Genomic DNA, 144,179 nt, shown 5'->3' on the forward strand with positions numbered 1-144,179 from the left:
TCAGGAGCAGCCTCACAGCACCAGGGACTTGGCATTGGAAATAAAAGGCTACAGGAATAAGGTAGGGGGCGGGTCTGGGTGGGATGCTCTTCAAATGGTCAATATGGACTTGATGGGCCGAATAGCCTGCTTCCCCACTGTAGGGATTCTATGAAATCTAATAATTTCTACTGTAACATGTAGCAAAACAAACTTGTCCTTCTAAATGAAAATATACTCCATCTGATAAATATCTATTCAAGTTCCTGTGCACAAAACAGAGAACTGGAATAGTCAATACCCTTTTTCTATTCGTGCTCTGGCTGTTTGCTCCTGTCCAGATTTTACACGGCAGTACCAGCAGTTCCATGCCAGCCTTGGGTAACTGTGTGGAGTTTGCACATTCTCCCTATGTCTGTGCAGTTTTCCTCCCACAGTCCAAAGACATGCAGGTTAGGTGAATTGGCCAATCTAAATTGCCCATAGTGTCCAGGGTAGGTGGATTAGTCATGGGAAGTGCAGGATTATGGGGAAGGGGTGGGTCTAAGTGGGATGCTGTTCAGAGGGTTGGTGTGGACTCTATGAGCTGAATGGCCTGTTTCCACACTGTCAGAATTCCATGAGTTGCTGCAGCAAATCCTGTATATTACACAGATGTGTATGAGAAGCACAGGAGAGTTAGAGTGAGCTTCACTGTCTTCAGGCCTTTATCTGGAATAGGATGTGACATCACACATTGGCTACCACAGAGGTGAGGCCATCCAGCCCACACAATCTTGACAGAAGTGCTTCACCTTGGCCCATCCTAACTGCTTTTCAGAGGGGGCTTCGACAGAAGAGACAGTAAAAGGGAATTTAGATCAGCTGTGTCCTGTTGAATAGACATCAGGCCTAAGGGCAATAGCCTATTCCAGGGTTTTATTGAATTCCTTTTTAAAAGTCATGATTGAACCTACCTCCATCACACGGTGCATTCCAGATCCCAACTACTCTGCTGAAAAGCTTTCCCTTATGTGGTTGTCTGGCTGTGAACTGGTGTCCTCTAACTTCTGGACCTTCCGCCAGTTAGAAAGGTTCTCTCTATCGACTCTGCTTGGACTCTTCGAATCAAGCATCTCTAGTAATCTCTCAGCTTTCTCTTGTTCTAGTCAACTCATGAACAGCTTCTCCTCACAACTGAAGCGTAACAGAATATTTCACTGGGTTGATGCCTGATAAGTTTTAAAGGTGGTTAAGACCACAAGTTGCCCATTCAGCCCATCAAGTCTGCTCTCCCCTTCAATGAAATCATGACCAATCTGATCATTCCCAACTTGACTCTCCTGCCCTTTTCGCCCATTATCTTAACAGGTGAAGAGAGCACTTAATAAAGCATACAGTTCGTGCACTTTGTGTCTCACACCTGCACACACACACCATGGGTGCTGGGGAAAAAATAAGCACTACCGCACTTAGGTGGTAGTGTGGGGGTTAAATTAAAAAAAAATAAACAGCAATGTTAAGGGCAGTGCTTGTCACTGGCCACTTGGGTGTTTTTCCCTAAAAAAAAAGCATACAGTATTCCAGGCTTCATTAATGGTGGCAGAGTTCAAGAGCAGGGAGGTTACAATAAACCTAAATAAGGTATAGTTAGGTTGCTGCTGGAACACTTTACAGTTCTGGGCGCCAGAGTGTAGTCAGAATGTGAACACATTGGAGAGACCCTGTGCGAAAGAGGTTTATCAGGATACTCCCAGAGATGAGAAATTTAATTTGGTGGCATAGATCAGAAGGGTTTGATGGGTGTTCCTCAGAGAGAGGTCTAAGAGAAGATCTGAAAGAAGCTTTCAAAACCACGAGAGATCTGGACAGAGTTTGAAAGGAGGAAACAGATCCCATTCAAACTGATCAAGAAATAGAAGACAATCTTCAAAATGTTTGACAAAATTAACAAATAAAGTGTGAAAAAAAAAAGTTGAGTGCGGCTTGAGTCCAGAATGCATAGCATGCAAGTGTGGCAGAGGCTGTTTCAGAAACTTTCAGGAGGCATTGGCTAATGACTTAAGTAAAAACAATAAACAGGCCATTGACACAGAATTAAAATGCTCAGAGCTGGAGTAATAACAGTGGCCCAGATAGCCTCTTTTCACACCATAACAATTCTGTGACATCTCAAAATAGTTAAGAGTTCACTGCATGAGTTCCTGTGAGCTCTGTGCATGTACACACCCAAACAGAGGGAGTGCTACAAAAGACTGACTAGCTGGGTTCCTGGTGCAGTGGACTTGTGCTACAAGAACAGGAAACCTGACCTATATTCTCTCCAGGTTTGAGGAACGAGGAGTAATCTTATTGAGACATCCAAAATTCTTCCAGGATATTTCTCAGGCTTTGGGTTCTGTGACAGCCACCAATGAGAAAGAAGAGGCAAGCCCTTTTCAGATTAAAGATTAGGAGGAATTTCCTCACTCAGAGGGTGAGGAATGCTCAACTCCAGAGGGCAGTGGAGGTTCAGACAGCATACTCCAGACAGATTTCTAGATTTGGAAGGTAACAGAAGACTTAGAAAAACGGGCTATGGATAGTTTCTCCCACTCTCCTTTCAAGCTCTAAGTTACTTTACACTCACTTGCAAGGGATGGTAGGACCTCAGTCTGATGCATCCACTGAAAGACAGTACCTCTGGCATCACAGCGCACCCTCAGTCTCCGAGAGGGTGGGCCAGGACTTTTGTACCCTAAGTACTGATGCGGGACTTGAATCTTGACTGAAGGAGGCAAATGCATTGTCCATCAGCTGCAGAGGACACGGAATCTGGTGATGTAATTCTCAACAGAGGCCTCTGGCTGGAAATATTAAAATACTGGAGTAAAGAACACCAGCAAATTAGATAGAGTGTGTGGGAAGGCAGTGAGACAGAGAAAGAGGGGGATGGGATCGGGAGAGAGAAAGAAAGAGGACGAGAGAGAGAGGAAGAGGAAGAGTTTGAGTGCATGTGTTTGTGATGGGGAGGGTTGGGACTTAAAGGAATATCTTTCAACAGCACCCATAAGCAAAATAACAAACCCAAACCACACAGGACAGACCTCATAAAGCACTTTAGCACAATAATTTTTAATAGGCAAAGATTAGATGCCCATCTGATATCATTCCCGGAAAAAAAAAGCATTCTTAAAACCACGAGTATGCAAAAAAAAACTCTAGTTACTAACAAAGGTTCTCAACATACAATTCATACGATACAACTATATGTACAGGCACTTTACACATCATTTTCACATATGTACACTTCAATATATTATTATATAGACAATTTGCATTCTGTGGGTATACACATTCACTACATGAGGGTTATTGCTAAGACAAGACATGCCAGGTAAGTGAGGGCTGTCTGGTGACAGGATGGAGCTCCATTCCGACCCTCCTCAGTCCTGGGTGAACTGTGCAATTTGAGAACATTGAGGTGCAGTGCTTTCAGGTCCTCCAAGGCCCCATGGGCAGCCATGGAGAACGCCGGGTCCCCTGTCGTCAGGAGGTCGAAGACACAGGACTGGAAGTACACGTCCTCCACCTGGAGGATCTCCCGGCACTTGGCTGTTGCGCTTTCCACCGTGTATGCCTGGCGGGGGCGCTGCAGCCTGGCACCGGACGGCCTCCTGGGTAGCGTGTGCTCCTTGATAAGCTCGTTACGGGGGCAGCCATGCAGGCAGAGCTGCAGGCACACGTTCTCATCCGCGTAGTTCAAAGTCTCTTCGGGGACCCTGATGGCAAAGGTCAGGTAGTCACCCACCTGGCGCACAATGATGGTGGTGCCAATATAGTGGGCTTGGATTTCCACCTGGGCACTGCCCACCTTCTCAAGTATTCTCAGGCTGTTCTCACCTTCCTTCTCGCTACCACCTGTCGTACCATCCACAAACGCTGACGGAAGGTCATCTGTGGTTGCTTGATAAACCTTCTGCTCTGTGCAGCCCTGAAAGCTCTTGAATATGATTGTAATCTGCAAAATTAAAAAAAGCAAGAGGTCAGAATTAATAAAAGGTATCTCAAAATTTCTGAAGTAATTGACAAACGCAAATTCACAGTCCCTTGCATATTAGAGGGATTATGGGTAACTGGGCTAGCAAAGGCCAAAACAAAACAACATGGGGGCTCAGTGGTTAGTACTGCTGCCTCAGAGCGCCAGGGACCCGGATTTGATTCCCGCCTCCGGCAACCGTCTGTGTGGAGTTTGCACATTCTCCCAGTGTCTGCGTGGGTTTTCTCCGGGTGCTCCAGTTTCCTCCCACAATCCAAAGATGTGCAGGTCAGGTGAATTGGCCATGCTAAATTGCCCATAGTGTTAGGTACATTAGTCAGATGGAAATGGGCCTGGGTGGGTTACTCTTCAGAGGGTCGGTGTGGACTTGTTGGGCCGAAGGGCCTGTTTCCACGCTGTAGGGAACCTAATAAAATAAAACAGATGAATGGCCTCTTGTCGTGCTGAGTCATTCCATGCTAAAAGGTGGCATGACCAGACAGAATGAACGGAGAGCCAATGGAACATGAGGAAGCAATCAAAAATCTAGTTAATGGCATCTAGAGTGTGCGGAGTCCACAGCATTGAACATTTGAGAAGTTATAGTTCTTCAAGCTAAAGGTAATAGTATGAAAGCAGGAACAGGGTACAGAGTTGGATGATCAACCATGACTAAATATGTGATAGTGAATGGTGCAGCAGACCTGAAGGGCTGAATGGCTAATTCTTGCGCCCATTTTCTAGGTTTTGAGAAGAGTGAGTGCAAAATCAAGAGAATGAGGCTGCCATTTATGGAGATTAAGAAAATTTGAGATTGATGGAATAAGGCCCACACAATTTGTATCCAGGAACATCTCTCATGATAGCCGACCAATCTGAGATATCAACCTCAGAAATTCAGGAGCGTATGAAACCACTTAGCAAGTCACTAACTTTTAAAACATTTAGAAGAGATATGCTATAATGTGAAAAGCCCATCACATTGTAACCCGCGGGGGACCTCAATTACTGATGGTCGGATGTTCATTTGAATCAAGGAACCCTTTTCTTTACCAAAAGCTAACGTCTCGGTTAAAAAAACTATTTACTGTTGGAGTGGATCGTCGCTACTTCAAAACATCTTACTATTGTTGAGAAGAAAATCATATTGAAATGGAATGGATAATAATCCTTGGTCTGTGAAGGGTTTATCCTGAAGGATTCAGTCATACCTGAACACTGAACAAAAACTTCACATTGTTTGGATCGAGCAAGTTACAGTAGACTTTGTTTTAACCAGCATTTGATAAACTGGTAGGAGACCATATAACTCAAACACCTCCAAGTTTTATTGCGTTATCGCAATCTCTGCCAGGAAGGTGCGAGTAAGAAGACAATCCGTCAATAAGTTTTATTCAAGGCAAAGTTGCATTAAGTGATTTGTGCTGTAATTAAAGTATAACACACATAGATACACCCCCTCCACATTACATTTTTTTACTTAGTGTTTTACATTGATTATGTGGCTCTCTTGATCAACTGGAATGTTTGATCAACAGACACATTCCTGGTCCCATACGTGCTAATTAATAAAAGGTTTGCTGCAGTTTTCTTAAAGTTTCTGTCTTTATGGTCTGGGAAAAGGAGAGAACTGGTCCTCAGATTGGACAGCTAGGAGTATCTGGATCAGCTAAAATTTGTCAACTCTTTAGATTCAAGTCAAGTCTTCTACAATGTTAAAACATATCGGCACTTAAAGTCTATTTGATGCAACCCTACAGCAATTAATTAACTAGCAGCATTAAATATTGTTGTTTAATTGCGGAGAGACAGCAGCTGGCAAAACAAATCATTATTTAAAACTGCTTGCTGCAACAAGTGTGCTATGAACTCTAAACTCCCATTTCAAAGACCGTTTTTCTGGAGTATCGACTTCATAGACATATATCATGGGCCTCTGCACCCACAAGTCTGATTAATTTTGCACAAGGCACTTACAAGAACAAATTGCATTGACATGTGTAGAATCGACGGGGCAGAACAGGTCATTCAACCCATGTGTTAATTCCACAGATAAAAGAAAAATGATTGGATGGAAGACTGTCACTGGCAAGACCAGCATGTGCTGCCCATCACTAAGCTGCCTTGAATAGAAGGGATTGCTCAACCCTTTCAAAGGGCTGTTAAGAGTCACCCACATTCTCATGCTTATGTTCCATATTATTCACTTCCAGTGCTCTAGCACATCCTTTTATATCCTTCTCCCTCTCTTGCGTTTATCCTTAAATGCATATTTACCTCAACCAGTCAGCAAGCTCCACATTCTCACCACCTCTCCCCACCCCCCCCAAAAGTTATTCCTGAATTCCTTGTTGGACTTGCTTCTACTTATGACCCTAAATTTTGGGCAAAATCCCCAGAGATTCCATCCAGATTACAACCAGTCACAGAGAAGGCGAAAGGAATTGAAGACAGTCTTTCCTAAACCTTTCTCCTCTGAATAAAATGGAATGCCAGTAAGGAAGAAGTAGAATTGTGGGGAAGGATTCCTGGTTTTGATTGGGTGGTTCGCGTTCAGGGTTTTAGGAATGGCAACCACTAACACGGAGTACAGGAGGTGAAGAGTAAGGTCATTCATTGATAACGAAGCCCCATTGCTTTACTGTCAAGGTGGTGCAATAGAATCTGACTCGATTTGAATAAGTTTCCAATAATTTGTGGTGGATGACCTTTGCCTGCTTGGGATTTGATCAATGAAGCACTCAGACTAACATTGTTTTTTTGACAGGTGCATAAATACTTTCAAAAACCTCATCTTCAGCATCAACTTCAAACATTCAAATCATGATGGATACGTGAAGGTGTGTGTTTGGAGCTCATTTAGTCAGGATAAGCTCATCTGTATCAATGCTTCTGTTTCTAAAAAGACAGTGGGCACCTTGGCTAATATCTCACTTGCTTCTCATCAGAGAGGTTGCCAATGATAATTGTTATGATCAATAACCTCAAAAGATTCGCACACAGACTAAAGTGCTGTATGCTGGTGGTTCCAGGGCTCTTGGAGTACAGTGATAGTATCTGAGCTAGGAGGCCTTGGTTCAAGTCCTCCCCTCCTTCAGGGGTGCGTCTTAACATCTCTCTCAACAAGGTGATTATAAAATATCTATTTCACATGAGATTTGGATAAATTAAGCTTCCAATTTAATACTTGCATTTGTATAGCACCTTTCACGCCACAAGGTTATCCCATTGTGCTTCACAGCCAGTGCCATCCCTGTCACAGCACACTGAATTCCCATAGTTTATACACAAAGAGATCATGACCAGATCACCTACTTTAATGATAGGTCTCAGCCAAAGTTCCCAGAAATAAAAACCCTGACCTCTTTGAATTAAGCAGCATTTTGTCTTATATGGCCACAGAACAGATAGGAGTCTGGTTAACATCTCAGGTGGAAGATGGCAGCTCTCAACATGTGGGCGGTTAAGTGGTTAGCACTGCTGCCTCACAGCACAAGGGACCTCAGTTCGATTCCACCCTTGGGTGACTGTGTGGAGTTTGCACATTCCTCCTGGGTGAGCTTCAGCTCCAGTTTTGTCCCACAGTCCAAAGATGTACAGGCTAGGTGGATTAGCCATGTTAATGTGTCCATAGTGTGCAAGGGAGATGGATTAGCCATGGGAGATGCAGGGTTATAGGGTTGGGTGTGGGTCTGGGTGGGATGCCCTTCAGAGATTCAGTGTGGACTCCACGGGCCACACTGTAGGGACTATGATCAACAGTTAACCTGGAATACACACTCCTGTGTCAGGAGCAGGACTGGAATCCACAACTTTCCACCTCATCAGGTGGGAATGTTACCAATTAGGTACTATTGATATACAAATTACTGTGTCAGTTAACTTAACATCTCTGAAAATCCAACACACTGCTGATGCTTTAAAGTTTACACTCATCAGGATAAATGCAAGATGCCAAATTACATCAATTTATACTGGAGGGGAAGTGGGGGTCAAATTCACCAACTGAAATGTTGCCTTGCAGTAAGCAACAGGGAACTTCAAACTCCCTAGAACCCCAGGTAATTAAAATAAAATATAGGTACAAGGTTTGAACATATTCTCTTGTTTGCAGGGAGTGGGCATGGATGCTGCTTCTAGCAAATAAAATAGGCCACATTATGAGCTCAACCAAGTATCTTAATTTGGTTGTTACTGCAGTTAGTAGCACACTTGCCTGTTCAGCGAGTACCATCCAATCATAGAACATAACAGCACAACACAGGCTCTTTGGCCTTTGATGTTGCACCAACCTGCAAAACCAATCTAAAGCCCATCTATCCTACACCATTCTATTATCATCCATATGTTTATGGAATGACCATTTAAATGTCCTTAATGTTGGAAGTCCACTACTGCTGCAGGCAGGGCATTCCATGCTCTTATGACTGAGTAAAGGACCTACCTCTGACATCTGTCCAATATCTATCACCCCTCAAATTTAAAGCTATGCCCCGCGTACTAGTCATCACAACCTGCCTACCCTTTCTAGCCCTCTGATCATCCTGTATACCTCTATTAAGTCACCTCTTAACCTTCTTCTCTCTAATGAAAACATCCTCAAGTCCATCAGCCTTTCCTCATAAGACCTTCCCTCCATACCGGACAGCATCCTGGTAAACCTCCTCTGCATCTTTCTAATGCTTCCACATCCTTCCTATCATGGAATCAGACCTGATCAGAGACATTCGCTTCTGGGTTTTGCAGCTTAATACTGTGCTTATTGTGAACAACCCTACCCAGCATGTCAATGCTTTGGCATTATGTCTTTGTTCTCAACAACATTCCATCTGTGCTCGGAACCATTTAAGCGTACTACAAATGTTTTGTCTTTAGGGTTACCACCTCTCCCAACCTTTTAGGTAGCAACTTCCAGAGACCTACAACCCGCTGGGTGCAAAATCATTTGCTCTAATCTTGTCTAAACCTCCTGCTCCTTACTTTAAAACTGTGCCCCTGGTTATTGACCCCTCACCCACCCTGTCTATGGCCCTCAGAACTTGGTACACCTCATCTTGGAGTACAGGAAAAAGGGTGTCTTGCTGCAATTATACATGGCCTTGGTGAGACCAAACCTGGAATAGTGTGCACAGCTTTGTTCTCCTTATCCAGAAGATGGATGTTTTTGCTATAGAGGGAGTCCAGCGAAGGTTTACTGAATTAAATCCTGGGAGAGCAGGACTGATGTAGGAGGATTGAGTCAGTTAGGATTCTATTCACTAGAGTTTAAAAAACTAAGATGGAAATTGCATAGAAATCTATAAAATTCTAACAGTGCTAGACAGGTCAGATGCAGGATGGTCCCGATGGTGGGGGAGTCCAGAACGAGGGGTCATAGGTAAGGATAAAGAGTAAACAAGGAGAAATTTCTTCACCCAGAGAGTGGTGAGCCTGTGGAATTCACAACCACAGAAAACAGTCAGGGCAAAAACAGCATCTTTTCATGAAGGAGCTGGATTTAGCTCTTATGGCTAAAAGGATCATGGGTTGTTGGGGCTGGAGGGGGCATTTAAGGTAGGGAGCATGAATATATTGGGGTGCACCATGTTTGAGGGCCAAAGGGCCTACTTGTCCTCCTATCGTCCATACTTTAATCAAATCCAACCCTTGCTCCCCGCGTCCCCACCCCCACCCCACCAAGCCTTCTCTGCTCTCTGGAAAAGAACTCCAGTCTATCTGGCTTCTCTTCATCACTGAATCAGTCTAGCCCAAACAGCATGCAAAACAAATAGGAACAGCAGGCCATTCGGCCCCCTCGAGCCTGCTAGACTATTCAATAGGATTGCGGCTAATCTGACATTCCTCAATTTCTCTGTAATCCTTTGTTGCCCTATAATATACACACAAGGACTCTGCCCCCACCGAGCTCCAAAGACACTCCATCCTCAGGAGAAATTTCTCATCTCTGTCTTAAATTGGCACTCCTTTATTCTGAGACTATGCCCTGTGGTCCTCGACCCTCTTCCAAGAGGGAAACATCTTCTCAACATTTATCTCACTAAGCCCTTGAACAATCCTGTGTTTCAATGATATCACCACTCATTCTTGTAAATCCCAGTGAATAGAGTCCCAACTTATTTAGCCTTTGCTCACAAAACAATCCACACCAGGGACCATCCTAGTGAACCTTCTCTGAATAGCCTCCAGTGAAACAATATCCTCCTTTAAATGAAGGGGAGAAAAACTTCAGAACTCCAGATGTTGTCTCACCAGCACATCCTGGTGAATCCCCTTTGCAACACTCCCACCCTTCCTTTTGGAAAGGACATTTGGAAACCAGATGAGATGGTTACAATAATAGTTGCCATGGTCACCGTTACAAAAACAAGTTCAATGCTCCAGATTGTATTAATTGAAATTAAATTCCACAAGCTGTTGATATGAACCAATGTCCCAAAAAGACTCTACATACAGGCAATACCTTCCTTCTTAACATCAGATATTTGGCTTGAACTCTGGTAATAAGCAGCACTGAATAGGCAGTGCCCAGCCTCCAAGCAAACCATACAGTTTAACAACGCTCCAGGCCAATGGGGAGGGGGGTGGGGGTGGGGGGGTCACATAATTAAGCCTGGAATGTTGGAGATCGGAGGCAGTGTGCGAGGAAGAAGGGAAACTCAGACATTGGATTCCTTCTGGGTTTCAAACAATAAAGCGGCTCGATTATGAAGCTGGGAGAAAGTGAGGACTGCAGATCAGAGTCGAGAGTGTGGTGCTGGAAAAGCACAGATCAGGCAGCATCCGAGAAGCAGGAGTGTTGATATTTCAGGCAAAAGCCCTTCATCAAGAATGAGGTTATGAGCCGAGGGGGTGGAGAGATAAATGGAAGGGGTGAGGCTGGGGGGAGGTAGCTCAGAGTGCGATAGGTAGACGGAGGTGGGGGCAGTGGTGATAGGTCAGAGAGGAGGGTGAAACAGATAGGTGGGAAGGAAGATGGACAGGTAGGGCAGGTCAAGAGGGCACTACCGAGTTGGAAGTTTGGAACTGGGATAAGGTGGGGAGAGGGGAAATGTAGAAACTGGTGAAATCCACACTGATGCCGTGGGATTGTAGGCAGAAGAGGAGGCGTTCTTCTCCAGGCATCAGGTGGTAAAGGGGGGGGGGGGGGGGGGCGGGTAGAGGTCGCCGATGGAAGAGGCCCAGGACCTGCATGTCCTTGGTGGAGTGGGAGGGGGAGGGGGAGGGGAAGTGTTTGGCCATGGGGCGATGGGGTTGGTTGGTGCGGGTGTCCTGGAATTGTTCTCTGAAGTGCTCTGCGAGTAGGCGTTCTGTCTCCCCAACGTCAAGGAGACTGGATCGGGAGCAACGGATACAGTTAATGACATGCGTGGAAATGCAAGTAAACCTCTTGTGTATGTGGAAGGCTCCTTTGGGGCCTTGGACAGAGTGAGGGGGGAGGTGTGGGTGCAGAATTGCAATTCCTGTGATAGCAGGGGAAGGTGGGGGCATGGATCTGACAAGGGAGTTGCAGGGGGAATGGGCTTTATGGAAAGCGGATAGGGGTGGGGAGGGAAATATATCTCTGGTGGTGGTTTCAGTATGTAGGTAGCAGATGATGCGATATATATGGAGGTTGGTGAGGTGGAAGGTGAGAGAGGAGGGATGGGGATTATGTCCTTTTTATGCTTAGAGGATGGAGTTCAAGGGCAGAGGTGTGGAAGTGGATGAGATGCACTGGGGGCATCATTGACCATGTGGGAGGGGAAATGGAGGTCTTTGAAGGAGTCCATCTGTTCTGTGGTGGAACTGGTCCTCCTGGGAGCAGATGCAGTGGAGGCAGAGGAATTGGGAATAAGGAATAGCATTTTTACAGGAGACAGGGTGGGAGGAGGTGTAGCCCAAGTAGCTGTGGGAGTTGGTGGGTTTGTAAAAGATGTCAGTGTTGAGTCGGTCACCGTTGATGGAGATGGAGAAGTCCAGGAAGGGGAGGGAGGTGTCTGAGATGGCCCAGATGAACTCAAGGTCGGGGTGGAATGTGTTGGTGAAGTTGATGAACTGTTCAACCTCCTCATGAGAGCATGAGATGGCGCCAATGCAGTCATCAATGTAGCAGAGGAAATGGTGGGGAACAGTGCCAGTGTAACCTTGGAAGGTGGGCTGTTCCACATAAGCAATAAAGAGACAGGCACAGCTGGGCCCATGGCCATCCCTTTTTGTCTGGAGGCAGTGGGAGGATTCAAAGGAGAAATTATGGAGGGTGAGGACCAGCCAAACAAACGAGTATGTCGATGGAGGGGTACTGGTGGGGACACCGGGAGAGGAAGAAACGGAGGGTTTGTCATGGCGGATATTTGATCATGAAGCCAACTTCCTACCATGAGAAGAGGGAGGCAAGTGCCTGTGGAACTGGTGGGATTGTCATGCTTCTAGGGGCAAAAGGGAGATTGTAGAATGGGGTAGGTGGGTGTGGGATGGGGGTGGGGGGATCAAGAGCAGGCTGGAACCTTGCCAGATGCTGGGCGAGCTGCTGACTGACTGATGTGCACAAGGACCCACCTTGGAACAGTAACTGCGTTCACACACTGACACACATGTTTCCACAGGTAATGTTTTAAAGTCTGTGAAAAGCTCTTGTGTAACTCTCCAACGCACTGCCTGTTTAATGCTTATTGATACTGGAGTTCAGCCCAACTATCTAACATGGGCAACTGTATCAGCCTGGAAACAGGGTCAGGGAGGGGGAGCAAGGACTGTAGTACTTCAAAAACCTTCCTGCAAGATCCTAAGATTATGACCATTTCAATGCCTAACACATCATCTGAGCCACAGAAACACACAGTGGTGGGGGTGGGGGGGTGGGGGGTGGGCGGGAAGAGAGAGAGAGAGAAAAAGACACAGACAGAGAACGACAGAGGGGGAGACACAGAGAGAGAGAGAAAAGAAAAACACTTAGGTGGGGGCCAAAAGAGGGAGTCAATCAACATTGCAAGCGAAAACAGCCTGTATATGGGGAGGTGGAGATCTGGTCTATGACTTGCTCCCCCTCTTCCACCTCCTGAATATTGGGGAGGAAGGGGTAGCTGATTCTCACTGGTGAAGACATCCTAACCCATGTGGCTGGATGTTATACCCAGGACAAAGTACCAACACAGCCCAGAAGGGCATGCAGCATTGTGACCTGCCATGCTGAGAAAAAGCAATGTACCACAAGAGGGCACAAAGACATCTCCTTTACTTCACAGCCTTAGACAGGGGCAAATGGTCATCCTGCCACTGGCCTACAAGCTAATGCTTTGGGGAGATGGGTTCAAATCCCACCATGGCAGATCACAAAATCTAAAGACAATAAAAATCTGCAATTAAAAGAAAAACTGGCCTAATATTGATCGTGTAACCATTGCTGATTATTGTAAATACCCCCAAGGTTCACTGATGCCCTTCAGGGAAGGAAATTTGCCATCTTTACCTGGTCTGACCTATATGTGACGTCAGGCCCACGCCAATCGAAGGAAGGTGGTTAATTCAACCTGAAAAGTCCTTCTGGATCACTAACTAGGCCTCAACAGATCCTACTCCATCTTACTCTGTACCTCAGGTTTCTGAAGAGTGCCATCGTGATTTGCCCAGCTATCAGCCTACCTCCAGGTCCAATCAGACATTATATATGGGTGTTGCCCCTGTACCATGCACGGGTACCCACAAGCCTTCTTCACATGAACCAGCCTCCTCCACAGCATTTGGACCAGAGCACAACTCCTCTTTGATCAGCTGTACTACACCAAGCTTGTGTACTTAGTTTCTGGTCAAGCAAAATATCTTGCAGGAATATTAAAACAGCCTCAGTTTACCATGTTTATAGACCTGACTTGCACATCTAGTCAACTTCATAAATTGAAACAAACTCAAGTGTTAACCAAAGAGATAACAGAAGGATGGTGATGGAGTCAATGAGAGTAAACCTTTATCCAGCAGTTGTGGTGAATTGGAGGCCATAAGAGGTTCAATGCAAGAAACTGGGTAGGAATATGCAAGAGAAAACATTTCAGAGTTGGGAAACAAATTCAGTTCCAGGATTTGAGATGGAGGAAGAACTTTGTCAACATTCAAGTTTAGAAGGGATGGAAGGATATGGAATCAGGGAGGGAAAGCAGACAAAGCACAGAAATAGAAAAATGGGAGGAATAGGCCATTCAGCCCTTCAAACTTATTCAGTGTGATCATGGCTGATCAGGAGTTCGCAAGCACTGCAGATGCTGGAGTGACCAGAAGAAAGGTCTGCTCTGAAATGTTGACTCTCCTGCTCCTCAGATGCTGCCTGTCCTGCTATACTTTACCCAGCTCCACCCTTTATCAACTCATGGCTTATCATCCAACTCTGTATCCACTGCTGCCTGATACCCTTTGACCCCTTTAGCCTTAAGAACCTTCAATGCTTTGGCCTCAACCACTTTCTGTGGTAGAAGATTCCAATGTTTCCACACTGTAATCTAATCTAATCTAAACACGCTTTGGGTGAAGAAATTTCTCAGTCTGAGATGACCACCCTTGCATCCTTAATCTGTGGTCCCTGGTTCTGGACTCCCCCGTAATCTAGAACATGTCTCTTGCATCAACCAATCTTGAAGACCATTCTGACACCAATCTAGACTGAATGAATATCTTTTTTAACACATTGCAGCTTCTAAACATTGTTTTACGTCTTTAATTATCTGCATATGCTCCACAGGGATCAGTGTTTGCTAACTGCAGGAGGTGGGGTCCACACCCAACACATGTGGTTACAGTGGCTGTGACATCACTACATTCCACCAGAAACTGTGGGACAGCAAAATGCAGAAGAACCCAACTGCTCACTCCAAAAAACTGCATCACTAAAGACATTGATGCAACAAACCCACCTAAACTCTTAAAAGGCAACACATTTTGTGCGATTGCAACATTCAAGTACAGATTAATCATGCGACCCATCACCAGCTCTCCGAACACAACACCGTTTAATAAAATATTAAACATGTGCAATTTATATCAATTCAATAATGCAAATGGGACCTGCTGGTAGTTTGCGTTACAACTCATCAGCTTAACAAAAATGGATCTTGGATTTAAAATTAACTGATCTAGCATCAATTTTTTGCCATTTGTGGGAGGAAATTAGAAACATCCTCCATCCTGTGTGTGTGTGTAGAAGTGCTTGCATAAAGCAAAATCAATCTCGCCATGAGACTTCACTTGTAAAATCAATATCATGGACCGATTTTCTCCCAACATCCTGCTACTCAGCCAGGCGTTACCTGCTGAGCCCAGATGACGAGCTGCAATACTCAACCAGAGATGCTAATATGAGGAGACTAGCTCCACTCACTGCTCACAATGTGGTCTCCTCTGCACTGGGGAAACAAAGCGTAGACTGGGTGACCGCTTTGCAGAACATCTACATTCTGCCCACAAAAAACACTGAGCTTCCAGTTGCCTGCCACTTCAACACACCACTGTTCCCTGGCCAACATTTGTCCCAGGCTTGCTGCAGTGTTCCAACAAAGCTCAGGGCAAGCTGGATGAACAACACCTCACTTTCCACTTGGGGACCCTGCAGCCTCCAGACTCAACACTGAGTTCAATAATTTTAGGGCCTGAACTCCCCATGTCCTAGCCCCCTATCCCACACACCAGGCCTTGTTATCACACAGTCCGCCATTACACACTACTCACTGTTAGCCAAAGTTAAAAATCACACCACACCAGGTTATAGTCCAACGGTTTATTTGGAAGCACTAGCTTTCGGAGCGCTGCTCCTTCATCAGTTGATGTTGGAGCAGTGCTCTGAAAGCTAGTTCTTCCAAATAAACCTGTTGGACTATAACCTGGTATTGTGTGATTTTTAACTTTGTCCACCCCAGTCCAAAACTGGCACCTCCACATCATATTGTTAATCATTCAGTTTCCATTAACAGCTATTCAGCCTCTTTGCCAGATTGTTATCCACTCCTTTGTCTGTCCAACTGTTCGCTCTCTGTGGGCTCTATCCCCACTTTTCGTTTACTCCTCCGCCCATCCTATCCTCTGCATATAAACCCACATTTTCCTAGCTACCATCAGTTCTGAGTAAGGGTCATCAGGACCTGAAATGTTAACTCTGATTTATCTTCACAGATGCTGCCAGGTCTTCTGAGCTTTTCCAGCAATTGCTGGATTTCAAATTTACAACATGCACAGTTCTTTTTTGCTTGTATAAATTACAAAATTTGCACTTGCATCATACAGTTTGACTAAGGCACAGGGTCACAGTGATAGGAACTGGTCCATTAAATATTAATGCAAAGTAGCTTTTTTTTTTAAAAAAAAGCAGCCAAGAGTTTGCTTACTTCTTAAGTCAAACTCTCATGAAATGCAAACATTTTTCCTTACACAAATTTTCACTTTGCAGTGTTAAATAAGCTGCTTAATTCAAACAACAGAAATGATTTGCAGTGAACTGTACTGCCTATTGAGAACGTGGTCAGAAACTGCACCCTTTAAAGAAAGTTCAGATACTTGATACGAAGGAACGAGACTAAAAAAGCAACACGGGCGCACAGAAAATATATTTTTTAAAAACACACTTGAAAAGGTCCATTAAGAAGCAGAAACATCTGTGTTCAAGCAGAGCCTGGAAGAGACTGAATGGTACCGGGAGTTTGAATGCAGTGCCTAGACATGAATACAGCTTGGGCTGACTGCATTCAAACAGAGATTGGTTCTTAGGGGAGTGAGTGCGGGACCATTTCCCAGAGGACCAGAATCCACAGCACAAAACTGCTTATTCACCACTAATTGGAAGCTCATTTGTGTTACCAACTTAGTACTGCAGGGTCCCTCATCCCAAAGGAGAGAAAGCAAAATTGGCAAATATCCAGTTTTTGGCTTGACATAGCCATAAAAATGCTGCTTCTGTTCACGTCCCATGTAAAAAGAGAAAGATTTCAACAGCGTGCAGAAATTCCATCTCTCTCACTATAGATTATGGAATAGCTTCAGTAACTTCAGATTTTAGGCCCTACCCCCACATTTTGGTTTTGATTCCACACCCTTTGTTGACTGGGTCTTTTAGCTACCCACCCCCCCAATGTTCATTATTCTCACCTTTTGAAAGCAAATGCTTAGAAATCACTTTGAAAGCCCTATCGTATCCTTAAACCGCTGTTGTCTGCGAGTAATCTCCTGCTTCAGTGTCCATTTGTTTGCATATCTCCTTTGCTAACAGGGATTCTGTTAATTCTGCAATTGCCTCAGAGAAATTAATTATGCAGTTCAAAAGCACAATAGTATCTGCTGCATTTGTGCTTACAGTGGTTGGCTGAACTTTCTCTGGATTCAAGCATGCATCGTTCCATTGTGGAATTACTCTGCTTCATAGAGATAGAGAGAGAGAGAGAGAGAGAGAGAGAGATAGAGAGAGAGAGATCAAACCCATAGATCATTTGTGACTATAGTTGTAAAAAGTTAATTAAACTGTTGTCATGGCTTTAGAAAATAAAGCACATTGAGGACAAGGGATAGATTTTACCAGATCCTGAGAGTACTGGGCTACAGGCCACTACTTTCAAACCTTTGAAAATGTACGATAGCTAGATTAAAAATACTCCCAAGTGTACAACAGTGAAGGCAAGAACTGTCTGTAGTATTGATCTGCAAAACCTTCCCACGAGGAGGAGATCCGCAACTGTTGGAATGCTGGGGTCCAGGACTTAAAAGACCCACAAAAAAAAAGTCTCGAGGGCCAACTCCCTCCATTCGCTTGTTACCTGTCCACTGGCATTGGCGAGCGTGTGGTGGCGGGAAAGCACAGCAGGTCAGGGAGTATCCGAGGAGCAGGAGAATCAAGGTTTCGGGCATAAGCCCTTCATCAGGAAGGAGGCTTGTGAGCCAAGGGGGTGGAGAGATTAATTGGTTGGGGGAAGGTAGCTGACAGTGTGATAGGTGGGGGAGAAGATGATAGGTTGGAGAGGAGGATGGAGTGGATTGGTGGGAAAGATGATGGACAGGTCGTGACTTGTAGAGAGAGGCAAACTTCTTTAAGGTAGGCATCCTTGGAAGATGCTTCAAGTAAGGCATTGCTCTATCACTGCTAAGTATTCATTTTTTTTTAAAAAAGGGGGGCGCGGTGTATCAGCAATGGCAGCAGGCTCCCTTCTGCCTCAGAATCCTAAGTTCAAGGCCCATTCTAGTCCAGCACTGAGGGAGTACTCCACTCTCAAGGCAGGCCATCTTCTGAACGAGACATTCAGAAGGCTGGGAAAAAATCCTTGGCATTTCCAGAAAAGAAGAGCAGCCCTCCTTGGTGTCCTGGAAAACACAGATCATTAGCTCACTGCTGTCTGTGGGAGCCTGCTGTTTGCAAATTGACTGCCACATTGTCCTACAAGATGACACTGACTATATTGCAATAAGGTGTTTCTTGGGGCAAAAACACTTTGGGTCTTCCGGAGGGCAAGGCTCGATCGAAGTGCAGACCTAAATTGCTAATAAAAGGGAATTCCCAACCTTCGCCAGTCTACTTTATGTTCCAGTTGTTGTAGAACCAAGGCCCAGATATTTAAGCCTAGCGGGCACATATCTTGGAAATACTGCAAGTGGAAATGCTGAGGATCAGTTTGCAAAGTAATGCCATCTGCAAATAGAAACAGCTGATATTCAGTATTTTGAGGGAACTCCTGATGCGTGAAATCTTGGCTTGTTGGTGCTACACAGCAGGAGTTCTTGCCATTTCATCAAGTCCTGTTTTCTAGAAAGGAGTAAGTGAAGACTGCAGATGCTGGAAATCAGAGTGGTGTGGTGCTGGAAAAGCACAGCAGGTCAGGCAGCATCCGAGAAGCAGGAAAAGGACTTATGCCTGATGAAGGGCTTATGCCCGAAACATCAATTCACCTGCTCCTCGGATGCTGCCCGACCTGCTGTACCTTTCCACATGCTCCATCCTGTTTTGAGAGAAAGCTGCTTCTGTCACTGCATATGTGGTACCCCTTGTGTTGGTCAGCAGTGGTTAAGAAAGGTGGCCTCTTTCCAGATACCCTGAGGTCTAAAAACTGAAAATAGCTGACCGCCACTCCCATCGAACCCCTTCCTACCCTAGTGTCTAAGGAGTGATTACCACAAAAGCAAACCCATGTGCCACCTTGAAGCTCCCAAGAAATGGAAGGTGCTGGAGGTGAGAGAGATTGGGAAAGACCAGGCCACGGAAGGATATAAAAAATTAATTGGCCTAACAACAGCCAAATCATCATGGTAGCCATTGACCCATGCTCAAAAACTAAATTTACTGAGAATATTGAGGCTGCTGGAAATCGGAAATGGAAGAAGCAAGCACTGGAACCCATGCAGTTGGCAGACAATCCAGGTTCATGTGGGCCAACAGTGCTGAAGGCTGGAACCGCTCACTGTGTGCATGGCCTCTCCAGATGCTGGCTGATCTGCTGGCGGTTATCCAGTAAATGTGTGCCTTTGCAGCTTACAGATGAGCTTGTACTAGGGCTCTTGTGGTGCACCTCGTGATCCTATCTCAAAGGCAGGAGACCCAGGTTCAAAGTTCACCTGCTCCTAAGATGTGCAATAACATCTCTGAACAGGTAGGATTACAAAATATCCAAGCGTATTATTTTGGTTTATTAAGAGTCTGTTTACAGGTCAGTCTGCAGTTGTGTCCCTGTGCTTCCCTGCACTATACAAATCGTGCCAAAAACCACTATACAAAACCATTATACCCGTCAGTCGAAAGCCTGCGTTAATCAAACAATGTCTACAATTTGTTCGTATTTAGCCAATCCGTGCTGATGAAATACATTATAGCACAACGAACTGTACTTTTTAAAAAGGTTTGCATTGACCATTTGGTTGCATCTTTGATGCAGTGCCTCAACAGAGGCTCTCTAACCATTTGCTGCTTTAAATGAGTAAAAAATATCTAAAGACAATAGGAACAGTTTGGAGGGATATGGGCCAGAAGCAGGTCGGTGGGACTAGTTTAATTTGGGATTATATTCGGCATGGACTAGTTGGACCGAAGGGTCTGTTTCTGTGCTGTATGATTCTATGATGAGCTCATCTCTGTCCAAATAATCTTTTGCCTCATTTATTTCCATTAAAACTTTCACCCAACTACATCAAGCAATGGTTCGCTTGTAAAATGTGATCTTAACTCTTGAAGCGCTCTCCCTTGCCACTCCACAGCAGCCCAGTCCAAACACACATCAGGAGCAGTAGGCTTTGAAACTTAGCCCTGTTCCTGATTCAGCTGTCTGGCTGCCAGGGCAGCAACTGTCCTTTCTGAAGCCACACATCCATGTGTTCAGTTATCGTTGACCAAAATTTATCTGGCACCAGCCCATGGTACCACCACACCCACTGCCTGGAATCAGCTTTTAGTTCGCCAAAGCCCATGCTATTTTGTAAAGCTACACGCCACCACAATACAAGTAAACTAGGCTATATACACACTATGCAGTCTGTTATAATGTGTACCATAGCAGAACCTGGATATCCCCTTGGTTTGTGTACACTTGGCCAAGAAAATACAGGAACACAGTCACATTCAGATTTGCTTTACAATTAATGTTAGTGGCTCAGCAAATTGCAATTAGAGTTAATTGACAACACTAGATATTTAGCACTAGCACACTCAATGATTACTCAAAACAAAAATCAACCCTTTACCCATGTATTCTCCAAATTAATGTCCCAATTTCAAAGCTCTCTCCAGAGTCCTAGACTGTGTCTGCATCTCCTAAAGTCAGTTCCCTCCTACTCCATTTCAGCTTGGCAACATTCAGATGACCCAGATCCAAATTCATCCAACTTCCTGCCCCATCACTAGAGGCTCTATCTTCATGCAACCAAGTTCCAACACTGGAATCATTTCCTTAAACCACACCACTGTTCTCTTAAAAATAACTCATCTTAGAATCTCCAACAGGGCTCTTGTGATGCAGTGGTATTACCTCTCACTCTGAGCTAGGAGGCCCCACTTGCACCAGAAATAACATCTCTGAATAGGACGATTAGAAAATATCTTGAACCTAGTTTTACTCAAGACTTTAGGCCCGCTTCTTTGGCACTATATCTCACTATACTTCGGTTACACTCAATGGGATGCCATTAAAAAGACACTAGACAAACACAAGATATGCAAACGGCTGATGTAATGCACCTCTTCAATCTTTCAGAGAGCCAATCACACCACAGCTCTTCTGTACCTTTCCAGTTATCTAAATTCTCCCTTTGAAAATTTGATCTTTTGTACATTCACTCATGTATGAGAGAGGCAATGGTCTCATGGTATTATGGCTGGACTGTTAATCCCGAGATTCAGGTAATGTTCCGGGGACCAGGGTTCAAATCCTGCACAGCAGATGGAATTTGAATTCAATAGATGTCTGGAATTAAGAATCTAATGATGAATGATTGTCAGAAAAAAAATCCCATCTGGTTCTCTAACCTCCTTCAGGGAAGGAAATCTGCTGATCTTACCCGGTCTGGATTTAAGAATCTAATGATGAATGATTGTCAGAAAAAAATCCCATCTAGTTCTCTAACCTCCTTAAGGGAAGGAAATCTGCTGATTTTACCTGGTCTATCCTACGTGTGATTCCAGATCCACAGCAACATGGTTGGCTCAACTGTCGTCTGGGCAATTTAGGGATGGGCAATAAATGCTGCCTAGCCAGTGTTGCCCGCGTCCCATGAATGACTAAAAACTCCCTCTGCCTCAACAACCATGACCTTCAACTGCGTAGAACTCACATTCTGGAATTTCCACCCATGACTGCCATTACTCCAAATTCAAACAAGTCTTTTTTTTTTAAAATAATCCTTCCTATGCTACCTCACTGCTGAGCAGTGATATAGACACAAACACGCCTTGTATTCTCCATGGAAACATCACTACCAATTAGTGCCCGCCTGCCAAGCAATCAGCAATGTCCTCTCATACAGCATGGTTTCCTTTTTACATTGGTATTCGTGAGAATGGGCCTGAATGCATTTTTCAGAAACACTCAAAAGTCAAGTTGTTGTTGGTATTCCAAGTAGAATGTACACACACCCACAGCACCCGCCCTCAAATTTCTGCTGTCTATTTTTTGCGCCCCAGTTGAGGTCAAGCATATGGTTGGAGCTGAAATTCAGCGCTGTAGATCTTATAAAATCCACTTAACACACTTCAGATTGGCTGAATCGTCTGTAGCTTCCCTCTCCCACATGTTGTACGTTGTTGCCATCTTCCCCACCCACTCGCCCTCTCACTGCACCTTCATGTTTCATTGGGTCGCAACTGGTCAAAAGTAATGGGTTGAAATTATTTTTAAGTTGAAAGCCTTAGCAAAAACAAAATAACCAATGCTACCAAATGGAGGATATGTCATTTGAAAATTTGAATTACTTCTGCCAAAAAAAACAAAATTGATTTTGCAACCACAAGAGCGCTTAAAGAAACCCAGTGGGTCCATCATGTTAGGCAAACTACTAGGGTCAGAGATATCAAATACCTTCATCAACAGTGAACAGGAGACAAGCTGCCTCTTTGAAACTTCCCCTTTAATTTCTGATGTCCTGCTACAGCATTTTGCCAGTTTGGTCCAAATGGGTGCACTCCTGCCTTGGAGCCGAAAAGGTTCTGGGCTCAGACCCCACTCAAATTATACGTATTATCTGATAATTAAAGGGAAGGTTTCTTTGCTTATTAAATTGGCCTCGAGCACTGAAATTTCCTCTCGACACCACACCACCTCGGTCCCATCCTTGAAGATGTCCTTAAAACCCACCTCTTCGACCAAGCTTTTGATCATCTGTCCTAAGGTCTTTTCACTTTGGCTTCAGATCAACCTTTGTTCGATTATGGTCCAGTAAAACGCCCGAGGTCATTTTACTAAGATTAAAGCTCTAAGTAGATGTTGTTGAACAAACCCGAGAATGTATAATTAGCATTACAGCCTTCTGAGAAAAAGGTTGAAAAATCCAAGGGACTGACCATCTCCTGACGTGAACAGGAAATATTCCCAATCACTGCTGGACAAACAGCAGGAAATGTCACCCAGTGTGCCGGACAAAATTCCTCCTTCGACTAACATCACAATCCAACCAACCAGCCCTGATTAAATGTGGAACCTTGCTACAACAGAAAGCTGAAAATAGTGACCCAAACTGATTCAGGGGTTTGAAACATTCTGGGAGAATGACAAATTGCTATACTGGCAGGTGTTTAATTTCTACAATTCAAATGATTAAATTTTAAAATGCTAAATATATTACACAAAGTGTTATTACAAATATGGCAATGGAAGATTAAGTTGTTAAAGTTGTCTAACAAATCCTTCAGGACTCAAATAGGATTGTGCAAACAAAACTGTCAAAAGGACAGAATGAATGGTGTGTAACTTTTCATAGACATACACACATGATAGATATTACTGGTTAAGATCAACTATACTATTCTGTCAACCATCACTATTTTACAACATTGATTGCTAGAATGGTAACACAGGATTCAACATAATCACAACAATCATCATTAAAACAGGACCAAGGGACTTGAGTAGAGTGCTGCACTGGTTTAAAACACGTCACAGTTACACTTTGATGGCCCATTTAAACTTATGTCCAATTAATAACTGAGAAATTAGAAGCCATTTATTTGAATTCAAATCATCTTTACAAATTCCTTCTGTAAACAAAGAGACTGTCAATTCATGTAAAAGAACTTCCCTGTTAAAAGTTTAGAAATACCTGGGATCAATGCTAAAACTATTCCCTTTCAGGGACTTCTCCCCACCTGACAAAGTCCATTGGCAATAATATTCAGGAAAACTTAGACTTAACATTTCTGCAACTTTCGAATGGGTGTGGAGGGAAAAATTAATGCTTGAGAGAACACGGTGGTTTTTAATTAAGGTTCATCCTGAAAAGCTCCCTAACTCAGGACTCTGCTCCAAGTACTATCTAATATGACATTCCCTTCTCAATCTGACAATCGCTACAGTGTGGAAGCAGGCCATTTGGCCCATCAAGACTGCACCAACCCTCCGAAGAGCATTTCACCCAGACCCACCTTCCTACCATATCCCGATAACACTGCATTTACCATGGCTAACCCACTTAGCCTACACATCCCTGGGACTTTATGGGCAATTTCCCATGCCCAATCCACTGAACCTACACATCTTTGGACTGCAGGAGGAAACCAGACCACCCGGAGGAAACCCACGCAGACATGGGGAGAAGGTGCAAACTCCACACAGACAGACAGTCACCCGAGGCTGGAATCAAACCTAGGTCTCTGGTGCTGAGGTGACAGTGTTGACCAACTGTGCTACCCCAACATATTTGCAAAGGAACTGAAGGGCAACAAATATCCTTGTAAACCATACCCCAAAAGGACCCATTTTGGACCGAATTAATGGCAAATATTCCAAACTAACAGAACCCAAACACATGAACAAGGAAAAAGAGGCCATTTGAACCCTTCCAACCTCTTCTGCCAACAATGAGATCATGTCCGATCTAATTTTAACCTCAACTTCACATTTCTGTGTATTCTGATAACTCTTAGCCCCAATTAGAATGAAAAATCCAACTTTACGCTTAAAAATTTTCAGAAATTCTGTATCCTTAGTCTCTTTGGGAAGGGAATCCCAAAGACTTCCAACCCTCAAAACTGCACAACCCAATGCAAATGTAATACTTTTTGAAACAAAAACATACAATGGTGTGAATGGGAATGAAAAGTCAGTTGCACTAAGAGGACAAAAACATAAAACTCAGACACAAAACCCTTTGAAGAGCAATACTGCAATCAATCAATGCCAAACGCAGAATAAAGCACTTGAGTGCATCTTTGAACTGTGTTTATGAGCTGCACTGAATTGTTTTAAGATTCTCTTTGAATCTATTTTTAAGCAACGTTTATGACTAAATGATTGTTCTTGTGGGGTGGGATGGTGGGAGGAGGGAAACATAATATTCAGCATTTCCAAATCACAGATAACATCCAATGTTGAAATTGTTCCTGATTTTATTGGTTTCCCTTTCACACTTAGCTTTATTTGAGGATGATATGTGCTCGCTGTATTCTTCCACACTTCCCATGACACCCGAGCGGGGCAAGTCGCTCCTTGCAATTTGAAAAAGTTACACAGTGCATACAACAAACTGTACCAGTGGAAAACAGCACAGGAACTGCACCTATTTGCTGATCTGAGCAAAACTGTGGAGTGTTTGTCTTTAAAAGCTGTTCCCAAACCCCCTTGCAGATTTCCTTTTACTACCAGCCCCAATTAAAATCACAGTGCAAGGTTACAGTTCATTAGCTGTGTTGTCACACTTTTGAATGATAACAGGTGGTGGGGGGCAGGGCAGGCTAAAGGAATCAAACTGGCTGCAAGCTTAACCCATTCAGATACGCAATGAAAAGCAAATGCCACAAGTTCCTTACTTTAAAAAGTTTAGGCAAATATTAAAGAAAATCATTTTAAAAAAGGTTTGCCAAATTAAATTTATATTAAAAACTTTCACAACTTATCCTCAGACGGTTTTCAAAAGTTGCGCATGCACAATACATTTAAAAAACAATTTTCACACAAAACATATTGACAATTAATTCAGGAGGTAACTGCCAGCAAATCGCTGGTATTGAGAATAAATGTCAACAATAGTTGCAAGAAGGTATTCTTTACCTGATGCAATAACAGTAATAAAACTGATAGGTTAGGGGTTAATCAAGATTGTAATACAGTTAAAAGTAGCACTGCTTTGAAAAAGTATCTAATTCTTTTTTTTTGGTACAGAATCTACATACACATTTCAACCTAGGGAAAGCATATACTGGAGGCTGTTTGGCCCTTTGTCCACATGCCAGCTCATCCAGAAAAACTGTTCAGTTCACCTCCCCCCACCCCGATCTCCATGCATTCTGACAATTTCACCCTCCGTATCTTCCAACTTCAATCCAATTCACTTATGAAAGTTGCCTTGATTATTGTCAACTTTCAAGCAAGACACTCCCATGTGCTCACAGCTCACGGACACAAACAAACTCACACACCCTTCCTGGGTCATTCGGGTCAATGATCTGAAAACCCTTGGTCAATAGACCCTCTTGGAAATCAGCAGAGGGTAGCCTCAATTCATTCATTCAATTCATTAATAACAAATGTGAAAAGGGCAAGGGGAGAAATTTCATTTTGATGGGAAAGGGTTAGTGGTGATTGTGCAAAACTGAGATGTTCACCCAGCACTACCTTGCTAGTGGCTGTGGGGCAGAGTGAGAGAGAGGGAGAGAGCAAGAGCGAGTGAGAGTGACACACACACAATTACCTTGCGAGTGGCTGCAGTGCAGAGACACACACACACGGTTACCTCGTGAGTGGCTGCAGTGCAGAGAGACACACTTACCTGACGAGTGGCTATGGTGCAGACACACACACTGTTACCTCGTGAGTGGCTGTGGTGCAAAGACACACACGCACACACACAGTAACCTCGTGAGTGGCTGTACTGCAGCGACACACAGTAACCTCGCGAGAGCATGTCTAACAGACACATAGTTACCTTCCTGATGGTTGTGGTGCAGAGATAGTACACACACACACACACACACACACAGTTACCTTGCTAGTGGCTATGGTACAGACTGACAGACAGACAGACACACACAGTTACTTTGCCAGTGGCTGTGGTACAGACAGACAGACACACACAGTTTTGTGGGTAGGGCAGTTGATGTGGTATACATGGACTTCAGTAAAGTCTTTGATAAGGTTCCACATGGTAGGCTGTTGGAGAAAATGCAGAGGCATGGGATTGAGGGTGATTTAGCAGTTTGGATTCAAAACTGGCTTTCTGAAAGGTGGCAGCCAGTGGTGGTTGATGGAAAACATTCAGCCTGGAGTCCAGTTACTAGTGGTGTGGCACAAGGATCTGTTTTGGGACCACTGCTATTTGTCATTTTTATAAATGACTTTGACGCAGGCATAGCTGGATGGGTTATTATGTTTGCAGATGACACTAAAGTCGGTGGAGTAGTGGACATGTGGAAGAATGTTGCAGGGGGACTTGGATAAACTGCAGAATTGGGCTGAGAGGTGGCAAATGGAGTTCAATGCAGCTAAATGTGAGGTGATTCACGTTGGGAAGAATACCAGAAAGGCAGAGTACTGGGTCAATGGAAAGATTCTAGGTAGTGTGGATGCGCAGAGGGATCTTACAGTCCATGTACACAGATCCCTGAAAGTTGCCACCCAAGTGGATAGTGCTGTTAAGAAGGCATACAGTGTGTTAGGTTTCATTGGTAGAAGGATTGAGTTCCAGAGCCGTAATATCATGCTGCAACTATACAACACGCTGGTGCGGCCACACTTGGAATATTGTGTACAGTTCTGGTCTCCATATTTCGGGAAGGATGTGGAAGCATTGGAAAACGTGCAGAGGAGATTTACCAGGATGTTTGCCTGGTCTGGAGGGAAGGTCTTATGAGGAAAGGCTGAGAGACTTGGGTCTGTTCTCATTGGAAAGAAGAAGGCTAAGAGGGGATTTGATAGAGACATAGAAGATGATCAGAGGATTAGATAGGGTAGACAGTGAAAGTCCTTTTTCTAGGATGATGACATCAGCTTGTATGAGGGGGCATAGCTACAAATTGAGGGCTGATCTGATTTAAGATAGATATCAGAGGCAGGTTCTTTACTCACAGAGTGGTAAGGGCATGGAATGCCCTGCCTGCCAATGCAGTTAACTCAACCACATTAGGGAGATTTAAACAGTCCTTGGTTAGGCATATGGATGATGATAGGATAGTGTAGAGGGATGGGCTTAGATTAGTTCACAGGCCTGCGCAACAGCGAGAACCAAAGGGCCTGTTCTACGCTGTATTGTTCTATGTTACCTTGCTAGTGGCAGTGGTACAGACAGACAGACAGACACACACACACAGTTACCTTGCTAGTGGCTGTGGTACAGACACAGACACACACAGTTACCTTGCTAGTGGCTGTGGTACAGACAAACACACACACAGTTACCTTGCTAGTGGCTGTGGTACAGACACAGACAGACACACAGTTACCTTGCTAGTGGCTGTGGTACAGACACACGCACACACAGTTACCTTGCTCGTGGCTGTGGTACAGACACACACACACACACACACACACACACAGTTACCTTGCTAGTGGCTGTGGTACAGACACACACAGTTACCTTGCTAGTGACTATGGTACAGACACACACACACACACACACACACACAGTTACCTTGCTAGTGACTATGGTACAGACACACACACACACAGTTACCTTGCTAGTGACTATGGTACAGACACACACACACACACAGTTACCTTGCTAGTGACTATGGTACAGACACACACACACACAGTTACCTTGCTAGTGGCTGTGGTACAGACACACACACACACACAGTTACCTTGCTAGTGACTATGGTACAGACACACACACACACAGTTACCTTGCTAGTGGCTGTGGTACAGACACACGCACACACAGTTACCTTGCTAGTGGCTGTGGTACAGACACACGCACACACAGTTACCTTGCTAGTGGCTGTGGTACAGACACACGCACACACAGTTACCTTGCTAGTGACTATGGTACAGACACACACACACACAGTTACCTTGCTAGTGGCTGTGGTACAGACACACGCACACACAGTTACCTTGCTAGTGGCTGTGGTACAGACACACGCACACACAGTTACCTTGCTAGTGGCTGTGGTACAGACACAGACACACACAGTTACCTTGCTAGTGACTATGGTACAGACACACACACAGTTACCTTGCTAGTGGCTGTGGTACAGACACACACACACACACAGTTACCTTGCTAGTGGCTGTGGCGCTGGAGCCCTCTACCACCGGTACATTGGTGACCTGTACAGACAGGTAGACGTTGTCGATCAGGGGCCAAGCTCCCTCTACCTTGCAGGTCTGAAACTCGTTCCGAAACGTTCTGAGGTGGGGGTCCCCGAACAAGCCGCAGTGAGCGAAGGAGAGGGGCTGCGGGCCGGCGCCCCTCAGCGCGCTGCCTTTGCTCCGGTAGCGGCAGAGTTCCGGGACACGGCTCCTCTCTGTAGCCGCCGGCCTTACCGGGGCCGTGGGTCCCGTCTTGGAGCAGTTGTGCTGCAACATCAGGTCGCTGATGCCCAGCACAGCCGAGTGGTAGACCAGGTCTCCCCGGCAGTACTTAGCCGTCTTCCTGGTACATTGGGAGTAAGCTCGGAGAGCGATACAGAAATCGCCGCTGTTTCCTCCAGCAGTGCTTCCAGCTCCCTCGCCTTCCTCTTGTAATCCAATCCCCGGAGAAGTAGCAGCTACAAAATCGGCGTTACACCTCTGAATCCTACACTGCTGGCAATGCACTGAGAACAGCAAGGAGAAAAATTAGCTCATTTCTCAAATGCTGGAGTAAAAAAGATCTTTCTAAAACGTTGCATTTAGCAAAACAAAATTCCAACGAAACAAATCTGCAAACTTTTAAGACAAAGATAAACTGAAACAGTTTCCAAACTCCAGGCCCCTTAACGAAAGCGATCAGAAACTCCCAAAAACGTTTTCAGGCAAACTTTTATAAATCAGGTCCACAAATTCTTCCAAATTTCCAACTTACTTTAAAACACACACACCATGTTGTGAAGCTGTCAGGAAAGTTTACAAATTTCAAACCATTTTTGATTAAAAAAAACCCTTTCCCACAAGGGCTGCATGCAGTTTCCCCTCCTCAAACCCTGCCAGAAAAGTCGTTTAGCCAAGGCACACACAAGAAAATAAAGTTTGCTTTCAAATTTTCTTACCTGAATTCAGACACAGGGAGAAAACGAACATTGTAACAGCAACCGAACACAGCCTTTTAGCCAAAGGATAGCGGCTTCCTGTCCCCATACCAATCCATCCAGCGTAGCTTGGGTTTATCGACTGCTCGGCAAACACAACAACGCTCGTTCTGCAGAAGAAAAGTTCCAAAAGCATTCGAGCCCCAACCTATCAGTCAAACAGCCCAAGACAACCCAACCTGCTGAGGCCAGCCTGATAGACAGGCGGTCTGACAAATCACAAACAGGAAGGCGGTCTCCAGCGTTAAAGGGGAGGGTCAAATCTGGCGTGGGGACAAAAAAAAGGCAATTTCTTAATCCAACCCCTGAAGCTTCAGAAACCAAAGCAGACAGTGCTGGAGAAACTGAACTTTGGGGTTGTTTCAAACGAGGATGCTGCTTTCTAAGCCATTCATCGGGAGTCATAGAGTCCTCCAACATGGAGACAGGCCCTTTAGCCCAAATTGGTCCATGCCGACCAAAATGGCCATCCACACTAACCCCATTTCCCTGCACTTGGCCCATATCCTTCTAATCCTTTCCTATACAAACATTTGCCCAAATGGAGTGGCACGGTGGCTCAGTAGTTAGCACTAATGCCTCACAGTGCCAGGGACCTGGGTTCGATTCCACCGTCTGGTGACTGATTGTCCATGTGGAGTTTGCACATTAGATTAGATTAGATTACACTACAGTGTGGAAACAGGCCCTTCGGCCCAACAATTCCACACCAAACCGCAACCCACCCATACTCCTACATTTAACCCTTACCTAACACTACAGGCAATTTAGCATGGCCAATTCACCTGACCTGCACATCTTTGGACTGTGGGAGGAAATCGGAGCACCCGGAGGAAACCCAAGCAGACATTCTTCCCTTGTCTGTGTAGGTTTCCTCCAGGTGCTCCGGTTTCCTCCCACAGTCTGAACATGTGTTAGGTGAACTGGCTATGCTAAACTGTCCGTTGTTAGAGTCATAGAGAGGTACAGCATGGAAACAGACCCTTCGGTCCAACTCGCCCATGCTGTAGTGTTCAGGGATGTGTCGGTTAGGTGCTTTAGTCAGGGGTAATAGGGTAGGGGGTCAGGGTGGGTTACTCTTCGGAGGGTCAGTGTGGACTTGTTCGGCTGAAGGGCCTGTTTCCACACTGTAGGGATTCTAAATACCTTTTAAATGTTGTTAATGTGCCCACTTCTACTGGCAGCTCATTCCATATGCGTACCATCCTCAGCTTCCCTTTTATTCTTTCCCCTCTAACCTTAAACTGATGCCCTCCAGTCCTCGATTCCCCAACCCTGGGAAAAACAGAGTGTGGAGAAAGTGAGGACTGCAGATGCTGGAGATCAGAGCTGAAAATGTGTTGCTGGAAAAGCGCAGCAGGTCAGGCAGCATCCAAGGACAGAGAGCGAGGTAACGTTTCCAGTCTGGATGCTGCCCATCAGAATTGATCAGCGCCGCCTATTCGTGAATAAAATCGCAGCTTCTGATAACCACTAGAAGAAAATGTGACACTGGATTATTTCTCCAGTGTTGTGGAATGATTAGTCAGTGTTGGATTGAGTGCGTTGGAATGAGCGTGTGTTTCAGAAGTTTGTTTTGCTAGCCTGGCCAGTGTTGTGTTCCATCGCCCCTTTAAGTGCCTGGGCAGAGACAGGATAATGAGAAATGGGGCTTGGGACTGATCCAACACGTTCGGATGAGGTAGCAGGAGGTCCGGGCGAGTGGCTGTTTTTTTTTGCACTGACTCCGCCTTGCAGCCAGAACTATCAGCGGTCAACATCTCTGAATAAAAGCCCATTGGGTGCAATCAACAGCAGTGAGGAGTATTTACAAGCACATAACCTGCAAACCCCTTATCAGAACTGAGAATCAGACAGGGAAGGTTGTACGGTCAGAGGCGATAGGCGATCATTGGGGAGATCGAGCTTTCAAAAGACTTGAAGGTGGAAAGTTTGCCAAGGCGTTTAAATGATGTTCCTTGTCTCTTTCAGGAGGCAGACTTTGCATGACTTTATTTCAGCGAGATGCTCCCTGTTAGGGAAGGTATCTATGCGGTTATTTTAAAGATTTATAAATATATGTGTATCTCACAAGTGAAAGTAATAGTGATTCAATTTGACTTAAATCATTGGATCCTTCCCATTTTATATTTTTTAAAAATTATAAAAACACAGTCGAAGTCCTTTATATGTTCCTTTGGCTTATATTATCTGTATTTTTGCATCTACTATCAGAACCCCCCCCCCCCCCCAAAAAAAAGACGAACAAGAGCGTCTGTTTATACAAAATAAAAATCACACACCACCAAGAGCTGCTATCAGTTCTGAGGAAGGGTCACTCAACCCTGAAACGTTAACTCTGTCTTCTCTCCACAGATGCTGCCAGACCTCCGGAACTTTTCCAGCTATTCCTGTGTTTGTTTATGATTTACAGAATTCTCAGATCTTTCGGTTTTTTATTTAAGAATAAGGAAAGGACTGGCTCTCGTTATTAGGTTATTTCCTCTAAAATCTCCAACCTGCAGAAATAGTTTCCCTCTACCCATCCAAATTGTTCCTCTTAATCCCCTTCCAACAAGTCACCCCTTAACTTTTTTAAATTCCCAAGTTTTATAATCTCACTTGAACATTAATTTAACTCTTGGCACCCTGGCATTGTTTTGGTAAATTAATACTGGCCTTTTTCTGAAGTCCTTCATAGGGTATAGGGCCTTGAACTGCTTACAGTACTGTGCATGCACAGAGGTCAATAGACATAGTGGCCTGCGAGTGAAATTGGAAATCACTTTGATACGCAAAACCAACTTCAGAAGGTAATAATTGAAGCTCAATCAATTGTAAATTTTAAACCTAAGATTCATTGTGAGATTTTGGGCAAAGTTGGGTTAGAATTAGGTGACAGATCAGCCTCGATCTCTGAGAATGACAGAAAAGATGTGAGGCTCTGAATGTTGGTGTGTGTTGTAGGAGGAGAAATCGGCCAGTCAGCTCACCAAGCAATGAGATCATGGTTGGTCTGATAATCCTCAACTCACTTCCCTGCCTCTCTCCCACAAGGGGAAACAACGACTCTACCCTTTCAACAAAACTTTTCACTGTACTTAGGTACATGTGACAACAATAAATTAAATCAAATCAAGTCCCCTAAGAATCTTATATGCTAAAATAAGGTCAGCTCTCATTTTTCTAAACTCTTCTAAAATGACACAACTTGTTCTGATAAGGAATGAATTCATGTAAAACTCTGTTATCTCACTTTTTAGATTAGAATCAATCTAAACATTATAGCATAGACAGAGAAAACAGGAGGCTAACACCTTCAACATATTGTCTAGCTAACACCAATTGTTACAGCTAACGTGAGAGTGCAACTTTTAAAAAAAGGTTTTGTGATTTACACACAAAAGAAGTGAAACTATCATGGTATTCGAACAGATGAAAGACTCAACAGACAATCAAGGTATTTTTCAATGTATAATTTCAGTTACATCACACTGTAAATTTTTGCTATAAATTCTGTGCCTTACAATGGTGTCCTCCACAGTCACCTGATGAAGGAGCGGCGCTCCGAAAGCTAGTGCTTCCAATTAAACCTGTTGGAACATAACCTGGTGTTGTGTGATTTTTAACTTTGTTCTGATAAAAAATCTCTCCTCCACACTTGGGATTAACTAGTGAACTTTCTGTGGAATGCCTTCAATGCCAGTTCCCACGTTCCTGTCCCTCCATACTCATTCCTGTTGAACAAGGTGTTAAACAATGGCCAGTCTATGTTTTAGATAATAGTTTCAATAATGAGTGAAAAATGAAAAAAAAATAGAGTTGGTGACAGAATTTGTAAGGCCAACTCAAATCTTCCTAATACAGAGACGAAGAGTGCACATGGTGATGAAGTGGAGATACACATTTTTAAGTGTGCTAATGAGGGTTATAGGTTAGAGCTGCAGTTATTCTACATTTGATTTATCCCTTAACTTCAACTGTCCTCCTTGATTCTGTAGAACTTTGTGAACAGAGAAGTCCATTGAATTTAGATTAATCTGAATGACAGATACCTTTCTCACCAAAAGAATAAATATGTTAGCAAACGTGAACAATTGTAATGTTAAAATGTGCTCAACATTGAGTGGAATGCAGCAAAAATGACGTTGAAATTCAAATGTCTCGGTGAGAGTTTGGTTGAGATTCCTTCACCTCCCACTGGAATGCATCACACAGTCTGCATAGGGGTTATAGGGGCTGCATTTGGAAGGATTGTGCATTATTTAGGAGGTGCTACCTAAACCCCTAGGGGGTGGGTCCTTGTATCACGAGTCATTAACTGGCCACAAAAGAGAAAACAGCTTATGTAATAAGGGAGAGGGGGAAGGGAAAGTGATGGTCCTTGCAAAATCGGAGAATTGCACCTGATGGGCTTCATGTCAATCCTGTACAATATGACTCCCTGAGATATCATCTGAGTATGTCATTGGATATACGCACACTGGCTTATTATTCAATAAAAAGGATGAGTTAACAATGGATGCACTTCACACTGTGGCTGAAGGTTCTGGTTTGAAATCTGATAAAAGTCACACAACATTCATTGGGTAACTAGTGGGTCAGGATCATGAGACACAGAATTTATAGCAAAAGATTATAGTATCATGCAACTGAAATTATATATTGAACAAATCTTTTGCTATAAATTCTGAGTCTAATGGTCCTGCTTCACAACCTCCTGACAAAGGAGCAGCGCCCTGAAAGCTAGTGCTTGCAAATAAACCTGTTGGACTATAACCTGGTGTTGTGTGATTTTTAACTTTGTCCACCCCAGTCCAACACCGGCTCCTCCAAATCATCATCTGAAATCAGTAACTACAGTAAAACTGCTGTTTTAGTGGAAAGCTACAAATTATAGACACAACATCCTTCTGTTTTCCTGATTACTCATTTTTTACTTTTATCACAATAAAACCAACCACTGAGGAAACTGGGCCCTTAACCACAAATAAAAATGTGTAGCTTTTTGGAAATTACTTTTAAATTAAATTGAAGTTTTCAGATATTCAATTACCTTTTTCTTGAAAGTAGAAACTAAAAGGCTCAAAGATGTTAAGGGGGAGGGACTGTCGCAGAGATTTGTTTTTATGAGTTTGGAACAAACAGCCACTGTAGGCCAAACAAAAGTGATACTGTCTCTTTAAACCTCTCGACAGCCAACTGCTGAAGGCTGTAAAGCGCAGATGTTCTCATGCCACGTAGAAACACCACTGGCCTCTGTAAAGTGGTCAGTTCCAATTGCTTATCTCTTCGGCCGGCCTTGGTGCCACTCTCTTACTCACATCCCACTGTATCAGAAAGACTGCACGTTTGCTGGGATCTAGGTCACCTCCCTTAGCTTCTCTCCCACTCCCTTTCCACTTTGTTCCTGGTAAAAGGACCCCTGGGACAAGTGCTCATATAAAAGGCGTAAATGGATACAAATGGGTGATGTTGTGAGGGAAAGGACCGGCATCTGGTAAAGTGTTTCTCACATTTGCTCAGTCTTTTGAGTACAGGAGTTGGAAAGTCATGTTGAGGTTGTACAGGACATTGGTGAGGTTTCTTCTGGAATATTGTATCCAGTTGTGGTTACCTAGTTGTAGGAAGGATATTATCGAGCTAGAGAGGTTTTAGAAGAGATTTACCAGGATGTTGCTGGGTACGGAAGGTTTGAGTTACAAGGAGCAGCTGGATTGGTTGGGACATTTCTCACTGGAGCATAGGAGGTTGAGACATGACCGTATCGAAGTTTGTAAAATAATGAGGGGTACAGTTAGAGTTAATGGTAGTTGTCTTTTTCCTAGGATGGGCGATTTCAAGACCAGGAGGTACATTTTTAAGATGAGAGATGAGAAATTTCAAAAAGACTTAAGATGTAAACGTTTTACACAGAGGGTGGTTCACATGTGAAATAAACTTCCTCAGAAAGTGATGGATGCAGGATTAATTACAATGTTGAAAAGACATTTGGATAGATACATGAATAGGAAACGTTTGGAGGGATGTGGGCTAGGAGCAGGCAGGTGGGACTAGTTTAGGTTGGGATTATGTTTGGCATGGGCTAGTTGGACCCAAGGGTCTGTTTCTGTGGTGTATGACTCTATGACTTCACAACCAATATTTTTTTGCATGCTGTTACTGTTTTGTGGAGAGACACGCACTGCAGGACCCCATCAACTGCCAACAAAAGAAAAAGTACCCGTTTCCACAGCACTGGTCATGACCTCAGGACATCTCAGAACATTTCACGGGCCATGAAGTTGAACCAGTGAAATGTTTGAAATGTAATTCTACTTTTAGTGTCAACGAAGAGGCCAATTTATGTCGAGCAAGCTCCCATAAACAGCAAAGCGATCCTGACCTGAAAATCTGCTTCTTCGATGGTGTTTGAAGCTTCACTGTTTGAACATTAGCCAGGACAATGTAATTGCCTGACCGTTCAACAGATCCTCCCAAGATCCAAAGTGTCAACTTGGATTATAGAGCCCAAGTCGCTAGACATGAGCCCACCACTTCCTGATTCAAAAGCAATAGCACGCCCACTGAGCCGCACCAGAATAGTGGCCAGTTAATATGTTTCAAGGCTTTGGTTGAGAGATATCCTTTAACCGGGGATATCTGGAGAAACCTGTGTTCTTCTACACATAATGCAGTGGGATCATTCATGCCCACCTGAGATAGCATGAAGGTGCGTTGATGTTTTGTCCAAAAGAGATGGCACCTCTTACAGTGAAGCACTACCTCAATACTGCATGGAAATTGTTCTGCACACTGCAGATGACCTTGGAGTCAGCTCACAGGGAACACAGACAGTGCAAATAGGGCTTTAACTCCCTCAATGCACACTCTAATCTGCTCTGAAGTGCAAAAGGAGTGCCAGTTCATGTCCATTCTTAGCGAATGGGGTGGGCTAAAATTGCTTCATGCACAGGGAATACTTCCTGTAACAGTGAGAATGAGAAGCTGTAAGAAATAGCTCTACCAGTCAGAGGCAAGGAGGACTAAACTGCTGTCTAACTTGGATTTGGAGAGATTAGAGAATTAACTCGCTGGTTATTAGAATTTAATCAGAATGGCACCAGGGATATAGATCTGCAGTTTCATGGAGAGGTCAGTGAGTTTGAGATTGTTCTCCTTAGCACAAAGAAAGTTAAGAGGAGAATGGAATAAAGGTGTCAAAATCATGAGAGCTTTGATGGAGCAAGTCACAAGAAATTGCTTCCTCTGGCAGAATAGTTAGCCACCAAAGGATACAGATTGAAAGTAATTTGGAAATTTACCAGAGCTGAGGAAAATTTTTTTTTTGCGGGATGTGAAGAGCTGGAATACGTGGTCTGGAAGGTCAGTGAAAGCAGATTGAGTAGTAAGTTAAGAGTCAACCACATTGCTATGCATTTGGAGTCACATGTAGGCCAGACTGGGTCAAGAAAACAGATTTCCATCCCTAAAGGAACCAGGTGAGTTTTTCCTGATTATCAACAGCAGTTTTTATGGTCATCATTAGATACTTAATTCGAGATTTAAATAAAAAATGGAATTCAAATTCTATCTTTGGTGGGATTTGATTCCTAGAATATGACCTGGCTCCCTGGATTACTAGGTCTGATGATAATACCACCAGACCATTGGTTCCCAATGAGACAGAATGCTAACATTTAAAAACATAGATCTATTAAAGAGTGGGCACTGGCACTATAGGAAGTATGCCTCTCAGAGTCGTAGAGGCATACAGCACAGAAACAGACCCTTTGGTCCAACTCATCCGTGCTGACCAGACATCCTAAATTAATCTAGTCCCATTTGCCAGTACTTGGCCCATATCTTTCTCAACCCTTCCTATTCATATTTTGGATTAGTGGTGCTGGAAGAGCACAGCAGTTCAGGCAGCATCCGAGGAGCAGCAAAATCGACGTTTCGGGCAAAAGCCCTTCATCAGGATGGGCTTTGCCTGCAACGTCGATTTTGCTGCTCCTCGGATGCTGCCTGAACTGCTGTGCTCTTCCAGCACCACTAATCCAAAATCTGGTTTCCAGCATCTGCAGTCATTGCTTTTACCTTCCTATTCATATACCAATCCAGATGCCTTTTTTATGTTGTAATGGAACCAGCCTCCACCATATCCTCTGGCAGCTCATTCCATACACTCACCACCCTCTGCTCTCATTCTGTGTGATGAGGTTAGTCATAGAAGGGGTCACTTTGAGAAGGTTCCACATTCAGTTTGGTCCGGGGTGAACCCCCCAAAGTCTTGGTTCTCTGAGCCTTGTTGGCCGACAATGAGACTCCCAGTGGAGCTAGGAGATTCCCTGATGTTGAGATCGCAGAAGCTGGATTCAGAACCAAGGCAAAACAACAGGCAGCTCGTTCCCAACACAGTAACTTCCCATTGTCTCTCAGCCTGTGCTTTTACGCCTTTACTCTATCAACCAGCCTTGCACCTACCTTGACCTCTCCTAATAATCAAACCTGTACAATTCCTGCACTGTGCTCCCCACAGAATGTGCAGTATCACATGGTTTGCCAGCACAGGATGGGGCCACAATGAAGTGATTCTGGTGAAGGCAGCAATGATAACTTGTGCCTGGATGTAGCCAAAGATGGATGGCTTCAAGAATGGGCCAGTCTAAGTGGACCAAATGCGGTTTTGGTTTGTCCTCAGCCCCAGCTGTTCCTCCACAGAGAGCCCCTCCCCTTTCCCTCTGGAAACTTTAGACTTTACATTTAGAATGTTAAAATCAACTAGGAGAAAGTGAGGAGTGCAGATGCTGGAGATCAGGATCAAGAGTGTGGTGCTGGAAAAGCACAGCAGGTAAGGAAGCATCTGAGGAGCGGGAGAGTCGATGTTTCAGGCATAAGCCCTTCATCAGGAATCCTGATGAAGGGCTTACACCCAAAATGTCAATTCTCTTCTTAAAGAGTTGGGGTCATGGAGAGAGGAGGAGGTGTCAGAGTCAAGGGCAAGAGGGTGGGTTTCAGAGGTTACCCCCTTTGATGCCCATCCATGTCTCTTATTGCTCCCCCCTCCAGATTTGCACAATTAGATCGTATGCCCAAACGCAGTAGGCTGGTCATCCTGACTCCCCAGTCAGGAAACTAGCCACCTTTCCCTCCCACCAAAGAGTTGGCTGGTTGGAGAGGTGGTGAGTTGATGCACTCAAATGGCCTTTAATTGATTCACTTCAGCACCTCAGTTGGTGGGTGGTCAGGAAAGCCACCATTAGATGTTCTCAACTGTAAATGTAATAGTGAAGTGGCACAAAGGGGGTGAGTATCTCACCAGGGTCAAGTCTGCTAACTATTTCCTCTTCTCAGCAATTTGTTAATTAAATACGAATCTCCCGTGGCACTGTACCATTCTGAACCTGCTGCTCTGTAGCCGTACGATCACACACCATGTAACAATAAACAGTGCTTATCAGATGCTGAGGACCTCACCCTTAAACAGAAAAGACCTCGAGGTAGCATGGTGGTTAGCACTGCTGCCTCACAGCGCCAGGGACTCAGGTTTGATTCCAGCCTCAGGCGACTGTCTGTTTGGAGTTTGCAAATTCCCCCCGTGTCTGCGTGGGTTTCCTGTGGGTGCTCTGGTTTCCTCCCACAGTCCAAAGATGTGCAGGTTAGGTGAATTGGCCATGCTAAATTGCCCGTAGTGTTCAAAGATGTGCAGACTAGGTGGGTTAGCCATGGGAAATGTAAGGTTGCAGGGATGGGGATGGACCACTCCCCAGAGGGTTGGTGTGGACTCGATGGGCTGAATGGCCTGCTTCCGCAGTGTGGAATTCTATAAAGATCTAGTGGAGATCTTTAACTTGACACATTTGAGAGGACAGAGAGGTTCAAGTGATTTTGCTGTGGGGAAACACTAAAACTGTCGAATATAGGATAGTTACTCATAAATCCAACAGAGAAATATGGAGACATGTTGTCTCTCATGTGAAAGATTCAAAGGTTGAACTTGCTCCTGCAGGAAATGATTGAGGCACGTGACTTAGACCAAGTTAGAAAGCCAGACAAGTCTGTGAGAGAAAAGGGTCAGACATAGATTAGAGTGGTGCTGGAAAAGCACCACTCTGATCTCCAGCAATGGCAGTACTCAATTTTGTATAGTCAGATATAACCTGGCCTACCCTGTAGGTTGAAACATCAGTGATGTCCATCCTCTCCTATACAGGACCACTCCAGATGGAACCCAGTTCCACTGTCGTACTGGTCACAGTCACCAAACCCTACAGCAAGGGAGGCCCATCCGTGGAGCCTATTTCAACATAAAATGAAGGCAGGGGTCAAACCCCACACATTTGAACTGATACAACTTATTTCAGTAAGGCATTTGATAAGGTTCCCCACGGTAGGCTATGCAAAAAATACAGAGACATGGGTTTGAGGATGATTTAGCGGTTTGGATCAGAAATTGGCTAGCTGAAAGAAAACAGAGGGTTGTGGTTGATGGGAAAAGTTCATCCTGGAGTTCGGTTACTACTGGTGTATCGCAAGGATCTGTTTTGGGGCCACTGCTGTTTGTCATTTTTGTAAATGACCTAGATGAGGGCATAGAAGGATGGGTTAGTAAATTTGTGGATGACACTAAGGTCAGTGGAGATGTGGGTAGGATGTTGCAGGTTACAGAGGGACATAAATAAGCTGCAGAACTGGGCTGAGAGGTGGCAAATGGAGTTTAATGCGGAAAAGTGTGAGGTGATTCACTTTGGAAGGAGCAACAAGAATAAAGAGCAAATGGTAAGATTCTTGGTAGTGTAGATGAGCAGAGGGATCTCGGTGTCCAGATACATAGATTCCTGAAAGTTGCCACCCGTAGGGTTGTTAAGAAGGAACACTGTGTGTTAGCTTTTATTGGCAAAGGGCTTGAGTTTCAGAACCATGAGATCATGCCGCAACGGTACAAAACTCTGGTGCAGCTGCACTCGGAGTATTGTGTAGAGTTCTGGTCACCGCATTATAGGAAGGATATGGAAGCTTTGGAAAGCTTCAGAGGAGATTTACTAGAATGTTGCCTGGTATGGAGGGAAGGTCTTATGAGGAAAGGCTGAGGGACTTGAGGTTGTTTTCATTAGAGAAGACAGTTGAGAGGTGACTTATTGGGACATATGAGATAATCAGAGGGTTAGATAGGATGGACAGTGGGAGCCTTTTTCCTCAGATGGTGAAGGCTAGTACAAGGGGACATAGCTTTAAACTGAGGGGTGATAGATATAGTAGAGATGTCAGATTCTTTACTCAGAGTAGTAGGGGCATGGAACACACTGCCTGCAACAATAGTAGACTCACCAACTTTAAGGGCATTTAAATGGTGATTGGATAGGCGTATGAACGAGAATGAAATAGTGTAGGTTAGATGGGCTTCAGATTGGTTTCACAGGTCGGCGCAACATCGAGGGCTGAAGGGCCTGTACTGTGCTGTAATGTTCTATATTCCATGTTCTCACAGTGAGGGGAGGTTGTGGTTTTGAAGGTGGCTCTTGGCAGCCCAGCCTTGAGAACTCTCCAACTGTCAACAAAAATAAAGGAGAGGGCAACATCTTCAGGCATTTCGAAGCCAAGTGCAGTGAATGAAATGTTTGAAATGGTTGTTAGCAGGCACACAGGGAAACATGAAAAGGGCAGTCATTGATAATGCTGTGTTGTGTGCTCTCCCTCCGCTGCACAATGAAATCTCAGGATGCAGCCATATGGAAGCACTTCACAGGAACTCAGACTTTTTTTGAAACTTAATAAGGAAGTGATTGTTAGAAAAAGCAGGTGCAGAGAAGATTGCGCATAGTTTCCTTAATCACAGTGGAGCCTCAGCTATCCAGCTTTGCCTGCTGCAGAAAATTCCCACCGTTTGCATCTTGGTCATTTGTGAGTTTGTTTACCCTCGCCACCAACCATTGGGTGCACCCTGTCTCCCAACTATGGCATCAATGCCCTCCGAAAAGGCAAAAACATGATGGAAAAATGTAGCACAAATAGGGAAGCATTTGAGAATTCGCTCATGAAACTGTAACAAGGTCTACCTACAACTGAGGGCAACATTAATAACCCTGTTCTTGCTCACTCTTAATGTAATCACGAGGATGGGGGTGGATGGGGATATGAGTAAGTGTTGAATAACAGTGTAGAGTTTGAAGTTGTATCTGTTATTTTAAGTCTTAAATTGTGAGAAATATGTAAAAAAAAAGGATTAGGTGTAGGCCATTCGGCCCTGGGAGCCCGCTCTGCCATTCAATATGATCATGGCTGAATGGTAGGTACCTGAATGTCTGATGGACTGTAGAGTCATAGAGTCATACGGCATGGAAATAGACCCTTCGGTCCAACTAGTCCATGCTGACCATGTTCCCAAACTTAACTAGTCCCACTTCCCTGTGTTTGACCCAAATCACTCCAAATCTTTCCAATTCATGTACTTATCGAAATGCCTTTTAAATGTTGTAACTGTACCTGCAGCCACCACTTTCTCTCACAGTTCATTCCATATATGAACCGCTCTCTGTGTAAAAATGTTGTCCCTCATGTCCGTTTTAGATCTTTCTCTCTCTCCTTAAAAATAGGTTCCCTGGTTTTGAACTCCCCCACCTTTGGGAAAATACCCTTGCTATTCACCTTATCTATGCTCCTCATTATTTTATAAGCCTCTATCAGGTTACCCTTCAACCTCCTGTGCTTCAGTGAAAAATGTCCCAGCCCATCCAGCCTATCTCTGTAACTCAAACCTTCCAGACCTGACAACATCCTGATAAGTCTTCTCTGAACTCTTTCTAATTTAATAATATCTTTCTGAAAGCAGGGTGACCAGAACAGTACACATTCTCCAGAATAGGCCTCACCAACATCCTGTACAGCATCAACATGATGTCCCAACTCCTATACTCAAATATCTGAGCAATGAAGGCAAGCGTGCTAACTGCCTTCTTACCAAACTGTGTGACGTAAATTTCAAAGAATTATGTACCAAACCCTCTAGGTCTCCCTGTTCTGTAGCACTACCCAGGACCCTACCATTAATAGTATAAGTCCTGCCCTTGTTTGTTTTACCAAAGTGCAATAGTTTGCATTGCTGCAAATTAAACTCCATCTGCCACTCCTTAGCCCATTGATCCGATTGATCAAGATTTCTTTATAATCTTAGGTAACCTTCTTCACTGTCCACATACCACCAATGTTGGTGTCATCCACATACTTACTAACCATGTCTCCTGAATTCTCATCCAAATCATTGATATAAATCGCAACGAAAATGGGCCTAGAAACTGATTCCTACGGAACACTGCTGGTCACAGGCCTCCAGTCCTAAAACCAACCCTTGGCCACCACCCTCAGTCTCCTACCGTAAAACTAATTCTATCCAATTTACAAGCCTACCTTGAATCCCATGTGATCTAACTTTATTAACTAGTGTGCCATGTGGAACATTGCCAAAGGCTGTGCTAAAGTCCATGTGAACAACTTCTACTGCTCTGGCCTCATCAATTGTTTTGGTTACTTCCTCAAAATATAGAGGTGGATGCTGTGCTATTGAATTCATTCCAGGAATGTGGGCATTGCAGGAAAGGGCAGCACAGTGCCCCGCCCATTCCTCCTCTTGGCAAGGTGCTGGGACACTGTTCATAGAATCAACTAGGAGAAAGTGAGGACGCTGCAAATGCTGGAGATCAGAGTCGAAGAGTGTCGTGTTGGAAAAAACACAGCAGGTTAGGCAGCATCCGAGAAACAGGGGAATCAATGTTTCGGGCTAAAGTCCTTCATCAGGAATGAGGCTGGTAGACTCGGGGTTGGTGAGATAAATGGGAGGGGGGGTGGGGCTGGGGACAAGGTAGCTGAGAGTGCAATAGGTGGATGGAGGTGGGGGTGAAGGTGATAGGTCAGAGAGGAGGGTGCAGCAGATAGGTGGGGATGAAGATGGACATGTAGGAACGGTCATGAGGTGCTGCTGAGTTGGAAGGTTGGAACTGGAATGAGTGGGGTAAGGAAAATGAGGAAACTGGTGAAATCCATATTGATGTCGTATGCTTGGAGGGTCCCGAGGGGGAAGATGAGGTGATCTTACTCCAGGAACATTAAGTCCACACTGACCCTCTGAAGAGCATCCCATCCAGACTCACATCCCTATCCTATCCCTGTAACCCTGCATTTCCCATGGCTAATCCACCTAACCTGCACATCTTTGGACTGTGGAAGGAAACTAGAGCACCCGGAGGAAACCCACACAGACTCTGGGAGAATGTGCAAACTCTACACAAATAGACAGTCACCCAAGGATGGAATGAAACCCAGGTCCCTGCTGCTATGAAGCAGCAGTGCTAACCACCATGTACCCTGTGACAGATTTCTTTCTCAAAAGAACAGGAGATGGGTTTATAATTACAATCTGGCGGCTATATGGTCACCATTCTGATATTCACTTTTAATTGCAGATTTATTTAATTAACTTAATTGAAGTTCTCCAGTTGCCATTGCCAGATTGTGAGTTCATGTCTCTAAATCATTCATTCAAACTTCTGATTATTAATTCATCTATAAACACATTTAATCATACTCCTATCGAGTGCATTGTTTTTATGTGCATGTGTATTGAGAGAGTTTGAGTGCATTTATGCGTGGAGCGAGTGTGCAGGTCTGTTTTTCTGTATGGTTCTATTAAGCTCATTTACCACACCCATGATTTGCAGTTACTTTATGTCCTCGTTTATTCCTGGTCCGTGAGCATCATTGGCAAGACCAGCATTTGTTGACCATCCTTAATTGCCTTTGAACTGAGGAGCTTACTGGGCCATTTCAGAGGGCACTTGAGAGTGAACCACCTTGCTATGGAGCTGGAGTCACATGTAGGTCAGACTGGGTAAGGATGGCAGATTTCCTTCTTTAAGTGGCTTTCGTGAATTAGATGGGGTTTTTTTAATGACAATTGAGATCGGTTTTATAAACACCATTAGATTAAGGTTTATATCCAGATTTACTAATTGAGTTGATCTCACTGGCTACTATGGTGGGATTTGAACCCTTGTCCCATGCCACCTTCCCCAAAACCTCATGTCATTGTCTCAGAGTGAAGCAGAACCCCGAGGAAACATACTTACTGCAACGAGTAGGTCCAAGGTCTCGTCATGTTCATAGTCGGCTGGAAAAGATGAGAGAGAAAAGCTCCAGTGACAAGTACATCAAATTTTACGCGTAGGCACGTTTGCACCATGCTTGATACACACATTGACCCACTTTGTTTTCTGCTCCAATTACTGTTGTACTTAAGAATTGTTTATTCACAGGTCTTTCTCGCATTGAGGATATTCTCCCTTTTTTTATCCTTATGGTGTCTTCTTGGAGTTGAACCGATTTGATTTCTGAAAACCGAAAGAACTATGGATGTTATGAATCAGAAACGAAATAGAGGTTGCTGGAAAAGCTCAACAGGTCTGGCAGCATCTGTGCAGAGAAATAAGAGTTAACCTTTTGGTTCCAGCGACCCTTCCTCTGAACTGTTCTGAGGAAGGGTCACTGGAACGGAAATGTTAACTTTGATTCCTATTTAATTTCTAGACATGCAAATAATTTTTAAACTGTCCTTAGGTTAAAAAAAGTTTCATTGTACTATTTGAAGGAGAGCAAAGGAAATTCTTCCTATTGTCCTGGTCAATTCTTATCCTTGAACCATCATTATTTAAACATTATTGGTTGGAGCTTGCTATGTGAAAACTGACTGGCATGGAATCCTTACAGCATAGGGGCAGGGCCACACTGACCCTTTGAATAGCATCCCACCCAGACCCACCACCTTACCCTATATTTCCCATGGCCAACCCACCTAACCTACACATCTTTGGACTGTGGTAGGAAACCCACACAGAAACGGGGGAGAATGTGCAAACTCCACACAGCCAGTCACCTGAGGCTGGAATCGAACCCAGGCCCCTAGCACTCTGACGCAGCAGTGCTAGCTACTGTGCCACCCTGTGGCATGTTTCCCTGCATTGTTACACTTCAAAAGTACTTCATTTGCTGTGAAGGTCTCTGGGAAATCCGAGGTCCCTGAATACAAGTGCTCTGCTTAAAAGTTAAAGTCTTCCCAATATTTAAAAATCCACAGCCTTTCCATCGGGTGATCTCTCCTTTAGCTACAGACAGAATGGTAAACAGGGCGAAAGAGTGAGCCCTTTATTCCTGATGAAGGGCTCCTGCCCAAAATGTCAATTTTCCTGCTACTCGGATGCTGCCTGACCTGCTGTGCTTTTCCAGCACCACTTTAATCTAGAATGGTAAACAACCTACTTTGCCAGTTCCGCTGAGTGAGGGAGAGTCGCCATTTTGTTGGCTTGCCAAATTACCACCGCGGTTGCCCAGTGGTTGGAAATACAAATCGATCTGAGTGACATCATGAGGATAGCAGAGCAACACTCTCCCACCAACAACTTTTCTGAGTAAAGCTGGCTGTGAATGTTTCTTATTTTTTTTCTGGCTTTGGTTAGATTGAATTGCTGGAAGAATTATAGAAAGTGCAATAAAGTTGCTTTATTGGTTAATAAAAGTTTAACCGGAGGGTTTGAACGTCTGCTTGGTCATGTTGATCTGAGCACTATCGTTTCTACCTCAGAAGGCAGGAGGTTAAAATGAAAGTAAAGTAAGACTGTAGATTCTGGAGATTGGAATTAGAAACAGAAAATGCTGAAAATCCACAGTACACCTGTGAGCATCTGAGGAGACAGAAACAGAGTTAACGTTTTGAGTCCAATCTATTTCTGTTTAAATCCCATTATAGATCATAGAATACAGAATAGTATAGCACAATGCAGGCCCTTCAGGCCTCAATATTGTGCTGTCCTTTTACCCTACTCTAAGATCAAACTAACCTACGTACCCTTCATTTTACTATCGTCCGTGTGCCTATCTAAGAGTCGCCTAAATGTCCTTAATACATCTGACTCTACTACCACCGCTGGCAGTGCATTCCATGCACCCACCACTCTCTGTGTGAAGATCTGACCTCTGACATCTCCCCTAAACCTTTCTCCAATAACCGTAAAATTATGCCCCCTCGTGATAGCCATTTCTGTCCTGGGAAAAAGTCTCTGACTATTCACTCTATTTATGCCTCTCATCGTCTTGTATACTTCTACCAAGTCACCTCTCACCCTCCTTCGCTCCAGTGAGAAATTATAGTTTTAGCTGACACTTCAGGCCAGCATTGATCTTGCTGGAGTTTTGCATGATGGACCTGGGCCCTTTTTCTAGACTTCTCAAATTCAATTGATGAGGTTAGGACACCCTGTGGGTAATAGTAAAGGAACATAAGGTGTTTTATCTTGTTTTTCTGAAGCCCCATTCTCCAGTTCAATGTACAATGCAGTCTTAAAAAGATATCACTGATCTATTCCCTCGCCCTTACCTACTTAATCTTCTCACCTCATCCCAGGCCACACAGTCCCTGCAGGTGTGTGCAGAAACTAACATTCCACACATCTTTCACATTCTAAAGTAGCTCTTTGCCATGCTAACCCACTGTGTAACCTGATGCGTTATATAACAACACTATTGCAGAAGAAATTAGTTAGTGCTATAGTTTACATTTTTACTTCGGCGAGTAAAACAAAGATTGATTGAGAGTGAAACAAGGAGTGGGGTGAAAGTACGCACACATATCTAGATTGGGTTCTTTTCGTAGTTAGCAAATGTTTGCCAGAAATCATCATACTATCTTATTCAGATTCCAGCTCACTCTCAAGCTAATTCAGACCTTGCATTTTTCAATCATCCTTCAACTTATCATCTCATCCAAAGGACAATACTCATCCAGGCAAGTGGGGAGTATTCCATCACACTCCTTCTTGTGCCTTGTAGATGGTGGACAGGCTTTGGGGAGTCAGGAGGTGAGTTACTCACTATAGGCTTCCTAGTCTATGACCTGCTCTTTTCACCATTGGAAGCATGTGGCTAGTTCAGTTTTGATTTTGGTCAATGATAAAACCCAGGATGTTAATAGTGGGGAGATACAGTGATGGTAATGCCATTGAATATGAAAGAGTAGTGGTAAGATTGTGTCTTATTGGAGATAGTCATTGTCTGACATTTGTGCGGTGTGAGTGTTATTTACCACTTTTCAACCCAAGCCAGGATATTGTCCGGGTCTTAATGCATTTGAACATGGACTGTTTCAGTATCTGAGTGGTCACAGTGGGGCTGACCACATTGTGCAATCATCAGCGAACATCTGTGCTTCAGTACCTACGTTGAAGAGAAGATCATTGATAAAGCAGCTGAAGATGGATGAGTGAAAGACACTAACCTGAGGAACCCCTTCAAAGCTCCCCTGGAATGAAGGTAACTGACCTCGAAAGGCCACAACCATCTTTCTATGCGGCAGCAGACAGTTTGACTTCTGATTCCCATTGATTCCAGTTTTGATGTCAAGGGTTGTCACTCTCACTCACCTCCAGAATTTAGCTCGTTTGCCCATATTTGAGCCAAGGCTGGAATGAGATCTTAGAAGAGAAAGTGTTGAGATGAGATTTGAAAGCCAGGTTCAAAATCATGAGGGGTCCAGACTAAACATATAGGGGTAAACAGTACCCATCAAGGGACAATTTGGGAACTAAAGGATACTATTAAGTTGCTTAGGAAAAAAAAACTAATGTTGTCATGAGAAAAAACATTTTTACACCGGTTATGAACTGGAATACACAACTTGATAGCATGACAGAGGCAGATTCAATCCCAGCATTCAAAGGAGAATTGGCTAATTATCTGAAGAGGCTAAATCCGCAGGCCAATGGGAACGGATGGGTGGAGTGGGACTTGATAAGCTGCTTTTGCCAGCATGGATACAGTGAGCCAAGTGGTTCTGATTTGTAATCATTCTGTGGCTCTGTTTGGAGTATTGTCCTGGATTATGTCTTTGAATGTTTGCTGTAAGGCTATCAATCTGCAATGTTCTGCTACTGACTGAGCTAAGGCTGTCATGAGCTGATGAGTTGATGTTATGAAAATGTCTTTATACACTTCAGGAAATCAGGTGGATATGATATTGTAGGTAATTGAATAAGTAGATCTATGACCGTATGTGAGATTTACTGCAAACCGAAGACTGGATGAACCAATTGACCTCCTTCTATGGCTTGCACTCATGATGGGCCGAGGAATATCCTTCTCATACTTAACACGTCTATGCTTCTAAATAGATCTTCCTCATCTAGGTTTTCTTAACTTTGTCAAAGTTGGCATGCAAGGGTGTCTCAGTTCCATTAAGCTCCAATCAGAATGCGAACCTCAAATTGGTCAAACACAGTGTTGTACAGGAAGCCACAGCCCTTATTTTCTGCTCTCATGGAGTTCCAACACGTTGTATTGGTCAACAATAGGGACTTTTAGCCATGGCTCTGCCCAGGGTCTCAGTGGTTGATCATTGAGTGGGATGTGAGGGGGGTGAAGTTCCAACCTCTGTTAGGTGAAATCTTGATGTTCAGTCAGGTTCTTCCAATGGAGCTTGTCTGGGATCAACTTGCCTGAACGCAACATATTGGTAAGTCATGTCTCCTTTCTTAATTAATGAGTGTGTTACCAATCCATCTGTAACATTCCTGAGCTTTCAATGAAGACTCAGAGCCTCATCAATGACAGACTAACCAGCTCACTTCAAGTAGACAGACAACTAGTTAAGCACATCAGTATCCCAATACCCAAGGGTATTAACCAACTCACATTGATCTGATCTTAAGCCGTTCTGTTCAATGCTTAACTCCCCATAGCTTGTACTGATTACATGGAGATGAAGTTGCTTTGTTTGTACATCGATATTGTGCCTGCACTTTGACCTAGTGATGTCAGGTCAATGTGTGCACCTTTAACATGTCAGCTGATACTGCGTAAGGAATCCTATTGAACTCTGAACTGAAGGCTATTCCTCATCCAGCAGAGGTAGTTACCACCAGACCCATCCCTGCCCAATCCCAATTCCAACTGCAAAAACCTGTCCAAATGCTCTGCTCATTTCTCTTCAAGGCACCGACTGTTGCTTTGGCACAACCTGACAGTCTCACTCAACAAGCCTCCTGTTCAAGTCTGGCACAAAGACACTCAAGAAGTTGGAAGAACAGAAACTGTTCCAAAATGGTAGTATCTCATACCCAAAATATATTGGTTAGTGCCCTGTGTGGAACCTTAGGGGCGGTACAGTGGCTCAGGAGTTAGCACTGCTGCCTCACAGCACCAGGACCCCAGGTTCAATTCCAGCCTCAGGCGACTGTCTGTGTGGAGTTTGCACATTCTCCCCGCGTCTGTGTGGGTTTCCTCCAGGTGCTCCGGTTTCCTCCCAAAGATGTGCAGGTCAGGTGAATTGGCCATGCTAAATTGCCCATAGTGTTAGGTGCATTAGTCAAAGAGAAATGGGTCTGGGTGGGTTGCTCTTCGGAGGGTCGGTGTGGACTGGTTGGGCCGAAGGGCCTGTTTCCACACTGTAGGGAATCTCATCTAATCCATGTGTGCTGGTGAAGGGATTAGGGCTGCCTGAAGGTGTGTTTGTTTATTCTTTCTGAAAGACGATAATTTCTTTCCAGTGCTTTTGTCAAGGGCAATGTTGGAGGAAGAATTTTTGATGACTCCACAGACAGCTACGAAGCAAACCTGTGACAAGTAGACACAAGACGTTCCTATAATCTCATTGCAGCTGCCACTGTTGATTTTTCATACCTTCAGGATAACTGACCTGGCTCCATGGAACCTTTGTGAATTTGACATCCCCAGGAGACATCTTTATTCAATCTTTGACTGCACTTATGGCTGTCAATAATCCAAGCTGAAGTGTAGTCAACAGGAACAGCAACACATCTGACCCTAGGCCCTTTCTGACAGGGATTACCCAGCCCTGGTCAGCAGGCTTCCTTTTTCTCCTTTTGATTTTATTTCTGTCTTCTTCCCTTTCCTCGTTCACTGGTCACTCTGTGCCCCTCTGATCGGACATTCTCTCTCGTGTTTTCACTCAGACATTTTCTAGCAGGTGGATCACTGGGCAGGAGTGTAAAGCCGAGGTCTTTGGAGCCTAATTTCAGAGACTTAAGAGTGAGATGATGGGTAGAACCTTCTATAGGAGAGTAATACGTTTTAAAAGGGTTACTCCCAATTTCAAAACAAATAAATTAAGACTCTTGATAAATGTTTTACTCGGTTAAGCATAATAATGCTGTATATGAATTGCAAAGAAAATATTTGATATTAAATTCCTCTATTGCCTTACCCTTTCTTATCTCTTGTATTCTTTCCCAGCACTAAATTGCCTTCCAAAACCTACCAGCCCCCAGCTAATCTAACCTCAAACTCTTTTACACCTACTCAAACCACACCTTTGTTCTGAAGAAGGGTCATTGGACCTGAAATGTTAACTTTGTTTCCTTTCCACAGATGCTGAAAGACCTGTAAAGTCTGAGGGAATGTTGCTGAACAAAGAGACCATGGGGTGCAGGTTCATAGTTCCTCGAAAGTGGAATTGCAGGTAGATGGGATAGTGAAGAAGGCATTTGCTTTGCTTTCTTTTATTGGTCAGAGTATTGAGTACAGGAGTTGGGAGGTCATGTTGCGGCTGTACAGGACATTGGTCAGGCCACTGTTGGAATATTATGTGCAATTCTGGTCTCCTTCCTATCAGAAAGATGTTGTGAAACTTGAAAGGGTTCAGAAAAGATTTACAAGGATGTTGCCAGGGTTGAAGGATTTGAGCTATAGGGAGAGGCTGAACAGGCTAGGGCTGTTTTCCCTGGAGCGTTGGAGGCTGAGGGGTGACCTTCTAGAGATTTACAAAATTATGAGGGGCATGGATAGGATAAATAGGCAAAGTCCTTTCCCTGAGGTGGGGGAGTCCAGAACTAGAAGGCATAGGTTTAGGGTGAGAGGGGAAAGATATAAAAGAAACCTAAGGGACAACCTTTTCACACAGAGGGTGGTGTGTGTATGGAATGAGCTGCCCGAGGAAGTGGTGGAGGCTGGTACGATTGCAACATTTAAAAGGCATTTGGATGGGTATATGAATAGGAAGGGTTTAGAGGGATATGGGCCAGGTGCTGGCAGGTGGGACTAGATTGGTTTTGGGATATCTAGTCGGCATGGATGGGTTGGACCGAAGGGTCTGTTTCCGTGCTGTACAGCTCTATGAATCTATGACTCTATGACCTGTTGTGTTTTTCCAATCATTTTTGTTTTCATTTCTCACCCTCTTCACCTCTCCAATGGTGTGTGTACTATCTGCCACTGGATCCCATTCTCCTGCAAACTCTTTTCCTTCCTTGCCTCCCTTGTGAGGATCATGCAGGGTGTTTGATCAGAATTCAATCCATAACCTTAAACATTCTGTCCCTCCACCATTACCACAGAGCTGCAGCAGTGTGTAACATCTACAAGAGGCACTGCAGCAATTCCTGAAGCTCCTCTGACAACACCTTCCAAATCTATGACCACTGCCATGTAGAAGGACAAGGACAGTAGATGCATGAGAGCATCACCACTTTCAACTTTTCTCCCAAGTGCTATGTCATGCTGAGTTGAAACTATATCACCGTTCCTCCACTGTTGCTCTGTTAACACTCTGGAAATCCCTTTCTAACAGCTCTGGGAATGTTCCTACACTGCACGGACGACCATGGTTCAAGAAGGCAGCTCACCACTGCCTACTCAAAGGTAGCCATGATGTGGAGGTGCCGGGATTGGACTGAGGTGGACAAGGTCAGAAGTCACACAACACCAGGATGTAGTCCAACAGGTTTATTTGAAATCACAAACTTTGGGAGCACTGCGTCTTTGTCCGGTTACAAAGGAGCAACGCTCCAAAAGCTTGTAATTTCAAATATACCTGTTGGACTACATCCTGGTGTTGTGTGACTTCTCACTTTGAGAGTAATTAGGGATGGGCAACAAATGTTGGCCTTGCCAGTGATGCCCATATCTTGTGAACTAATTGATTGAAGGGTTTATCTTGTTGGTTGTGGGACCTTTACATTGCTGCTGTGTAGCCTTACATTTCACCTTCATTCAGAGTGTCCCTGGCCAGTGAGAGATCCTTCCCACTCATCCAAGAGACTAAATGGAGGACGAAAAGGAAGCTGAGTCCAAAACTGATGAAGCCTCAGATATGGCACCTCAGTCAGGTGAGCTTTCCTTGATGCTTTGCTTAATTCTTGCAAATATCTCACGGCAGAAGAATATTTCAGCTAGTTCGGCTTCTCAACAATTCTCAGACGGCTGACTCATTCTGGCAATTGTCAACATCTGTTGAAGGCCCCAAAGCCAGCAACCTCAAGGACCAATGTCTGCTTTGTACAGAAGCTGTTAATTAGTCCAGTTTCCATGATTTGTTGGCACCTTGTTAAAGACAAAGAATAATTTTTGTAGACTCATTTTATTGGTTACTGGATGTTGTATATATGTGTTGGGAAGCTGCTGGCACAGTGTGTTGAAATACTTAAGACACATTTACTCACTCACAATATAGGTCTGATTTAATCAGAGCACACAGTAGGCTGAGAAAGTCTCTCTCATGTCAGGAACATGTGGGTCTGCACACTTGTATGTTTCTTCTTCTACTCATTTGTAAAAATGTCTCCTCCCTTTTCTTCACGGTTTTAGTGAAGCTGGCATGTTCCCACTGGAGTTGTTACCAGTGGTTTACTTGGTCACACACTCAGTCAGTGTCAGAAGGCTGGAGGTTCAATTCTAATTCTGTAAGACTAGGAAGGGTTTGGAGGGGTATGGGCTAGGTGCTGGCCGGTGGGACTAGATTGGGTTGGGATATCTGGTCAGCATTGATGGGTTGGACTGAAGGGTCTGTTTCCATGCTGTACATCTCTATGATAACTGTCAAATCTAGACTGATACACCCAGTGCAGCACTTGGGGAGGTTTCCAAAGGTTTGAAAGAGATGGAAATGTTCCCAAGGTATTGTTTTGGAAAGAAGAAGGGTATGTGTTATGATCGGGTCAATATTCATCCCTTAACCACCACAACCAAAAAGATGGTCTGATCATTGTTTGTGGGAGGTTGCTGAGTGTAAATTGTCTGCCACATTTCCTACGTTTTTGTCATGGGATGTAGGCATCACTGCCCAAGACCAGCATTTGTTGACTCTGCTGAGGCATAGCAAGTCACCCGATTATACAAACAATCAGAGCTACAAGGGATGGGCAACAATTACTCCCCAGATAGCATTTGCTTGTGTGATAATAACAAATTAGATTGAACTGATTGTGGCTTTTCTCTTTGGAAAAAGACAAGAATTAGAAGAGACCAGACAGTAATTTGAAACTGTAAATGGGTTGGATGTGGTTGATACATAGAGAATGTTTTCATTGCAAGGGAATATAATTCCAAAAATAGAGCGGTAAATACTAATAAATCTACTGGTGAAATAAGGAGAAAACTCTTTACTCAGTATAGTTGGAAGGTAGAACTTGTTGTCATAAGAATTGATTGATTTATCATTGTCACATATTAGATTAGATTACTTACAGTGTGGAAACAGGCCCTTCAGCCCAACAAGTCCACACCGCCCCGCCGAAGCGCAACCCACCCATACCCCTGCATTTACCCTTTACTTAACACTACGGGCAATTTAGCATGGCCAATTCACCTGACCTGCACATCGTTGGACTGTGGGAGGAAACCGGAGCACCCGGAGGAAACCCACGCAGACACAGGGAGAACGTGCAAACTCCACACAGTCAGTCGCCTGAGGCGGGAATTGAACCCGGGTCTCTGGTGCTATGAGGCAGCAGTGCTAACCACTGTGCCACCGTGCCACCCATATTGAGATACAGTGAGAAGTGTTGCTTTGTCTGCTATACAGATGGATCGTACCATACAAAGTGGATCAGGGTAGCAGAACAGAGTGCAGAATCCAGTGTTACAGCCGCAGAGAAGGTGCAGAGAGATCAGAATTAGTATTTGAGAGGTCCATTTAAAAGTCTGTTAACAGTGTGGAAGAAGCTGCTCTTGAAACTGTTCGTATGTATATTCAAACTTTTATATCTTCTCCCCGACTGAAGAGGGTGGAGGAGAGCATAACCGGGGTGAGAGGGTCTTTGATCATTTTGGCTGCTTTCTCGAGGCAGCTAGAAATATAGATGGAGTCACTGGATGGGAGGCTGGTTTGCATACTGGACTGGGCTGTGTTCATGACTCTTTGTAGTTTCTTGTGATCTTGGGCAGAGCAGTTGCCAAATCACACTGTAATGCAACCAAATAGGATACTTTCTATGGTGCATCTATAAAAATTGGTAAGAGCCATTGTGGACATGCCGAATTTCCTTAGCCTCCTGAGGAAGTAGAGACATTGTTGTGCTTTCTTGACCATCACACCAACATGGGGAGATAAGGACTGATTGTTGGTAATCATCTGCCCTGGAACTTGACGGGTCTGGACCATCTCCGCCTCAGTATCGTTAATACTGACAGGGGTGTGCCCTCCACCCTGTTTCCCGAAGTCAATGACCAGCTTCTTTGTTTTACTGATGTTGATGGAGAGATTGTTGTTTTTACACCATGCTGCTAGGCACTCAGTCTGTTCCCTATATTCTGTCTTGTCATTGTTTGAGATCCGACCTACAACAGTGGTGTCGTCAGCAAACCTGTTCGTGGAGTTGTGAAGGAATTTGGCCACAGAGCTGTGAGTGTATAAGGAGTACAGTAAAGGGCTGAGTATGCAGCCATGTGGAGAACTGGTGTTGAGGATTATGGTGGAGATGGGGTTGTCGCCTATTCTTACTGATTGTGGTCTATAGGTCGAGGATCCAATTACAGAGCGTGGAGCTGAGAGCTAGGTCTCGGAGTTTAGAGATGAGTTTATATGGAATCATGGTGTTGAAGGAGGAACTTTGGTCAATAAGCAGGAGCCTGACATAAGTAGCCTTATTATCTAGATTTTCCAGGGATGGGTGTAGGGCCAGGGAGACGGTGTCTGCTGTGGACCTGTTGCACTAGTAGATGAATTACAAAGGATCAAGGCAACTGATAGGCTGGAGTTGATGGGAGCCATGACTAACCTCTTGAAGCACTTCATAATTATGGAAGTCAGAGCAAGTGGACACGAATCATTGAGGCTTTACAATTCATGTTGCTTGAGAAATCATTAAAGCAAACACTTTCAAAGTAAAACTAGGCAAGCTTGTGGAGAGAACGATACGTTAAAGATTGAGACGAGGCAGAAGAAATGGGAGGAGACTGGTATGGGATATAAGAAACATCACAGATTGTTTGGGATGAATAGCCTGGTTCTGTGCTTTGTTTTCTATGTAACTCTGAGTAACAGTGAATTTTCTGATGTGGGGAGTTGCAACCTGGGGAATCGTGTGAACAAGGTTTGGAAACCAGTCTGCCTGGCTTCCCTCCGCAGACCCGGTGACCAGGCAGCTGCTGGCTCCATTTCCCCCCATGCAGCTGTTCCGAATTTATTGCGCACGCCTCGTGTAGCTCCCTTCAGAGACAGCTGCAAATCTAACTCGGCCGCTCCAGCTCAAATCCTCCAGCCAGCAATCCGTTTACTGTTTTACTGTACTGCCCATTTCTTAACGTAGCCATTTCAGCTCTCCCATCACCTGAGATCATTCACTGGCCTACATCAGAGCCTGACTTGGCATTGCCTCAATTTTAAAATGCTTATTCTTTAAAAGCACCTCATGGCCTAGTCCCTCTGTGAACGGGACATAGTGCGAGATATAAACAAGCAGCACAATGTTCATGTTTAGGCAGGACAATTAAAGTGAAAAGATGGAATTTGAGTCATAAACAGATCTATCATGACCTTATTGGATAGTAGAGCAGGTTCCAGGGGCTGAATGGACTACTTCTACTCCTAGTTCATATGTTTGTACTGCTCAATTTTACAGAGTGTGGAAGGCAATAATTGGAATGTGGAGCCAAATAACGAAGGTGGAGAGTTTCAATGTAGTGACAACACCATGTGGGCACAGTGTCATCATTCACCCCCACATATATCTCCTACCTCTGGACTCCCTGAAGCTTGTCCACCATCTACAAGGCACAAGTCAGGACTGTGACAGAATACTCCCCAATTGCATGGATACTGGCTGCTCCAATAACATTCAAGAAGTCCAACACCATCCAGGATGAAGAAGCCCGCTTGATTGGCACCCCATCCACAAGCTAGATTAGAGTGGTACTGGAAAAGCACAGCAGGTCAGGTAGCATCCGAGGAGCAGGAAAATTTACGCTTCGGGCAAAAGCCCTTCATTGGGAATAGAGGCAGGATGCCTGCAGAGTGGAGAGATAAATGAGATGGGAGGTGGGGGTGGGGAGAAAGTAGCATAGAGTACAATAGGTGAATGGGGGTGTGGATGGAGGTGATAGGTCAGAGAGGAGGAGAGGAGGATGGGGGAAGGTAGCAAAGAGTACAATGGGTGAATGGAGGTGGGGATGAAGGTGATAGGAGAGAGAGGAGGGTGGAGTGGATAGGTGGAAAGGAAGATAGGCAGGTAGGACAAGTCATGAGGGCAGTGCTGAGCTGGAAGGCTGGAGCTGGGGTGAGGTGGGGGGAAGGGGAAATGAGGAAACTGGTGAAATCATTATCTCTCCACTCTGCAGGCACCCTGCCTCTATTCCTGATGAAGGGTTTTTGCCCGAAACGTCGGTTTTCCTGCTCCTCGGATGCTGCCTGACCTGCTGTGCTTTTCCAGCACCACTCTAATCTAGACTCTGGTTTCCAGCATCTGCAGTCCTTGTTTTTATCCCATCCACAAGCATCTACTCCCTCCACCACCATTACTCAGTAGTTGCAGTCTGTGCTATCCATATAACCTTGAGTATTTCAGAAATTCATCACGGCTCCACAGACAGCACCTTGCAAACCATGACCACTTCCATCTAGAAGGACAAAGCAGCAGATACATAGGAAACACCACTGCCTGCAAGTTCTCTTCCTTGCCATCCCGACTTGCAGATGAATTGCTGTTCCTTGACTGTTGCTAGGACAAAATCCTGGAACTCCTTCCCTAGTGGCATTGTGAGTCTACCTGTAGCAGTTTGAGATGGATGGTTTGCAATGCAGAGTGATGCCAACAGCATGGGTTCAATTCCTGCTCCGGCTGAGGTTATCATGAAGGACTCTCCTTCTCAACCTGTCCCATTGCCTGAGGCGTGCAGACCCTCAGGTTAAACCACGAGCAGGTCATCACTCCCTCATGAGAGAGGAGCCCTATACTCAAAAATGAAGGATAAGCATTAAATGCTGCCCCAGCCAATGATACCGACATTGCATGAATGAGTAAACAATTAGACTCTGTGCATATTTTAGATTTAAAAATCACACAACACCAAGTTATAGGCCAACAGGTTTATTTGGATGTACTAGCTTTTGGAGCAATTCTCCTTCATCAGGTAGCTGTGGAGCAGGATCATAAGATACAGAATGTTTAGCAAAATGTTACAATGTCATGCAACTGAAATGATACATTGAACACACCTAGATCGCTGTTAAGTCCTTTATCTTTTAGAATAGGTTGCAGGGTTCAGTTCATTTTATAAAACTTTGTTATCTTGAGGATGTGATGTGAAAGACATTCTGGGATTTACATATTAATGATCCGAACCCTGCAACCCATTCTAAAAAATGAAAGTCTTAACAGCAATCTAGGTTTGTTCAATATGTCGCATCAGTTGCATGACACTGTGATCTTTTGCTATAAATTTTGTGTCTTATGATCCTGTTCCACAGTTACCTGATGAAGGACTGCTGCTAGTGTTTCCAAATAAACCTATTGGACCATAACCTGGTGTTGCTTCATTTCTAACTTTGTCCACCCCAGTCCAATACCGGCTCCTCAACATAATATTTCAGACGTCATAATGTCACCGATCAAGCAACATCATGATGCTGTTGTAGTAGAGTGGCCATTCTGTGCCACAGCAACTGAGGCTCAGGCTGCAACTGGTCTTTAGGATCTATGACCCAACAAAATCGATTGGTTTTAGCTTCAGGTGACAGCCAACAGCAGAACATCAGGACAGGGGCAATTGCCAAAGGTCAGTGTGGAAGTGACTAATAGTATTCTGCAAATTACAGCCTGCTGCATTAATATAATACTTTTAAGGTAGGAACATCCACAGGAAACATGATAGAAGCAATATCAGACAAAACAAAGATGCAGAAACATAGAAGTAAATGATAGGACAGATTAGTGAAGGAAGAAGGTTTTAGGCTATGTCATGTAAATAGCTATAGCCCACAAGGGGTCACAGACCTTAGAGAGAGAGCATTAATTGTAGTGGGGCCCTCTACCTCAAACCTGACGCATAGCAATGGGCTCTGTATAAGGTACTGGATTAGTGGTGCTCGTTGCTTCCGATGCGGTCTCCTCTACATTGGGGAGACTGGGCGCCTCCTAGCAGAGCGCTTTAGGGAACATCTCCGGGACACCCGCACCAATCAACCACAGCGCCCCGTGGCTCAACATTTCAACTCCCCCTCCCACTCTGCCGAGGACATGGAGGTACTGGGCCTCCTTCACCGCTGCTCCCTCACCACCAGATGCCTGGAGGAAAAACGCCTCATCTTCCGCCTCGGAACACTTCAACCCTAGGGCATCAATGTGGACTTCAACAGTTTCTTCATTTCCCCTTCCCCCACCTCACCCTAGTTCTAAACTTCCAGCTCAGCACTGTCCCCATGACTTGTCCGGACTTGTCCTACCTGCCTATCTCCTTTTCCACCTATCCACTCCACCCTCTCCTCCCTGACCAATCACCTTCATCCCCTCCCCCACTCACCCATTGTACTCTATGCTACTTTCTCCCCGCCCCCACCCTCCTCTAGCTTATCTCTCCACGCTTCAGGCTCTCTGCCTTTATTCCTGATGAAGGGCTTTTGCCTGAAGCATTGATTTCGAAGCTCCTTGGATGCTGCCTGAACTGCTGTGCTCTTCCAGCACCACTAATCCAGAATCTGGTTTCCAGCATCTGCAGTCATTGTTTTTACCCTGTATAAGGTACTACAATCAGTGCCACGACTGAACCCACATCTTGCTGTAATCCTTCATTGCACTCTAATGTACTGAGCCAAATGGAGCCCCCCCCCCCCACTCATCTCAGCCACTACTGCCCCCCACCCACCCGCCCCCTTTCCACCCCAAATCCACCAGTGGATTTTTAGAAATTTCACAGCAGAGTAAGTGTGAGGTGGCGTGGTTTTGGAAGGAATATCCTGGTCTATTAGGATCTCAATGATTGAAGGTGGGCCCCACTAATATTGGAAGGAAGGAAGTGATGGGATTTAAAAAGAAATGGTTCAAATGATTTATATCTACCTTATAATTGTGGTATAGTTTTTCATGAATGGACTCATGCCTTATATTGCACAACATTTCAGAAACACTTTATAACCTTTGAGGACTAATAACCTCTCAGGAAAACCCATTCCTGGTCTCTTCATATGGATCCTCTTTCTGTGAAGTGCCTCAAAATATTTTTACAATTTTGAAGGTGCTATTCAAATGCAGTTGTCTTCTAACCTAGCGCTGTCATGTTGAGCTGATGATAGAGAGAGTGAACATTTAAGGGGAGTACAGGAAGCAGGTCCCTTTGTCCTAGTAATTGGCTTCTTGAATGTCGCTTTATTTGCATTCACCCGGCAACACATTCTCCCTGTGTCTGCGTGGGTTTCCTCCGGGTGCTCTGGTTTCCTCCCACAGTCCAAAGATGTGCAGGTCAGGTGAATTGGCCATGCTAAATTACCCATAGTCTTAGGTGCATTAGTCAGAGGGAGATGGGTCTGGGTGGTTTACTCTTTGGAGGGTCAGTGTGGACCTGTTGGGTCGAAGGGCCTGTTTCCACAATGTAGGGAATCTAATCTAATCTAATGTAAATTGGACAGTATTCCATCACACTCCTGATGTACACATTGTAGATGGTGGATAAGTCCCTGGGGTAGTGAGAGTTGAGTTAGTCATTGTAGAGTTCCCAGCACCTGAACTGGCCTTGTGATTATAGTACAAAAACCGAAAGAACTGTCAATGCTGCAAATCAAAAACAAAAAGAGAAATTGCTGGAAAAACTCAGCAGGTCTGGCAGTTAATATTTTGGATCCAGTGACCCTTCCTCAGAACTCCGATTTCTCTCCACAGATGCTGCAAGACCTGCTGAGCTCTTCCAGCAATGTCTGTTTTTATTGCTTGTGATTACAGTGATTGGTCCAGTCAATTTCCAGTTAACCCCGACTCCCCAAGATGATGGGGGAAACAAAGCTGAAAGCTGGCTAACAATCCAGAATCGGAACAGTAGCTTCCAGTGGAAGGTTTGAGGATTCTAAGGAGTTAAGGTAGCTAAAAGTAGCTCAAAGGAAAGGCATCATGAGATAAATACTGAATCACTATTTTGGCTGCGTGCAAAGTAAATTTGAGATCAGTTCAGATTAGATCTTGATTAAATGCAGAAAATAAGTAGGGATGGTCACGGAATTTCATTGTCAATAAGAACAACAGTAAATGTATTGTTTGATGCATTGTACATGTATTAAGTAAGACATTCCATGGGTACAGTGTTATCTTGGGTACAGTATACCTGCTTATCTATATTACAGAGATAACATGGTCTCTTTCCCTTGAAGATTGTTCAGCTATACAATAAAATGGATTGATCTCCCAGATTACAGCCCAGATGAGTGAAAAATGTCACAAGCTAATGAGACAGAGGGGGAGTTTATGGCAAGATAACACTTTCTTTTTATAAACTGTTTACTTGTTGTTATCTGTCATTAAGGTAGGTGCAGGAGTGGATTACATCATTACCAGATAAGCCGATGACTTTACCTTGCTGTATTAGTCCTCAGAAATAAAACAAAATGCTGAAAGTGTTCAAATAAAGAGCATGCTAATGGGAAATGACCCTTAGCTAAGCACCTTTTTCCTCTTTTATTATTTATTTGCTCCCTCCATCCAATCGCATGTCTTGCCTTTTATTCTTGTGCTTCATTGTTCCCCAATCATCCTCCCACCTCTCTACTTGATGTGGCAGGGAACAGCGAAGGTGTCATGTACGTTGTATCAGCAACCAGGAATGTAGGACCCCTTCATTTCCCACTTTGGCTGAGAGACAGCTGAGGAAGGATTTTCAATACGATTCAGTCTGTCGTCCCAGCTCACCCAGTCAAAATTAGCATCAGACTCTGCTGCCTTTATACATTTTTCAATAGGTATTAATCATCTGAAAGCCGGGTGAGGAGTGGGTGCCAGGGAAAGAGGAGTGATACATCATGGGCACAGCCTTGCGCTGTTAGGGTTGAATGATTGTATTGAAGGGCCAAATAGCCTACATGTGCTCCTAGTGATGGGTTGGGAAGATTAACTTGCTGGCCTGGATTAACACTCCCTCCACCACCTCCCCCCCCATGCTTCCTGGCCCTAAAGACATTCTTTCCAACCTGTCATCCCTGGTTATCTCTTTAATCGGACAGCATGCAGCTCAAAGTAGACCATTGAGTTAGAACTGAGATTGTGGTAACATTCTGGAGAATTTGTGCTGCGTACCTTCCAAAGTGAATATATCCTTTTTCTAAAAAATGGCAAAAACTGCACAAAGTACTCCCAGGTGTGGTCTACCCAGGGCTTCGTGATTCTGTAGCAAAACTACATTTCCTTTCTCTGCTGAAAGTGAACATTCGCTTAGACTTTCTGGTTATTATTCAGACCCGCCTACTGGTCCAGTTTCCAGAATCTGGTACCCTGGGGACTGACAACATACTGGATTTCAGATCTTCCTGGATTTTGGATTGCCCGCGGATCAGATAAGAGCAGACAGACGATGATGATAAGCTTTTCACTTTCAAGTTTCTGAAGTGGCCTGAGGTCATTCTATCTTTTGTTTCTTGGGTCCGCAATCCCCTACAGCCACCTGTCCTAACCTATCAGTACTCTCGGCAAGGTCAGTTCCTTGTATTTGATCCTGCAATCCAGGCTTTAGAGTGAGATGGCCAAAAAGATCAGTGGTCACAATTATTTCAAGCTTCCTACAAACTGTCATATAATCACACGTTTTTCAAAAGAGTTTGCAACTGTTCATTTCTTTTTCCATTCATCATGTTCTGTGGGTAGTTGGAATCGGGATACTTTTTAAAAAATTCATTTACAGGATGTGGCCATCATTGTTTAGGCCCATATTTACTGCCCATCACTAGGAGCACATGTAGGCTATTTGGCCCTTCAATACAATCATTCAACCCTAACAGCGCAAGGCTGTGCCCATGATGTATCACTCCTCTTTCCCTGGCACCCACTCCTCACCCGGCATGAGACAGAGGGGGAGTTTATGGCAAGATAACACTTTCTTTTTATAAACTGTTTACTTGTTGTTATCTGTCATTAAGGTAGGTGCAGGAGTGGATTACATCATTACCAGATAAGCCGATGACTTTACCTTGCTGTATTAGTCCTCAGAAATAAAACAAAATGCTGAAAGTGTTCAAATAAAGAGCATGCTAATGGGAAATGACCCTTAGCTAAGCACCTTTTTCCTCTTTTATTATTTATTTGCTCCCTCCATCCAATCGCATGTCTTGCCTTTTATTCTTGTGCTTCATTGTTCCCCAATCATCCTCCCACCTCTCTACTTGATGTGGCAGGGAACAGCGAAGGTGTCATGTACGTTGTATCAGCAACCAGGAATGTAGGACCCCTTCATTTCCCACTTTGGCTGAGAGACAGCTGAGGAAGGATTTTCAATACGATTCAGTCTGTCGTCCCAGCTCACCCAGTCAAAATTAGCATCAGACTCTGCTGCCTTTATACATTTTTCAATAGGTATTAATCATCTGAAAGCCGGGTGAGGAGTGGGTGCCAGGGAAAGAGGAGTGATACATCATGGGCACAGCCTTGCGCTGTTAGGGTTGAATGATTGTATTGAAGGGCCAAATAGCCTACATGTGCTCCTAGTGATGGGTTGGGAAGATTAACTTGCTGGCCTGGATTAACACTCCCTCCACCACCTCCCCCCCCATGCTTCCTGGCCCTAAAGACATTCTTTCCAACCTGTCATCCCTGGTTATCTCTTTAATCGGACAGCATGCAGCTCAAAGTAGACCATTGAGTTAGAACTGAGATTGTGGTAACATTCTGGAGAATTTGTGCTGCGTACCTTCCAAAGTGAATATATCCTTTTTCTAAAAAATGGCAAAAACTGCACAAAGTACTCCCAGGTGTGGTCTACCCAGGGCTTCGTGATTCTGTAGCAAAACTACATTTCCTTTCTCTGCTGAAAGTGAACATTCGCTTAGACTTTCTGGTTATTATTCAGACCCGCCTACTGGTCCAGTTTCCAGAATCTGGTACCCTGGGGACTGACAACATACTGGATTTCAGATCTTCCTGGATTTTGGATTGCCCGCGGATCAGATAAGAGCAGACAGACGATGATGATAAGCTTTTCACTTTCAAGTTTCTGAAGTGGCCTGAGGTCATTCTATCTTTTGTTTCTTGGGTCCGCAATCCCCTACAGCCACCTGTCCTAACCTATCAGTACTCTCGGCAAGGTCAGTTCCTTGTATTTGATCCTGCAATCCAGGCTTTAGAGTGAGATGGCCAAAAAGATCAGTGGTCACAATTATTTCAAGCTTCCTACAAACTGTCATATAATCACACGTTTTTCAAAAGAGTTTGCAACTGTTCATTTCTTTTTCCATTCATCATGTTCTGTGGGTAGTTGGAATCGGGATACTTTTTAAAAAATTCATTTACAGGATGTGGCCATCATTGTTTAGGCCCATATTTACTGCCTATTCCAAAATGCCTTGAGGGCAGTTAAGTGCCAATCACATTGTTCTGGCCCAGTGGGCTGGACCAGGTAAGGACAGCATTTCCTTTCCTAAAGGACATTCGTGAACCAGGTGGGTTTTTTTTCTGATCAGCAACAATGGCTTCATGGTCATTATCAAACTCTTAATTCCATATCTTAATTGAACTCAAATTCCATCATCTGCCACGGCAGAGTTTGAACCTAGGTCTCTCAAACATTAGCTCAGTCTCTGGATTAACAGTCTGTGATAATATCACTAGGCTACCACTTTTCCTTACTGTAACTGTGATACATTTCAGTGATACATGTGCGTGTGAATGATCTTCATCATCTCAATAGTTTTTAGCAGATGCAGACATTGCTGGCTGGGCTAGCATTTATTGCCTCTCCCCAATTACCTCTTGTCCTGAATGGCTTGCTAAGACCATTTCAGAAGGCAGTGAAGAGTAACTATAGACACACATAGGCCAGAGCAGGTAAGGATGCTCGAATCCCTCCCCTAATAGGACATTAAAGAAACAAATGGGTTTTTCTTAAAATGACAGATAACAATGGTTACTCGGTCTTCATTAGACAGTTTTTAATTCCAGATTTTTAAAGAATGTTGAAATCAAATTTTGTCATCTGTTGTGTTGGGATTCAAAGCAGTGTCATAGAAACATAGAAAGTAGGAGCGGGAGTAGGCCATTCGGCCCTTCCAGTCTGCTCCACCATTCAATATGATCATGGCTGATCATCCTACTCAGTACCCCGTTCCTGCTTCCTCCCCTTTAACCCTAATAACTATAGCTAACTCCCTCTTAAATGAATTCAATGTTCTGACCTCAGCCACTTTCTGTGGCAGAGAATTCCACAGGCTCACCACTCTCTGGATGAAGAAATTTCTCTCCATCTCAATCTTAAATGGCCTACTCCATATCCTTACAGTGGGACCCTGGATTCTGGAACACTCTCCCTGATCATCCTTCCTGTGTTTATCCTGTTGAGACCTGTTAGAATCTTAGAGGTTTCTATGAGATCTCCCTCATGCTTCTAAACTCCAGTGAATATAGTCCTAGCTGACCCAGTCTGTCATCAAACATCAGTCTTGCCATGGAGAAAGTGAGGACTGCTGGAGATCAGAGTCAAGAGTGTGGTGCTGGAAAAGCACAGCCGGTCAGGCAGCATCCGAGGAGCAGGGGCATCGACATTTCGGGCATAGCTCTTCATCAGGAATGAGAAACGTCGATGCTCCTGCTCCTCAGATGCTGCCTGACCGGCTGTGCTTTTCCAGCACCAAGCTCTCGATCCAGTCCTGCCATCCCAGGAATCAGTCTGGGAAACCTACGTTTTACCATTCAACTGCCCACTAAATGCATCCTGTCCCTTTGATTTCACTCCCACTTCACAGTATCGCTCGGTTGCAAATCTTTAGATATTTCTACAGTCTAACACACACTTCTCTTTTCTCCATCCAAGGACAAACCAGCATGTGAATGTTTACGGAACTTCCTTTACTGTCAGTTGTTTAACTGTTCATCCCCATTGGATGTGGCAGGACTGTGATCTCACTCATCAGATGTGGGAATACTTAGTTCTGACTGTAACTGCATAAGAATGCACAGACTACACAGACATCGAGGGTGTGCAGAATACATAATTAGAGTGTAGAGAATACATTTTGAGAGGCCAATGTTCATAAACCATCTGCTGGCACGTTGTTATGTAGGTATGTGAGTCTGCAGATGAAATCTGAGAACTGAATTTCTGTGGATATGCTCTGGGATTACAAGGGCTGGTCTTTCAGTGTCCTAGCTGTAAGAAAGTGTAGAGTACAGCAAATGGAATTGTACTTTTGCTGTGGTTAGAGATTCTGATCAAGTACGCAAAGCTGCATTTAACAAACATCCCACCCACCCCATCCCTAGCACCAGGCATGTTTGAGGGGGCTTGCAATATAGGTCAGTGGCCAGCCCACTAATTCCCCATCTGTGCCTAAATTCTCCCCCACATATTGCAGAAGACGAATTCTAAAATGGGTAGCTCACTGCATTTGTAAATCAGTATCTCAGGATCCATTGGTCTTGTCAGAAGCTCACGATATTCCCATAAAGTGATTGCTACAGCCAGGCAGGCAGAGCACTTTATTGTTAAAAGTGTAGGACGTAAAGGGGTCTGTCTTCGTTGGGTTCTCCTGTCCATTGCGGGCACACCTGCCAACCCCCTGAAAAGAGGGTGTATTCCCCTTCCTCCACAGAAGTTGAAACCCTCTCTACAGTGGTCAAACCTTCTCTGCTCAAATCCCCCTGAATTGGCCACAGGTCTGGTGTTATGTTCGGCCTCCTTCTGGAACTACCTGCCCTCCTGGCTCCAGGGCAATCAGATTGGCTCCAAATGGTGGCCCTCTTCCTACTGAGGGGCAAATTCCCATCCTGCATCAGTTTGATCATGAACGCAGTGTTATAGCTATGGGATTGGGTGCCGACTTTCCTTCCAAAAGTGGGGCACGGGGAGAGCAGTCTGCCGCCAATTTTAGTAAAATTCTGCCCTTTATCACTAGTGGACAGTGGGACTTCAAGTAAGAGGAGGGGGTGTAGCACTACTAATCGGAGAGGGTATCACAGCTACAGAAGCTTCCATTGTCAAGGAAGGTCTGCCTACCGAGTCATTATGGGTGGAAATTAGGTACAGCAAGGGAGCAGTCACCTCATTAGGGGTTTACTATAGGCCCCCCAATAGCTGCAGGCAGACTGAAGAAAGCATAGGTCGGCAGATTTTGGAAAAGTATGGACATGGTAGGGTTGTAGTAATGGGTGACTTTAACTTTCCCAATATTGATTGGAACCTCCTTCAAACAGAAGATTTGAATGGAGCTGTTTTTGTAAGGTGTGTTCAGGAGAGTTTTCTAACTCAGTACGTTGACAGGCCGACGAGGGGAGAGACCATTCTAGACTTGGTGCTCGGAAACGAGCCGGGACAGGTATCAGATCGTGTGGTGGGAGTGCACTTTGGTGATAGTGACCACAACTGCCTCACATTCTACATAGCTATAGAGAAGGAGAGGATTAGGCAAAATGGGAGGATATTTAATTGGGGAAGCAGAAACTATGATGCGATTAGACATGAGTTAGGAAGCATGGACTGGGAGCAATTGTTCCATGGTAAAGGCACTATAGACATGTGGAGACTGTTTAAGGAACAGTTATTGCGAGTGATGAATAAATATGTCCCTCTGAGACAGGCAAGAAGGGGTAAGATAAAGGAACCTTGGATGATGAGAGCGGTGGAGCTTCTCATCAAAAGGAAGAAGGTAGCTTACATAAGGTGGAGGAAGCTAGGGTCAAGCTCAGCTCTAGAGGATTACAGGCAGGCGAGGAAGGAGCTTAAAAATGGTCTGAGGAGAGCCAGGAGGGGGCACGAGAAAGGCTTGGCAGAACGGATTAGGGAGAACACAACATTTTACACTTATGTGAGGAATAAGAGAATGGTCAAAGAAAGAGTAGGACCAATCAGGGATAGCATAGGGAACTTGTGTGTGGAGTCTGAGGAGGTAAGGGAAGCCCTAAATGAATTTTTTGCTTCTGTCTTTATGAAAGAAACGAACTTTGTAGTGAATGAAACCTTTGAAGAGCAGGTGTGCATGCTGGAATGGATAGAGATAGAGGAAGCTGATGTGCTGAAAATTTTGAGCTGAAAATGTGTTGCTGGAAAAGCACAGCAGGTCAGACAGCATCCAAGGAACAGGAGAATCGACGTTTCGGGCATGAGCCCTTCTTCATCAGCAGCGCTCCGAAAGCTAGTGCTTCCAAATAAACCTGTTGGACTATAACCTGGTGTTGTGTGTGATTTTAAACTTTGTACACCCCAGTCCAACACCGACACCCTGCCAGCCTGTTCTGATGATGCCACCCAGGTCAGTGCCAACCCCAGGGTGCTGCAAGAAAGTAATGCACCTCTCCCCTCTGCCAGCACAAGTGCCTCACTCTACTCTCTGCTATCTCATAGTCTCTTGATCTCTGTCAATCCACTCAGCTCCCACCAACACTCATGCTTGGCCATTCCCACAATTGCCTTCACTCACTGTCACTCCCACTTCAACGTGCCCCACCACTAACCCCACACGCCCTCCGTGCTGCATCCATGCTCGCTGGGAATACCTCACCATCTCTTGCACCTTGGTGCTAATGGCCATGCCATCTATTGTTACCTGATTCCTTTCCCCACTATCTGCTGCTACAGGAGATACAGACCATAACAGGGGCAGAGAGGGAGCCTATGCAGACTGAGAGGGGAAATGCCTGACATTTGAATCCTCAGTCTCTGTGAGATGAGAGTCTTTGTGTCCATGGACCAATGTGCTTTCTCTTTAAAAGCCCACTGCTGGGAGTTTGCTGCAGCTCCCCCCACGAATCACTGGCCTTCTGCCACTCCAAGCACAGTCACAGCCATTTTCTTCCTCATTGCGCACTTTCCGTTTGTGTCTCGACAGAAGGTGACAGTGAGTGCTCCTCAGCCAGGGGCTTTCAAACTCCACCTGACTGTGTGTCAGTGAGCCAAGATTAGAGTAATGCTGGAAAAGCACAGCAGGTCAGGCAGCATCCAAGAAGCAGGAAAATAGATGTTTCAGGCAAAAGCCCTTCATCAGGAATGAGGCTGTGAGCTTCCGGGGTGGAGAGATAAATGGGAGTGGGATGGGGCTGGGGCTGGGGAGAAGGCAGATAAGAGTGCGATAGGTGGATGGAGGTGGGAATGAAGGTGATAGGTCAGAGAGGAGGGTGGAGCAGATAGATGTGAAGGAGGATTGGCAGGTAGGACAGGTCATGAGGATGGTGCTGAGCTGGAAGATTGGAGCTGGGGTAAGGTGGGGGGAGGGGAAATGAGGAAACTGGTAAAGGCCATATTGATGCGAAGTGTTCTGAGGCGGAAGCTGAGGTGTTCTTCCTCCAGGCGTAGTGATGGAAGAGGCCCAGGACCTGCATGTCCTCGGCAAAGTGGGAGGGGGAGTTGAAATGTTGGGCCACGGGGCAGTGGGGTTGATTGGTGCGGGTGTCCCAGAGATGTTCCCTAAAGCGCTCTGTGAGAAGGTGTCCAGTCTCCCCAGTGTAAAGGAGACCGCATCGAGAGCAATGGATACAATAAATGACATTGGTGGATGTGCAGCTGAAATTTTGATGGATGTGGAAGGAAGCTTTGTGGCCTTGGATGGAGGTGAAGGGGGAGGTATGGGCGCATGTTTTGCAATTCCTGTGGTGGCAGGGGAAGGTGCCAGGAGGAGAGTGTGGATTGTTGGGGGGTGTGGACTTTGGAGGGAATGGTCTTTGCGAAAAATGGATAGGGGTGGGGAGGAAAATATATCTCTGGTGGTGGGGTCCATTTGTAGGTAGCTGTAGGAGTCGGTGAGGCCCCGGTATCCACATCCTCCTCCAACCTCTAACTGACTGTGTCAGTGAGCCCCTGTGTATCCATATCCTCTTCCTGGTATTCCATCCTGTTAACTCCAAAGGCCTCACACTTCGCCAATATCCTACCCAACCGTCTACATGCCACTACACCTGACTACAGTCCCCTACACCTGTCTACATTCCCCTACACCTGCCTACATGCCCCTACACCTGTTTACAAGCCCCTACACCTGTCTACGTTCCCCTAAACCTGTCTGCAAGCCCCTACACCTGTCTACATTTCCCTAAACCTGTCTACATGCCCCTACACCTGTCTACATTCCCCTACACCTGTCTACACACCCCCACACCTGTCTACATTCCCCTACACCTGTCTACATTCCCCCACACCTGTCTACATTCCCCTACACCTGTCTACATTCCCCCACACCAGTCTACATTCCCCCACACCTGTCTACATTCCCCTACACCTGCCTACATTCACCAACGCCTGTCTACATGCTCTCACACCTGTCTACATTCCACAACACCTGTCTACATGCCCCTACACCTGTCTACATTCCCCTACACCTGTCTACACCCCCCCACAACTGTCTACACTCCCCTACACCTGTCTACACACTCCCACACCTGTCTACATTCCCCTACATCTGTCTACATGCCCCCTCCTCCTGTCTATATTCCCCTACACCTGTCTACATTCACCAACACCTGTCTACATGCCCCTACACCTGTCTACATTCCCTCACACCTGTCTATATTCCCCTACACCTATCTACATTCCACAACACCTGTCTACATGCCCCTACACCTGTCTACATTCCCTCACACCTGTCTATATTCCCCTACACCTATCTACATTCCACAACACCTGTCTACATGCCCCAATATCTGTCTACATGCCCTCACACCTGTCTACATTCCCCTACACCTGTTTATATTCCCCTACGCCTGTCTACATGCCCACCCACCTGTCTGCACTCCCCTACAACTGTCTACACACCCCCACACCTGTCTACATTCCCCTACACCTGTCTACATGCCCTCACACCTGTCCACATTCCCCTACACCTGTCTACATGCCCTCACACCTGTCCACATTCCCCTACGCCTGTCTACATGCCCCCACACCTGTCTACACTTCTCTACACCTGTCTACACCCCCCACACATGTCTACATTCCCCTACAACTGTCTACATTCACCAACACCTGCCTATATTCCCTTACACCTTTCTACATATCCCCACACCTGTCTACATTCCCCTGCACCTGTCTAGGTTCCCCTGCACCTGTCTACGTTCCACTACACCTGTCTACAAGCCCCTATCCCTGTCTACCTTCCCCCACACCTGTCTACATTCCCTAACACCTGTCTACATTCCCTTACACCTGTCTACATTTCCCCACACCTGTCTACATTCCCCATCACCTGTCTACATTCCCCCACACCTGTCTACATTCCCCATCACCTGTCTACATTCCCCCACACCTGTCTACATTCCCTTACACCTGTCTACATTCCCCTACACCTGTCTACATTCCATTACATCTGTCTACATGCCCCACGCCTGTCTACGTTCCCGTACACCTGTCTACATTCTACTACACCTGTCTACAATCCCCTACCCCTGTCTACCTTCCCCCACACCTGTCTACACACTCCCACATCTGTCTACATTCCCCTACATCTGTCTACATGCCCCTACACCTGTCTACACATCCCCACACCTGTCTACGTTCCCCTGCACCTGTCTACGTTCCACTACACCTGTCTACAAGCCCTTATCCCTGTCTACCTTCCCCCACACCTGTATACACACTCCCACATCTGTCTACATTCCACTACATCTGTCTACATGCCCCTACACCTGTCTACACATCTCCACACCTGTCTACGTTCCCCTGCACCTGTCTACATTCCACTACACTTGTCTACAAGCCCCTATCCCTGTCTACCTTCCCCCACACCTGTATACACACTCCCACATCTGTCTACATTCCCCTACATCTGTCTACATGCCCCTACACCTGTCTACACATCCCCACATCTGTCTACATTCCCCTACACCTGCTTACATGCCCCTACACCTGTCTACAAGCCCCTATCCCTGTCTACCTTCCCCCACACCTGTATACACACTCCCACATCTGTCTACATTCCCCTACATCTGTCTACATGCCCCTACACCTGTCTACACATCCCCACACTGTCTACGTTCCCCTGCACCTGTCTACGTTCTACTACACCTGTCTACAAGCCCCTATCCCTGTCTACCTTCCCCCCCTCCTGTATACACACTCCCACATCTGTCTACATTCCCCTACATCTGTCTACATGCCCCTACACCTGTCTACACATCCCCACACCTGTCTACATTCCCCTACACCTGTCTACATGCCCCTGCTCCTGTCTACATTCACCTACACCTGTCTACATTCACCTACCCCTGTCTACATTCCCCTACTCCTGTCTACACGCCCCCACACCTGTCTACACGCCCCTACACCTGTCTACAAGCCCCTACACCTGTCTACATTTCCCTACACCTGTCTACACCCCCCACACCTGTCTACACACCCTTAAACTGTCTACATTCCCCCACACTTGTCTACACACCCCTACACCTGTCTACACCCCCCACACCTGTCTACACACCCCTACATCTGTCTATGTTTCCCTACACCTGTCTACGATCCCCTACCCCATCTACATTCCCCCACACCTGTCTACATGCCCCCACACCTGTCTACAATCCCCTACACATGTCTACATTCCCCTACACCTGTCTTCTACACACTCTTACACCTGTCTACATGCCCCCACACCTGTCTACACACCCCCACACCTGTCTACATGCCCCTACACCTGTCTCCAAGCCCCTACACCTGTCTACATTCCCCTACACCTGTCTACATTCCCCTACACCTGTCTACGTTCCCCAACCCCTGTCTACATTTCCCTACACCTGTTTACATTCCCCTACACCTGTCTACACTCCCCTACACCTGTCTATACACCCTTAAACCTGTCTACATTCCCCCACACTTGTCTACATACCCCTACACCTGTCTACACCCCCCACACCTGTCTACACACCCCTACACATGTCTACATTCCCCTACACCTGTCTTCTACACACCCCTACACCTGTCTACATGCCCGCACACCTGTCTACATTCCCCTACACTCGTCTACATTGTCCGACAATTCAGGCAGCATCCGAGGACAGGCAAAATCGACGTTTCGGGCAAAAGCCCTTCATCAGGAATAAATTTATTCCTGATGAAGGGCTTTTATTCCTGATGAAGGGCTTTTGCCCGAAACGTCGATTTTGCCTGTCCTCGGATGCTGCCTGAATTGCTGTGCTCTTCCAGCACCACTGATCCAGAATCTGGTTTCCAGCATCTGCAGTCATTGTTTTTACTACATTGTCCTACACCTGTCTACATTCCCCTACACTTGTCTACATTCCCCTACACCTGTCTACATTCCCCTAAATCTGTCTACATGCCCCACACCTGTTTACATTCCCCTACACCTGTCTACGAGCCCCTAAACCTGTCTTTCCCACACACCTGTCTACATGCCCCTGCGCCTGTCTACACCCCCCCGCACCTGTCTACACACCACCACACTTGTCTATATTATCCCACACCCGTTTACATGCCCCTACACCTGTCTACATGCCTCTATACCTGTCTATATTCCCCTACACCTATCTACATATCCCTTCACCTGTGTACATACCTCTACACGTGTCTACTTATCCCCACACCTGTCTATATGCCCGTATATCTGCTGACTGCTCCTGGCCAGCCCCTAAAATATGAGGTACCCACACCTCATTCATTGCCACAATTTCCTTCCCCCCACACGCAGTGTTGAAGCCTGTGTGCTCCTCACTGTGGACAAACATGTCCCCCCTGCAATAAATACATCCCAGTCATGCTTTACCGTATTCCCTTCCCACTGACCTTACTCCTGCACTGCACCATTCTTTACTGCCCCTTCCCAGAGCTCACAGACCCTGCGCTGTACAGTGAGATGTCAAGACTCAGTCTCAAAGCAGAGTTGAGACGTGTGGTGCTGGAAAAGCACTGCAAGTTAGGCAGCATCCGAGAAGCAGGAGAGTCGACGTTTCGGGTATAAGCCCTTCATCAAGAATGTCAAAGCAGCAGCTTTCCTTGCCTCTATCCTTCACCCTGCCCCTCCCCAACCTCCCCCAGCCCCCATCCCTTTTCCTCTTTGTGGACTGACTCATGGCCACCCTTTGAATGACCTGACCAGACAGGGCTGAAGACGTTTTGCTTCTTCCCTCTGATTAGTGCCTATACACTAGCACTGATCATGTTAGCCCTACACCAGCCCCTGCCCTGCACAACTGAACACTATGGAGCTAAAGGACTGACCGTGATCCACTCCCTGGATGGCAGAAGCCTGGAGCCTCCTCACCAATAAAACCCTGAGTGTACGCCTGACCATGGCCAATCCCCCCGGACTGGTTTGGAGGTAGGTGCCTCCATTGACTTTGGTGAGGTTCACCCCTCTCAGGCTGTGAGGCTTGGCTGTACAAACTATGTGTTTGTCATATCAGCTATTGGCACGTGGAGCAGGGAATAAGAACGACAAAAGATTGGTCCTGTCTTCAGAACCTCACCGTATGGCTGCCTTGCCTACGAGTGTGTAGGTACAGATATGTGAGCGAGGACCAAAATGTGAGGGAAATTACACTGTGATGCAGCCTGGTGCAGTCCATGAGCTGGGTACCTGTCTCTGTGTCTTTTGCAGTAGCATTGCAGTGTTAGTTTGCCAGAACCCCCTGCAGTTCGAACCTGTGCTTCCACAGCACATTACCATCATTAATCCGTTTTTAATATATCCCCACTTTCCCCAGGGAGAAAGTTCTGGCCTCCTCTTGGCAAATAGCCAGCATTACTTGATTGAAATTTGCCAATGGGAGGTGTTCGGGGCAGAAATTTCCCTTCAGGGAAGCAGGGATGGAAAAATAAGTTACTTGTGGGTGAATCACAGGCAAAGACTTATGTCCCTTCATTCTGTGCCAGGCTACGACACTCCTGAGAGCAACTTGTAACTGCAACTTGCAACCCAGAGAAAAAAAAACACAAGGATCTGCATAGAATTGGGCAGTCTTCCTACTACTTGGAATAGAGCTTTAGGGAGGATCCCACTTGTTTCAAGGAAAAAGAAATCTATTCCTGAGTTAAATTTGTAAAAAAAACACACACATCACCAGACGTTGCTGGATACTAATCTGTGTGGGGGAAAGGTTAGTGTTTCTCATGCTCATAATTTTTTTTTATTATTGTTCACAGAAAGAGGGCATTGCTGGTTAGGCCAGCATTTACTGCCCATCCCTAATTGCCCCCAGGACAGTCAGAAGTCAGCCACCTTGCCCTGGGTCTGGAGTCACGTGTAGGCCAGACCAGGTAAAGATGGCAGTTTCCTTCCCTAAAGGACATTAGTGAACCACATGGGTTTTTCGCGCAATTGGCAATGGTTTCATGGTCATCATTAGTCTCTTAATTTTCGATTTTTAAGGAAGTAATGTTGAGTTTGAATTTCGTTATCTGTTGTGGAGGGATTCGAACGCAGGACTTCAGAACATTAGCTGGATTAATAATTGAGCAATAATATCACAAGGGCCATCACTGTCCTGGGATTGTGCCCTGGGCTGCGGATTGGTTGTAGGCAACTTGTTTGGAGTGAGCCGTGAGCTGAATTCACCAAGTGCCCGCTCTGGTTTCTCAGGAGTGTCAAGTTTTCCCAGCGTCTTGCTTATTTATCAAGTTTAGTAAAATAATATTAATGAGGTGAATCATGCAGTCAACAAGGTGTTTCATGAGCAATAATCACCATCAATTTGCAACTTGCTGCTGCCTTGTGAGAAACTCACCACGCTGCATATGAAACCCATGAAAGGGGGTGTAAGTTACTCTCAATGTCCAAATGGGCCTCCCCAAACTTATCATTCAAACTCTCCTCCCCCCCCATAGCCCACATCATTCACACTTCTGAGGTATTGCCCATAGTTCCTTTAACATGGTCATCGGTAACTTTGAATGAAGTGCAAAGCACTCAGGATACTAAAACAATCAACAGCTTTGATGGCAAATGCTCTTCTTTAATCACTCATGGCTGTGGGCATCACTGACTGGGCCAGCATTTATTGTCCATCTCTATTTGCACTTGAGGAGGTGATTCTTGAACCGCTGCAGTCCATGTACTGACAATAGATCCTCAATGCCATGTTTATGACAGCTGTATTCTTGGAAAATATGATCGCTCACCATAGGCTCACCTTGACCTGGTCAATTTGAACTTTTTGCCTTCCATACACTTCAGGAAATGTGACTTCCTGCAACCACCCTGGGCCACCACTTGGCAAGTCATCTCTCCAAATAGCTTAAGTATGAAGTTAATCCTTTTCTCAGCAATGGTTTGCAATGCCCTTTAGGGGAAATATCTCTGCCAGCCTTGAACTGTCCTGGTTGGTAACATGTTCAGGCTGGGTTTTGCAGATCTGCAGATTTTTAGAAAGTTTTCCAAAAAGTTGTCTGTTAGACCACAAATGCCTTTCAAGATCTACTTCAAGAAACATCAACAATTGTGCCTCAGGACCCTTCAGTCTCTGATATGAGATGTTGACTAGGTTGGGATAAGGGTTCAGTCCCTTTACTTGTTCTCCATGCCAGAATCAAATAAAACCAAATCCTGCTTTGATCTAGCATTTTTCATTACCTCAAGATGTTCTGACATTCTTAAAGTGGGTATCCTTGAAGTGGGCTCACTGTTAAAGTGTAGAGATAACCAACTTGCCCACGGAAAGAGCTTACAATGTGATTATAACTGAATAATCTGTTTTTCAAGTAATATTATTTGAGGGATAAATATTGGTCAGGACATGAAACAAAACTCCTTTTTTCTTATTTGAATAAATGTCATGGGATTGATTACATCCCCATGATTGGGTAGGGGACCTTTTGGTTCATGCTAAATGAAACTTAAGGTGTGTAATACTGCCTTGTGACTACATTGGAGTGTTAGCATTGAGGTTTTAACTATAAGATTAGTTTCAAGACTCTGAGGTAATTCCTCTTGAAGCATAAGAGATTGAGGAGAGATCTGACACAGGTGTTCAAAATACTGACAGGTTTCAATGAAGTAGACAAGGAAAAGCTGTTCCCACTAGCTGTTCATATCAAGACTAAGGAACGGGGCTCTTATGACCACAGACCCCAGTTTCAAGGCTACCTCTTTCAGAGATATGTCATTATACATCTGAACAGATCAAAAAATATCTACAAGGGGATGTGAATATAAAAGGTATGATTAGTAAATTTGCAGATGACACCAAAATTGATTGTGTGGTGGACAGTGATGAAGGTTACCTCAGAGTGAAATGGGATCTTCATCAGATAGCTCGGCTGAGGAGTGGCAGATGGAGTTTAATTGTGAGGTGCCACATTTTGGAAAGGAAAGTCAGCGCAGGTCTTATACACTTAATGGTAAGGTCCTGGGGAGTGTTGCCGAACAAAGGGACGTTGACGTGCAGGTACATAGTTCCTTGAAAGTGGAGTCACAGGTAGACAGAATAGTGAAAAAGGTGTTTATAGGTCAGTGCATTGAGTATAGGAATTGGGAGGTCATGTTGCAGGTGTACAGGACATTAGTTAGGCCACTTTTGGAATACTGAGTTCAATTCTGGTCTCCTTCCTATCGGAAGGATGTTGTGAAACTTGAAAGGGTTCAGAAAAGATTTATAAGGATTCTGCCAGGGTGAATAGGCTGGGGCTATTTTTTCTTCAGCTTCAGAGCTGAGGGATGACCTTATCAAGGTTTATAAAATCATGAGGGGCGTGGATAAGGTGAAAAGCAAAGGTCTTTTCCCTGGGGTAGGGGAGTCCAGAACTAGAGGGCATAAGTTTAAGGTGAGAGGGGAAAGATTTAAAAAAGACCTAAGGGGCAACTTTTTCATGCAGAGGGCTGTGTGTGTATGGAATGAGCTGCCAGAGAAAATGGTGGAGACTGGTACAATTGCAACATTTAAAATGCAACTCGATGGGTATATGAATAGGAAGGGTTTGGAGGGATATGGGCCGGTCGCTGGCAAATGGAACTAGATTATTTAGGAATTCTGGTGGGCATGGACGAGTTGGACCGAAGGGTCTGTTTCTGTCTGTACGTCTCAGTGACTTTATGACTCTAAGTAAACATCAGCTGTTCATACACGCACTAAGGGAGGGGGCTTTAATGATCACCAGGCCAGATTCAAGCCTCCTGCTTCAGAGGTATGTCATTATACATCTAAATAGATCGATCATAAAATATTTACAAGGACTAAGGGATGCAGGTTTATATTTTTGAGTAAGGGATCCAGGGGCGACACGGGGAAATAACTTTTCATGCAGTGGTAATGACCTAGAACCCTCTGGATGAGAGGATAGTGGAAGTGAAGAAGGATGACTGATTTCAAAAGGGATTTGGATGAGCATCTGAGAGAAATGAACTTGAAGGCTAAGAGGCTAGAGCAGGGAGTATGACTGTATAAATTGCTCAACAGGGAGCCAGCATGGACATGATGGATGGAGTGGCCTCCTTCCGTGCCATAAGGACTCTGATTTTCTAACTCCATGGTGTGCTTATCTGTAAAATGGGACTAAAATACGTTTCCTACTCCTGGGTATGTAGGCTATCACACAGCCATGGAAGAATACTACTGCAGTGGGATTACAATAGTTAGCCGGCTGTTTTTCACCAGCGCAGACATAATGGGCTGAAGTGCCTTTGTCTGTGCTATAGATCTCTATGACAGTCTGAAGGGTTATCCTAGCTTTGACATAACAAATGAACAGACTCTGATTAAACTGCAGCTCTTTTACATCCCTACTTTCCAGTGCGAAATTCCTGGCCTCTACTTGGCAGATGGCCATCATTGCGTGATCAAAGTTTGCCTGTAGGGGCCAGAAATTTCCCTGCAGGAAAGCAGAGATGGAAAAATAAGTTATTTGTGGGGTGGCGTAGACCTATGTCCCTTTGAGTCTATGTTAGGTTACGACACTCCTGAGTGCAACCTGTGAGTGAGACACTTGCTTTGGATTGTGCTTCTCAACAAGAATTCAGTTTGTGGACTGCTCCGAGTCTGTTCCAAAGCCAAGTTTCTCTGTAACACAGAGAAAGAAAACACAGTCTACACAGAATTAGGCAGTTTTTCTACTATTGCACTTGGAATAGAACTTTAGGTAGGATGTACACATTTCATAGAATTCCTACAGTGTGGAAACAGGCCATTCAGCCCTTTGAGTCCATAGCAACCCTCTGAAGAGCATCCCATCCAGACCTACACATTTCTCAAGTCTAACCTCCCCCTAGCCTGCACATCCTCAGACACTCAGGACAGTTTACGCCATCCAGTCCACCTAACCTACGCATCCTTGGACTATGGGAGGAAACTACAGCAGTTGGGGGTGGAAACACACGCAGACATACTTAGAATGTGCAAACTCCACACGCAGACACCCACGGGTGGAATTGAATCCAGGTCCACAGCACTGGACGCTGTAGTACTAACCACTAAGCCACATTGTTTTCCTTTTTCCTGGAAAAATGGAATCTATTCCTGAGTTAATTTTCAGAAAAAGATTGCAATTCTCTTCAACTGAATGAGTTTGCAATCTGTCTTACTATGAAAGTTAAATCCCGGCTCCCTTCAGTTTGATTTGATTTGCAATCTGTAAAGCTGTTCCGTTCATTACGTCTCAGTGCTGGCACTGAGCTTCCTTGGCAAATGTCTTTAATTGTTGACAAAAGATACGATTCAGCAATGATCTCTGTCCTGGAGAAGTGAGGTTTTTTCAAAAGTTCCAAGCAGCAATATTTTTTGTATTTGTTTCTTTCTTCCAATGCACTAAAGTGTTTTTTTTTAAAGAGTCAGATTAAAAACTTAATGCGGATGTCAAACTGTCAGTCAGCAGTTTTATAACTGCTGCAAATCTCTGATTCTTAAAGCATAACAAACAGGCTTTACATTTGCTGTCCAGATGTAACTGAAGCCTCCAAAGCTGACTTATATTCAACATCGTTAAAATAAAGCCTGTCTCTGGAAGGCTTTATCTGGTTAAACAGGATGACCTCAATAACCTGCACCTGGCCTCAGGTGGAAAGCTTTCATTTGGCTGTTGCTTGTCTTGAAAAGACGTGACAAGGATTGGCTTTCTCTCTCACACACACACGTGGACATACATGATCTCTCACACAATCACACACACACACATGGACACACACAATCTCTGACATTATCTTTCACACACACACACACACGGACACAGATAATCTCTCACACAGTCTCACACACACACATGTATCTCTCTCTCTCTGTCACACACACAAACATACATGGACACAGACAATCTCTCACACAATCTCACACACACACGGACACACTCATGCATATCTCTCTCTCTCATTCTCACACTCACACACACACATACACACATAAACATACATGGACACAGACAATCTCTCACACAATCTCTCTCTCTCTCTCACACACAAACATACATGGACACAGACAATCTCACAATCTCACACACACGCACACACGGACACACACGTATCTCTCTCTCTGTCTCTCTCACACACACAAACATACATGGACACACAATCTCACATAATCACGCACACACGGACACACACACGCATCTCTCTCTCTCTCTGTCTCACACACATAAACATATACGGACACAGGCAATCTCTCTCTCACACACACACGTATCTCTCTCTCTCTCTCTCTGTCTCTCACACACAAACATACACGGACACAGACAAACTCTCACACATACACACGTATCTCTCTCTCTCTCGTCTCTCACACACACACACAGACACAGACAATCTCTCACACACACATGGACACACACACGCATACCTCTCTCTTTCTCTCTCTCTGTCTCACACACACAAACATACACAGACACAGACAATCTCTCACACACACGCGCACGTATCTCTCTCTCTCTGTTTCACACACACGCACAGCAACTGGCTCAGAGCTCGTCTTCTTCTAAAAAGATGCTTTTCCTAATACATCAGTCTTTCCTCTTGACTAAACACCAAGGCAATGGTGGGCTGGGGTGATGGTGTGTGTAGGAGCTACTGGGAATTTTCTTTGGAACAAAAGCTGCAGAAACCACACTGTGGAGAAAAGGAAAGAATCCTTGCACATCAAAAACCTTGACACTGGAGGGAGAATAGGCCATTCAGCCCCTCGGGCCTGTTCTGTCACTCAAACTGTTCATGGCTGATATCCTGCTTTAGCTCCATATCCCTTTGACCAACATATAATTACATGGATCTCAGATTTACAATTATTAATTGAACTAACATAATTGCTTTCCATGGGAGATTATTCCAGTCGTGAAGGAATGGTTCCTAATTTACCACCTTAATGGTCTGACTCAGATTTTTAGATTAAATCCCCTTTGGTGGATCCCCAAACAGCAGGAAGAGCTTCTGTCATTTTAATCATATTCTCCTGAGAGGTCAGTGCGTCCAGGCATTATCCAGCAGAGATCTCTGTTTGCTGATTTCAAATGGGAAACCCAACTGTTACCTACCTCTTCCGTAGTATAGGAACACCCCAAAATGCCGCTCCATCACAGGTTTAGCACAAATAATGGATTAAATCTGTAAATGTCCTAATCTCTGTGCGTAAGAAATGACGTATTGGAGGTATCTAAAAGATTCAGGAGAGAGAGAAAAAAGCCCTCTCTTGGAGACTCCAACACAACCTTAAAATTAGATAATTTCTGAAGCATTGTAGCTATATCAATTCTAAATTTTAATCTTGAGATGGATATTATTTGTTTGATAAAGGCATCAGAAGGTTTTGAACAAAAGCGGGTAATGGGCGTTAGGTATGTACTAGGCAAGGGCTTTTGCCCGAACCGTTGATTTTCCTGCCCCTTGGATGCTGCTTGACCTGCTGTGCTTTTCCAGCACCACTCTAATCTAGTTAGGTGTGTACAATCAGTTCTTCTATAACGCGATGGCTTTGTTCTTGTGCAATCCTGTGTTACAGAAAAATAGAAATAGCGCTTAAAGTGTGGGCGCTGCAATTGTGTTACAGCCAACACACGTTTTAAAAGTTTGCACTGTGGAAACAACGTCCCCAATTTGTCAATCAGGCTACAGCGAACTCACATTGACGAAACGCGTGTTATAACAGAACGGCCTGTATTTGGTTTGATCTAATTGAATACGGGAACAGGTTTGAGGGGCTTTTGTCTTCCTTAGCAACAAGCCATCAATAATTGTTGAAAAGACCCAAGTTGATTTGAATGGGCACCAAACTCCTCTGAAAAGGTGTTTTCTGATATTGGACAGTGCAGGAAAAGACCAAGCCTACACTGAATAATCCGTTATTGCTGATTTCTCGATTTAGCGTCACCCAGGCAATTGTTGGAGGTGAGGTGTAATGAAAGTTTAGAGAGTGTACACTTTACCATCAAGTTGCGGGAGGGGTACATTTTATTGGATACGTTGGCCTTTCCGTGTGTTGATATATCTCTTATCCGACTGAAAAGCTGCACCAGAGTTCTCCTGGCAGCCGTAGAGATTTACAGCACAGAGAAAGGCTTATTGAATCTGTGCTGGTCCAGAACAGGCACCTAACTATTCTAATCCCTTTTTCCAACACTTGGCCCATAGCCTTGTATGTTTTGGCATTGCAAGAGCACATCTAAATACTTCTTAAATGTTATGAGGGTTTCCACCTCTCCCACCCTGACAGGCAGCAAGTTCCAGATTCCCTCTGGGTGAAAAAATGTTTTCCTCACATTCCCTGTAAACCTCCTGCCCCTTATCTTAAAACTACACCCCCCCGAACCCAACCCCCCTCCCAAACCCCACCATTACACAGCCCCAGGTCATTGATCCCTTTGCCAAGGGGAGCGGTTCTTTCCTGTCTACCTTATTTATGCCCCTCGTAATTATGTACATCACAATCATTCCTGATGAAGGGGTTTTGCCCGAAATGTAGATTCTCTTGCTCCTCAGTTGCTGCTTGACCTCCTGTGCTTTTCCAGCACCACTCTAATCTTAATTTTACATCTCAATCATATCCCCTCTAAGTCTCCTCTGCTGAAAGAAAAATTATTCCCGTCTATCCAATCTCTCCTCCTAACCTAAAACTCTCCAACTCAGACAACCTCCTGATAAACCCTTTCTCCAGTGCTTTCCTCCTATAATGTAGATTCCAGAACTACACACAATACTCGAGTTGTGACCTATTCAATGCTTTATACAGCTCCAGCATGACCTCCCTGCTCTATGCCTTAGCTAAAAAAGGCATGTGTCCTGCATGTCTTCTTGACTATTTCATCTACCTAGAGAGAAAGTGAGGACTGCAGATGCTGGAGGTCAGAGTCGAGGGTCTGGTGCTGGAAAAGCACAACAGATGCCTTCCTGTTGAAGGCCTTATGCCCGAAATGCTAATTCTCCTGCTCCTCAGACGCTGCCTGACCTGCTGTGCTTTTCCAGTGCCACACTCTCGACTATTTTATCTACCTGTTCTGTTAACTTAAAGGATCACTGGACAGGCACACACTAAGGTTCCACTGATTTCCTGTGCTTCCCAGGCTCCTAATGTACATCCTGTTTCCCTTGCCTTCTTTGTCATTGACCACATGCACCACCTCACACTTATCCATTTGCCATTGATCAGCCCGTCTGAGCAGTCTGTCTAGATATTCCTGTCATTTAAGGCTACCCTCCTCATATTTTTACCCTGCCATCAATGTTTTGTATCAGCTGTGATCCGACTGATCAACCCTTCCACATCTGCAGAGTATGTGTAGAAATCTTTTTGAACTAGCTCAGGATGAGCCAACATGTGTTTTGCATTTGGACACAGCTGGAACTCCCATTTGGTAATGTAGGCAAATTGTAGCATAGTCACCAATGACTTATAAATACCAATCCGAAAGTTTGACACCACTCAGTTCTGCATAGCAGCATACTGTGTATTAGATTTGGAATTAAAAAATATTTCCTGGACTGAAACTCAACCCATTTGGATTTGCTCACTCCCTTCTGGATACATTAGATTATGAATGGAATCAGACAATTGGAATCTAAAGGGTATAAAATTGTGGTTGTCTAAACCAGGGGCTTTGGGTTTGAAGGGTTTTGACGATCTGGGAAGAATCAAAATTCTTCCCTCATGGCTCATTTGTTACATCATCTTTCCTAGGTGGATGTGAGCCAGTCAGGTCTTCGAGGCTGAGTGATCTATCTTCATCTGGTATAGCCATTAGGTTTAATGTCCCCCTCAGGGATAGGGAGGCTGGAGGAACAGTGGAAGAGAAACAAGCCACACTTCCTGCTTTTGAGTGTGGTCAATGAAAATCAACTCTCACCTCTGGATTAGAAAGCTGTGGGTTCAAGTCCCAGTGCAAAGAATTCAATCTGGGCTAACATGCAGTACCAAGGGAGTGCTCAACTGTTGGAGCACTCTTTGGGTTGAGATGTGAACTTTCAGGTGAATGTAAGAGCAGGAAAATCCTGCAGGCCAATATTAAAAGACAAGGCAGATTATCTGATCTTTTTTTTCATAAAGGTTTGCATTGTGTATTTGTGTACTTACGGTGGACTGTCACTTTAAGGAGAAAGTGAGGTCTGCGGATGCTGGAGATCAGAGCTGAAAATGTGTTGCTGGAAAAGCGCAGCAGGTCAGGCAGCATCCAGGGAACAGAAGAATCGACGTTTCGGGCATAAGCCTTCCTGAAGAAGGGCTTATGCCCGAAACGTCGAATCTCCTGTTCCCTGGATGCTGCCTGACCTGCTGCGCTTTTCCAGCAACACATTTTCAGCTCTGTCATTTAAGGATCCAATCACATACAATAATGATGAAATTGTTGGCTGTTTCAGGTGGCCAATCTTGATGCCTGTAGAGAAACATCTCTAGAAAATGCTCTTGCCGTTTAACACTTTGGCCTCCTGATTTCCTTTGGAATTTGTCAGATTGTCACACTTGGTGTTGCACATATTGATGACTATGTTTCCAACATCAAGATGACTACAACAACCAGGGTAATATGGTGGCTCAGTGGTTAGCACTGCTGCCCTGTTCAGTTCCACCCTCAGGCGACTGACTCTGTGGAGTTTGCACATTCTTCCCGTGTCTGAGTGGGTTTCAACCAGTTTCCTCCCACAGTCCAAAGATGTTGCGTGTTAGGTGGATTGGCCATGCTAACTTGCCCATAGTGTCTGGGGGTGTTAAGGTTAGGTGGATTACCATGGGAAACGCAGGTTTACAGGGATGGGGTAGCGTGCTGGGTCTGGGTGGGATGCTCTTTAGAGGGCCAATGTGGACTTGATGGACTTCCACACTGTATGGATTCTATGGATTTGTAATTAAATAGCACCTCTATCTAGAATTTCCCAGGGTACTCCACAGGAGTACAGTGAAACAAACAGCTGATGCTGAGCCGTATAAGGCAATATGAGTGACAAGTGACCAAAAGCTTGGTTTAGGAAGTAAGTTTGAAGGAACTGTCTAAAGGAGGAAACAGGTTGAAATTTTCGGGGATAGAACTCTAGAACTTGGGGCCTTGGAAATGGAAGGTATGGCTCATGTATGTAAAATACAGGAATCGGAAGGAAGTTATTATTTTGTTTTAAATGTTATTATTTAATTTGCTTCCACCACCTTTTCAGGTTATATATTTCAGACCATCAAAACTTGCTGTGTGAAAAAAAAAACCTCCTCTGTGGTTTAGTTGCGAAGCAGGTTAATCTGCATCTTTGGGTTATCAAGGCTGCTGAAAGAGTTTTCCCATATTTACCTCATATGCGCTTCTATTGAATCTCACCTTCTTTGAAGGATATGTCAACATTTACTGCCAATCCCTAATTGAAAAGATAATGGTAAGCCATCGTCTTGAACTGCTGTAGAGCACGGGGTAAAGGTGCACCCAGAGTGCTGTTAAGGAGATCCAGCACCAATGAAGGAACAGCAGTACATTTCCAAATCCTGTCCATATGAGGCATAGGTTTCAAAAACTGCTGAATTGTATCAAAAAGCATATTCCTTCAGCTGTTTGCCAAAGGAAATGCTGACCTTACCTACCCATGCTGCATTTGCAAACCCACTACACAATGTCCATATGAGTGGACAACATTTGCTAAATAATGCTGAGTCTGCGACAAATTATGTTGACAGCCAATTTAGAATTGTCAGTTGGGCCCACAGTGTACCTGCATGTATTGGAAACTACCTATTAAGACACAGGGCATTGTTCTTTATAGACAAAAAATATATAAGCACACACACACACACACACACACACACACTGTGCCTGATTCAGTGCAACAAAGTAGGTGTTGGCCATTCTCTGGTCCATTTCTCAGGACAATGCTTTGACCAGTAGGTCCATCAGCCTTGTTTAAAATTTAAACAAAGCCCATGGAGCTAACTGTCATTCATCATTAACTAGTGCATCCTCACTGGCAATACCTCTATCAATCCGAGTTCACTTGCCAACAATTCAGCACTCTTATACAGTGTAAATATTATTTTCATTTTGCTTTGGTATTTGTTGTAAATTATCCTGACGAGTGCAAGACAAAGGTTTCAACAAATAAATGGCCTTTTTATTAGAAATATTAATAAAAGTGGCCATTATTTTTATTGTTGGGGAGATGATAACTTTTCTAACCTTTCCAAATAACCTTAAGCCTTCATTCAATCATGATTTGCCTGAACTAATATCTGCAAGAGAAAACTTATTTAAGAGATGGATAATCATTGAGACCTCTTTCAGAATTCAAATGTCCTCTAGTCGTTACAGGCACCATCCCCTTCTCCTGAGACACAAACACTGTACTGCAAATACAGTCAGGTTAAAGAAATAAAGGCTAATGACAGTATGAGTCACTCGCTCTTAAAAAAGTTAAAATTACTTTACGAATAAAGAAAGCCAAAAATAGATTAGTCATAACATACCACTCGCAAATGCTATAAATAACTAGTATTAGTTGGGGGCTGTACACAGTCCTCATGTGGAGTTAGACCTCAGCAGTAAGTCCCTTTATAGAGCTTGAACCTGCAAGCTAAAATTCAAAGAAGATTAACCAATCAAGCTCTCTGGATTACACCACAGGCATTTCAAACTGAATGTTGAATCTATTATTCCCCTTCCAGAATTTTCCTTTCGTCAATTTTAGAAATGTTAGTTTGGTGCCTTATGTTTTCAGCACAAGTGTGGGGGTAGCTGTGATTATGTTCTTTATGGCTTTTGCAGTGGGAAATGATAATGGCCGGCTGTTTTAGTTGTTTAATTATCAATGAAAATGAGCAACTTTAAAGGAGAAAGTGTCACTTCGAAGAAATATTAGAGTGCACTTTTCAACTTCATCTCCTGGGACAATGTTAAGCTACACCTATTTGATGATATTTTAATTCTCGCCAGTTTTGTCCCATTCAATTGCATGGGGTGGGTGGGGCTGGGTTTCCACAGCCAGCTCAGGTACTGTCCCCATTCTTGATCTCGAAGTGTTGATGGAATGAAGGACTTTCCTTCTCGACAAACTTGATTGAGTTTTTTGATGAAGTAACAAAGAAGATTGATGAGGGCAGAGCAGTAGATGTGATCTATATGGACTTCAGTAAGGCATTCGACAAGGTTCCCCATGGGAGACTGATTAGCAAGGTTAGATCTCATGGAATACAGAGAGAAATAGCCATTTGGATACAGAACTGGCTCAAAGGTAGAAGACAGAGGGTGGTGATGGAGGGTTGTTTTTCAGACTGGAGGCCTGTGACCAGTGGAATGCCACAAGGATCGGTGCTGGGCCCTCTGCTTTTTGTCATTTATATAAATGATTTGGATGTGAGCACAAGAGGTACAGTTAGTAAGTTTGCAGATGACACCAAAATTGGAGGTGTAGTAGACAGCGAAGAGGGTTACCTCAGATTACAATAGGATCTTGACCAGATGAGCCAATGGGCTGAGAAGTGGCAGATGGAGTTTAATTCAGCTAAATGCGAGGTGCTGCATTTTGGAAAAGTAAATCTTAGCATGACTTATACACTTAATGGTAAGGTCCTAGGGAGTGTTGCTGAACAAAGACACCTTGGAGTGCAGGTTCATAGCTCCTTGAAAGTGGAGTCGCAGGTAGATAGGATAGTGAAGAAGGCGTTTGGTATGCTTTCCTTTATTGGTCAGAGTATTGAGTACAGGAGTTGGGAGGTCATGTTGCAGCTGTACAGGACATTGGTTAGGCCACTGTTGGAACATTGCGTGCAATTCTGGTCTCCTTCCTATCGGAAAGATGTTGTGAAACTTGAAAGGGTTCAGAAAAGATTTACAAGGATGTTGCCAGGGTTGGAGGATCTGAGCTACAGGGAGAGGCTGAACAGGGTGGGGCTGTTTTCCCTGGAGCGTCGGAGGCTGAGGGGTGACCGTATAGAGGTTTACAAAATTATGAGGGGCATGGATAGGATAAATAGGCAAAAACTTTTCCCCGGGGTCGGGGAGTCCAGAACTAGAGGGCATAGGTTTAGGGTGAGAGGGGAAAGATATAAAAGAGACCTAAGGGGCAACTTTTTCACACAGAGGGTGGTACGTGTATGGAATGAGCTGCCAAAGAATGTGGTGGAGGCTGGTACAATTGCAACATTTAAGAGACATTTGGATGAGTATATGAATAGGAAGGGTTTGGAGGGATATGGGCTGGGTGCTGGCAGGTGGGACTAGATTGGGTTGGGATATCTGGTCGGCATGGACAGGTTGGACTGAAGGGTCTGTTTCCATACTGTACATCTCTATGACTCTATGACTCTATGACCTCTCTCCATGTCTGAGGACAGATGACCCTCAGGATAAGCCATCTCCAGTTGTGAGAAAGCAGCCCTATGGTCTGATAGGACCATTTTTGATGGAATATCTAATCATTAATGGGACCAACTCAATCCTGACTCATCAGGAACCAAGACTCACACTCCCTCGCATACAGACACACTCTCTCTCTAATACACACACACATTCGCACGCACATACACGCACACACACGCACACACACGCACGCGCGCGCTTCCTCGCATACACACACTCTCTCCGCCTCTCTCTCTCATCCACACAGTCACACTCACACAAAACTCTTACACACACACACATATACACACACACACGTGTGCTTCCTCACACACACACACACACACTCTCTCCCCCTCTCGCTCTCACCTACACAGTCACACTCACACACACAGGTAACACATTCTCACATACATACACACACAAATTCTCACATAAACACACACTCTTTCTCTCTCACATACACACACACACACAGAGTCACACTCACACAAAACTCACACACGTACCCACTCACATCACATGGATACACATACACAAATACAGAGAGCTGGATTTTCCTTGCCTCAGGGGTATGGGAGTGAAACAGAGATCAGGACTGTTTCTGGGAACTTGTAGCTGCCAAAGCTGGGGAAGGGGTGGGGTGATGGAAAAAGTAAGTCATTGTTATGTTCACGGGGATCCTCCCCTCTTTCCCACATCCTCGGTATTTGGCTTGGAGGAGGGTTCATCATCCAGTTGGATGGATGGCGGATGGACCCTCAATGGTGAAAGCCCAGTTAGAGACCTCCCCCCAATTAAAAGGAACAGCAATGGCAGGTCACTGAGAGTGGGCGCAGTGGAGGGGGGCTTCAACATGGAGGCATTCTCTCCTGGACATTTCAAAATCTAAACTAGAAGGGGTTCCTCAGAGTGAAGTTGCTGCTCTGTAAAGAGGATCCCCACTCCAGGATGTCCCCCCCCAACCCTTGCTGGTTTGGCACCTGGTAGGGGGGAGGCCCCTTAGGCTGCTCTGGAGCATTGACCCTGCCCACTAACCTACCCCAGCTCCTTGTACCTAAATTCACTGCCATTGGAAAACCAGATGCCAACTAGAAAGTTTCTGGTAGCATCTTTCAGTTATTAAGATATAGGAGCAGAATTCGGCTATTTGGCCCATCAAGTCTGCTCCACCATTTAATTGTGGCTGATATGTTTCTCAATTCCATTCTCCTGCCTTTCCCCATGACCCTCAATCCCTTTACTGGTCAAGTGCCTTTATCTCTCTGTTAAATACATTCAATAACTTGGTCTACACAGCCCTCTGTGTCAATGAGTTCCACAGAGTCACCACACCCGGCTAAAGAAATTCCTCCTCATTTCAATCTGAGGCTGTGCTCTTGCTTTCCAGTCTCTCCTACTAGTGGAAACATCTTCGCTATGTCCACTCAGTCCAGGCCTCTCAAATTCTGTAAGTTACAATGAGTTACTCTCCTCGTCCTTCTATCTCAATCAAGTGCAGACCCAGGGTCCTCAACTGCTCCTCACAAGACAAGCCCTTCATCCTTGGGATCATTCTTGTAAACCTCCTCTGGACTCCCGCCAACGCCAGCATAGACTTTCTTAGATATGGGACCCAAAACAGCTCACAATATTTGAAATGTGGTCTGACCAGAGCCTCATACAGCCTCAGCAGCACATCTCTGCTCTTGTATTCTAGCCCTCTTGGAATGAATGCTAACATCGCATTTCCCTTCCTAGCTGTACAATAAACTTAAGAGAATCTCGAACCAGCACTCCTAAGTTCTTTTCTATTCAGATTTCTGAAGCTTTTCCCCATTTAGACAATAATGCCTCTATTCCTCTGACCAAAGTGCATAACCTCACACTTTCCCACATTGTAATCCATCTGCCACTTCTTTGCACACTCTCCTCACCAGTCCCAGTCCTGCTCCAGCCTCCCTGTCTCCTCAACATTACCTGTCCCTCCACCTGTCTTTCTTTCATCTACAAATTTAGCAGCAATGCCCTCAGTTCTTTCATCCAGATTATGAACGTATGTGGTCCTGACAGCGAACCCTGTGGAACTTCACTAGTCACCACTGCCATCCTGCAACTTCAGTTGGACATTGGTACGTTAGTGAGGATGACTTTCAGTGCAGTGTAGTATGAGGTGATCCATTTAGGTACATAAAAAAACTTTGCTATAAAACAAAGGGCTTAATATTCTTAAGGGCTTTCAGGAGCAGAGACCTGGGGTGTATCTATTCAAGTCATTAAACCTGGTAGGACATGTTGAAAGAGAGCTATTAATAAAACGTACAATGTTCTCGGCTTCATACATAGGGCCGTGGAGTACAACAGCCGGCAAGTTCCGATGAACTTATACAAGATACTGGTTAGACCTCAGCTGGAGCACTGTGTATGGTTCTGGGCACCACTCGATAGGAAGGAGGTGAATGCATTGGACAGATTTCAGGAGAGTTTCACAAGAATAGTGCCAGGGATGAGACATGTCAGGAATGTGGAAAGAGTAGAGGGATTGGGACTGTTTTCTTTAGAGAGGAGAAAGCTAAGAGACGATTTGGTAGTTTTCAAAATGATGACTATTCATCTAGGGTGGAAATGTTCTCACTTTTAAACAGTTTGAGACTCAGGGCACCCAGGTTGCAAATGTTTTACAAAAGGAGCAAATGTGTGATGAGAAAGAAAGCTTTTTCACACAGCGGGTAGTTAGGGAATGGAATGCCCTGTCTGGCATTCTGACGGTGGCAGGTTTGAATAAGGCATTCAAGAGAACATTAGATAATAATTTAAACAGAAACAATGGGTTGGGTTGTGGGGAAAGAGCAGGAGATTGGTACTAAGTTAAACTAATCAGAAATCCAAAGCCGACATGATGGGCTAAATGGCCTCCTTCACATGGTGACAATTCTGCGATTCTTTGAAATGTAAATTCGTACACACCCACAGATAGCGGCACAGATACACATTGACTCTTACACACACACAAACACACACAGACACACACACACACACTTCCTCACACACACACGCATTCTCTCTCTCTCATACACACACAGTCACATTCACGCAAAACTCTTACTCACACACACACACAAAACCTCTCACTCACAGACACACAACCGCTCACTCACACACACACACACACACACTCTGAGATTGAGCTGCATTCCTTGCCACCTGTTAAAGGGCCTCATTTTAAAAGTCCACTGAGACTGGTTTATGGGAAATATTTCATTGGGTCTCCTCCCACCTTGGCTCTCATGAATAGCTTCATTCTGCCGCAACCTCTCAATAGATACATTATTGCCCTGGTTTCGAGTCCGACAGAATCTATTCATCATCAGAACATCTCTGTGTCAGGGGCCTGCGTGGAAAAACCTTCGCAATTTAAACACTCAGTCGTTTGCAATGATCCAGTTTAAATGCTTTTTATTCAATCCCTTTACATGGAAATGAAAGTTAAGCTCTGAGAGTTATTTTGAGATGGTGGAGTTGGGGCTGGGGGTGGGGGGGAGGGGGGCGGTTGGAGGTGATTTTGTGGAGTGGGGTGAGGCCACTTTCTGGAACATTCCTTCTTTCTGGTCATTGATGGGCCTGGGTGTTTGGGCTGGCACTGGCTACTGAACCAAGGAGGAGAACTGCTTCATTCTTCACCTGGGAGTGCTGTGCACTCCTAACTGAGGCCGGTATTTCATCAACTGGGTGGGCTGGTTAGCTCAGTTGGCTGGTGGCTAGTTTGGAGCACAGAATAAATACCAACTGCCTGGGTACAGTTCCCACACCAGCTGACATTACTATGAAGGACTTTCCTACTCAACCTCTTCCCTCACCTGAGGTGTGGTGACCATCGGGTTAAACCAAATCCAGTCATCTTCCTCTCTCTCTCTCTCTCTCTAAGGGGGGAGCAGCTCTACGGTTTGTTAAGACTATGATAATTTCACCTTTTTTATTTGTTCAGCTGACATCCAGCTCACCCCTAACCCCCAGCCCAATCACACACAGACACGCGCACCCACAAACTTGCCCACACCCACACTCATAAACATGCACACGCACTCACACTCATATACACACACACTCTCACACACTCACACTCATATACACACACACTCTCTCTCTCTCACACACACACTCATACACACATGCACAATCTCTCTCATACTCCCACATTCATATACACACATACTCTCTCACACACACACTCTCACTCACACACAGACACTCACACTCACACACCCACATTCATTGACACACACTCTCTCACACACACAATCACACACCCACACATACACTCAAATACACACACACTCTCTCTCACACACACGCACACACACATATACTCACACACACACACACCCACACTCTCTCTCTGTCTCACACACACACTCATACACACATGCACAATCTCTCTCATACTCCCACATTCATATACACACACAATCTCTCACACACACTCTCTCTCACACACACACACCCTATCACACCCACACCCTATCACACACCCACACACACACAAATACACACACACACTCTCTCACATACCACACTCATACACACACTCTCTCACACACAGTCACACACCCACACACACATTCAAATACACGCACGATCTCTCTCACACAGACACTCATATACACACACACACTCTCTCTATCTCTCACACACACTCTCACATATCCACACTCACATACACATACTCTCTCTCTCACACACACATTCTCTCTCTCATTCACACACACATATATACACTCACGCACCCACACGCATTCACACACATCCACACACACAAACCTCACACCCCACCCCCACCCCCAAAAACACCGATCTCACAAAGCTCGAAGCATAGCCACCCATAGAAAACACAACTGTCAGACTACAAACAATGCAGATATCATGGCAAATCACAACAGGTTGCAATGGAACATGGATAGAGTAGAATGCTATTCAGCCCCTTGTGTCTGTTCAGCCATTCACTGAGACTGTAAGCTAATCTGAACCTCATCTCCAACACCCTCCTTTTGCTCCATATCACTGAATACCCACTAGTTCACTCAGCTGAATGAAGGATCAAATACCTGGGTCTCTTTTCTGTGGGAAATTCTGTAAGGGTAGAATCTGAGATGATGTTTCCACATGTGATGGTGTTTAGGCTTCAGATTATATGATGATGAAACCCAGTAAAATCTCAGACAGATACTTCCAGAGAGTGGTGAGACTAAGGAACTGACCATCACATAGGCTGGTGAACGGCACTGATGTTTTGATAGGGAATCTAGGAGGAACAGAGAATGGGGCAGATGTGATGTATTGACAGGCTGAGATGAAGCCAGTGGGAGGACTGTACTTTAGAATTATCAGTCGTTTTCTTTGTAATGCTATGTGACACAGGCTCCATTTTGAGGGAGATGATTGGTTATCTCAGTTGGCTGGATGACTGGTTAGCAATATAGAGTGTTTCCAACTGTGCAGGTTCAATTCCTGAACAGACTGAAATTCCTCAAAGATCCTGGCTTCTCAACCTTACTCCTCACCTGAAGCATGGTGACTCTCGGGTTAAGCTCACCATCAGTTGGTTCTCTCTAATGGGATTGTGAGACTATGGTGACTTTACCTCACTGAAACATAATATACTGACAGGTTCCATCAGTCATTGTCTCCAGTTCTTTCTTGCATCCAGCCCCCATCGATACACACACACACATTGGGTGTGATTATCTCACTTAATGGGGAAAGTTGGTCTGGAGAGATACTTGCCACCTGAATAAAGACCCTAAGTGAGGGTCACACCTCACCATCATCCCAATTACCTATCCCACCCCGACACCCCCCAAACCCCAGCAAGTGCTGGGAAGAGTGTCTGTCCTTTCCCAGCTGGGTAACCAGACTGCCCTACCCACCAGGTTGAAGGGAGGACATCCACTTGGTCCAATCGGAAGCAGGAATTGAAGGGAGAGGGTGCCAAAGGCCGGCTTCCTTTGTCTCCAAAGTCCTCGGCCTTTCACTCAGCGACACCTAGCCTTCATCCTCTCAAAGCCTGAGCTTCCAGCGATGATCTCCAGAACCCAGACATTGCTGAGCTCTGAATGACCAGCAGCTTTTGGTATGGTAAGATCTCACTATTGATGCTGCTGATTGGCTGAGAAGCTCGATGTTCAGCTGATTGGAGCTGGATCCTACTCGTTTTCTGATTGGTGAGGTCTGAGGGACAGAGTCGCTCCCAAAGATTCCCACCCCAACACTTAAGGAGCACTAATTCTGAGTTAGTATCTGTCACATCCACCTGAGGGAATATAATTAACTTCAGAGCATTGAGTAGAGGCATTGGGATGTCTTGTTGCAACTATCCAAGGCATTGGTAAGGTCACATTTGGAGTACAGAAGTCTGGTTGCTCTACTTTATAAAGGATATTAATGTACTAGAGGGGAAGGATTTAAAAGGGACCTAAAGGGCAACTTTTTCATGCATGCATGGAATGAGCTGCCAGAGGAAGTGGTGGAGGCTGGTACAATTACAACATTTAAAAGGCATCTGGATGGGTATATGAATAGGAAGGGTTTAAAGGGACATGGGCCAGGTGCTGGCAAATGGGACGAGAGTAGGTTGGGATATCTGATTGGCATGGGTGAGTTGGACCGAAGGGTCTGTTTCCGTGCTGTAAATCTCTATGACTTTATGACTCTAAGTTAAAAATTACATGACACCAGGTTTTAGTCCAACACGTTCATTTGAAAGTAGTACAGAAAACATTTACTAAGATTCGACTTGGACTAGAAGGTTTCAGTTAAGATGAGATGTTCAATAGGCTGGGACTATTTCCCTGGAGCATAGGAGACTAAGAGGTGACCTAATAGAGATGTATAACATCATGAGAGTCATAGACAAGGCAGATAGCCAACAGCTTTTCCCCAGGATAAGGGAGTCTAACACTAGAGGGCATAGGTTTAAGGTGACAGGGGAGAGATACCAAAGGGTCCAGCAGGGCAATTTTTTCACAGAGGTTGGTGAGTGTCAGGAATGGGCTGCCAGAGTTAATGGTAGAAATAAGTACAATTTTGTCATATAAGAAACATATCGATAGGTACATGCATGGGTTAGGTATGGAGGGATATGGACCAAACACAGGCAAATGGGATTAGTTTAAATTGTGAACTGGGCAGCATGGGCCGAAGGGCCTGTTTCTATACTGTGGACCTCTGTAACTCATCACAATGACAGCATCTCCAACAGTGCAGCATTCCTTCAGTTGTGCATCTGGGGGTGTCAGCACAGACCATGTGCTTCATTCTCCGAATTGTCATTCAGCAGAGAGGGCACATGATAAGCCACAGCTGGCAATGCAACCAATGAGGTAAAGCTTTCTATGAACTGACCTTGAAACAAGTCGAGGAGTCACTAGAGACAGTGTTAAGTTGGGTTGGTTCCAAAGAATGGCAGTCGAGGTGCTTGTGGAGCATATGCCTGTTAAAGCAAACATCATGTCTCACAGATCTGCCTCTATGCGAGAGGAGAGCAGGACACGATTCATGTAACCTCAGCAAGTAAAACCTTTTAACTTTCTATGCAATCACAACCCTCCAATTATGGTTTCTCCCTCTCTCTCTCTCACACACACACACACACACATGAAAGCAGACCGAACCTGTGCAGCTACAAAGGGTTCTGTTACTTTGGGTAAGAGTCATGGGGCTTGCAGTATGTCCGCTGATCTCAGCTATTGCTTGTCTTTCAAGAGCTTCACAACCTGCAATTATGGGCTCGTTTGTCAAAGGATACAGTAACAGGCCCAGCCTCTCGCCGTGGACTGCAGCCTGGAGGCAAGAAGGAAACAACAGACAGCAAACAAATTGTTCTGTAATGACTACTGAGTTATTGCTCACTCAGCTGCCAAATCTGACTGAGGATCTTTAAAATCTTTATTGGACAATAAAGCGTAATTGTAGGGATAGCAGACCGCACTAAAACACCCCCATGCTTCTCTGATATTTGCGTTACGCTGAACAATCCAATTTCTCTAAGCTGCCCACTCTTGTTGTTCAAAGCATTTTGCTGTTACTTTATAACAAATAGATTATGTCCGTCTCCCTTAACCCTTCCCACCATCTCCTTACAGTGGTACTGTCACTAGGATGTTTCTGCCTTGCCCCCTCAGTGATCCTGGTCCTGTCCTGTCCTATAAAGGTTAGCATTCCCTCCTTCTGATGTCAAGCACCACCCCTGGCTTCAATCCACAGGTTCCTATTTGTATGAGTGTCTCACCCAAGGAGCTGTTGTGTGAGACAGGCCAACGAGTGACCCTGGAGGTTGACTATGTACAGGGGTTGTTGCAGGTCTACTCAAGTTTAGAGTGGTGCTGGAAAAGCACAGCAGTTCAGGCAGCATCCAACGAGCAGTAAAATCGACATTTCGGGCAAAAGCCCTTCATCAGGATTACAGTCCTCATTTTTGCCTAGCAGGGTCTACTCAGCCCAGTTGTAGTTAAGTTTAATCAAGTTGTTCAAAGATGTTAGTATAAACCTCTGGAGCAGACTTGAACCCAGGTCCCCTGGCTCAGAGATAGGGACACTATCCGAATCGGAGGCTGGTTTACCTGTGACTGTAGTCTGGTCACACAGGGTCTGGGAACATGCAGAGCCTGTTCACATGCCTGAGTGTAATTGCAAGTCATACTGCATGGCTCGGGGTAATAATTATATATGCACGCTCGGTAACCTACTTCAGCACTTGCTCAATCAATGTCTCCATTTTAAAATTCCCATCCCTGTTTTCAAAGCTCTCCATGATCTTATCCCTTCCTGTATTTGTCACATTCTCCACCCTGTAACCTTCAGCAGTAGAATCCCTATAGTGTGGGAGAAGGCCATTCAGCCCAAGTCCACACCAACACTCCGAGGACCACTACCATCAGAAGAGAACCCTAGCTCAGTTGTCCGTTGCAGGGGTTGCGTGGAGGTCTTTGTGACCTTTCTAAACAAAGTAGTCAATGCATTCAGGCATGTTGTCACACACTCTGTTTTAGATTAGATTAGATTCCCTACAGTGTGGAAGCAAGCCCTTCGGCCCAACACGTCCACACCGACCCTCCGCAGAGTAACCCACCCAGACCCCTTTCCCTCTGACTAAAGCACCTAACACTATGGGGCAATTTAGCGTGGCCAATTCACCTGACCTGCACATCTTTGTAACTGTGGGAGGAAACCGGAGCACCCAGAGGAAACCGACACAGACACGGGGAGAATGTGCAAACTCCACACAGACAGTCGCCCAGGGCTGGAATCGAACCTGGGTCCCTAGTGCTGTGAGGCAGTAGTGCTAACCACTGAGCCACTGTGCACCCCTTACAGGTGGGGCCCAAACCTGGACTGTTTGGTCTCGAGGTAGGGTCTCAGCCACCGCACTACAAGAGCTTTAGTGCCTGTCTCACTTGGGTGTCCCAGGCAGTCTCCCATTCAGGTACTAACCAGGCCTGAGTCTGCTTACCTTTCTGAGACCAGGCAAGACCTGGAGTTTACAGGCTGGTGTACCATCTGGTAAATTTACCCACTGAATCAGCAATGTCGCCAATATTTTCAAAATTTATAAGGAAAACCTACTATTGTTATTGCTTTGATGTATAGTATTAGTTAAGTTAGTTTAGTTGAGTAGCTATGTAGTTACGAAAGTAGAACAGCTTGTTAGGCGCCTTCATCTTTCAGAATATAAGCACAGCTTTTTGTCTCAACAAAGCTCAGTTATCCCCTTCGCTTGTAAAGTCTCGCACCCGGTGATAACTGCAGCCATAAATTCCCCATAATATTTTTAAAATTAAAGTCGTATACACAATTTCCACAGACCTATTAACCCCCGAAGTGCCCAATATTTTATGTAGCTTTCAGTACATGGGTCGGCTTTTCTTTAGGCTGTGATATATAACGTGCAATGTTTTCTGCTTCCGAATCGGAGGCTGGTTTACCTGTGACTGTAGTCTGGTCACACAGGGTCTGGGAACATGCAGAGACTGTTCACATGCCTGAATGTAATTGCAAGTCATGTTGCATGATTCAGGGTAATAATTATATATGCACGCTCAGTAACCTACTTCAGCACTTGCTCAACCAATGTCTCCATTTTAAAATTCCTATCCCTGTTTTCAAAGCTCTCCATGATCTTACCCCTTCCTGTATCAGTCACAGAATCCCTACAGTGTGGGAGAAGGCCCTTCAGCCCATCAAGTCCACACCGACCCTCCAAAGAGCATCCCACCCAGACCCATCTCCATACCCTATCCCTGTAACCCTTAATTCCCATGGCTAATCCACCTAGCCTGCACATCGTTGGACACTATGTGCAATTTAGCATGGTCAGTTCACCCTAACCTGCACATCTTTGGACTGTGGGAGGAAACCAGAGCACCCAGAGGAAACCCACGCAGACATGAGAAGAATGTGCAAACTTCACCCAGCCAGTCACCCAAGGGTGGAATTGAACTGGGGTCGCTGGTGCTGTGAGGTAGCAGCATTAACCAATGAGCCTTCGTACTGCCTACTATGAAGCCTAAATCTTCGCATTCATCCACGTCTGGTCATCCTGATTTTCCTTCCATCACTGATGGCTACATCTTATGCTGCAAAAACCCAATGGTTCATACTTAAACTTATCTACCTCTGTATCCTCCTTTAAGATTCTCCTTAACACTGACATATCTTTGGCCAAGCATTAGGTCATCTGTCCTAAGATCTCCTGATGTGGCTTGTTTCCAAAATGTGTTTGACACACACTCCCAAGAAGTATTTTATGAGGTTTTACTCTTTTGAAGGTGGTAATCTAAATGAGTTTTGACAAAACATGACTAGATTCAAAATGTTAACTCTGTTTTTCTCTCTCCAGGTGCTGCTAGTTGTACGGAGCTCCCCCGGTGCCTTCTGTTTCATAGCTACTCAGCATCCGTAGTTCTTTGTTTTTAACCTAATTAAAAAAGATGAAGTTCTCTTAGTCCTAGTAGACTTTAGGGCTGTCCTGTAATTAGAGAGAGATGATTGGTCATGAGTTTAACCTGAGGGGCACCACATCTCAGGCAGAGTTAAGAAGATAAGACCCTCATGGTAATTTCATTATGGGAATTGGAGCCATGCTGTTGGTTTTATGCTGTATCATAAACCAGCGGTCCAGCCAACTGAGTTAACCAATCCCGTATTTTCATTGAGTTGCAAATTTGTTACGGCTCCTCTATCAGATTTCAATTATCAGTTAAAATGATTGGAAGTACAAAAACATACAGTAAATAAGCCACCTACTGTTAGAGTCATAGAATCATAAAGATGTACAGCACAGAAACAAACCCTTCGTTCCAACCCGTCCATGCTGACCAGATATCCCAACCCAATCCAGTCCCACCTGCCAGCACCTGGCACAAATCCCTCCAAATCCTTCCTATTGATATACCCATCCAGATGCCTTTTAAATGTCGCAATTGTACCAGCCACTTCCTCTGGCAGCCCATTTCCATATATGCACTACCCCTGCATGATAAAATTGCCACTTAGGCCTCTTTTATATCTTTCCCCTCTCACCCTAAACCTATGCTTTCTAGTTCTGGACTCCTCCACCCCAGGGAAAACACCTTGTCAATTTACCCTATCCATGCCCCTCATGATTTTATAAACCTCTATAAGGTCACCACTCAGCCTCCAACACTCCAGGGAAAACAGCCGCAGGCTATGCAGCCTCTCCTTATAGCTCAAATAGCTTCTTCTGACTTGAAGGTAGAAACTTACAAGCAGTTGTCCCTCTTTAATACACTCTTATGAAGAGCAATTCACCCTTGGATTCACGCAAGAGGGACTTGCAGCCTCAAACAGGACAGTTCAAGTACACTACCTCCAAAATTGTAGGTTTTATATCGGGCGCTGTTCTTGTTTTAAAGATATTTTTCATTTCTCTTCCCAACAACAACACAAGAGGCCCACTAACAGTATCCACCATTAATAAGCTCCTTGCCTATTGGGAATTTCAAACTGCCTCATAGAGTGGATTATTTTAGGTGTGGTAATTGGTGAGCAATGTTCATTCTAAGATACTACTGCTCCCTTGCAACTGTGAGATAATATGCAGGCTGTTCATAACCTGACTCTTGTAAAGAAACAGTTCAGGTCGGCATGGATGAGTTGGACTGAAGTGTCTGCTTCCATGTTGTACATCTTTATGACTCTACGACACTAAGTGTGTTGGCGTAAGATTGAGACATATTGGCAAGTCAAGCTTGGAAGGATCATTGGTCATAAATCACATTGATTGGAGGCTTCTTAGGCCAGCAAGGTCTGAGAAAGAAAAATCTTGATATCATTATATAAAGCTCTTCTGAGTGTACACCATCTGAGGTATTTGTTATGTCTCACTGTCAGCATGCAATATTGATTTAATTTACATGCTCATGATATCATTGCTATTTCATAGCATGTAATCTGATAGTCTAAAGGTCTCACTCTCCATCTTAATGTGACCTCTTGTGGCATGGCATGCTGAGGCAAAAATGCTTCTGTTTGTAATTGAATCGTTCAGTACTAGCCTAGAGATGGCAGAACCTGCTGTTGCAATCTATACAGACACCATTGAATCCCTACACCGACACAGCGAAGAGCATCCCACCCAGATCCATCCCCATCCCCGTCACCCATGGCTAATCGATCTGGCCTGAACATCCCTGGACACTATGGGGCAGCTTAGCATGACCAATGCACCTGACCTGCACACTTTTGGACTGTGGGAGGAAACCGGAACACCCAGAGGAGACCCACAAAGACACGGGGAGAATGTGCAAACTCCACACACACTCGCCCGAGGGTGGATCGAACCCAAGTCCCTAGTGCTGTGAGGCAGCAGGACTAAACACTGAACCACCATGCCACCCCAAGAGCTGTAAAGGTTTATCACGTTTTTCAATACTATGTGACTTAAATTGAGTTCTTTTGTTACGTGACCAGATATGAAGATCACCTCAACAAGTGTGAATTCTCTTCTTGAAGATTAAAAAACCCATCACTGCATCTACTGTAGATTGTGAGCACAGAACAGATCAGGTTTAACGATGGAGCTTGTTTATAAAGCAAAGACTCCCATAGCCCAGAGCCAAACATCGTATCCCATCATGAGGAACTTTATTCAGCTCTAGATTCGGCACTTCAGGAAGTATACATCAGGAAGCTTTAGAAAAGGTGCAATGCAGATTAACCAGAATGTAAGCTGGACTATTAGGGTTAAAGTATAACAATGGCAGGTTGCATAGAGCGTATCCCTTGAGTATGGAAGATTAAGGGATGGTCTAACTGAGGTGACAAAGATGATTACAGGATTTAATAGCATAGACAGAAAGAGAAACTTTATCCTCAGGTGGGGGTGTCCAGCGTAACCTTAAACTTAAAGTGAAAGATGATATCAGAAAACAACTCGCTCAAAAGGCAATGGAAGTTTGCAACACTGACCAGCCACACACTCAACGAACAGGTGTGAAACATTAAGTAGCTTCCTCCTGTTCCTAGGATTCTCTGTATCATTTACCTGCTGTCTGGAGAAGAATGCCAGGCACTCTAGATAACCCGAATTCTATACATCTTTAATTTGGTTCAATCCATCAAATCCTGAACATTGACTAAAAAGGAATTTGGTTCATGGAATGTTGGGGGATTTCTATAATTCTGTACAGCGATGGAGAATGGGATTGGTCCTCTGGAAGGGCTTATGCCCGAAATGTCGATTCTCTTGCTCCTCGGATGCTGCATGACCTGCTGTGCTTTTCCAGCACCACACTCTCGACTCAGATCTCCAGCAACTGCGGTCCTCACTTTCTCCTCTGAGATCATTGCAATGAGAAAGAATTGGAAGTGTATGCCAGTTGGAATTCTGTAGTGGAAGATCATGAGAGTGTGTGCAGTCCATTGGAGTTATGTCCATCTATTCATTGCAATGTGAGTGATTTAGAAAGAATACTAAGAGCAAATAATCACCTTCTTTCGTGGAGGGCAGAGCAACATTAACATTGTCTTTCTCCCAGTCAAGCAACATCTTGACTTTTTGAATTCTCACCTTTATTTTTAAATCCCTCCACTGTCTTGCCGCTCCTTTTCTCTGTTACTGCCCCCAGCCCCACTATCCACCAGGATATCCATGCTCCTCCAATTCTGGCTTTTTGTGCATTCCCAGTTATAATTATCACACTAATGGTGACTGATCAATCATTAAGGGCAAAGGATCTGGAATTCCTGTTCTGTCTCCCCCTTTAAGACATGCATTAACAACCTCCCTCTTTGACCAAGCTTTTGGCTATCTGACCTACTGTTGAAGAACTAGGAGCAGGAGTAGGCCATTTGGCCCCTCAACTCTACTCCGCCATTCAATAGGATCATGGCTGATCTGCCCCAGGCTTCAAATCCTTATTTTGTGCCAGCTGTCCATAGCCCCTAAACTCGCCGATATTTCAAAAATCTATCTATGTTCTTGTTAAGTATTTTCAATGATCTAGCTTCTGAGGTTGAGGATTTCAGACATTCACCACTCTCTGAGTAAATTCTTTCACATCTCTGTTTAAAATGAAAGTCCACCTGGTCTATGACTATGTGCCTTAGTTTGAGATTCCACCAGGAATAGGTATCCTTACATTGCTCAGTGCCACAGTTTGTCTTATAATGCTCCCGTGAAGCATCTCAGGAATTTCATTTCATTGTCACGCGACATAAATGTAAGTTGTTATTGCTTTTTGGTTTCCAAAAGCCCAAATGGAATTGTTGAAGGGTTAACGCCTTTGGTGCTCAAACATTTTTTGGCTGCATTAAAAAAGAACTTTTCCATGTCATGCGTTAGGTATTATTTATATCAGTCTGCCAGTTTGATTTTCACAAAGAACAGTCAAAAAAAAAATCAGCCATAAAATAGAGGCGAACACATGCAACTCCACTCAGAATGAACAGCTGGTTTCATTTTATCCCAGAATTGAGATGAATTTTCATTTGTATCAGCCCTGCTCTTGGACTAAACTTGTTACAAAAAAAATGAGATGAAGTTACGTGAAAAAAAAAGCACTGGAAATGCTGACTCTTTTTCATTCGGCTGATTACAATTGCCTGATTGCTAACCTCTTAGTAATGCATTTTTAGTAGAGGAAGTGATTATGTAAGTCCAACTGTGGGATAAACTATCTGCTGAATGCAAGAGCATGTCTTGTAATTCAGCTTATCATTGCAAAGTTACACAAAAGGGTTTGAAATCTCACTGACCTGTGACCAAGTGTGAATTCATTGTCATTAGCACAGTAATAAAATAGTTAGCCAGTCTGCCTGATGCAGAGCGATTTCTGTTTCTATATTGCACAACGTTTCAGAAACACTTTATAACCTTTGAGAACTAATAACCTCTCAGGAATACCCATTCCTAGTCTCTTCATATGGATCCTCTTTCTATGAAGTGCCTCAAAATATTTTTACAATTTCGAAGGTGCTATTCAAGTGCAAGCGCTGTCATGTTGAGCTGATGATAGAGAGAGTGAACATTTAAGGGGAGTACGGGAAGCAGGTCCCTTTGTCCTGGTAATTGGCTTCTTGAATGTCGCTTTATTTGCATTCACCCGGCAACACATTCTCCCCATATCTGCGTGGATTCCCTCTGGGTGCTCCACCTTCCTCCCACAGTCCAAAAATGTGCAGGTTAGGTGAATTGGCCAGGCTAAATTGCCCGTAGTGTTAGGTGAAGGGGTAAATGTTGGGGAATGGGTCTGGGTGGATTGCTTTTCGGAGGGTCGGTGTGGACTTGTTGGGCCAAAGGGCCTGTTTCCACACTGTAAGTAATCGAATCGAATCTAGTCTAATCTAATCTAATCTCCAGCATCTCCAGTTCTTGTTTTATATTACTGAAGAAGACTCGTACATCACCTGAACCCATGTTATGTCATGTAATTTTGTTCTGCATATACCTCCAAGGTCCGTGTCTAATAGTGACTCACAAAACTAGAAGTCGCTGCTGGGAATGGTGTTGGCATATGGACTCTTAGAGAAGCTGTCAGGCCACATGGCTTAGAGGGATCTCTGCCCATTTCTCTAAAGCATGAACACAAGTCTTTGGGACTACTAGTCTAGTAACATTGCCACTATGCCACCAACTTGTCCAGTGCTGGATATAGTCTGCACAACCATTCCTAAATGTACATTAGGTTACTAATGCCTTGTTAAAGGAAAATCATAGAATCCCTACCATGTGGAAACAGGGCCCTTGGCCCACCAAGTGTACACCGAAGAGCATCCCACCCAAACCCTTTTCCCCTACATTTATCCCTGACTGACCAACACATCCCTGAATACTATGGGCAATTTAGCATGGCCAATTCACCTAACCTGCACATCTTTAAATTGTGGGAGGAAACCAAAGCACCCAGAGAAAACCCACACAGACACAGGGAGAATGTGCAAACTTCACACTGACAGTCACCTGGAGGCTAGAATCAAACCTGGGTCCCTGATGCTGTGAGGCAGCAGTGCTAACCACTGAGCCACTGTGCCACCCTTACCAACACCAAACAAACTGCTGGAAATCAGAAACAAAAACAAACAAAAGACTTGCTATAAAGTCTCAGCAGGTCTGGCAGCATCTGTGGAGAGAAAGCAGAATGGCGCTGAAGAAAGGTCACTGGATCAAAAATTCTGATTTCTCTCCACAGATACTGCCAGACCTTGTTAAAGGAAGATTGAGTTAGAGGAACAGCAAGTTTTAAGGGAGTGAGGGCCGGAGGTAGGATGATTTGGAGTCAGAGGAATTAAGGACTATTAAACAACTGTTTTGGGGACAGAAAACCAAGGGGTGAGAATGAGGTGTCAGGAGATCAATGTGATATGCAGACCAGAACACAGATTTAGCCAGGTGGAAGTTAATAGAGGGCACAGGGTGCTGGAACTGAGCAGTGTAGACAAGACAGCTTGATTACTTGTGGATCACTGTTGTGTTTGCTGATCCAATTTTATATTAGCCTGGCCAAACATAATAGAGGGATATCTCCCTCCTGATCCATACTGAGTGGTTCCAGATGGAATATGCCCATGTTTGAATGTCAGGTGTGTTACTGAGACTGGAAGGTTTGAGTTATAAAGAGAGGCAGGATAGGCTGGGACTTATTACCCGGGGCATACGAGGCTGAGGGGTGAATTTATGGAGGTTTGTAAAACCATGAGGGGCATAGATAAAGAGAATAGCCAAGGTTTATTCCCAAAGGGAGGGAAGGCCAGAACCAGAGGGCACAGGGTTAAGATGAGAAGGGAAAGATTTAAAAGGGACCTGAGGGGCAACTTTTTCACACAGACGATGGTGCGTGTATGGAGTTGCTAGAGAAAACAATGGAGGGGAATGCAAATACAACATTCATAGACATTTGGAAGGGTACATGGGTCGGCAAAGTTTGGAAAGATATGGGATAAATGCAGGCAAATGGGACTAGTTCAGTTTAGGAAACCTGGTTGGGATGGACGAGTTGGGCCAGAGGCCCGTTTTCAATGCTGTGTGACTCTATAACAGGATCATTATGGTGCCTGCCATTGCCAAATAGCTTGTTCATCTCAACCAGTCTTAGACAAGCTTGATCACGGAGCTAGACTGTAAAGAAGGAGAGATGTAGTGAGGTAGAGAGTTTCAGAGATCAAACTTAATGGCTTAGGGATCAGTTAGCTGAAAGCATGGCCGCACGGTGGGGGTGACAAAGGCTAAAGTTCACAGATTTGGAGCGGTTCAGACATCCTGGAATGTTGTCGGGCTGGAGCAAGTACCAATGTTAGGGAGAGTTGAGGCCACTCCTCACTTTGGTTTGGAGTAGCATTCTTACTGAACGAGTAAAGAACTTGGCCATCTAGAACTTGCAGAGCAACCTGTAATATATGTGACTCCCAACAAGAATGCCTGGACATCAGTAAGAATTATCAATCTGGCGCCTCCTGTTGATCAAAAGATGCAGTTGATTTATCTTTCACATTCAGCTCTCAGAATCCTGGGCGAGCACAGCAGTGAGAAAGCATAAATTGCTGGAGAAACTCAAAAGGTCTGGCAGCATCTGTGATGAGAAAGCAGAATTTGTTCCGAATATTCTGAAGAAGAGTCACAGGACCTGAGACTTTAACTCTGTTTTCTCTCCACAGGTGCTGCCCGGACCTGCTGAGTTTCTCCAGCAATTTCCGTTTTTGTTTCAAATTTCCAGCATTTGCAGATTCTTTGGTTTTGTTTTCTGTTAAATGAAAAAAACCCACTTGACTCATTGAGTCCACACTAGGTCTCCCGAATAGGTCAAGTTAGTTCAATTGGCTCTAACCCTCATCCTTGCAAAATTTCTTCTTCAAATACTGATCCAATTCCAATTTAAACCCGTATCCACCTTATCACTCAGTGTCTTCGTAATCCTAACCACTTGTTGTCACATTGCCAACTCGTCCAGACACCTTAAATCTGTACTGTTTGGCTATTGAAATATTAGTTATTCCTGTTTACCTAATCCCTTTAAACTCTTTAAATCTTTTCTTTTTATTTACACTTCCTAAAATCTCAATGACTTGGAATATAATCACATCTTTTCTTAAAAGGAGAACAGACACAGCTTCTCTCATTCACCCATATAACAGTAATCTCTCAGCCTTGCAATCGTTCTATTAAATCTCCTCTGCTTCCCCTCCCCACCCCCGAAGCCTTCCCCATCCTTGATAAAGCATAGTGCCCAAAACTGCACACAACTGAAAGATTTGTTTCAAAGATTTGTTCAAGGACTTGTTCATCATTTTTCTTATTCCCTTGGCTATTACATTTCTCAATTGTGTCTTAAAGCAACTTCAAATGATTTATATTCAGACTTCAAAGCAAGAAAAAGGGATGTGGGTATTTTGTAAACTGAAGAGGCTAGCGAGGGGGAGGGAGGGAGAGGATGAGAGAGAGAGACAGGTGTTGAGATGGGGGATGGGAGTCCTGTTGCTTTGAGAAATGTGCTTTCATCCTCAGCTCGTTTTTAAAACTAAAATGGGCTAGGATTTCCGTGGGAATTTTCCGATCCCCTAAACTCGACAGACAGCCCTGAGGATTGGTGGAGAGAATATTTTGCTTTGTTGCTCTGAGGTCATGGGCGATCTCCAGCTGAATCTGTGGCCTGGAGGAAATTCATCTGCTCTCCGCCAAAGTTTTGTCAATGTTACAAAGGACGCTTCGATTCCAAGAGGCACTGTTTTCTCCAGAAGTTGTCAATTTAGCATTGGAGTGCGGGCCTCGATTTTAATTCCCCACTGTCTTCAGGGTGGGGGATGCTGGAGGCAGGCAGAGTTGTTAAAATGAAGGAACTTGCACCCCTTTTCAGCAAATCTGAATTGATTGGGATAATACTGAAGAAGGCCACTTGGCCCTTTGTACCTGTGCTGGCTCTTCAATAGAACTTTCCAATGAATTCCCCATTCCAATGGCCTTTCTCCTCGTCCTGCAAATGCATTCCCTCAAAAAAAACCCAATTCTCGTTTCAATATTACTACCTTCTCAGTGGAGTGGTAGGGAAGAACTGCACTGTTTGGAGGGGAGTGTTTTACAGACCAGATGAGCTGCCCTTACAGTTGGATGTGAAAGTTCCCACGGCTGTATACAGGAGAGAAGCAGTTATGTTCCTCCCAATGCCCTAACAAATATTTAGAGGAACGTAATTTTCTTTCATTCATATGTGGGACGTGGGTCACACTGGCTGGGCCAGCATTTGTTGCCCGCCCCTAGTTGCCCCTTGAGAAAGTGGTGGTGAGCTGCCTCCTTGAACCGCTGCAGTGCACCTGCTGTGTGCAAATTGGCTCAATCTCTAATTGCATTACAATAGTGAACAAGCTTCAAAAGTGCTTATACAGTAGAACCCCTGTATCTGCGGATTCAGCTTCTATAGTTTCAGTTGTCCGCGGTTTATCAAGGCCCAAAAATATTACATGGAACATTCCAGAAATAATTCTGGGGGGGCTGCCGAGGAGGTAAGTTTCCCATTTAAATGATAGTGTTTGCAACTATCCGCGGTTTCGGGCAGCTGCAGTAGGTCTTGGAACATATCACCCACGGATATGGGGGACCACTGTATAGTTGCCATGGCTTCCTTATGTGGTAAGACACTGTATAAATCAAGTTCTTCTTACTCCCTCCTTGTCTTGAAATCAACCTCTGATTGGATCTGAAGGACTGGCTCCCTCACCATCATAACCACACAAACTGGTGCAGATGTGGGTCATGCGAATGCTCCACCATTCAATAAGATCAAGGCTGATGTGTTTTGTTTCTCAGATTCCATATTTCCATCTGCCCCAATAAGCTTTGGTCACCTTGCATAACAATATCGATCCACCGTCCTCTTTGAATTATTTAATGACCCTCCACCACCTTCTGAGCCACAGAGTTCCTCAGTTGTGCAGTCCTCTGAGAGACGAAAAATCTCTTCAACTCTGTCCGAAAAGATTGACGTCTCATTTTTAAACAGTGCCCAGGTTCTTAGAATTGTAGAATCCCTACAGTGTGGAAACAGGCCCTTTGGCCCAACAAGTCCACACCGACCCTCCAAAGAATATCCCACCTAAACCCATTCCTCTATGTTTATCCCTGACTAATGTACCTAACCTACATATCCCTGAATACTACGGGCAATTTACCATGGCCAATTGGTCTAGTCTGTACAACTTTGGACTGTGGGGGGGAACCGGAGCACCTGGAGGAAACCCACGCAGACACAGGGAGAATGTACAAACTCCACACAGACAGTCCTCTGAGGGTGGAATCAAACCCGGGGCCCTGGCACTGTGAGGCAACAGCGCTAACCACTGAACCACCCCGTTATCATTTTACAAATAATCTAGTGACCCAGGCAATGTTCTGGATTCAAATCCTGCCAAAGGGAGATGGTGGAATTTGAATTAACAATCTGGAATTAAGAGTCCGATGATAATCATGAAACCATTGCTGATTGTCAGGAATAACCTATCTGGTTCACTTACATCCTCTAGGGAACAAACCTGCCATCATGCTTGGTCTGGCCTACATGTAACTCCAGACTCCAGCAATGTGGTTGACTCTTAACTGCCCTCTGGACGATTAATGCTGGCTTGGCCTATGATGCCCACCTCCTGTGAATGTTTTTTTTTAAAAGCAAGAGGAAACATTTTTTCCTTGTACAACCATTCATGATCTTACATACTTTGCAACTTGCCTGCGTACCCAGCTGTAAGCAATGCTTCTTCTGTCCAGTAGGTCTGGCAGAGAAACATTGCACAGCACCCACTGTCTTTGAGGGACTGGAGAAGGATCAAAAGACCATTAGGGAGTGCAGGGAACAGTGGGAGAAGGTGTAAAGGGTTTACTGAGTGAGAAGGAAGGGAGAGGAGAATGCGAGAGGGAGAATGGGAGAATGCTCATCTGGCCTTAATTTCCTCGAGGTGAAAGGACATATCTGCTGCGCCACCCAGTTTCCCAGAAAATTCCTGCTGAGTGAGTAACCCATGTGGAATAAATTGTTAGTCACTGATCAGGAATTCACACAGAGAAGAACTGTTAAGGGATGCCGGTTGTATTTCTGACATATATTTTTCTGTAAAGGCAGAGTCTGAACTCTTAGCTGTTCCTTACAGTTATCAAAAGTGTTCTTTCCTGAGTAGCTGCTTTGAATGACTCCCAGAGTATTTAGATCATGTAACAAAAGGAAGAACTGCATTCATGTCGTGCTCTTCACAATCCTAGGCAGTCTCAAAGACCTTTTACAGACAATTACAGAGGAACAGCAATTATCCAGCATTCGATTGTCTGAATTTAGGATTATCCGGCAAGATCGAAGGTTCCAACACTCGGCTAAACTATGTTATCTGAAATTCGGTTACCGGAATTTGATTAATTGAACAAAACACTCCCCGCCCACGTCCTTCAGATAATCGAGGGTCCTCTGTAAATCCCTTTTGAAATTCAGTCAATGTTCTATTGTGGGAAACAAAATAATTCCACAGAAGCCCCATCTCATCACCAAGTCCCCCTTTATCTACACTAGGAGAGTCCTTGACACTGATCCATCTCCCTCAGAGCCAGCTCTCAGAGTGAACAGAACCTCTGACACTCCTGTTTGTTTTTTTTTAGCAACCCTGGTATAAGTTCTCAGTCTAGCTGAGGTCTTGTACATAGTTAAGAATAAGAGTGAATTTTGTTCCAGGCTGGTTCTGCGAACACTGGAACAGCCGCACCAGTACCAATCTCCATTAGAAAAAAGTGACCATTTAACCAGATTTTTTTTTCTTTTCTTTCCGCTTAACTGCGGTAGTGCTTATTTTTACCCCCAGCACCCATGTTGTGTGTATGCAACACTCCTGTTTGTATCTACAGCCAGGATTCCCTGATTGGACCAGATTAACAGACCCAATTACAATCACTATAGGAAACGTGATAGCTAATTTGTGCACAGCAAGCTCCCACAAACAGCAACGTGATAATGCTTAGGTAATCTCATTTTTGATGATAAATATCGACCAGGACACCAGAGATAACCTTCCCTTTCAAATAGTATGATTGGACTTGATATATCCATCTAAGCAGGCAGAATGCAGCCCCACCTTAATATCTCATCTGATGGACTATACCTCCCTCAGGACAACCTCCCTCACCAGAACAACAACTTTGCTTTTTGTCCCCAAGCAGTAGAGTGGGACCTGAAGTCAGAAACTAAATCGAGTGTATGTCTAACTTAGCGACATGGCGGAACAACATAGTGCAGGACCATGTGCATTTGGAAATTGACGTAATGTTAATTTGTTCAACAGTTTGTTGTTTGATGATGTGAGGCTGCTATATGTTAACTGTGTGAAATTCATCACACCTGGTTACAGCGACTGCAAATAGGAGGTTAATCTGAAACAAGAAGCTATAAGCATGACAGCTGGCATTTTAAACAAAACTTCAGTTCAGATGTAGAGTGGTGTCATCATTGTATACGTCCGTAATAAAAAAACTCAACCACTGGCTTCACGCCAGATATTCTCCAATTAACCTGTTCAGGGATATTGGAGCAGATAGGATTATGAACCCAGACCTTCTAGCCTAGAGGCAGAGATACTACCACTGTGCTACAGTAACCCATGATGAGTTTTGTTACTTACCAAAAGGACAAATTGGATTGATCCATCTCAATCACTGAAACATTTTCCTTTCTGGTAGCTTCATATGTTCCCACCCACCTACTTACATCTTTTTCCATTCACCTCGAAACAGTAACATCAAAATCTTTGTTAAATACAATGGCATCCCATTGGTTGGCTCTTGGCATCTTACCAAATATCCGATCTTCACAATGACCAAATATAATAGAACAAGCCAGAAGAAGGATTTAACACACTCTTTAAATAGATGATTGACAATTAACAGAAGGGGAATTTCAGACTGTATCACGGTTTTCTTAGAAAATGTAGAATCATACAGCAAGAAAACAGACCCTTTGGCCCAACTAGTCCATGCCGACCAGATTTTGTGAACTGAACTCGTCCCATTCGCCTGAGTTTGGCCCTTATTCCCGCTAAACATTTGCTATCTGTGTACCTGTCTAAATGTCTTTTAATGTACCTTTTTTAAATACCAAACTAATGTTTTCAAATTTCTCCATTGTGAAGTATGTCTTTGTTTTGTATGTTCATTCATTGGTAGCATTTTGGGCAGTGGTTCAGTGGTTAGCACCTCACAGCACTAAGGAGCCAGGTTCAATTCCAGCCTTGGGTGACTGTCTCTGTGGAGTTTGCACAATCTCACTGAGTCTGTGTGTGTGTCCTGCTGGTGCACCAGTTTCCTCTCATGGTCGAAAGATGTGCAGGGTGAATGGATTGGCCACGCTAAATTGCTGGTGTCCAGGGATATACAAGCTGGATGGGTTGGCTGTGGTAAAGGCAGAGTTATGGATATAAGGTGGGCCTGGCTGGGTACAGGGTGGGGTTCTCTTCAGTGGGCCAGTACAGGCTCGGTGGACTAAATGGCCTCTTTCCACACTGTAGGGATTCTATGATTCTCATGATGTGGGTGTCAATGGCTCTGCCTATATTTATTACTCATTCTTAACTTCCTTTGAAAAGAGGTTAGTGAGCTGACGTTTGAACTACTGCAGACTGTGTGATGCTGCAACACCATAGTGCTGTCAAGGGGGAAGCGCAGGATTTTGACCCCATGACAGTGAAGGAATGATGATGAAGTCAGGATGGTGTGTAACCTGGAATGGAACTTGCATCTGGTGTCCTTTTCCTTCCAGATAGTAGAGGATGCAGGTTTAGATTGTGCCGTCAAAGATGTTTTTACTGATTCTGCCATGTAGATGATGCACACAGCTGCTAGAGAGCATTGGTAATGAGTGACTGAATGGTGAAGAAGGTGGATGGGTTAACAATCAAGAACGTTGCTTTGACCTTGATCATGTTAAGCTTGTTGAGTGTTGTTGGAGCTGCTTTCATCCAGGCAAGTGGAGAGAATTCTATCACACTCCTGTCTTTTGCCTTGCAGATCGTGGACAGACTTTGGGAAGTTGGGAGGTGAGTTACTCACTGGGAAATTCCCAGACTCCGATCTGCGCTTGTAGCCACAGTAGTTATATGGCTAGCCTAGTTCAGTTTCTGGTCATTTGTTGATTGTAATGATGGTAATGTTATTGAATGTCAAGAGAGGATGGTCAGGTCTTTTCCTGTTCAAGGTGGTCATAGCCCAGCTTTTGTGTATAGTGGTAAGAGCAGGAGTCGTTCCTGGTCAACCATTTGATGGAAAGTTTGTTGGAGTCTGTACCGTCATGACCTGCAGCTCCAGACTACGACATGGGTCTAAAAATGCCTGGTTCCACAACATGTCAGACTATAACACCTCCCCCGCTGTCATACCACTGGGTTTTTGGTCATAGAATCTCTACAGTGTAGAAGTAGGCCATTTGGCCCACCAAGTCCAGACCAACTCTCCAAAGAGCATCTCTCCAAGACGCATCCCATACTCTATTCCTGTAATCCTGCATTTCTCATGGCTAACCCACCTAGGCTACACATCCCTGAACACTATGGGGCAATTTAGCATGGCCAATCCACCGAACCTACACATCTTTGGATTGTGGGAAGAAACTGGAGCACCCGGCTGAAAACCACGCAGGGGAGAATATGCAAACCCCACACAGATAGTCACCCGAGGCTGGAATTGAACCTAGGTCTGAGGCGCTATAAGGTAGCAGTGTTAACCACTGAGCGACCATGCCACCCCTAATGGTCATCTGCCCTCCTATTTCCTTAGGTGGCTCTATATCAAATTTTATTTTATAATGTTGTTGTGAAGCATCTTGGGAATTTGATTATATAAAGGCACTATATAAATGTAAATTGTTTCTGTTGTTTTGTTCCAGTTAACCACAGATGCTAACCAGAGATCAGTGCTGAATAGAGTGGATTGAAACAACTGCTGGATAAAGTGGAATGGGTCACCACTCGGCTACCCTCCACAGTCTCCTGCCCCCTCTTCGCCAATATTATTTTCTCTCAGTCAGAGAGCTGAGGACTGTCATGCAAATGAGTCACCTTACTGGTGAATAAACTAAGCAGAAAAACTCATTACAGCCAGTTGTTCCCTGACCAGATCAACCCCGTTTTCTTGGTTATTTCATCAATAGGTGATCAAAGATTGCTGAGCCTCAACAGAGCTTGTCATTTTGCAGCACCATTTTAGCTCATTATGTCACGTCGGGAATGTGTAAAGTTATATTTAAAGACCCAGAAATAAAGCTGCTCTCCTGTTACCAGAGAGCAGCAGAAACAGGAAAACAGCAAATAAGGTAAAGGCAATGGCTACACTCCTGTAAATCGACACTTTCTTAGAGCATTGCTTCACTTAGGCATTGAGTTTCCTTTGCATTTGATGATGCTTTCAAATCCCAGCTTCTGCAAGTTAGTTTTATGTCAATGAATATAAAGGCAAATTCTGCTTTTAATTAAGATGAGAGTTTAACCAGAATTTTGGCAATCACATTAAAAAAAGGCAAATCAATACCTTGTGTTTAAAATGCAAAGTGACTGCAGTTGTCAATAAGGTTTAGAGTGACTGAATAAATCAATTTCTGTTTTTATGACTTGGCTTTTAATGGAATTTTCATATTTAAATATTGCAATTATTCATTTTTATCTCCCTGGAAAATTGAGAAATGTTGGCTTTGATTGCAGAGAAAAACGACTGTGCATTTATTTCGTTTCTTGTTGCATCACTAGGATACCACAAAGTACTTTGGAGTCAATGAACCACATAATGAAATCAAACCAGCCTTGTTAATACATCATTACAGTGAAAGGCTCACAAATGAGTGGAGATGTATTTATCATTGCTGTCAGCCTAAGGAAGAAGTTTGGTCGGCATATTGGTTGGAATATTGGAGAAAACCTTTGCCCTTCTGTCACCACACACTCTTGAGTCTTTCAATGAATTCCTTGGTGGTACAGGGCTTTAGAAACTGCTAAATAGAGATATGAAGGGGTAGCTTCATGTCTTACACTCATCAGGACTGAGCCACAAGATCTTTGAGCTGCATCCAAACAGATAGGCGGCACTGCTGCCTCACAGTGCCAGGGACCCTGGTTCGATTCCAGCCTCAGGCAACTGTCTGTGTGGGGTTTGCCCATTCTCCCCATGTCTGTGGGGGCTTTCTCCAGGTGCTCCAGCTTCCTCCCACAGTCCAAAGATGTGCAGGTTAGGTGAATTGGTCATGCTAAATTACCCATAGTGTTCAGGGATGTGTAGGCCAGGTGTTTTAATAAGGGGTAATATAGGGTAGGGGAATGGGTCTGGGTGCGATACCCTTTGGAGGGTCAGTGTGGACTTGTTGGGCCAAAGGGCCTGTTTCCACACTGCAGGGATTCCATGATTCTGGATGGCTTTGGTCAACCATCTCCTTTCGTCATTTCCAACTGTATAAGACTTTGCCTGGGGACCAGTTTATAATGTGTGCTCAGGTCTTGGATTGAGTGGGGGCGGGGTGAGAGCAGTGGAAGGTTTACAGAAGCTGTTCCTGAATTGAGAAGAAAAGCAGCCACCTTTTCAACTATTAAAGGAGCAAAACATAATGCCCTCTCAGAATGATCAACCATCAACAAGACATGGATTTTTCAAAGTAATCCTCGTTGAGAGAGGAAAACCCAAATGCGTTCTTGACAGGGTCGATGCATAGGTTCGACTCTGTTTAAGACGTCCTGGTTGGCAAAAAGAGAAAAGAAACAGTCTTACCTTGTCTGAGGGGTTACTCAGTTGTGAGTCCAGGAGCAAACAGGAGAAATACCAATCTGGCATAAGAGTCTGAGAGCAACTGGAGCGAACCTCTAGTATATCTGAGTCCAAGGATGGGAAGAAACCAGGATAAGTTCTAAAGAGAGCAAATGGCAACAGTTGTCTTTCTAAGAAGCTAGGCTTGATTTGGGGTGGGGGGTGGGGGTGGAGGGCGAATGGTTTGGAGGGGGGGTGGTGGTAGTTGAGGAGTTTGAGATTACAAATGACAGCGTTCCCTGTTGCCCAGGCACAAGCGGCGGTCATTAATGATTGAACATGTGTCACTTTGGAAGTTATCCTATCGCATTTACGGCTTTAAGGAGCAGCTCGTACTGAAGGGAACAAGGGCTGCACAGATCCTCTGCTGACTGGATTTGTTGAGCAGAGTCTGCACCTGCTGGGAGCCGAACGGGACAAGGACAACTGGAGGGGAACCTCGCTGAGATCACCGGTGAAGGGGGCTGCAGCTTTGGTGGGCTTTACCCTTGTCGCCTCTCCGCCGCTCGCACAGTTAAAGGGATCAATAAAGAGGAAGGCTCTGGGTGAAGGAGAGGAATGGGAAGAATGAATGTCACAAAAACCGAGGCAACACTGCAACCACTCCGTGAATTCGTTACCTCACACTTGTTCGAAGCTTTAATTTGTTGCTGCTTTATCCATCTCGATATTTTTTCACAGATCCTCTACTCTCCGTGTGGCTGCTGGACACTGCAGCAGCGGCTACACTTTGAAAAGTATTTCATTGGCTACAAAGCTCTTCGGAATGATCCTGACGTCATAAAGGCACTATACAAAGTCAATTTATTTCTGTCTTCTCTATTTCATCGACCCCCATAGAATCGCTGATCAGAGTTCGTTTCTGGACTCATGGAGCCAAGGGCTTGAATTCCGATCTCTTTATGAATCAATTCTTTAGATTTTCCTCTTATGGACCCACCCACCTTAAAAGATACAATTTTCCCAATCATTCTGCCTGCTCTTGGGTCATAGAGCACGGAAACAGACCCTCCGGTCCAACCAGTCCATGCCAACCATCCCAAACTAATCTAGTCCCATGAGCCTGCATTTGGCCGACGTCCCTCCATACCCTTCCTATTCATGTACTTATCCAAATATCTATTAAAAGTTGAAATTGTACCTTCATCCACCACTTCCTCTGGAAGTTCATTCCACACAGAAACCAATCACTTTGTAAAAATGTGGCCCCTCATGTCTTTTTTCAATCTTTCTCCTCTCACCTTAAAAATATGCCCGCGAGTTTTGAAATCCCCCACCCTGGATAAATGTCATCTGCTGTTCACCTTATCTATATCCCACATTATTTTACAAACGTCTATAAGGTCACCTCTCAACCTCCTATGCTCCAGTGAAAAAAGTCTCACTTGCGTTTGTATAACACCTTGTCCCAAAGCAATTCTCAGTCAAGAAAAAGACTTCTTGAAGTGTTTTAATGGGAATATAGAAACATAGGAGCAAGCCTATCTTCTATTCCCCATATCCCTCAATGTCCTTAGTACCTTGAAAGTTCTCTATCTTTTTCTTGAACTTATTCTCTGAGCTTCTGCAGCCCTCTGGAGTAGAGAATTCTGTTGATTCACTACCTTCTGAGTTAGGAAATTCCTAAACTGCCCACCCCTTATTTTGGTTCTAGGCTCCTGAGCCAGTAATGTAGGAAGAGTGGTAGACAATTTACATGCAGTAAAATTCGGACAAATAGTGAAGTGATCATGGTCCCAACAAATGTTTTTGTGATATTCACTGGAGGCGAGACACTGTCCAATCTGCTGGAGAGAATTTGTCAAAATAGTGCTGCAGGGTCTTTTATAAACAGCGTAGAGAATGTGAACAAATTGAAGCTTAACATCTCATCCAGAAGTCAATGATTCAGTACTGCACTGGAGTATCAGTTTTGGACTCTGGAGTTATGTACAATCTTGAACGCAGATTGGACAGGTGAGTTATAGGTGAAAGTTCATTCCATTCAGCCATTTTTGAACAATCCTAGAGCCTCAGCATTGTGATATATCTTCGCTGTCTTAACTGTTCATTTCTTTTAAACTTCTCCAAGCTTTAAGATTTAAAACTGCTTTTCTCTCATTTTCACTATTTGTCTTATCTTGTCCACCCATTGCTTACTTTTTCTCAACCTGTCCTCATCAGATTCTCATTTTCTCCAGTGATCAATTCACTAAGAAACCCCCTCAAAGAGAGTTCTTCATTGTCAGTGGAACTTTGCACTCTTGGGTTTACAACCTATAGGTGCAGAGCAGGTTCAAAGAGCTGCATGACCCTCAGCTGCCCTTATGGTCTATTTCCTGAGGCTGCTTTTCTCAGGCAAGCACTACTGGAAATGGATGTCACTGGAAAAGTCAGGATTGATTGCCCAACTCTGAGTGACCTTGAGATAGAGCTGAACGGCTTGCTGGGCCACTGCAGAACACATATACATACATATACATACACACACATATATGACTTAGAGATGCCGGTGTTGGATTGGGGTGGAAAAAGTTAACAGTCACACAACACCAGGTTATTGTCCAACAGGTTTATTTGGAAGCACTAGCTTTCAGAGTGCTGCTCCTTCATCAGGTGGTTATGAAAGCTAGTGCTTCCAAAAAAACCTGTTGGACTATAACCTGGTGTTGTGTGATTATTAACTATATACATATATATGTATGTACACATACATACATATACATACACATATACATACACACATATATATACATATATAAATACATACATTCATACAAACATATTTGCTTATAGAAATATATGATTTGGAATAGGTAGGCCATTCAGTCTTTTTTGAGAAGACAGTTCCAAAAACTCAACATCTTCCGAGAGAGAACAATCACTTCACCTACACTTCATATGGGAATCTGTAATTTCTGAACATTTCTTGGCTCTTCCATAAGAGTTAACATTCATGTCACATCTACCTCATTAGGACACTTCAGGATCTTATACGTTTCAATGAAGTCCCCTCTTACACTTCCAAACTCCAGCAGGCACAAGTCTGAACCTGTTCAACATTTCTCATAACATAACCCTGTCATTCTAGGTGTTACTCTGGTAAACTTTCTCTGGACTATCAGGGCAGCTGTCAACTTCATTGTTGAGATTCTAGAGTCACATCCAGGCCAGAGCAGGATTTCCTAAAGAACACTTATGAAACTTATGGGGCTTTACAAACTTATGGAATTTCATGTTTGTCATTAATGATGTTAACTTCTGAATTGCATGTTTAGTTAATTCACTGAATTTACATTTCCCAAATTGGAATTCAAACTCATGTTCTCTGGATAATCGGTTTAGTCACCAGGATTACTAGCAGAGGAATGCATCTAATATCTGGGCATAAATCTGGTCCAGGCCTCTTTAGCCGAGCTAGATCTGGTGCTTATGGTCCAAGGCCAAATTTCACACATTTAGGACAGAAATAAGGAAGAATTTCTTCTCTCAGAGGTTAGTGACTCTGTGGAATTCCTTATAGCAGATGGCTGTTGAGGCTGAGTTGTTTAGTATACTCAAGACTGTAGATTTTTAATGAGTAAGGGAATCAATGGTTACCAGGAAAAGGCAGTAAAGAGAATTTTCAACATATCAGACTAGCCATGGTCTCATTGTGCAGACCTGATGGGCCAAATGGCCTCATTTTGCTTCTACATCATAGAATCTTATGAGCTCACATCCACAATGAGTCTCTGGATATTGTTTGGGAAGTCTTTTCAAAGACAAGACTTTTCTTTCTCAATACATGTGCTTTTTGTTTGAGAAAGTTCTTTATTTCCGCACATTTCTGAGCAATATTTGCATTGGCATCAGTACCAATGGTCTGAAGGTTGGGGAAATCATTCCAGGATCTCTGTCACTTCCTAACAAGCCATTGATCCACCTTATTGAAAATAGTCTGATGTCACAGGACAGCTGAAATGTAATGGACTCCATAAGCAACAGACTAACACAAAGATTTGCGTTTTCTGCCCCAGGATGGGGAAGATTCTTGGTCCCAAAGCGACCGGGTCATTCTTTGAGATTTTCATCGGGGTAACCCTCCAAATAATTTGGAGACAGCTTCTCAGTTCAGTGGAACTGGAAGTTAATCAGAGGCTTTTCAGCTTAAGAGGAAGGTAAGTATGAGAGAGGGGGCTTCAACATAAAATCATCATCTCTCCAGATATTTTAAATGAATGAATTAGGTTCAGCACCCTGTGATGGCATTCAGGGTGGGGTACAGTCCCTTTAAAGGGAGCATAAAAGCTGCTTCTCAACAAGAGTCAAAAAGTGTGGCACTGGAAAAGCACAGCCAGTCAGGCGGCATCCGAAGAGCAGGAGAGTCAACATTTTGAGTATAAGCTGCTTCTAAACCCCAGGCAGGCGAGGAGGCACCCGAGGCCTGGTGTGCCAGTGGGTGCCCTTTTGGCAAACATCAAAACTGTCCCCGCCATTGGCAGAAACCAGGAGGTTAATTCCAATCAGCCTCCTTTACTCGGTCTAATGGACATTTTTATTGTGCTTGATTGGTTACCTGCATAGCACCCCTGCAAAAACTGCCCAGTGGAGGAGCCAGGGAACCGGCAGTGCAACAACCTGAGGGGAGGGAAGGGGGTACTGGTAGGGGGGATGCGGGGAGTTGCTAATTTTTCACTCTGCCCACCTCAAATCTAGATGGGAATTGAAATCTCAACATTTACTGTTTGATTCTCTAATCATAGCCTGGATAGAGAGTGAAACGCATTACCTCAGGAAGCGGTTGAGTCAAATAATTTAGTGCTTTCAAAGGTCAATCAGGTAGGCAGAGGAGCAAAAGTAAATAGAAACAGGAAGGGATTATGTCAAATTGACAGCACCAACTGGTCAGGTTAAATGCTCTCTTTCTGTGTAATTATAGGTTGAGATATAAACAATGGGAAAGGTAGAACAGTCATCAGCGCTCATGGAATCATAGAAAAATCAAGGAATGTCCTCAGTGTGGGAAGAGGCCATTCGGCCCATTGAGATTGCGCTGATCCTCTGAAGAGCATCCTACCCAGATTCACCTCCCCCTACCCTATCTTTGTAATCCTACATTTCGCATGAGGAACCGCCACCAGGACAGAACCCCACTGGTCCTCACCTACCACCCCACCAATCTCCATGTACAGTGTATCATCCGCCGTCATTCCCGCCACCTCCAAACGGACCCCACCACCAAGGATATATTTCCCTCCCCTCCCCTATCAGCATTCTGTAAAGACCACTCCCTCTGTGACTCGTCAGATCCACACCCCCCAGCAACCCAACTTCCACTCCCGGCACCTTCCCCTGCAACCGCAGGAGGTGCAAGACTTGCGTCCACACCTCCCCCCTCACCTCCCTCCAAGGCCCCAAAGGAAACTTCCATATCCGCCACAAATTCACCTGCACCTCCACACACATCATCTATTGCATCCTCTGCACCCAATGTGGCCTCCTCTATATTGGGGAGACAGGCCGCCTACTTGCGGAGCGTTTCAGAGAACACCTCTGGGACACCCGGACCAACCAACCCAACCACCCTGTGGCTCAACGCTTCAACTCCCCCTCCCACTCCACCAAGGCTATGCAGGTCTTTGGACTCCTCCATCGCCAGACCACAACAACACGACGGTTGGAGGAAGAGCGCCTCATCTTCCGCCTAGGAACCCTCCAACCACAAGGGATGATCTCGGATTTCACCAGTTTCCTCATTTCCCCTCCCCCCACCTTGTCTCAGTCAAATCCATCGAACTCAGCACCGCCTTCCTAACCTGCAATCTTCTTCCTGACCTCTCCACCCCCACCCCAGACTGACCTATCACCCTCACCTTGACCTCTTTCCACCTATCGCATTTCCAACGCCCCTCCCCCAAGTCCCTCCTCCCTACCTTTTATCTTAGCCTGCTGGACACACTTTCCTCATTCCTGAAGAAGGGCTTATGCCCGAAATGTCGATTCTCCTGTTCCCTGGATGCTGCCTGACCTGCTGCACTGTTCCAGCAACACATTTTCAGCTACATTTCGCATGGGCAATCCACCTAAACCGCACATCTTTGGACTGTGGGAGAAAACCGTAACACTCAGCAGAAACCCACGCAGATACTGGAGAATGTGCAAACTTCACTCAGATTGTCATAGAGTCATAGAGATGTACAGCAGGGAAACAAACCCTTTGGTCCAGCTTGTCCATGCCAACCAGATAGTCCACTTGAGGCTAGAATGAAAACTGGGTTCCTGGCGCTGTGAGACAGCAGTGCTAACCACTGAGCCACTGTACTGCCCAAAATGAAAAAATAAAGATTGGTGTCAAATTACGGAAGCACAGAACTGTTGCAGCACAGAAGGAGACCATTAAGCTCCAGTTCTATTACCTAGTTCTAATCTCCTGCCTTTCCCTGTATTGCTACACACCATTTCCAAAGCCCTTCATGAATAAAATTATAGGTGGAGATGTTTAGAGACAATGTTTCTTTAAGGGAGAGATGGGTGTACATGAAGGTACAGACTGGTTTAGCAACAGAACCTGAGACATTGTGCTTGTTCGGATATCATCAGGAAAAACAACAAATTATATATGCGCGATGTTATGAAAGGTCAATGAGTCATTCTATCTGGAACTATTAAATGAAAGCAGCATGCAATATAGACACAAGCGTACAATGCTCCAATATTAATACCATAACAAATACATTTCAGACACATTCAGCAGTTCCAGAAAAATCCCCAAAACCTCATGTCAAAATTAAGAGGACAGCAACGAAAAACAATTTGTAACAAGCCAAACTGCTCGAGTAGTATTCAATTGTGTGTAGACATCTGAGAGATGTGAAACAGAGACTTTGTTAAGGTAGAAGAGAAGCAGAAAGAAAAGCTTGCATTGATATAGAGATTTTCACGATGAAAGGACCTCTCAAAGTGCTTAACGAACTCAGTGAAGTGTTTTCAGTCATTATTGCAGTGATGGGAACATAGCACTCTATTTGCAGACAGCAAGCTCCCATAAATAGCAATGAGAAATTACCATAGTGTAATAGAGATGTAAAGCACAGAAATAGACCTTTCGGTCCGACCCGTCCATGCCGACCAGATATCCCAACCCAATCTAGTCCCACCTGCCATATCCTGACCCATATCCCTCCAAACCCTTCCTATTCATATACCCATCCAAATGCCTCTTAAATGTTTCAATTGTACCGGCCTCCACCACATCCTCTGGCAGCTCATTCCATACACGTACCACCTGCTGCATGAAAGTTAATCTGTTTTGGCAATGTTGGCTAATGAATAGATAGAGGCCAGGATATCCAAGGTAATTGTCCTGTTCTCCCTTCAAGATAGAGCCACAAGGCCTTTTATAAACAGAGAAACTCAGAGCAGGAGTAGGCCAATCGCCCATCAAGCCTGCCCTGCATGTCCATGGCAAATCTTCTACCTCAATGCCCTTTTCCTGCTTTCTATCCATATTCCTTGATGCATTTAATATCTAACAAAGTATTGATCTCTATCTTGAATACGTTCAGTGACCCAGCCTCCGCTGCCTTCTGCAGTTGTGAGTTCCACAGGTTGACTACCCTCTGAGTGAAGAACTGTTTCCTCATCGCAGTCTGAAATGGGACATCCACTTGAGTAGCAAATTATGCCTTGGTTTAACAGCACATCTCACAGAAAAGAGTGTGGCACTTCCCCAGTGTTCGGTTCGATTGTGTATCCCAGCACTACAGCGTGAGCCAGTGAGCAAACTTAGCACAACTGACACTAATGGGTCATCCAAATTTTCTTAATGATCACATTGTTTCTTTTTAGGTCATATGGATGTACGTACTAGAAAAGGTGCAAAACTTGACCTACTCTTGGGAAATAAGGCAGGGCAGATGGCTGAGGTGTCAGTGGGGGAGCACTTTGGGGCCAGCGACCATAATTCTATTTGCTTTAAAATAGTGATGGAAAATGATAGACCAGATCTAAAAGTTGAAGTTCTAAATTGGAGAAAGGCCAATTTTGACGGTATTAGGCAAGAACTTTTGAAAGCTGATTGGAGGCAGATGTTCGCAGGTAAAGGGACGACTGGAAAATGGGAAGCCTTCAGAAATGAGAAAACAAGAATCCAGAGAAAGTATATTCCTGTGGGAGTGAAAGGGAAGGCTGGTAGGTATAGGGAATGCTGGATGACTAAAGAAATTGAGGGTTTGGTTAAGAAAAAGAAGGAAGCATATGTCAGGTATAGACAGGATAGATCGAGTGAATCCTTAGAAGAGTATAAAGAAAGTAGAATTATACATAAGAGGGAAATCAGGAGGGCAAAACGGGGACATGAGATAGCTTTGGCAAGTAGAATAAAAGAGAATCCAAAGGGTTTTTACAAATACATTAAGGACAAAAGGGTAACTAGGGAGAGAATAGGGCCCCTCAAACATCAGCAAGGTGGCCTTTGTGTGGAGCCACAAAAAATAGGGGAGATACTAAATGAATATTTTGCATCAGTATTTACTGTGGAAAAGGATATGGAAGATATAGACTGTAGGGGAATAGATGGTGACATCTTGCAAAATGTCCAGATTACAGAGGAGGAAGTGCTGGATGTCCTGAAATGGTTAAAAGTGGATAAATCCCCAGAACCTGGTCAGGTGTACCTGAGAACTCTGTGGGAAGCTAGAGAAGTGATTGGTGGGCCTCTTGCTGAGATATTTGTATCATTGATAGTCACAGGTGAGGTGCCGGAAGACTGGAGGTTGACAAATGTGGTGCCACTGTTTAAGAAGGGCGGTAAAGACAAGCCAGGGAATTATAGACCGGTGAACCTGACCTCAGTGGTGGGCAAGTTGTTGGAGGGAATCCTGAGAGACAGGATGTGCACGTATTTGGAAAGGCAAGCACTGATGCGGGATAGGAGAAAGTGAGGACTGCAGATGCTGGTGATCGGAGCTGAATATGTGTTGCTGGAAAAGCGCAGCAGGTCAGGCAGCATCAAGGAACAGGAGAATCGACGTTTCGGGCATAAGCCCTTCTTCAGGAAGAAGGGCTTATGCCCGAAACGTCGATTCTCCTGTTCCTTGGATGCTGCCTGACCTGCTGCGCTTTTCCAGCAACACATTTTCAGCACTGATTCGGGATAGTCAACATGGCTTTGTGCGTGGGAAATCATGTCTCACAAACTTGATTGAGTTTTTTGAAGAAGTAACAAAGAAGATTGATGAGGGCAGAGTGGTACATGTGATCTATATGGACTTCAGTAAGGCGTTCAACAAGGTTTCCCGTGGGAGACTGATTAGCAAGGTTAGATCTCATGGAATACAGGGAGAACTAGCCATTTGGATACAGAACTGGCTCAAAGGTAGAAGACAGAGGGTGGTGGTGGAGGGTTGATTTTCAGACTGGAGGCCTGTGACCAGTGGAGTGCCACAGGGATCGGTGCTGGGCCCTCTACTTTTTGTCATTTATATAAATGATTTGGATGCGAGCACAAGAGGTACAGTTAGTAAGTTTACAGATGACACCAAAATTGGAGGTGTAGTGAACAGCAAAGAGGGTTACCGCAGATTACAACAGGATCTTGACCAGATGGGCCAATGGGCTGAGAAGTCTCAGATGGAGTTTAATTCAGCTAAATGCGAGGTGCTGCATTTTGGGAAAGCAAATCTTAGCATGACTTATACACTTAATGGTAAGGTCATAGGGAGTGTTGCTGAACAAAGAGACCTGGGAGTGCAGGTTCATAGCTCCTTGAAAGTGGAGTTGCAGGTAGATAGGATAGTGAAGAAGGCGTTTGGTATGCTTTCCTTTATTGGTCAGAGTATTGAGTACAGGAGTTGGGAGGTCATGTTGCGGCTGTACAGGACATTAATTAGGCCACTGTTGGAATATTGCGTGCAATTCTGGTCTCCTTCCTATTGGAAAGATATTGTGAAACTTGAAAGGGTTCAGAAAAGATTTACAAGGATATTGCCAGGGTTGGAGGTTCTGAGTTACAGCGAGAGGCTGAACAGGCTGGGGCTGTTTTCTCTGGAGCATCAGAGGCTGAGGGGTGACCTTATAGAGGTTTACAAAATTATGAGGGGCATGGATAGGATGTCTTTTCCCTGGGGTGGGGAGTCCAGAACTAGAGGGCATAGGTTTAAGGTGAGAGGGGAAAGATATAAAAGAGACCTAAGGGGCAACATTTTCACGCAGAGGGTGGTACGTGTATAGAATGAGCTGCCAGAGGAAGTGGTGGAGGCTGGTACAATTGCAACATTTCAGAGGCATTTGGATGGGTATATGAATAGGAAAGGTTTGGAAGGATATGGGCTGGGTGCTGGCAGGTGGGACTAGATTGGGTTGGGATATCTGGTCGGCATGGATGGGTTCGGCCGAAGGGTCTGTTTCCATGCTGTACATCTCTATGACTCTATGACTCTATCTTACACATGAGAGACTGAATTGAGACACCTCTCCCTGGAGAGTGGACACCTCTCCCTTCTTCAGGTGCTTTGTAACAAATATTCCTTCTCCAAATGACACCATATTGAGCTGGATCATTCACTTTAATTATCATTTGTGGCCTCTTGCTGTGCACAAATTGATTGCTGTGATAACTTTTTGTTAATTTTTCAATTTTCAGAAATCTAAGCATCGAATTTGGTGAGACTGTCATGATAACAACTATAGCATCAATGAATTTGATGCTTCGATCTCTAAAAATTGACAAATGCACACTTATAAGGCAATGCGGTGATGCAGTGGTCAGCACTGCTGCCTCACAGCACCAGGGGCCCATGTTTGATTCCAGCCTCAGGTGACTGTGTGGAGTTTGCATGTTCTCCCCTTAGTCTGTCTGCATGGTTTGCTCTGATTTCCTCCCACAGTTCAAGATGTGCAGGTTAGGGTGGATGGGCAATGCTAAATTGCCCATAGTGTCCAGGCATGTGTGGGTTAAGTGGATTAGCCATGGGAAATACAGGGGGGGGGATGCTTTTCAAAGGGTTGGTGTGGACTCAGTGAGTCAATTGATCTGTTCCATATTGTAGGAATTCTATAACCTTTTCTCTGTGAAGAAAGAATATGCATTTACCCCATTGTGTTTTATCACAACTAAAGGATGTCCCAATGACATTTATAGCCTGTTTTGTGGCATTTTCTGAAGTACTGTTAGTGTTCCAGTGTAGGAAACATAACAGCCAATATGTGCACAGACAGCTGCCACAAGTGGAACCATGACCTAATCATTTGCTCTTCTAGCAATGTTTGTTAGGGGATTAAAATTTTCAAAATCATACCATGGAAATTGATTTGTATCCATCTAATCTAATCTAAAGGCATCACCTCCAGCAGTGCGGCATTCCCTCAGTATTGTACTGGGAATACTGAATACTGGCTGAGGAATAAGTGCTCCTCTCGATGGAGTTAGATGTCGTTCTTAGGGATAAAGGGATTAAAGGGAATGAGGGCAAAGTGGGATCAGGGTACTGAGTTGGATGGTCAGGCATGATAACATTGAATGGTGGACGAGGCTTGAAGGGCTGAATGGCCTACTCCTCCTACTTTCTGTGAACACCGTGGACTGGGATTGCCATGGCTGACAGGTGATAAGGGCTGTTTGCAACCCAATACCCAGCTCTTATTGAACTAGGTGGAATGTATAGATAAACCCAATGGGTTGATTAGAGACCAGTGGGTTGCAGATAGCACCAGAAGCCTTGTGTGGGGGAAGTGAAGGTGCTTACACAATTCTTACATCATTGGTGATCAGCTGCCCATTCAAACCTTCTCCCAATTCGGGGAAGTACTTTATTGTGGCCTCTTCACAACGAGATTCGATTTACAATGTGGCGCTGATCACCCCTAATTCGATGTTGAGGTTATTCCTGATGAAGGGCTCCAGCCCGAAACGTTGATTCTTCTGCTCCTTGGATACTGCCTGACCTGCTGTGCTTTTCCAGCAACACACTCTCAACTCGATGTTGGGGAAGTTGTGAGAAGCTGCACTTTTTATTATGAAGTACAGTTTAAGAATAAATTAATGCAAATGTCCTAATTGGATACAATTTGGGGATAAAATTGGGATAAAATTTCATTTCAGATTCAGGAAGGTCAAATGAGGCTGTCAGTGCAAAGACTAAATCTAGCTGAAGACTAAAAAAGGTATCCCTCCAATCTCTTTAATTAGCAAAAGAGACCGAGCCCTTGGGAAAAAAAAAGTCAAAGATCAAAGAGTACCTGGAATCCTGAAGTTTTTTTACCCCAGTAATTCCCTTGCCAGCTGCACTTCGCACTCATGAAAGACATTGCTGGTGTCAGCTGGTCTTTCGACATGACTTGGAGACCTTTTGTGTTTTATCCAGGTTGCTAACACAATGTATCTGTTACACGCCATCCTGGGACACTTGACTGCAAATATCTGTCTTTATCCTTCTTCCATTCAAGTTACATAAACTTGTTGCTGATAAAAGTTTACTTTCGTTGGGAGTTTTGATGCCAGCATCAAAACAACACAGAAATACCAGCCTCTCTGAAGCCCATTCTCAACACATCCCTGCGCTGGGGCTAAATTGAGAACGCAGTGAGTGAAGGGAGTCACCAGGGGCTTTTATTTTAGCATCAACCTGAGGTGCCTGCATCGCTAAACTGGGAACGAGCTGCCGGAGAAGTTGATTTATGTGATTATACACAAGAAGGAATGTCGCTCTCTCTCTCTCTCTCTGTCTCTCACTCATGCTCCCTCATATACATTGCAGATTATAGGCTCCAAACTGTCATACTGGTCTTTTTGCTCGTCTCAGCACTCATAAATGAAAGGCAGAATGGGTTACTGTAACATTCCATTTCTATTCAAGAAGAGTTTAATCTTGTATATCACTCACTTGTTATGAGGATGGATGTGTCAACAAGAAAACTCAAGTTTGTAACCAGGAAAACGCTCATTAGGTGCTAAACCTTATCTACTTTCCTGCACACCTCAGAATCCTGGTCAATCAGTAAAGGTCTGCAGGAGGAAATTAGTCCTCTGAAATGTGGACGTATACCTAAAATTTCATACAGAAAACGTATGAAAAATGAAGAGGTATTTGTAATTGCAAGAGGGAAAAGGACTCTGAAAAGTCCAGAATATTGAATACCAGTTTTTCTAGTTTCTTTGTCAGTGCTGAAAAGCTACAGAAATCTCTTCTCGGGGGGTAAGTGGAAGGCAGAAGAAAGAGGGATCAACCTAGGCATAAAGATAGGGTAAAATCAGCGAATGTCCAAATTAGAGAGAGGGAGAGATGACTGGTAATGGTTTAACCTGGGGATCACCACACACCAGCTAAGGGGAGAGGGTGACAAAGAGAGATCTTCGGGATAACCTCAGCTACTGCAGGAATTGAACCCACACTGTTGGCATCATTCTGAATGACAAACAAGCTCTCTAAGCTAACTGACCCTGCAGCCTAGATATAGTTGGATGATGGATGCCACAAATCAATTGGAGGTGAGGATGGAGCTAAGACAGATGAGTGTGAAAGTCACTGGAGCAGCTACGTATAGCAGCAGCTACTCACATAAAATTAGCCATTTGGTGTGTTTTGAGAAGTTAAGTTTCTTCAGATATCTTGCCTCAATGTTGATGGCCGAGGTGAGGTACATGCTTTATTACAGTTAAAGGTTCCAAGGATCAAATGGAGGTACGATGATGTTAAAAATCACACAACACCAGGTTATAGTCCAATGGGAAGAAAGTGAGGTCTGCAGATGCTGGAGATCAGAGCTGAAAATGTGTTGCTGGAAAAGCGCAGCAGGTCAGGCAGCATTCAGGGAACAGGAGAATTGACGTTTCGGGCATAAGCCCGATTCCTGAAGAAGGGCTTATGCCCAAACGTCGATTCTCCTGTTCCCTGGATGCTGCCTGACCTGCTGCGCTTTTCCAGCAACACATTTTCAGCTATAGTCCAATGGGTTTATTTGGAAGCACTAGCTTTTGGAGCACCGCTCCTTCATCAGGTGGTTGTAGAGGATAAGATTGTAAGAGACAGAATTTATAGCAAAAGTTTATAGCGTGATGTAACTGAAATTATATATTGAGAAAACCTGGATTGTTTGTTAAGTCTCTCATCTTTTAGAATGACCCATGTTGGTTTCAGTTCTTTCATATGTAAATAGCAAAACTTTTTAAAAAGTTACATTCTCAAGTGAACTTTAACAATTGGTGTCATGTCGGCCCAGATAATGCATTGAAGGTGTGAGATGCCCTGTGTGGGACTGTCTGTGCCACATGGTATGATGATCCCCATGGTGGACCATCCTGTTGCTACTCAGTGTTTTAGGTTTATACATGAAGAAAGAGCAGGAGGAGGTGCTGGAATACAGGCAGTGCCATGAATCATCAGGTTCGAGAGAGACAGAGGGAAGTGAGATGAAATAAAGTCCATTTAAAGCTCACATGTGACTTGCACATGGCTAAACTCTCACTCTGCAGGACAACAAATGGTGGCTTTGAGAAATTTAGAGTTGGATTTTGCCTTAGCAGGTCAAACCAGTTTCTGGCAGACCTCTCTAACAGCAGACACAAGCCTTCCTCATTTCCATGCCTCGAAACAGTAATTACACACGCAGATGCCTTAATCTCCCCGAGGAGTTATCCATCTTGTGACTAAAGACACGGGCAGCATCCAGAGACACTTCCCATGGCAACCGTGGAAATGCACTCTCCAGCTTGCAAACGTTCCAGGAAGTCTCTGTGGAAAGGTTCTCATTAACTCATCTTTTCTTTCAGGCAGTGATTGGGCTTGCTGCACAAATCTTAGCTTATTTTTGAACTTTCAGGATGTTTGTTTGATGGAGCAGGTGAGTTCTAAACATGAGTCCAACCTCCATATTTGACAACTATAATACAGTAGCTGTTTTAATGAATACCTATGTGGCACACTCTGACTGACTCTACTGCACGACTTTAGCTCGTAACCTTGGTCGACACTTAAAAATAACTTGGATTTATGTAGCACCTTTAAAGGAGTCAAACGTCCCAAGTCATTTTTTAGGAGAATTAAGTAGACAGAAGGTGCAAAGATGCACATGGAAGTCTAGCATTCAACTGTTTGTTATTTGACTATAAGTACTGAGCCATTCTCAGTGAGTTTGATTAGTTAAGTCTGGGTGTGGACTCAGACAAAATTAAACAAGATTTAGAAAACAAAAAGCCAGAGCTCGAGGCATGGAGTAGACATTTTGAAGTATTGTGAACAAAACGTGTTGCACACTAATGTTAACACTGCACAGATATATCCAACAAAAGGTTAAAGTGTGAGGTTAAAGAGGTAAATTGTAAGGGGTTTATTAAAGGAGAAGAGAGAATATACTTCAAGGCCAGAATTGGAGGAGCACAGAGAGTTTGGAGGATTATAGGGCTGGAGGAGGTTACAGAAACAGGGGAAAGGGGGTTAATGAATGCAGCACTGAGGGATAATCAAGGGTTCTGTACCTGGGATGAAATATTAAGCAGATGGCTCAACTTCCTGTTCATGTCAATTTTAAAAATTGATCTGGTATAGAACAGAAATGTTCTAGGATGTGCTGGACAACGTTTGGCCCGAAAAAAAAAACAAACCAAAAGACGTGCGCCACGTGTCTCCAGGATCGTTCTGTGAGGAAATAGGTTCCCTACAAAGCAGCAGCGGCTGTATTTCCAATATAATTCGGGAGCTGTTGAGACTGAAAAAAAGCATCTTGAAAACGCAGAGTCCTTTATGAAGGTACAGCAAACTCTCAGACATAACTAAAGTACTTTAGTCAGAATCACTTTAGGTGACAGCAATTGCTGGAAGTAGGCAGACAATTTTATCTTCCTTCCTTTTCATTGATAAACAGGTATTTTCAAAGGCAGAGAGTTGGTGCTGGAAAAGCACAGCAGGTCAGGCAGTATCCAAGCAGCAGAGGAATTGACATTTTGGTCATAAGCCCTTCATCAGGAATGGCTTATGCCTCATGAAGGGATTATACCTGAAACATCAATTCTCCTGCTCCTCGGATGCTGCCTGACCTGCTGTGTTTTTCCAGCATCACACTCTTGACTGATCTCCAGCATCTGCAGTCCTCACTCACTCCTATTTTCAAAGGCAGCATTATGTGGGAAGTAGATGCTCTTAGAGAGGAGCGAGAACATCAAGTTCCTACGAGTAACGATAACCAACAATCTGTTCTGGACCTCCTACGTAGATGTGACAGTCAAGAAGGCACAACAACACCTCTTCTTCTTCAGGCAGCTCAGGAAATTCAGCATGACCAAATGGACTCTCACCAACCTTTATAGATATACCACAGAAAGCATACTATCTAGTTTCATAATGGTCTGGGATGGCAACTGCTCTGCCCAAGATCATAAGAAACTACAGGAAGTTGGGTGCACAGCCCAGACCATTGTGGAAGCCAACCTCCCATTCATGGACTCCATTTATAGTCTACTCTGCTACAGAAAGGCTGCCAACATCAAAAACCGTCCCACCCCGGCAATACTGTCTTCCATCCTCTTCAATCAGATATAAAATACAGAAGCTTGCACTCATCCACCAACAGGTTCAAGAACAGCTTTTTCCCCGCTGTTATTAGACTGCTGAATGGACTCCATAACTTCAAATCTAATGTTGATCTTGCTCTATGCATCTCCTGTGCAGCTTTAACCTTGTCTGCCTCATTTTGCCGAAGCACCAAATGATCTGTGTGTCCTTGGTTGCTGTGACCTGCCTCTACTGTTCGTAAAACAAAGCTTTTCACTGTATTCAGGTACATGTGACTACAATAAATCAAATCAACTCAGGTGATCAAGTGGGCAGCTCCCTCATGTCAGAGACAGAAGATTGTGGATCCAACACCCATTCTAGAGGCCTGAGTACAAAATCCAGTCTAAGATGTGGACTAGAATTCTCTGGACATGAAAAATAATTGATGGCTGTCAGCGTTTCCAGTGTCCTGACCCACCACCAGGAGGAACTGGATATTTGTAGATGTGGTGCCAATCAAGTGGACTGCATTGTCCTGGATGGTATCAAGCTTCTTGAGTGTTGTTGGAGCTGCACCCATCCAGGCAAGTGGGGAGTATTCCATCACACTCCTGACTTGTGCCTTGTAGATGGTGGGCAGGCTTGGGAGAATCAGGAGGTGAGCTACTTGTTGCAAGATTCCTAGTATCTGGCTTTCTCTTGTAGCCACTGGGTTTATTGAGTGGATCCAGTTGAATTTCTGGTTATTGGTAGTGCCTGAATGTGGATAGTTGGGGATTTAGTGAAGGTAACACCATTGAATGTCAAATGGTGATGGTTAGTTTCTCTTTTGTTGGAAATGGTCATTGGTTGGCGCTTGTCTGGGACAAATGTTGTTTGCCATTGTCAGCCCAAGCCTGGTATTGTCCAGGTTTTGTTCTATTTGGACACGGACTGCTTCAGTATTCAAGAAGTCGTGAATGGTGTTGAACATTGTGCAATCATTCGTGAACATACCCAGCGCCAAACCTTACAATGGAGGGAAGGTGATTGTGGAAACATCTGAAGCTACACATCGGGTTTAGCACACTACCCTGAGGATCTCCTGCAGAAGGGATTGCTACAGATTCACTGGGGGGGGGATGGGAAACCTGTTTGATAGATTCGCTGTCACCATCTCACTGCCTGGAACTTCCTTACTAACAAGCTTCACCCTATCCACTCTGCTTTCCCCTGAGTCAACCCTTCTGAGATTTCCTTTATCTTTCACCTATTTCAAAAGCTCTTGCATCGTGTTCCTATAAATACATGCTGTTATCTTGATAGAGGCAATAACAAGCTACATTTTTATTGCACCTTTACAAGGATTCTCAAGGTACTTCAGAAGAGCGCAATTAGACAAATACTGACCCATGAGGCATTAGGGCAGCCACACCGAGTGGTTTTATCCTGAAGACGAGAGATTGGTGCTGGAAAAGCACAGCAAGTCAGGCAGCATCCGAGGAGCAGGAGAATGGACATTTTGGGAAAAAGCCCTTCATCAGGATTTATCCAGAAGTTGAGTTTTGAAGCGATATCCTCAAGGAAAGAGGGGTAAAGACATTTGGGAAGGGGATGCCTGAATGTAGCACTGAGGCAGCTGGTGATGGCACAGCAGTCAATGATAGGACAGTGAATGGGGTGGGGGATGGAGGGTTGAAGATGAGCAAACAGGGCAGGGTTGGAGAACCACAGAGATTACACAAGGCTTTAGGGCAGGAAGATGCTACAGAGTTCGGGACAGAGGAGATCATGCTGACATTTTTAAAATCAAGGCTCTGGCAGGGGACTGAAGCAGATGAAAATTCAGTGCAAGAGAGACTTAAATAAAATGACTAACACCGGTACTGCTCGGATGCTTTGAGGTTGGTCACAGCACATGTTTTGCTGACCTTTACATTTGTTTTAGATTCCTCGGCCTGCTTAACTAGTGCTGAAATCTGTCCATAGTCTTCACTTGAGGACAGGTGTGAAGAATTAATTTAGCGCATCTGAATTCATTTAACACATTCCGCTGACAGAAAAGATGCTCAACTGCCTTAGACTGCAATGGTTTTTTTTTAAATAGAACCTTGTTTGAGAGGGAAGAATATTGTGTGCTCAAAATGTCTCCCCTCTTTGTATAATTAAATCATTATATTTATTAAAAGTTAACATACAGGATACCTTGACAATGTTTTGTGTCTTCTTATACACCACAATATAACACAGGAACAGGTCCTTCGGCCCACCAAGCCTGTGTCAATTCCTAATCCTTATTTAGATCCACTACTTATTGCCCATATGAGGTTTCTATCCCTCTCTTTTAACACTTGTGATCTAGATCTGGCAAGACCCAATGGCATGATTCCAGATGCTCCCAAAGAGTAGCATCAGGTCCTTTGAGTAAATGTACAAAGGAGGAGAAAGTGAGGACTGCAGATGCTGGAGATCAGAGCTGAAAATGTGTTGCTGGAAAAGCGCAGCAGGTCAGGTAGCATCCAAGGAGCAGGAGAATCAACGTTTCAGGCATGAGCCCTTCTTCAGGAATGAGGAGAGTGCGCCAAGCTGGCTGAGATAAAAGGTAGGGAGGAGGGACTTGGGGGAGGGCCATTGGAAATGCGATAGGTGGAAGGAGATCAAGGTGAGGGTGATAGGCAGGAGTGGGGATGGGGGCGGAGAGGTCAGGAAGAAGATTGCAGGTTAGGAAGGCAGTGCTGAGTTTGAGGGTTGGGACTGAGACAAGGTGGGGGGAGGGAAAATGAGGAAACTGGAGAAATCTGAGTTCATCCCTTGTGGTTGGAGGGTTCCTAGGCAGAAGATGAGCGCTTTTCCTCCAGCCGTCGTATTGCTATGGTCTGGCGATGGAGGAGTCCAAGGACCTGCATGTCCCTGGTGGAGTGGGAGGGGGAGTTGAAGTGTTGAGCCACCAACCCAACTACCCCCTGGCTCAACATAGGAACAGAAATAGGCCATTCAGCCCATCTTGACTGCTCTGCCATTCAATGAGATCATGGCTGATCTGATAATCCTCAATTCCACTTTCCTGCCTTCTGCCGATATCCCTCAATTCCTTTGTTGATTAAAAATCTATCCCAGCTTTGAGTAGTTAATAGCCCAGACTCTACAGCCCTTTGTGGTGGAGAATTCCATAGATTCACTACACTCTAGGATAATGCCCACTGTTCCTAGACTCTCCCACAAGGGAAGCAACCTTTCCACATCTACTCATAAGTCCCCCAAGAATCTTGTATATTTCAATAAGTTCACCTCTCATTACTTTAAATTTCAATAAAGTATAAACTCAAGCCACTCAACTCTCTGCATGAGACAGCTCATCCATACTCAGGATTAACCTATCGAACCTTCTCTGGACTGCCTCCAATGCCAGAATATCTTTCCTTCCAAAACTGTTCACAATGTTCTAGCTGTGGTCTGATTGGTGTGTTGTATAGTTTTAGCAAAAGCTCCCTACATTTGCAATACATTTCCTTTGAAATATTAGACTCCCTACAGTGTGGAAGCAGGCCATTTAGCCCTTTGAGTCCACACTGACCCTCTGAACAGAGCCTATCCAGACTCAGCTCCCCATCCTTTCCCTGTAACCCTACATTTCCTATGGCCAATACACCCAACCAGCACATCCATGGACACTATAGGCAATTTGGCATGGCCAATCCACCTAACCTGCACATCCATGGACACTATAGGCAATTTGGCATGGCTAATCCACCTAAACTGCACATCCATGGACAGTATAGGCAATTTAGCATGGTCAGTCCAGCTAACCTGCACACTGCAGGACTGTGGGAGCAAACCAGAGCACCTGGAGGAAACCCACGCAGACACAGGGAGAATATGTGAAGTCCACATAGACAGTCACCTGAGGCTGGAATTGAACCCGGGTCTCTGGCTGCCCCACATAAAGGCTAACATTCCATTCATTTTCTTTATTCCCCACTGAAATTCAAATATAATCCAATCGGCTGTAAAGTATTTTTTGGCATCTAAAAATATGAAAGGCACTATCAATTCAAGTTATTTCTTTATTCAGAGAAAAGTAGGGTGTTGAATTAATCAATGTTCTTTTGGAAATTAATTTGACCTGCAGATGGACTTCCTGTCATGTACTTCAATCGTCACTACCACTGCTTATTTTCACTTTGGTATCATTGCCTGACTTTAGACCTCAGCTGCTAAAACCCTCACTTATGCCTCTAGACCTGACTATTCCAATGCTTTCCAGGATGGTCTGCCAGATTCTACTCTTCATAACCATGAGATCATCCCAAAACCTTGCTGCTCATGTCGTAACTTGCATCAAATTCTGTTCATCTAAAACCCTATGCTCTCTGACCTATACCAGCTCCCAGTGAAGTGAAGTCTTGATTTTAAAGTTCTCTTCCTCACTTTCAAATCCTTCCATGGTCTCATCATTCCTTGCTTCTTCCTAGTCTACAGTTCTCTGAGGTATCTGTGCCTCTTGAGCAAGCCCTATTTTAATTGCTTAGTGGTTACAGAAATAACTTCACACAGGCTGGTATTCCATCACCAACTCACTCTATATTTATGCATGCATAGTAATTGACACTGGTTCAGCTCCTTCAGAGCTAGCTGTCAGAATGAACAGAACCTCTGTCACTCCTGTGTATTTATTTTTTTCTCTATTTTCTTTTATTTTTCCCCCAGCACCCATGTGGTGTGTGTGCAGATGTCACACACAGTGAAGGACAACAAGTGTGTAGATCTTTATTTATATTCCACCACCAGGTAGAAAGGAAACACCCGAGTGGCCAGTGACAAGCACTGCCCTTCTTAACAGAGGGGGAATCTCCTGTTTGTTTTTGTCAATCAGGGCTCCCTGATTGGACCTGATTAATAGCCCCAATCAGGGAACTCATATTCTATGAGATCTATGCAGCTGAACTTATTACAATCACTAGAGTTACAGAGGGCCCGAGCTCTGGAGCTCCCTGCTTTCATTTCTCTACCTAATTTCTCTCGTTTAAAACATTTCTTAAAACTTGTTTCTTTGATCAAGCTTTTGGTCAACTGATGTAATGCTAACTGATGGGCAGAGGGATCTGGGTGTCACGGACATGGAAGTGTTAGTATGCAGATATGGCATGTGATTAGGAAGGCAAATGGAATGATGCTCTTTATTGCAAGAGAAATAGAACATTAAGAATGTTTTGCTACAGGATATGGGTGAGATCATATGTGGAGTACTGTGTCTAGATTTGGTATCTCTATTCAAAAAAGGACATATAGACTTCAGGGAAGCATTACTCGAATTATTCTTGGGCTAATGGAGTTATCGTCTGAGGAAACGTTATATTTATTGGGCTTGCAGGTGATCTTACTGAAGCATATAGATCCTGAGGGGAGTTGACAGAGTTCATGCTAGAAGGGTGACAATCTGGAGTTAGGCGATGCAGTTTAAAATTAAGGCCTCTCTGTGTGATGGTATTGAGGAACGAACTTTTATCTCAGGCAGTCATAATTCTGTGGAATTCCGTTGCTCAGGGAATGGTGGAGACAGAGATCCTTGAATAGATTTAAGGCAGAGGTAGTTAGACTCTTGACCAACAAGGGTATTGGGAATTGGTGGGAAAGTTGAATCTGGCCACCACGAATGATAGCACAGGGTCAAGGGGCTGAATGGCCTACTCCTGTCAGTAATTTATATGTTTATAATATCTACTTGTGTGGCATGGTGTGATGTATTATTTGATAATGTATCTGTGAAGAGCTTTGGGATGTTGTATTACATGCAATGCATTATGTAAACAGGAGTTGTTATCATAAACCAACACAACCTATTCAGCTGTTAACTGTTGTTTGTGTGATCTTGCTGAGGGTAAAATGGCTACTACCATGATATACAATATGGTCATTTGTTTCTGAGCAACATCAGAACGAATAGCCAAGTGTAAAACTTCATCTTGCCAAAGAGAGACCCAAACAAATACACTCCGAGTGAAGAAATCTTAATAGGAATTGGAATCGTTTCTCAGAATTGGCCTTGAACTGTGAATTACATTTGCTAAACAAATACCCTCTGATTCCTTAATCCAAGTTCTCACTTATTGCATTATCTATCTTCCTTGACTTTGTTCGGTGCTGTAAAAATGGAATAAAGTTATGTGTGGAACAATAAATCAAAAATAAAAGCCCTGGGTGGGTCACTGCATGTTTAACAAAGTCCAATCATAATCGGCAGTAACGACAGAAGTTCTACTCGATAATTATCACAGCTTGTTCAACAGGAAATAAGACATCTTCCTGATGTTGTGTGGTAGAAGGCGCTTTGTTTTGAAAGCTGGAAAGAATGTTCGCATTAATAATGGTTACATGTTTAGGGCAGTTGCGTGAATCTCTTAGATGCTTCCCAGATGTAGTTGGAGCTGCTCGAATCAGGTTAAATGTCAGGAAGGGGAGGAAATCTTCAGCAAGGCCTGACTGTCGGTAATGTCACAGGTCCATTCTGTGAAGAGCCAGCATCACACCAAACTAATGCATCAGTGATCCTTCTGTTCTGCTAAACTTTCTAGTGTATCCTGCTATTCATTGGGCACTCTGTGATGGAATGCCAAACCATTTTGGCCTGTGGTCCCATTGAATAATCCATCTGCCTCTGGATGCACTAGTCTCAGTAGTCATACCTGGGTTACTGTGCCAATGAACAATCTGTGGGACTGGGACCACCAACATGAGCCACCCCAAGAAGAAACAAAATTGGATGTGGGGGAGCCGGGTAAGGGGAGGGGGAATGCAAAACTGTTCTAATTTATAAGAAATAAAGAAAAACCTGCATTTATTCGTCACCTTTCACAAACAATGAATGTACAGCAGATCTAAGGACAAATGAACTGCAGTATATGGGTTCAATCTTTCCTTACCTAGTAGCAAAGTGGACTAGAAGCTGGTGTGAGTTGGGGGTGAGGGAGCCAGGGAAATAGTGTGGAGTCATGTACGGATGGTCCTCTGATGCTTTCTCCATCATACGGAAGCTTTCCAATTGTTGGGTTTGGAACTGGTGGAGTCCCCACTCCAGAAAACAATAGGCAGACAATTACCATTGTTATGACACCAGTGTGGGATGACTACAACGGTGCAGTGGCTCAGTGGTTAGCACTACTGCTTCACAGTGCCAGGTTTGATTCTAGCCTTGGATGTCAGTCTGTGTGGAGTTTGTACATTCTCTCCATGTCTCCGTGAGTTTTCTCTGAGAATTCTGGTTTTCTCCCACAGTCCAAAGAAGTATAGGTTAGGTGGATTAATCATGCTAAATTGCCCTTTAGTATCCAGTGATGTGCAAGACAGGTGGATTAGCCATGAGAAGTAGGGACAGTATGGCTGTAGGGACAGAGTGAGGGGTCTGGGTGGGATGCTCTTTGGAGGGTCAATAGTGATTTGATGGGCCAAATGGCCTCATTTTGCCCAGTAGAGCTTCAATGGGTTGATGGTTTTGATGTCCTTCGCTCATGATGAAAAGGTCCCATGCCGCTTATAGAAGCTGTCAGTTCATTGGAGGGCGCTCCTAATGCAGGGGAGCAGGGGTGGGGGGAGGTTTGCAAAGGAGTGGCTCTGCTTATGAAAGGCCATACAGCTGGGATTGGAGATCAATCTAATGAAGGGATCGCCTTCCTTGATGCTGCTTTTTCTACTCATGGATATGCAAATCCCTAATACCATTTAGACCGATATTGAAGTCCTGAAGTTACAGTAAAATCCAAACTAATGCATCAGTGATCCTTCTGTTCTGCTAAACTTTCTAGTGTATCCTGCTATTCATTGAGTACTCCCTTGTCTTGCTAATTCTTTCAAAGTACAGCACATCACAATATCAGGGTTAAATACCATCTGCCTCAATCTATCCATCTGATCAATCCATTTTTATGCTCCTGCAAGCCAAGCCCTTCCTCCTCACTGTCAAACGGCAAAACTATTTCATACATCTACCGTCTGTCAGGACCTCTGTGAATCGAATACAACAGCTATCCAGGCTGTATATTTTTCCAATAAGCAAAGCAAAAAAAACACCTCCAGATTCATGTAAACTGAAAGCAAGCTAGTGTTTCTCAATATTTACTCTATCTACTTATAAGACTCTCAAATTCCCATTATTATGCCAAGTTTGTCCCCTACCATACTGGCTTTAAAAAAACATGGGCCCAGAATTGCTGAAAAGTTAATCAGCAAACACTTTCAAACATGTAGACCAAAATCCACTTGGCAATGGTTCAATATTCCAACTCTCAAATAAATTTTATTCACGTACATATCATACACCTTACATTATTCTATATAAAAATGTATACATAAAGTATATCTGTAACACATAGAAAGATCTTAACAAAAGAATCAAAACAATTTTTAAACTTGTTTCCAAACACCATTTGTTACTGAGACTCAAGTCTACTGATACCCCTAAATCAACTTTTCAGATTTCTACTTACGTGAATCCTTCCTGATTCTTTCCTGGGGACAATTTGATGATTCCTCTTCTGAGTCTGCTGACATGAACTCTCTACAAATCTGAGATCCTATACTTTCTCAGTTCCAATAACTTACAGATTTCTTTCCAAACTCTCCAGGCTTAGAAGCTTCAGAAACTAAATGTTTCTGCTAGGGTGACCAGCTTCCCTTGAGGTGAGCTGAGAAACCCTTGTCAAGAGAGAAATTGAAATTTGCTTCTGAACTCAAATCTGGTGTTTGCTAAACTGAACGGAAAACTACACTATTGGCCTTAAATGCATTTAGCCAACCTGACATAAAGTGAACAGTATACACATCAGATCAGTATAAACATCTTTCCATTAACACCACGGTGGAGCACCTGTTATCTGAATTATGTTGGATTTAGGGCACCATTTGATAATGACTTGCTCACCATTTTGAAAAATATCTTGACAGCAACATCTGCATCCATTTGCTAATTTAAAAAAAAAACACTTTTTAATTATGATAGCATCTATTACAAACCTTTCATTACAAAGACTAGAGAGAGTGGAAATTTGGACAAGAAAAGAGAAAACAAATGTTCTAAGTGTGCGCTCATTATTGGCATTATTTGAGGACTCATGTTGATTAGATTATAAAAATTGGCTCATTTGGAGTATAATGAGATACTTGCCCACACTTTTTTTGAAACAGTCATTAAGGTACGAGACATTAGGTACACTTATATTTTTCAGAACTGCTTACTGAAAACTAAATAAACAACCAAGGTTGATAACACATGAAACTGCTGGATTTACTGGAAGTCACATGTCTGAGTTTATGGCTGTCAGGAGCTGTGGCTATTTTGACATTGTTTTGGAGCTCAAGTAGATAGCATATAAAGGGGAAAAAAACCCATACCAGTCCTTTGCCACCTTCTGGGAATCGCTGTTGAGTGTCCCAAGTGAGAGTTGAGGAAATGAAACAGCTATTCTCCCTAAAAAGACATCCTGCAGACATCTAGATTGAACAACATTTGAAGGGATCTCACAGGGATAACTGCATGAACTTAATGACAACCGTGTGTGTATTATGACCTGCTTATGTGTGCTCAGATGCCAGGTGGAAAGCAACCTGGAACATTTGATATCTTATTCTTTTATTCCCTGAGAATTAACAAGTATTTGGCCAAAGTATCTTTTTTTCTAAAGTTAATATTTTCAGAAAAATGTTTTTTTTAAGCTGTTGTGTGTGTGTGTGAACTCCAGGGACTAAGCTCCTTACTCCTATTCCTATTTTCGATATGTTTTGAGTTGCTTATACGGTCATATTACAAAATGTTGCAATCAGTGTTGCAATTTAATCGAATAAGTCTTGTTTATATAATATATCATTAATTTTGTCACTTATTATACAAAAGTTATTGATGGATCTTTTTATTCTGAAAGTATACAATTGGCCGGAATGATATTTGTGTAAAACGTTTAGATTTATCGGAATGATGAGATCAGATAGAGAGAGGGAGTTCACTCCAACAACAATGGTAGCACAGATATGCATCTAGAGGAGGTGTGAATGGCAGGATCTGTCATCTGACAGCAGAGGAAATAAAAGTGAGAGAGAAAACCCAAAGTGAGTGCAAAGAACGGAATTAAATGAAGGCAAGGCTATGGCCTAAAAAATGTTGATTCCAGAAGGCCCAGAATAACTTGAATCCTCAAGTTAGCATTAAGCTTCATGAGAACGGTGTAACAGACCAAGTGAAGTTCATAATGTTTCAAAATGCTTTACAGAAAATGAAGATCTTTATGAAATGGAAATACAATTGCAATGTAGGATGCACAGTAACCAATTTATACATACACAGCTCCAACGAATAACAATGTGATAATCTTTAAGTTTCTATTTAGTGAGGTTTATTGAGGGATAAATATCAAGCACTGGGAAGAAATTCTTTTCCTCTTTCTCAGCAGCATTATGGAATCTTGTTGACTATAAGCATCTTGATTGGGGTTATTAACCTGGGCCAATTGGGAAAGCCCAGGCTGACTGACTGATATAAATAGGAGATTTAGAATTCTCTCACTACAGGAGACTGACTTTGACTTTGCTCAAGTAAATAAAGGGTGACTTGGTGCAGTTATTTCAGTATTGGAAGTAAGTGACAGTTCTGCTCAGTGGCAGTACAGCTGTGGATGTATGATTCAGTAGTGGCCAGCTAATTGGGTATGCATGTACAATGAGTGCAGCAATTTTTTAAAAAATAGAAAAAAAACCAGGAGATTTAGAATCTCCTCAGTTCAGAAGACTGATTCTGAGCTGGCTGGCCACAAGTAAACAAAGGGTGACTTGGTGTTGGGATACCTGCCTCTGTGCAGTTATTTCGTGCTTTGACCATAGAGATATACAGCACTGAAACAGACCCTTTTGTCCAACTTGTCCATGCTGACCAGATACCTTAAATAAATTTAGTCCCATTAGCCAACATTTTCACCAATATCCCTCTAAACCCTTCCTATTTGTGTATCCATCCAGATGCCTTTTAAATGTTGCAACCATTGCTGCATCTACTACTTCTTCCTGCAGTTCATGCCATACACTCATCATCCTCTGCATAAAAAAGTTGCCCTTTAGGTCCCTTTTAAATCTTGCCCATCTCATCTTGAACCAATGTCCTCTATTTCTGGACTCACCCACCCCAGGGAAAAGATCTTGTCTATTTACCCTATCCATGCCCCTCTTGATTTTATGATCCTCTATAAGGTCACCCCTCAGTATCTAATGGTCCAAGAAAAGTAGCTCTCCCTGTAGCTCAAACCCTCTTATCCTGGCAACAACCTTGTAAATCTCTCTGACCCCTTTCAAGTTTCACAACATCCTTTCCATAGCAGGGAGATGAGAATTGCATGCAGTATTCCAAAAGTGGCCTAATTAATGCCCTGTACAGCTAAAACATGACCTTCCAACTTCTGTAATCAATGCATTGACCAATAAAGAAAAGCACAGCAAATGCCTTCTTCACTATCCTATCTACCTGAGGCTCTACTTTCAAGGAGCAATGAACCTCCACTCCCAGGTCTCTTTGTTCAGGAACACTCCCCAGGGCCTTACCATTAAGTGTATAAATTCTGCCCTGAT

General features: G+C 44.3%; 1 protein-coding gene across 1 annotated transcript; it reads right to left on the reverse strand.

Moving 5' to 3' along the window:
- Window positions 1-3,043: 3,043 nt before the first annotated feature.
- Window positions 3,044-116,841, reverse strand: LOC122565112 (repulsive guidance molecule A). The gene is made up of 6 exons (XM_043720745.2): window positions 116,772-116,841; window positions 116,116-116,251; window positions 44,909-44,949; window positions 29,790-29,938; window positions 28,819-29,357; window positions 3,044-3,958 (listed from the first exon to the last, which is right to left on the reverse strand). Exons 2-6 carry the CDS (start codon window positions 116,176-116,178, stop codon window positions 3,299-3,301), a joined length of 1,452 nt encoding a protein of 483 aa, XP_043576680.2. The 5' UTR covers window positions 116,179-116,251; window positions 116,772-116,841; the 3' UTR covers window positions 3,044-3,298.
- Between the last annotated feature and the right edge of the window lie 27,338 nt (window positions 116,842-144,179).

Source organism: Chiloscyllium plagiosum, unplaced genomic scaffold (assembly GCF_037043375.1).
Source record: "Chiloscyllium plagiosum isolate Xiang-an unplaced genomic scaffold, Cpla_swu_hap1 HiC_scaffold_28, whole genome shotgun sequence".
In the NCBI taxonomy this organism is placed as follows: domain Eukaryota; kingdom Metazoa; phylum Chordata; class Chondrichthyes; order Orectolobiformes; family Hemiscylliidae; genus Chiloscyllium; species Chiloscyllium plagiosum.

What these genes read in the sequence shown, in the direction of transcription:
- LOC122565112 (XM_043720745.2), bottom strand. Translation starts at nt 116,178, where the DNA reads ATGCCAGATTGGTATTTCTCCTGTTTGCTCCTGGACTCACAACTGAGT. An exon ending in TGAGTAACCCCTCAGACAAG is followed by an intron (nt 44,950 to 116,115) that starts GTAAGACTGTTT and finishes CATCTTTTCCAG; the next exon opens with CCGACTATGAACATGACGAG. An exon ending in GCGCCACAGCCACTAGCAAG is followed by an intron (nt 3,959 to 28,818) that starts GTAACTGTGTGT and finishes TTAATTTTGCAG; the next exon opens with ATTACAATCATATTCAAGAG.